Here is a 139,342-nt window from a genome sequence, read left to right as displayed (position 1 = left end):
GCAAGTTTCTTCCAGACATCGACTTACAACTCATCACCATTACAGTGCAGTCTTTTGTTTAGTGACTTGCCTTTTTTTTCCTCACATACACATACAGTACTTCAAGAACAATTCGGTGTTCGGTGTCTTGCTCAAGGACACGATAACATCTGGACAGAAAGGATTTAAACTTCCACCCTTACAGCAACTGCTAAGGCCACCCTACCAGGCGTTTGCATATACAGTATATATAAAATATCACATGCCTTGGCACATAAATAAAAGTGATTTGTCCTTCATGGCAAATGCATGTTCTACAACAGGAAAGGCAACAAGGGACGCAATTGATTAGTAAGGCTCTTAATTGTTGCCTTAGGGATTCCTGGATCGACGCCAGAAAGCACTGCACACAAAGGCAAAACTACACTGCAGTGGGTTTGTAACCTGTTGTGTCTCTTGTTTTGAGACTATTCAGCAACAAAAAATGTTTTATAAATTCACCATAATGCGTGCATGGGTTTACTGAAGAGCTCTGCCACAGTAAAGAGGCTGTTGGAGAATGTGGCAAGATTTGAAGTCTTCTCCAGCAATGGCGGCCACATAGTAGTTTCATTCATCAAACAGCAGAGAATAAATTACAAATGTAAAACAGAGTAGTGGAAGTGGTAAAACACAATGGAAGACCACAGTGCGTGTCGTGTGTGTGTGTGTGTGTGTGTCTGTGTGTGTGGCTGGGCTCACCTCTAATCCATTTCTGCCGGTGGGGCATAGGGAATTGCCTATGGCTTTTTTGTTCCATGCAGTACTAGTTCTAATGAGGAAAATATCACCCCCACTTTTTATTTGACCCAATTTTATCCGCACCTCTCTGTTTCACAGCCTCTCTTTTTGTTCACTTATCATACATCTTCCTTCCAACAAAAGGACGTTGACCAATGTACTTTATTTAATTTACCTCCCCGGCACTAAGTGAGTACAATTTTCCCTCTCAGAGTTAATTTTGTATGTACAAAAAACATTAGAAAATTTCAAGGTCCATTTACTAGCTTTTTACTGGGATTTGAGCTGCATCTATGGTCCTCATTAGCTGATGCAGTTTGCTCAGTTGTCATCTCGTTACCTTAGTATGGAACTCGGGTCATGTGATGAGCCGGTGGTCATGTGTGGGTTGGGGGGATTGTGGCCACTGTCTCGGTTTAAGAATGGTCTTTGGTGTCAGATATGAATGGCCTCCTTTATCTTTCTCTGGCATCCACTGAGTTCTGGAAAATAGAGAATGTCATTCTTTGTCAGGCCAACATGTGCACCAAGAATAGTGATTTTAAATCAACATATTTTAAAGGACTAGTGTTTAAGATTTAGTGGCATCTACTGTAGTGGTAGATGCCACTTTTGGGCCCAATAGCGTCATGTGATGTTGTAATTACATGGTTTGGCCACCATGACAAATTGGCTTCACAGCCCGGCGCTGTTCCTGGGGGCTTGACACACTCCCTATGTGGATATAAAGGACTCATTCTAAGGCAACAAAAACACAATTATTCTTATTTTAAGGTGATTATACACTAATTAAAACACACTCATGAATATTATATTCCATTTCTGCCAATAGATCTCCCCAAATCTTACACACTGGTCCTTTGAAATAAATGTTTAATATGACCTGGAGACTTTAGCCTTGATGCGTGTCAAGTCCATTTCTGATCCTATTATTGTTTGCACTAATGACTGTTCTCACATTGCAGCACTTTACTTAGATTTTGTTTAATAGCCTATTTATATCTTAGATATTTTATACTGTCTGTGGGTGAATCAGCATAAATCACTGTAAGGGGGATTAAAAAAAATAACTCAGCAGAGCCAGGGATATATAGATCGGGGCATCCTCCTGGGCAAATCACATCCTTGTTCAGCAAGTTTCTTTGTCTACTAGATATCTACTATTAAAGCCGTATATTGACACTGTAAAAGTATGTCCTATAGTTTGAGTTTTCTTTCCTCCTAATCTAAAGATAAAATAAACAATCAATTATGTATCATGACAAATAGACAATCAGGCAAAACTGCAGTAAAGAATGCCCTAGAGGGATATTATAGCACTTCTGTAGATAAGAGAATAGTTGCAGGTATTAGTTGTTCAATACCCTCAATAAAGTAGTTGTATTTTTCCTTTTATCTACTCATGTTTATTACATAATGTAAACCTACCTGCATGTATTTACAGATTATTTGTATCATGTTATCCATAATATTATTTGCATATTGTTTCTGTTGTTTGATTTGTATGAATCAGAATCAGAACCAGGTTTATTGCCACGTAGGTTTGCACATACAATAAATTTGTCTTGGTGTTATGGTGCATAACAGGCAAAAATATACATAAAATTAAGTAATCCTAAATAATATAAAAAAGAAAGATTTACAATAAAAAGTATGTAAAATATATTAAGTGAGTAGAGCTGCTACAGGTTTAAATTTTAAATGGAAGAGAATGAGATGAAATGTACAAAATATTGACCAGGAGTAAACAGTATATGCAGTGTGCAATTAATAATAACAATAATAATAATAATCATCATCATCATCATAATGATCCATGGTTTTGTGTTTTTTATTGTGCTCCATATCTGCCATTACTACTATGGCTAAAAAAAAAGATGATATAGATGACAAAAAACGGAAAAGTTATGTTTTGTGCCTGATTTTTCTCCTCTTTTTTTAAGCAGCACAAAACAAAACAGCCAGCCACTACACGGCAGTATACTGACACAACTTGTGTATTTAATAGAACTACAAAAACGTGAACACGTAACCCTTGACCCCCGCCGTCATTTAGCGTCATTTTGCCGGGAATGTCGGACCACGTGTGTCCTGCCGGCGTGCTTGCGATTCATTGCTTTTCATCCTGAAACGAGTCGGTCCAGGGGAGTATACTTGCAAGATGGCGGTGCGGTGGGGAGCAGCAGGCGAGGAGACTTTAACTGCCTGCAATATGGATTTCTTCCCCATGGATACACTAGACGAGGTAACGAATATGTCCTACATTTTATTTCCTAGCATGTAATCTCTGCTGTTAGTAGTTTTGTGTCATGTTTGAGGAGCAGCGCAGAGCTCCGTATACACTGCGCATGGAAAAGTGACACGTGGATGTAACCGTACAACCACTAAAACTTATTTTAAAAAGCAGTGTTTTGTTTTGGGGTGTTTACAGCAAGATAGACATCTGCTCGTGTGTATATTAAACAACACGGGACGCTTCACTATGAATGTGTGCGTCTCATATCTTAGCTGTACATCAATGCTAGCTGGTGAGTCAGTGTAGCTCGGCCGGCTAGTCAGCCTCACAGATTTCAACCTTTTAATTTAAAAACACGTTTAAATAAGTGAAGTGACAGCTGTGTTTTCTTATTGCTAGTTGACCTGGCATGTTCATCAGTTGTATAATTAACAATCTGAGTGTATCTATAAGCGCCATCGGTGGAGTTTATGTTCAAAAGTCATCTTGGTGTGTAACTCACTACCTGATTCATTCACACGTGGTGACAAACATCTAGATTTGTCATCATTTCAGTGTAGATGTAAACTACTTCCTTGCAAATCGTTTTGTAGCATGATGATGATTGAAGGTGCAATGGTATTTTTATTGCCATGGTGTAGTTTATAGGCTCCACGCCAGCACACTGCAGTAATGTGTCATCGTTTCAGCGATGATGCACACAAGGATGAAGCCATAAATGTAGAAAGTATGACGCTGTTTTTTGCATATAACCCCATGATTGCAATCAGTGTAGTTAACTACACCTGCGAGTACGATTATCATCTGTGACACTGCTGCAGCAAAACAGTTTTTCATTCATAATGTGTGTGAGTGTGTGTGTGTGTGTGTGTGTCTCCACATGTGGTTTGGTCGTGGTCAATCACATGTTGGATTCCTTCACACATGCGCAGCAGACACACACGCTTCCATTTAATTTATGAATAAACTGTCTGTAGTTTTCTAAGATTTCATGCAAGAATACAAATATTAAAATGTTGCCAGTTAGTTTGCAGTATTTTAAATATATCACACAGAGGAGTGATGAAGTAGGCCCGTATTCGTCGTTGTTGTTGTAGTGCAACACGTGGGCTGCGTATCCTCCCTTTGGACGGGATGGGGCGAGGATCAAATATGTCTGCGCGCTGTGTGTGTGCATGTGTGGACAGAGACACGTGGGTCATTGTAAAAATCTACTGCGTTCACAGTTGAAAGTGCATAATGTTATCAGTTTGTTTGCTCTGTATGTTGAAGTGAGTGTATATGTTTCGAGTCTGAGGTGGTGATGTATACGAAGTGAGCCTACCTCACATGTTATGTTGCACATTTCAATCCTTCGTCCAATTTTATATTTATTTGTCAAAGTTGCATTTCTAATTTAAGTATTTCAGAGTTGCTACTGTTGTTCAGAGCTTTGTCAGTGTTTTCTTTTTAAATATTTTGAGTTGTAGCATGTACTGAATTTATATGTAAACTTATTTTGATTATTTAAGTATTGGTCCTGCATGCCTTATGGGTACTTGCTCCAATGTTCATGTTAGGGCTTTGCAATATATCAATATTATATCTATCATGATATGAGACAAGATATAGTCTCAGTTTTTGGATATAGTAATATTGTGATATGGCATAAGTGTTGTCTTTTCCTGGTCTTTAAGTCTCTGCATTACAGTGAAGTGATTTTTTTTTAACTCAGTAGACTGTTCTGTTTTTATTTGCCTTCAGCCACTTAGTCATTATATCAACATTGCTGCTTTACAGCATTACTACATTACAATATTGTTGCAATATTGAGGTATTTGGTCAAAAATATCATGATATTTGATTTTATCTATATCGCCCAGCCCTAGTTCTTGTATATTTCTTGTTGTAATGCCTCAGCCATCTTGTTTTTCTCTTCTTCAAGCTGAAACTACAAGCACGTGCCCTCCTCTTCCCTCTGGGGTTTCCTCTTCTGTCTCTCCTTTTCAAATGCTAGACTTTAGCTTAGACTCATTGTCAGCTCCAACCAGTAAACAAAGTTAGGTTGACCTATTTTATTATCCAACTTTACACAGACTAGACTTAGTTTTCTGTTAAGTCCTTGATTGGTTTGAAACAGGAAGTTGACTCTGCTCCTTAATTCATTTACAATGTACAATACTGGTTTTGTTTACATATATTTGTTGACTTAGGGCACCTTAAAGCAACAAATGTGTCCAAGAGGACACACAGGCTCTTAGAAGTACTTAACCAAAGGCAGCAGAAACAAAACAAAGGCAAGTCCAGTTATAATAGAAATGAAGCCCACTGGTCCATATATGATATGACAATGTTTATTCCCTGGAACAGATCTTTGACTGAATTCAGGAGTAAATCTAAGTCCCAGACCCAAAATGACCCACATGTCTATAAACTTGTACAAGAAAAAACACAGTAAGCATTTTTAAATAAAGTGAAATAAAGATTTAAAAAAAAAAAGTTTGCTGCACCGAATGAGCAGTTTAAAATGTTCAAAATACTGACTTGAAGGGGGTTTTAGTTATTTTCTTAGATTTAGTGTACTTGTGTTATAAATTTGTCTCTCCACTTGTTTCTTTCAATGTGTTTTACTAAAAGTCAGTAACCATAGTTATATCTTGCCTTAATCATGTTATCATTTCTATCAGTCCTGTTTTTGCCAAGAAAATAATTTTTTTCTCTCTCTCTGTAGGCTGATGGGTTGAGCTCTGGGGAAACCCTGGAGGCCCTTCAAAGCTGCTTAGACCCCTCCATCCTTTCTATATTTGAGGACACCCCAACAACAGAGGCAAGACTAATATCACATCATTTAAACATTAGTCTTACAGTAGCCTGAGAGAGATCTACAACATGTGAGCGTTGTACAGTTGTTTGTTTATACTTGTTGTTGTGCATGCCTTGACCTACTGTCCATGTGTTTATTTAGACTAAAGGAATAGATGATGAGAGTGAAGCCACGCTGCTAACCGCCCTGACTGAAATTCTTGACAATGTGGATGATGAAAACCTGTCCCCGTTTGACACACTGCCTGACTCAGACCTACTGTCAGGTCAGAAGGGCAGGGAACACTCTCCGGTAAGTGCCCAGCTGTCGTACATAACTCGGAGTGTCTCACAGATTCCTGCTCTGTTCATCCCCCGTCTGGCCCTTGAGCTTTGGTCAGGTTGGTTTTAAAAGGGGGATGGAAGGATAATCTGCTGACCTATGTGATTTCTAAACATACTTTTTAAGTGTTTTAAATGTTTATAAAAGTAAAACGTACCCATGAAGTGGATAAGCATTAGCGTCCTTATGCAATTGTTTGTTTTTGTCCTTCTAGCTCAGGAGATTGCTGTGTCTGTCCCGTTCCCCCCCAGAGAAAGATACACTATGTAGTGCAAGACCTTTATCAACTGGAAAGGTAGCTTTCTCTGCATGTAAGCAGTATATATCAACTTTTACAGCAGACATTTTTCAGAATTTGACTGTATATTTGTCTCCCTGTCTGTACCCAGAGCCTCCCCAGGATACAGTCAGACTCTCTGCAGAGAAGTGATGGGGAAGAGGAGGAAGATGGCTCTCTCACTCTGAGCCCAGTGAGCCACGATTCGTCTCCTGACAACGACCTGCTTGGCTGGGAAGGTCTGACCCTCCCGCTTCCCGTCACCTTTGAGCAGGAGTGTGAGGATGGTGTTTCAGTGAGCCTGGGGGACTTGGTCAGGCATATGCACCCGTACTGTATGGCCATTTGTGTGGAGAACGACGAGGGGGAACAGATGCTGCCCGAAGGAGGCATCTTACTCGAGGTTGTAGACCAGGGGGAAAATGGAGAGCCCATCCTGGCCATCCCAGACATGGACCTCCCTGTCACTCTGCCACTTAAAGAGCAGTCTTCAGAAAATGAGCAGAAAGTTTCAGAGGATGCAGAAGAAGTGGCCTCAGACAGTTCTGAGCATATAGTCGTCGATGATGATGAGGACGACGACAAAGATGAAACGGTCAGCGAGGTTCCAGTGAAAATTGCATCCCCAGCAACATCAGAATCATCTTCAGATGTGAAAGATGAGATGATCGTAAAGAAAGAGAAGGAAGAGATTAAAGCGAAAAGCCCCTCCCGGAGAAAAAAGAAAAAGAAATGCAAGAAAGAGTGCCAACCCGAACCTGTGGAAGGAAGGGTCCTTAGGAGTGGCTCAATAAGAAAGACAGCAGAAGAATTGTCCAAAAAGCCTGAAAAAAGGTTAAACAAAAAAGAGAAGAAAGTCCCAAAGGTTCCCATTGCCTCAGCTCCAGCTTCTTCCTCTTCAAAACCTAAGAAATTAAATTCATGCCAAACTGAAACACAACCTGAGGTCACCACAACAATGTTGTCACCTGAAATGAGTGTGAAAGTTGCCACATCTGTGTCACCTAGACAGGACACAATTCTGTTAAGTGCTAGCCCTGAGAGGAGCCAACCTAGCTGTCCACCCACAGCAGCGATTTCCCCGCAGCCCGATGAAATGGCTGAACAGACGGCAACAGCTACTGACAAGCCGGAAGATTCATCAGCAGCTCCCTCTGCTGTCCTGCCTGCCACCCAGGCAGCGCCAGTGTCTCCAGACTGCCCTGCAGCTGCTCCAAGCACAGTAACATCCCAAGTGACACCAGCTGTTAGCGAGGCCCTCCCTCCTATGGCTCCTGCAGTCCCAGAGCCAAAGCCCAAGTCCCTCAGCCTAGCGGAGTACCGGCGGCTCAGACAGCAGAAAAAACCTGCTCCAGTGGAAAAACAGGACGACAACAGCACCAAGTGGCCCAGCCTTCCAGAGCTCCCCAAAGAGCTCCCCCCTATTCCCTGCCTGCCTGACCCCAGCCCTAAAGATCCTCGACGCCCCAACCCCCAGGCAGCGAAGGTGGAATTGGAGGAGATCAGACCTGCCTGGCAGCCAAGGGGACCGTGTGCACCACCCACCCCCGAGGCGCTGTTGGTGCCACCATCCTACATGGTGGCCTCGTCCAGCAAGGTTCCCGCTGCTACTGCTGCTGTTCGCAAACCTCAGCAATCACCAGAACCCCAAACAGTTTTGACCCCTAAACCTACTCTATCCCAGAATCCCCCAGGAGGAGTGCCTAGTTCAGTGAAAAATGTAACCGCACATCAACCCACTGCAGCTCAGCCTGCAGTACCATGTGTGCCTCAGAGTTCTGGATCTCAATCTTCTTTAAAACCATCCACTCAGCTCATGCCATCAGCAGGCGGGAGGTGTCCTCCTACGCTTTCAGGAGATAAGAGTGAAGTCATCGAAAGGCATCAATCTCAGCCTGTATCTCCTAAGTCTGTAGAGCTCAGTAAAACCTGTTCTAAAACCACTACAGAGGCAATCACTGCTACTGTGCCTGCTCCCACTTCCCCCCAGACCACTGTTTCTCAGAAAGCGGCAGAGGTCACTGCTCGTACCGCATTAAATAGGCCCAGCACATCCTCCAAACCCATAACCACCGATACCCAGCCCTGTTCTACTCTGGCTACACATCCCATGTACTTCCAGAGCGAAAAAGCGGAATCTATTGTGCTTGAAGCAAAAAAGAAACCCACTACAGCAGCGGTACCTCCAAAGGCAAAGAGCCCCACACAGGAACTGATCGAGTCCTTCACCAGTGAAATAGGTGAGCTTAAAGTTGATTCTATAACATTATTAAAAAGGCAGACAGTTAATGTCTATCTCATTTCTATTTGAACCCTTTTTTTTTTTTTTTTAAATTAAAGACAAGTTTTTTTTTTGTAAACAAATACACATTAAACAGTTAAGAGACATACTAACAAACTGGTATTTATCTACAAAGCCCTTGCTGGAAAATTGCCTTTTCACTCCTCCTCTGGAACTCCAGTTCAAACCTAATCTGATCCAGTGATTGGCTGATGTGCAGGCATCCCATATCAGGAATGATTTAGGAAAAGCTGCGTCAGCTGTTAGTGCAGTAAAATAATATGCAGTGTCACTGTAAAAATCGAAACCCTTGCGCCCCATCTCCTACACCTATCTGTCGACACTTTAATTGAGCCCGCGTCCTGTTTTTATTGTCTGTTCTGTTTTGTTCATTGCCCTGTTCTTCTGCTTCACTGTAACTGTAAACAACATTGTTGTAAAAGAGCTTGCATCCACAGCCAACCTCTGTGTAAATGATGGTTGAATAAGTACAATATTGTCCTGTTTTTCGAATACAACTGATGATATTTATGATATTTTTATAGGTATTGAAGCTGCTGATCTGACCAGCCTGCTGGAGCAGTTTGAGGAAACCCAAGGTAAGCAATATGAGAGATGAAAATCACTTGCTGATTTTTTTTTTTTTTTACTGTATCACTGTGTATTTTTGCTCATTCTTGTTTGCCAGTCTGTGGGGGAATGCTGTCCATTTCATGTTTGACAAGCTTACACAAGCCCTGGTTTGTTTGTTTTCATCGAACCATGATGCCCATAATTAATTTCTTGCATTAGGGTGCCTGTATTGGCCAGTAGCTTAGTGGGCCACATAGTTTACTACCAGGCTAAATGTAGTCAGCAGTATCAGTTTTCCAAGTGTCGTAATGGCGGGAAGTAGGGTATAGTATTGCAACACTATTTTTGGTTAGTAGTAGTAGTAGTGAGTGGAGGAATCTTGACTGAAAGGCTTCAAACAATAGCAAATGCCCACTCAAAGAGCTCAATTGATTATAACATCTGCACTTATTTTGTGCAAATGCTTAGCAGTAGGTCATCCGTGAAGACACAGGACCATTCCCTTATATTTTTGATCAACAGAGACATGTACGAGCGCCATCTCAGAGTTCATAGTCCACAAAAGAGACCTACAGAGGAAAGATCTTATCTGGCTGTTCAAATGAACTTGAAACTTATCTGATCCTTCTAGAGAAGTGTTTTTAAGAATTGTGGGATACTTCTGACTGTTCAAAAAGGCAGGATCTTTTTTTTTTTCTACTGAAACATTCCCTTTTTAAGAGATGGGTGCTGCGGAGGGCAGAGAAGCTGCTTTGTGCTCTTGTCTGCTCAGCTGCTGGAATTCTGCCCTGTCCGCAAATCCATTTAACTCTCACCCTGCTGTCTTTGTTTGGGCGGATGTACAAGCCCCCAACCCTAACAAGTGGCTAGTCTGTGCATGTACCGTTACTCATGTTAGCAGGCTTGTTATTGAACCAGTATAGTGTGTACTGTGGTCAGAGCTGCTGACCAAATGACCAAACTATGGAGAAAAAAAACACTGTGCATTTATATTACCTGACATTAACGCATTATTCATTGCATTTACATTTTTATCCACACATCTCTTAAATTTCTCGGTTTTTTGATGTTGTTACTATTCTGTCGCTCCTTGTGCTAATGCACTTATTCCTTCTCTCTTCAGCCAAAGAGGAACAATGTGTGCCGGAGGTCTCTGGTAGAGCAGCAGCTGTAGGAAACTCTAGGTGAGTTACCCTACAGCCCTCACGCTGCTCTGTGTGAGTGATGGAGTGACGGTTTCTCTGCAAATTCCTGGGAAAATGAAACCTGTGTGCTGTGTGTGTGACTCCACCTTTTGCCAAGACCTACCGCAAATCGTGATGTTGTCCAGCCTCAGTAAATGGCCTTCTGAGTCTGAATCAACACAACCTTGCTTAATGTGCTTTTTGTCTAGACTTTGCTGCATTCTCATCCAAAGACAAACAGAAGTGGGAGCTGCACTGTTTACTTGTGATATACTAACAGCCTCTTGTCTCCCTTCTGCAGTGTTGAGTCGGCTCCAGAGAAAACGGTAGTGGACCGTGTGAGAGCTAATGATCTCTCAAGTACTGCAGGTAATTCAGCATCTTGATTTTTGGTTTCATTGTGTGCTCATTAAATTGAATAATTAAAATAACAAAACACATGTGGGAAAAGTTTTTTTTTTTTTTCCAATCTCTATAAAGCAACAAATCAGAATTTTCATTCTGCTCTTGTATCCCACATGCTTCCAACAGCACAGTCATTAGATATTATCTGAAATAGTACGTCATGATCAGATACGCTACATTGCAACACAGATGGCCCACTGGTCTTCATAGTTGGGTATAATTCTGGTGCTCTTTTTTTCCCCCTCTGCTTCAGCTCTGACTCCTCCAGCCACTCCTCCCCACCAGATGTGGAAACCTCTGGCCCCTGTGGCCCTGCTGGGAAAGAGCAAGGCTGCCGAGGCCTCAAAGCCGAGCCCCTCCAAGGTTATTCAGATAGAAGCCCGACCCCTGCCCTCAGTCAGGTCCCGCAGCAAACCCACTCCTGCTGTCGCCACTGTAGCCCCCGAGCTAGCGTGCATGGACCACGACTACTGCCTCCCCAACAAAGGTGCTTCCAGCGGAGAGCCAGGCAAGCGCTGGAATGTCAAACAGCAATCTTTCATCACTATTAAACCAATTAAGCAACCCACTGCAACCACTACAAAGACATCCCCAGCTGCCCCAGAATCCTCTTTCCAGTCTACCATAAACCGTGCGCTCACAACCAAAGCACAAGAATTTCCACTGACAGAGCCCCTGGATCACAGGACTGATAGGATGGAGAGCAGCTCTGTTCTGGAGACACCTGACGCTTCTCCTGCTCGGCAAGAGAACGATACCACTGTTAAAGAAGGCGACCTGAGGCACGGGCCTTTCGGCAGGTCCTACCGTCGGCACGCCGCTTCTCGCACACCCAGCCCCAATGAGAGGACTGGAGGCCGGTCTAGAAAAAGAAGATCCCGTCGTTCTCCCAGCCCTGTGTCCAGCGGTTCAGAATCGGACTCCCATTCCTCTAGATCTCGGTCTAGTTCCCGCTCTCCATCTAAGAAAAGGTTAGGGCCTCTGTCAAAACATCTAAAGTTTGTGCAATATCTTAATTCCCATTTTATAGTGTTTATGATTTCCCTTGATCCTCACTTGCAATCCTTCCCTTTTTCCCTTTTTTAGGTATCGTCCCCGTCACTCCGAGAGTTCCAGCTCCTCTTCCCGTTCTTCTTCTCGGTCCTCTCCCTCGGTGTCCCGCTCCCCTCCCAGGAGGAGAAGGTACTCATATTCCTCTTCTCGTTCTGGCTCATGGAGTCGCTCCAGATCGCGGTCTCAATCCCCTCACAGTCGAGCTCAGTGGAGTAGAAGCAGAGGATTGTACAGGTACATTTACTGTGTATTAACTATGCATCATGCTCATCTGATTGGTAGTCATTGCATGGATTGTATAACTTTTTCACTTGTGCAAACTAACTGCTAAATGCTTCATCTCATCTTTCACAGTCCGTCATACCGGCCCAGCTATGGTCAAAGGCCACAAAATGCTGAAGAGGTGAAGAGACGCAAGGAGAAAGCCATTGTGAGTTATTTTTAGTGTGTGAACTATTTTGCCAAGACGCCTGTGTGCAAAAAATTAGTGTTTTCACTCTGGATCATATGATTAACAACTTTCCTTTCTCAGGAGGAACGGCGGGTTGTTTACATTGGTCGAATTCGGGGCACAATGACCCAAAGGGAACTCAAAGACCGCTTCTCTTTATTTGGCGAGATTGAGGACTGCACTCTGCACTTTAGAGATCATGGGTAAGTACATATACAGCTAGTATTACACATGCAAAGATTTCCAGTGTTATTTACTGTTGTAATAAGGGCTTACTGTACTGATTGAATTTAATAAGGCTAATATGAACATATTGCACTGTCTTTGAACCTTCTTGGTCTTGTCTGTGACCTCTTAGGCCAAGCTACAGTGCTAAAGTAAAACCAGGCTTGTTCATAACTGGGGCCTCCTGGCAACACTCCCAGGTTGCTCTTTTAAAAGCAAGTCACAGCTAAACACAACAAAAGGCCTGTTTTGACCTTAATTAGACCTCTAGCAAACTGAAAATGAATATAGGCTGATGCTTTGATTATCTGTCACAGGGACAACTATGGGTTTGTGACTTATTACAACACCAAGGATGCTTTCACGGCCATTGAGAATGGAAGCAAGCTACGCAAACCTGACGAGCTGCCATTTGATCTCTGTTTCGGTGGAAGGAGACAGTTCTGCCAGACCAGCTATGCTGACCTGGGTAGGCATGGTTTTATTTCAACGGGCATGATAGATGGTCCTTTAGCTCTTACACACAGTGTTTTTACACAAGTTTGGAGGTTTTGGCTGCAGTTCAGTCTGATACAATGTGCTCACCACAAACTAAATGCCACTGAGCACCATTGTACTGTACTCTACATTGAACCATAGCCAATAACTCCAAAACTTGGCAAATCACACGGTAACCTGGGATGATCACAGTGCAGTGCCTTTAAAGTGCCTTTGCATTTGTTTTTAAAAGAAAACAAATGCACATTTTGTCAAAATATTAAGATTTAAAAAGACAAACTTAATTCCACTCTGGTTTAAACTTTCTTTCGTAGCTTTTTAATTTTTAGAGACCAGGGCCATAATTATAATGTATACAACCCCCCCCTCCCAATAGTCAAATATGCTCAAAATGTCCCCGCAATATATTGATATAAAAATATAAATAAACAAATTGCTATGCTACGACGGGTAACCATGCACCACCGTCTGAAATAATCATAAGCAAATATAATCAATCAACTAACACAGGCCTATTCAACTAACATTAATATCTTTATTACATTATATATTTCAGAAAGCCCATGTGAGGTCTGAGTAAAGTGTCAATCAATTTCAGTTTTTTGGGCAGCCTCAGAAAAGATGGAAAGTAAGCTGAGAGCAGTGGAAAAAATGAATACGAGTCAGATGATAGAGGTACACAGCAGTACAAGAGATGAGTCAACATTTCTTGATATAATAATCATCGCCATTCAGATCAGCAATGGTTAATGATCCATTCCTGAACATGACGGCAAGAAACACCACTTGTTTATTGATAATATTTCTTTCGTGTTCACTCTGGTGCATTCAGAGTGGGGCAGTGCATAAAGAGAGAGAGAGAGAGGGAGAGAGAGCATGAGGATGCTGACACGGCAGGGAGAGCAGGTGACATGGAGGTGAATGAGAAAAAGAGAAGATATTGATGGTTAAGACCGAATAATGACATCACAACAGTCTAATCCTAATGTACAGACTCCTGTTGGCCTCCATATGTGTATCAACATTCTCTCTAGTCATTAGTTTACTGATAACATTTCTTTCGCCTTCACTCTGGTGCATTGAGAGTAAAGAGAGGGAGGGAGAGAGAGAGAGAGAGAGAGAGAGCATGCGGATGCTGACAGGGCAGGGAGAGCAGGTGACACGGAGGTGAGTGAGAAAAAGATCAAATATTAATGGTGAAGACCGAGTTACATCACAACAGTCTAATCCTAATGTTAATTTAGCATGAGGTATCCCTCTAAGTATAGCTTCTCATGTCTATTTCAAATAATACAATCAATCAGGGAGAGAGTTTGAGACAATGACAGAGCAGACAGACAGACAGACAGACAGGCCAAGATGAAGGTGCGGGAGAGGTAGAGGAGGAGCTTGGACCTCATCCAGATCTGCCAACTGTGAATGTCATACCTAGTCAAACCCTATCAAATAGGACACTCTGCTTTCAGGAGAAATGGTTTAAAGATTATACTTGGTTCTATTACAGCCCCTCCTTAAAGGGGTCCCCTGTTTCTGTTGTGCTTAATAGTTTGCAACACAAAAGGCTAATATGAACATATTGCACTGTCTTTGAACCTTCTTGGTCTTGTCCGTGACCTCTTAGGCCAAGCTACAGTGCTAAAGTAAAACCAGGCTTGTTCATAACTGGGGCCTCCTGGCAACACTCCCAGGTTGCTCTTTTAAAAGCAAGTCACAGCTAAACACAACAAAAGGCCTGTTTTGACCTTAGCTAGACCTCTAGCAAACTGAAAATGAATACAGGCTGATGCTTTGATTATCTATCACAGGGACAACTATGGGTTTAAGCTTGCGTCAAAAGTAGGGGTGTAATGGTATATGTATTTTTTTCCAAACCGTTTAGTATGTGACTTTCCTCGGTTCAGTATGCTCTCGGACCCAAACAATTATTTTCAAACTAGTTTAATAATACACTTACTGCGACATGCGGAATAATAATTCTAGAGCTCAAGTTCCACCCGGAACGTTTTGGCAGCGCACCCGTTAGCTGTAGCGTGCTCATGGATGTATGCCATGGCCAGTTTAGCCAAGGTAGCCTGTTTACCCTGTAGTGACAAACGAGAGACCCATAACACTAACAGAGTGCAGCACTATTATTAAAATATGACTCTGTAGCGAATGATACCACGTCTCCCCGTCCCCCTCCCCTCTCTGGTCACTCTGCCTATGAGTGACGCCCTTTCGGGGGGTGTGACCTGGAGAGGAGAAAATAAGGAGAGCAGAGCAAACGCTGCTGCCTAGCCAAGTTAACTTATAAATATGTCAATAAAAACAACAATTTGCTAAACCTTGGCCTCAATATTTTGACTTGTCTTCATTTAACAACACATAGATGTCTGTTTATATGGGTATGGTTGCACTTTATTAATCCCTGATCTCTGCGATTACATACAATGAAACAAGAAAAAACAGCAATGTAATTTTTAAATATTTTAGAATGTCAGGAAATGAGTTTTCATATTTTGAATTTTTTCTTAAGGGGGACCCCCAGGCCCCCCCCGGCAGATTTGGTCCCCGCCAATATTGACTCCATGGCTACGGCCCTTCTAGAGACACAAATATTGAAGTGGTTCAAACCAAATGCAGTGTGTTCAAATGTGCTCTCCGATTATTTTAATATGATGTTAACTTTGTCCTTTTCCTCATTTCAGATTGCAGTAGAGAGTACGAACCGATGCCTGCAAAAGCCAAGTTTAATGCACTAGACTTCGACACTTTACTGAAGCAGGCCCAGCAGAATCTGAAGAGGTAACAGGAGGCCTGCCGCAGGAAGCAGCTGACACTTACCTCAGAGCCGAAGGCTGGCTCCTCGACCTGCAACACTTGTCTTTACATTTAGTTATTGAATTAGTTTTTTTTTTTTTTTTTATTTTGTTTCTGCAAGCTAACACCTTCTATTGAAGTGAAGATTTGTAATGAAAGTAGTAAAAGAAGTTTAAAAAAATGGAATAAGTGAAATAAGATAATTTTTTAAAGGTTTATTTAAATGTAAAATCAAATTTGAATTGTATGGAGAGAGAGAGAGAATCATTTTTAAAAGGGGGGAAAAATAAGTGGAACTCCCTAAATATTGGGAGAGGATGTAATACATATGAATGTACTACAAACATAAATAAAAAGGAGAACCTGAAATGTCTTGTCTGTTTTTGATTGCAACTCACCTGTCTGCAATGGGTTTTCTTACTCTTTAGTTCCATCTTCTTCAACATATAGGGAAATTATGTCAATAGTTCTTTCTTACAGAGAAGACATTTTGACATGTCGCAATAGGAAAGGCATATGTGTAAATAATGTAAATAATGATACTCAGTTCCTCTTTGCAAATTTGGTTTCAGGGCATTGGTATTGTGTATGCTGGTTGACAGGGGACACTACAATAGAAAAGAGCCATTGTTAATGTTATTGGTAACACCTGTGCTTTACTATGACAAGTCAAAATATCATAAAATAGAAAGGGACTCTTGTCAACACAGCATGCACTGGTTTTTCATTAATGTATACTCTATTAATGTTTAATTAGTTACTTTTAGTTCCTCCAAGTAATTACACCAACGTGTTAGTGGATGTGTGCTGCTGACTCCAAACAAAGCATGTGTGTTTTGCTGACAGTGTACACACGATGAGCAGCACCTCCCCCTGTTTGAATGTGGTGCTGGAGCTCGACGGCATTCCTAATATGGACTGGAATCTCAAGATATTCGAAAGCACTAGAGATGTTCAACTGTGGTGCGAGCGAGTTAATGATATCAGAATTTCTGTCATTAGTTTAACAATTGTGCGAACAATTAACGATTATTCTCTTTGATAACTGTGAGATTATCTCTGTGCTTGTTTTGCACGGAAAAATATGGGCTAGGTGCTTGGCCTTCAATGTTTTAAACGTTTTCAAAGCAATTAATACGTTTTGCATAAAAGCAGATGACTTTGCTTATGTTCATACACCCATTGAGTGTTAGCGGTATTATGTGTGGTTACCGAGCAATTAATTTTATCCTGTGTTATGGCTATTATGTGTTCTTGAGCTACAAATGTCATCTATCTTTTTGCCATTGTGACATCTTTGCGGTGTTTTGTCACGCAGATCTGGTTTTGACTGGTTTAATCTAGTCTCGTGAGCATGCGCACTTGGTGTAAACAGGAAGAACAGACGACAACCAGAGCAAATCTACCATAAAGAGAAGAAAATGATCGGACAAAAACCAACAAACGTCTTGTTCTTTATATTTTAACAAACACAAACGATGTCCTACATCATCTGATAGTGATTTCGATTACGTCTCGTAAGAGCTGTCGCAAAATTTTCGACAATTTTGAAAGACTCGTTAATACCGTAATACCGTTACCGATAGCTAACGTTAGACAGTCAGTGACGCGATTTATTTCCTCCGGGGTTTGCTCGACCAATTTGCCTGCTGACCTACATTAGAAAAAACACTCGGAGCTCCTCTGGATTCGTCTGAATTTGGTGGCTTCACACCGAGTGAAATCTCTGACAATGGTACAGAAAGAAAAGACACTGGAGACGCCTCAAGTGGACAGTGAACCGAGCCCCAGCCCAGTCTCCGGAGAGGCTTGTGCGGAGGCCGCCGGCCCGGTGGAGGAGTCCGGCATTGGAGTCGAACCGACGGGCCTCAGAAAATTCATCAGCGGAGTCGTGGAAGGTAATATTTCCTGTAAAGCTAAAACAGTCTCATTTGAAATTTACGATTTGCTATTAAGTAGGGCATCAACGTCCTGCAGCAATCGTGCTTCCTGGGGGAAATGGTCAGTGTCACTGTAAGACTACAGACAACAATTGACGATCAATAATTAGAAATCGAACTTGAATCATATGAAAAAGAGCAGGAGGCTGTTAAAATGATAAGTCAAGGATTACAAGCTGATCGTATTAATCGTGTCTGCAGGCTATAAATTAACATTATCACATGCATGTTTCTGTGCAGATAGTTGACGTTGGAATAAAAGGAGATAGTAATCTATCTTGAAATTATGAATTAATTGAGTAAATGTAGGCAGTCAGATGAAAAATCCAATGTCAATGAACGATTAATTGTGATTTGTCAAAAATTGGCCTAGAAAATTATTATTATTATTCTTGAACCTGTGGACATATGTCATAATTGCTAACAATTCATAGACGAAATGATTGGTTGGTTAGTGCCTAAAAATAGATAATTCAACAGACAGAAAATGATAAAAATGTGCAAGTCTTGTTATACTTACTAGCCCAGCCCACCCCTAGGGGCACATTGCCAGTTATAGCAGTCATCCAGCTCTTTGTGCACAGGAGATGTACTTGATCATCAGCACTGCAGACTGCATTGAAACTGAACTGACTACATTGTTTGCTCATGCAGGCTTTTACGGCAGACCATGGACAATGGAACAGAGGAAAGAGTTGTTCAGGAGGTATGAATTATGTGTATTATTTCAGCAAGAATGTTAATCAGGTAACATTAATTGGTGTTATATCGAGAGGGTTCAAGTTGTTTTACTGATTGTTAATCGCATTGTATTTCACAGGCAGCAGAAATGGGGGCTGAATACGTACCTTTATGCACCCAAAGACGACTACAAACACAGAATGTTCTGGAGAGAGTTGTACTCGGTGGAAGAAGCAGGTGACTATATTCAGAGCAGATCTTGGGATCAGCTGTCTCGGGGCAAAGAGAACGAATAATGCCTGGTTATCCAAGTTAAAAGGGCAGTCGGCAAATCCAGTTTTAAGCATGGGTGAAATATAAAAAAGCTTTCAGATAAGTTGTTACAAGAGCACAATAATGCATTTAGCAAGTGATTTTTTTTCTCCTTAAATATCTCCTAGAGCAACTCATGACTCTAATTGGTGCTGCTAAAGAGCATGGGATAGAGTTCATCTATGCCATCTCCCCTGGACTGGACATCACCTTCTCCAATCAGAAAGAGGTTTCTGCACTCAAGAGGAAACTTGATCAGGTATCGTAACATTTTGTGCACAGTAGAACGAACAATGTGTAGAAGCTCCTCACACATATCTGAAAGAGTTGTTTGCCTTTTTTTTTGTAACCATTTTGCTCAGTTTAATTTCCAACCTCTTTCTGTCCCCTCTTTAGGTGTCTCACTTTGGTTGCAAGTCATTTGCCTTACTTTTTGACGATATTGACCACAACATGTGCCCTGCTGACAAAGAGGTGTTCAGCTCTTTTGCACACGCTCAGGTTTCCATCACCAATGAAATCTACCAGTACCTGGGAGAGCCTGAAACCTTCCTCTTCTGTCCCACAGGTAACCCAGCTCTCCATCTGAATCCCTCACACACTTTGTGCAATTGTTTTATCTACTTATTTATTCACTATATGTTTGTTTTGTGCCCTGAAATGCAGAGTACTGTGGAACATTCTGCTACCCAAGTGTCTCTCAGTCCCCCTACCTCCACACAGTAGGAGAGAAGCTACTGCCTGGCATTGACATACTATGGACAGGTGAGTCTGACACTACTTCTGTTTTAATGCGTACAATAGTGAAGTAGCTTTAACAAGTAACCACTCAAAGTCAAGAGAAAGATTCACAGGGATGTGTTTTTTCTTCCTGCAGGTCCCAAGGTGGTGTCCAAAGACATCACAGTAGAATCTATTGAGGAGGTATCTAAAATCCTAAGAAGAGCCCCGGTGATCTGGGACAACATTCATGCCAATGATTATGACCAGAAGAGGCTTTTCTTGGGTCCGTACAAGGGCCGCTCTACCGAGCTCATCCCCAGGCTAAAGGGAGTCCTCACCAACCCTAACTGCGAGTTTGAGTCCAACTTTGTAGCAATCCACACTCTGGCCACATGGTACAAGTCTAACATGAATGGGGTGCGAAAGGATGTGGTCATGAGTAAGTATGGTCAAAATGTTAACTAATTTGTAAACTGTTCTTTAAAAAAATGTGTCTCTTCATCTACTTTACTCTTCTCTTTTCACCCTTTACCAGCGGACGGTGAGGACAGCACAGTGTCCATCCAGATCAAGTTAGAGAATGAGGGCAGTGACGAAGAGCTGGAGACAGACATGCTTTACAGCCCACAGCTTGCCCTAAAGCTGGCTCTCACAGAATGGCTAGGGGAGTTTGGTGTGCCTCATCAGTACAACAGTAAGAGCAGTCCCATTATTATATCATACCGATCTTTATGTGCTCTTTTACAGCTCTATGCTAATGGTAATTCTCCGCAGTATAACCTGGAATAGGCTCATAGTGTTGGCACGGACAGCCTAAAATGACGTTTTTATGCCATACTAAAGAGGCTCTACTCTATCTTTCAGGCCGACAGGTGCCTCAGAGCGGTGCCAAAAGCACAGTCATCGACGTGTCATCCATGGCTGCTCCGTCTCTCTGCTCCTCCACCACAGTCACAACCGTGTTCCAGCAGCCCATCATGTCTCCAGCCATGCCGCCTCTCTGTTTAGATTCGCTCTCACACCCCATGGCAAAAAGACCTCAGGAGGAAGAAGAGGTGAGGTTTGCTACTACTTCACAGACAGAACTGGAGCAGCTGAAAGAAATTAAACTCTCTATTAATCTGAATTTACCTGTAATTCATACGGTAAATGACTGAACAACTGTCTAATGATAACACCTTGACACGTCTTTTTGGTCGAGTTCTTCCCCTCGAGAAGTTCATTTCAGAGGAGAGTATCTGTATAAGGTTGTAGGTTGTCTATTTTAATATTGTACCTGTCGGTGCAGGTGGAGGTGGAGAAGAAGGATTCAGACGAGGAGCCCATGGAGATGGTGGTTGAGAAGCTGGATGAGCCAGAGCCAGATGCAGAAGCTGACCCAGAGGAGAAGCATGTCGGTCCTATCTTAGCGGACAAGATGGCTGAGGACCTGAAACCCATGGATACAGACAAGGAGAGTCTGGCTGAGTCAAAGTCTCCCGAAGAGTCTATCCAGGAGGACTCTGGGAGTGACATCGCACCTATGCAGACTGACGATCAGCTCAAGCAGGTGCCACCGACATTCGTGCGTTCCCCCTTTTCTCTTATAAACACAATTGAAAGCAATAAACAAACGAGAAATTCCTACAAAGTCACATTAACGCTGATTTCTTTCCTCAGGATGTGTTTGTCCCGAGGCCCGACGAGAAGCCACTGTTCACAGCGGAGCCCCTCTCACTTGAAGACCTGAGCCTGCTAGCAGAGCTCTTCTACCTGCCTTATGAACACGGACCCAAGGCCATGCAGATGTTGAAGGAGTTCAACTGGCTCAGAGCCAACAGCAGCGTCGTCAGTGTCAACTGCAAGAGAAAGGAAACTGAAAAGGTGGGTTACTCATTGAAACAAACATGTTAAAGGTCGAGAGAGAAATGCCTACCCGAGAAAGCTAGTACATTATTTACTGAACATGCATGTGAACATTGGTGCATGGTGCTGAAAAACAAAATGGTGGATGTGTACTACCTTTACCGCCCATTGGGTGGTGTTGTTATACCACCCAATGGTGGTGGGGAGATGAAGTGTACTCGCTCTACAAGGCATTGTGCTTTGGGTATTTGTGTAAACTGCAGCTTCCCTTATTTAATCACTTGAAAATGGTTTAATCCAAACTGTTTTTAATGATATTTGTTCTTATTTCCAATCAACGTTTACATGCAGGTCACAGAATGGCAGACTAGGGCGGAGAAGTTCGAGGAGATGTGCTGCTCAGTCATCCAGATGTTCACACGTCTGTCCAATTCAGCCAACCGTACCATCCTGTACGACCTCTACCCTTACATCTGGGACATCAAGAGCATCATTTCTATGGTCAAGTCGTTTGTCCAGTGGCTAGGTATGTATGAGGGGAACCACAAGGCTTTTACTCTTAGTGTGCAGTAGCGTAGAGACAGTCTGATCAAGTCTGGTCCTTCTGACCTTTTGATATAGTCAGACATACTTTTACACACAAATCATTTGATCAAAGCAGTTTAATGATTTATCATTTAGCTGCATAGATTCTATCTTGTAGTCCAGTGCTATGATATTTTCAAAGTCTGCTTACCAGATGTTAATATTATCTAATCAGAAAAGAAATATGGCTTCTTGAGATTTTGGCCAACATCTGTATAGAGGATGAAAAAACCTTCACTTTTAATTGATGGCAGTTTATTATAGATCAGCTTAGCACAGATCAGGTTAGAGGCATCACCTCTTACTAGTTTTTAATTGCTCTTGTTTCACACATGTTGATTGTTTTTTTTTTTGTTTCTTTCTTTTTTTTTTTGTCTGACTGAATGCCGCTTGCACCGCTAGCATCCTCCTTATTTATTCCATAACAAGCTGCTCCATCTTGGTGATATCGAAACCGGGTCTCTGTGGCAAACGTCCCAGCAGGGTTACTGCTGCTTGCTGTGTATCCAGTAACATCACTGCTGCATTCCCACACAGACACACTTGCTTCCATCTCTCTGTCTGTGGGGATGGGCGCCAGGGGGAAGTCCCCATCCCCCCCCCCCCCCTCCCCTCCTCCTCCATGCCGTAGCGCGCACGCGAGCTTGGAGAGCAAGTTGACTGACTGACTGTGGAAGGCCATTCTGGTGCATAAACTGGGACTAGAAATATCTGAACTAGTCGTTATTATACGACATTCGTTGTCATAGCCTTACTAAGAAGACTATGAAATGACGCTGTTGTTAGATTTTAACCTTCTGAATCATTTGCTCAATCTGTATCAGGGTGGGATCCATTACCTTGTATAAGAGAGGATGTTCTCTCTCTCTCTCTCTCTTTCTTTCTCTCTCTTCTACCTCTCTTTTCACCTCACACTTTATTTCACTCTTTCTGACGGTGCACCGTGATGCAGTTCGAGTGACATTCAGTCTCATGAAAACATCTCCTTTTGTCGGAGTGTCTCTTGAAATAGTCTGAAGCACCAGCATGGCCTGTAGGTTACTCCCTGTAACCCAGTTTCATTCGCAGGTTTCTGTCCAGTCCGGCTATATGGTAAAGCTGAGGACTCTAGCCTACACAGCAGGCAGCATACCCACACTGGCAAAACCACATCAAAACTGACACTACTGGCCTAATGCATTAGAAAATGACTATAACCACTCTAGTAATATAAAGTTTTTTGATTAGTGTGGCCATAAATATCTTCAGATATCGCAGTGTCATGAAGAGCTTAACTGTTGACTGCTGCTTCTGCTAAAAGCAGATTTTTACATTAGTCCCCATCCTCTGCCCTCATTAGAAGCTGTGCAGCCGGCACTTAGTCATAACCTCCCTGGTTATTGTACTGAGAACACTTACTAATATTTATTTTCTACTGTTTTCTCCCTTCACTATGTACAGATGGAAGAATCCACAGTACAAGTTTCTACTGCTATTGGATCGACAGTGGCCGATGTATGCACAGTGCAGGCGTTGTCTCTTCCCCTTTTAGTTCATGTTTGAAATGGATTCATGTGAAAATAAAATTCTTCAATTAGGCTGATAAATGTAAGAAATGTATTTGGAGGAAAGGAAGCAGCCGTCCGGATGAAGTCACATTTTGCGCAGCGATGTTTAGCTATCAATCTTAAGTGTTAACTCCCAAATCTCTTCTCTTTGGCAGCCTCTCTCTAACTTGTTTTTTTGTTTCTGTCAGTAGGCTTATAGAAATGGCTCAGACCAGCCTGATGCACCTACTCAAGGGAATATACACTTTGCTTTGAAATTTACACCACCACACCCTGATCTTCACTCTACTGAGACTGTGTGGTTATGATCAGTGTGCTTGCGTACATGTTGGTTGGACCATGCAAGAATATGAGTTGCATGTTTTCTGCGTTTGTATTAAGACAGCGCAGCCTTAATAGATCATACGGGTGGAAGCAGTCCACTCTTTTTTTTTTTTCTTCTTTTTGTCCATTTGTGAAAGTGAAGCAAGTTCAGAGTTCCTTCCTGTGGGTGCATCTGCTCGCTGTGTTGTGTCAGCTCTTCAGAGGAATTGTGTTAGGTGTCAGGGTGAGGTTGATCTGTAAAGCAGTTTTAGATGTCCTGCAAGCGCGCTGCATTTGTCTGGTCACATGACAGGGCTTCTCATCAACCAGGAGTAGACTTTGTTAGCGACAATGCTGCTGTATACAGACTCTGACAGCACCCGTGCTTTCAGTATACTAACATTTATATGCTTTTGCTTCTGTACAATTAATCTTTTGTCTGTCTGATTTTGGCTTTGAACTGTAAGCAGAGAGGCCCTTTTTGCACTGGGAGTGTTTATGCTACCTCTCGTTTTGTCCTCCTGGTTTGATGAGCCATGCTTCCCAGTCATGTGACAAGGCAGATAAGATGAGAATGTGACTTCACACGGGGTGCTAAGATCAGTGGGGTGACGGCAGCTGAAGCTTACATCTGGTGGGCGTAGACAGTACGGGTTTCTGTTGTGATAGTCAATCTAAAATTTATGAAGTGCGTCAGCTCTTAAAAATGAAAATGACCCTTCCTGAAGCACCAAAGGGGCTAAACTGCACTTAATTATGTCCTCTTCAGATTTCGGAGAGCGTGCATTCCACTGCAAGAAAGAACTAGGTTCTTAAGACCCGCATATAATTTCAATGTGGAGCATTTTGACATTGTTGCGGAGAAGCTGAGGTGCAGAGCTCATTTTTTTAATAATTTCGATCTTGGACTTGTTTCCTCATGTAAACACGTGAGCTTTAGTTGCTTGAGCCCCATTTCATCATAAAACATTTCCTCTGAATATAATGAACTATTCCAAATTAGGTCCTTTTTATGTTTTAATGATTAAAACAAAATTACTTATTTGGATTATGCTATTAGATACATATGACCCCCTTCCTCCCCATCTCCCCACTCCCTTCATCTGTGTCAGAGAGCCCCATCCTGTGGTAACACTGTCCGCTTGGCTCTGCTCCTAACAGGGTGTCGTAGTCAGTCCTCAGCACAATTCCTTAGAGGAGACCAAGAGCCCTGGGCCTTTAGGGGAGGTCTAGCAGGAGAGTTCCAGGTATCTAATGCACTGAATTTACAGCAATCAAATGGAAAAAAAAGAGTGTTATGAGCAAAGAAGACGATGGTAAATGTGCGCAGGTATGAAGGGGTTTGGTCTGTCAAAGGTGAGCTGATTGTAATGTTTGGGGCTTCATAAGATACGGTTCCATCCCCTTCACGTGTTCTCTAAGAAGTTCATGTCCTGAGCGTTATTTTGCTATTACTTTGGGATATGTCAATCTGTGTGAGGGGAATGGGTAACCTGAAAGCCATTTTGGCAGAGGTTACAGCCACTGTTTGGCATGGCATTTTCTGATTGATTAATTTGAATTTCTTTCAGCAACTGCCCAAGGAGATGCTGCTTTTCCCTAGCGCACGCTGGCGCAAGCGAGCATGGCTAGGTTTTATTTTCATGACATCTCATTTCTTTGCAGGAAAAGCACAGCGCACAAATTACCACGCCAACCCTTTGCAAGCGCAAGCGCACGCACTGCCTCACAGTGCCAGCGAGATCGCAAGCATGTCTGCAATGGGAAAACTCCATGATAAAACATACCTGTCCAGCCTAAAGCAACATCTCCAACCTCGGAGAATAGCAAGATTTACAATGGCAACCGATACACTATTGACTGACTCAGTTAGCTCATATTTAATTTGCCTCTTTGGTTTTTTTCCTGGAGTTCTCTCTGTCTTCGCGCAAGCATCATTATTTTTCTCAACAGGAGGGTTGCGCAGCGAAATATTGCGATGCCTTACAAAAGGGAAAGGAGCATCTCCTTCAGCCAGTAAAACCTTAGTCAGACCAAAATACCACCCTTGTTTTATTGTATTTGAAAAGCAAATATGAATGTGCCTGTGCTATGCTCCTTTAGCAAAAAAGAGAAAGATGTGATGTTTGCTTGTTGTCCACTGTCAGATCAACAAGGAAGAGGAGTCAGTTTATATATTTATATGATCTTTTTTTTTTACAGTATGTTTCTAAGCACTTTGCTTACTTGCTTACTCCATTTCCTTTTTGGTTTAATAGTGGCTCAATTGTAGCAAATTCACAGTGAGGCAGTCAGCCAAAGCAGCACACCACCTAGTCTCAGAGAAACTGAACCTGTTTCTTTTGATATCCACAGAGATTGTTGCCAATAGATGGGGCAAACGATCTTTTCTACCAACCTCCACCTTCACTGCCAACCTCCAAAATCTATTCCATAAGGCCATACTTTGCCAAAGATGAGGTGAGACGTTTTGTGTGTTTAGTCATGCCCTTGTGCACCTTCTTTTTTTTTTTGTTTTTTTTTTAACCAACACTTGAGTATGTCACCCTTAGCGTTAATAATGTTGTAAACAGGACGTTAAATGTATGGGTGCAGAAATGATGTTGGCCAGTTGGTAGTATTCCCAGCAGAACTGGCCTAGTTTAAGGTGTGAATGTGCTTAATATGACACGCTCAACTGCGCTGTATGTCAGAGAATATATGTACTGAAGAGAAAGCCAGCTTTAGACTGAATATTTTCAAACACATGCGGTGTTAAGGGCTGTAATGGGTCAAGTTTTTTCTGTATGTCAAATCATCTGCTACAATAACACCTGTTGTTGTTGTTGTCTTTCTTTTTGCAGCCTGCAATTTATAAAATCTGTAAAGAAATGTACTGTGAAGGAATGGAGGATGTACCTTTCTCTGACCAGGAATCTGACCTCATTGGAGACAGGTAAGACATGGAGATGCATTTGTTTGAGAGGCTACTCCCTGTAGTGCAAACATGCATGAATTGATAAAAATCTTTTCTGTTTGTTAACAGGTTAGTTGGAGGTCTCCTGTCTTTAAGTCCAGACTATGGGTTTGTACTAGAGGATGAAGAAGGGATCTGCGGTTATGCTCTCGGCACCGTGGATGTCAAGCCCTTCGTCAAGAAATGCAAGTTGAACTGGATTCCCTTCATGCAAGAGAAATACAACAAACCTGACTGCGAGAAGGACCTCACAGAGGCTGAGGTAAGATCTTAATCCATCAATTTCATTATCGTAATCTCTCATCAGGTCAGTCTATCAGGTGGCTTTTTATGGTGCCCATTCATAATGAATACTTTCACCTAACCATCTCTCATCTGTCGTCCCTGTAGAAGATGATGTTGAGTTTCCATGAAGAAGAGGAGGGTCTTCCAGAGTCCTTTCTGTCCAATTTTCCCTCCCTCATCAAGGTTGACATTCACGCCAAGGTCACTGACCCCAGCGTGGCCAAAAGCATGATGGGATGTCTGTTATCTTCCCTTAAGGCCAACGGTAGGTAGCAGCCATCACTGTTACTACAAAAAGAAAATGTTGGATTAGTGTTATTTGTCATGTTGGTAAGATGGATGTTAGAATATTCACTTGAATCTAAAATTTAGTAAGTTAAGTATGAATCAAGGGTCACAAATATAGTAAGTTCCAAATCAAACTACAAAAAATGGACATGTTGACCAGTAGTCTGAGGCATAAACATACTGGGGAAAAGGGGCTTTCAGCTTTAAGGAACAGAAACCATCAAAGCACCGACTGAAGTTATCTTCTCTTCCTGTGACAAAGATCGGGAACCAGTTTATTCCTGCTCAGAGACACAGAAGAAGATTATTTTCAGTTTAACACCATATTTGGCCACACTGTCAGGAAGATCATTTTGGGAATTTTTTGTAAACTGATTTATTATTATGATTATCTCTTTATGATTATCTGTTTTTGTCGTTAACTTCCAGGGTCCCACGGTGCATTCTGTAAGGTTCGTCAGACTGATAAGAGAATGTTGGACTTCTATAGTAAGCTGGGATGCTTTGAGGTGGCCAAAATGGAGGGCTTCCCCAAAGACGTCATCATTATGGGGCGAAGCCTATGAAGAAACGTCCTGCTACGATAACAGACAGAGAGAGAAAAAAAGCGAGAGAGAGCAAGCAAGCAGTCAACACGGCGTTTAAAAAAAAAAAAAACGTTTGCTACCTTCATGAGACAAACTTCCATGATGATTTTATACTGCATTACCATCTGGGCTAACCTGGGGAAACCTGTTTTTAAGATTTGTGTACAGAAGCACAGCACACACAGATTCCCCGCGCTGCCCGTAGATGTTACGGCTCTGTTGGATTCAGCAGATCCGAAGCTAAAAGGCCAAGAAGTGATCTGTAGTCAGCTGATCAGAGCCAACAAGAGTGGCACTCCAGCATTCATTTCTGGGGTCCCACTACTTATATACCTCCAGGAGGCAGGAAGTGACAACTCCATAAGCCTTTTTTTTTTCTTTTTTTTTCTGATTTTAATCCAGCAGCCATTACATGGATATTGCCCACATGCCCTAACGCTAAGTGTCTGTATCTGAAATGGAGGCAGAGCCGTGAAACGAGGGCAGCCTGTATCTCAGGTAGTGTCTCACTACCCTCGTGTCCTGTTTTTCTCAGCTCTGACATAGAGAAATAACACGACTGTCCACGTAAGCTGGACACCATTAATACAGGATGTGAAGTGCTGCGTGAGAATTTGCCTTTCATCGTCACATCATGGGTTTTCTAGTTGCTCCACAATAGACTTGGAGAAAGAGGCCTTTTTTATTAAAGGACGCATCACAAAGAAAAAGTGATGTTAAATGCTGAGTCTTTACGCATGAAAGGTGGAAAATTGTAGCTTAGAGGATCCTCACAGTCCAGCAAAGGAAAAAGTATTTGTTGAGACTATTAAAGACTCAACCAGGAGGTCCTCTGAATTTCCGTTCAAGCGGTAGACATTTGGAAACCAACAGAAAAGCCTCCACGAGTTTACAAACATGGTTCTTAGCCTGTTTCTGTTTAGCGTTTTACTTTTGGCCATTTTTTTTTTTTTTTTACTAACACCACATTTTTTTGCTTATTTCCCCTTTGAGCTATTGCCTTTTGGGTCATTGCCTTTGGATTTTAGGTTTATATCGCAGACCCCAGTGTCTTCTGTGTCAAGGCTTTCCAACACATGTGATTTTGGACATTGGCCTTGTTGCTCAAATTCCAGAGAAGTAGCCTGCTTTTTTCCCCCCTGACTTTGGCAGTCACATGTCAAATCCAGCACATAAATCCTTCAGTAAGCTATCAGAGAAAAGACAGGCCATCTTTTTAAGTTACGTCAGATGATACATTTACTAAATGTTATGGAAATGTTACGTGTTTTTGTTTATCCAATTGTTTAAGTAGGTAAAATGATAAATTTACTGGTAGTTACTCTTTCAAATAATCAAAACTCAAATCAGTGGGACCAAAAATCTGATAGTGTGATCAGCTATTTTGTGTAAAAAAATTAACATTTTGAAAGCAATTCACATTGGAATTTCATGAGTTCAAATGGATACAAGTCCTAAGTTTTGAAAGCATTTAACCCACCGTTTTCATAAAGCTGCTGAGTTCTTTCTTAACCACTTTTTCAGTACCTGACTTGTAAATCAACAGTTAACCTGTGCTGCAGTTTCAGATATGCTGCGCTATAAAGCCATTGGTAGTAATATGAGTCATAATAATCAGCAGATAATCAGTTCACATCTTTCATTTTGCATCCTTCCCTGCGGTTTCTACGTTGCATACTCATAAATGAATGTCTTTTCAGCTGAGCCTTGGCAAGCGCTCTTATGATCGCTACGGTTGTTAAATCTTGTCACTAAATGTCACCAAAGTGGCACTGACCCCCCCACACTGATGCTGCTCTGCAGCTGTGAAGGTTTGGAGCAGAAATTCATAGGCCTTTTTTCCTATCTGTCCTTTTGAATGTTTTATATTCTGACGCATTTCCCATTTGTTTATTGTAAATCTATATAGTTAACAAAAAAAAGCACTTTGACTATAGTTAGGAGTGTTCTGTTGGTTACACGAGGATCATCAGTTGCTCTTCAGTAGCTGCCTGCCAATGTGATGTTTTGATACTGTGTACATTCATGATGTGCATGAGGTGTATTGGATTTGCTGTGGCCGTCATTAGAATAACCTCATCCTATGCTGCACAGAGGAAGAAGCATGCCACTCCCCTCTGTGAGCATAATACTGTAGTTCATAGACAGTCTGTAAACACTGTCAATCATAAACTGTTATTATTTTTTGTATATCTTTACTGAAATTGTGGCTAGCATTCTGTTTCGCTTTAAAAGACAGGAAAATGACGGACAGCACTATGTCATGCACAGCTGTCGTACCTGGCTGTGTCTCAGTGAGTTTGTGAAACTCACCAACAGATCTGCTGTTAGTCTTCTGAGATGACGGCAGAGTTTTCACTTATGTTAATTAAATGGTTCATTTTGCAGTTTGTTGATGCTCGTGCTTTCTCCTCTGCCAACTTGGGTTTGATAGAAATGGGCTGTGACTGAGAGAAAGGGCTCCAATTGTACATTTTGATTATCTGAGTTCAGGGTTGGGGAGGCGGGCGGGGTCATAAAAGTCACAGTTTACCTATGTAAAATTTGTATGTAAGATACATAAGATTAAAAACTAATAAACTACAATAAGTGACTTTTCTCTGTGTTGCTTGTGTTCGTGTTTTCACAGGTCTTTCTCTGACCGTGTCTGGATTGAAGGGATGAAAAGATCTGTCTTGTTCACAGGTTTTATTTATATCACCCAACTCATATCACCCCAACCCTAAAAGAAGCTTCTCTCTATTTTTGAAAAGCAAAAAGTGCCTGGAACATGGAAAACATGGAAATAGCCAATAAGTGCGATGTGTATGTATCCTGTCGCATCCAACTTTCCATTGACTAGAGTATAAAGGACACGACATATGGTGGTATCATTATTATTACCCAGTGAACCGGAAACCAGCCAGCACTCCTAAGTCTGTGTGTCTGAGGCAGCTTGATTCAACAGAACTCTTAAGATTATGAACCTTGTATAAACTAAAATAACAGGTCTTTATACTAGATGTGGACACAGTTCACCTCTACAAGACAGAGCCACAAGCTTAGATAATAATGCAGGAGTTGACATTGTACTTCAGTGGTGCAAAAAACATGTGCAGTTAATCAAATTATGGGCAACCTATTGATGCTCAGTGAATCTGGCCTGTTTTGGGCCCCTGTGGGTCTCAGGCCCTGGACCAGCAGCCGGTAATCCACCATTGCATCACACCAGTACGAATGTAACCAGGTCTGCAGACTGGATTTGGCCTCTGAACATATAATGATTCTCAATCTGAGTCCCCATTCTTTTTTTTTTTTTTTTACAAAAGTGGTCTACAACTTTTACTGCCTCATGATAAGTGTTGTACATTTTCCGTGGCAGTTGAATCACATTTAAACATAATTTCAGCCAGTTATGTTTACAATCAATATTGCCTAAAAGAAGTGAAATATAAAATTTAAAGTAAGCATTTAATCAAAAATTATCTAAATCTTTATTTGTACTTTTTTGCACTGAATTTTTTGTCTTACTTGTTGAATAGCCTGTTTTATAAATCTTATTTTTTTATTTGAACGCAAATAAGTTACTCTAACATGACTTAAACACTATATTAAGAGTATTATAATTGTCATTATTCTACTCTCTATATTAACTTATATTACAATACTATATACTATTGCTATATGTTACGTTTATTATACCATTATTAATTGTATTATAATAATCTTTATTAGCTGTACTTATGGATGTTTTTCTTCATAGAGAGAAAAAACAGTATTGTATTGCCTTGTATGAGCCACAGGCGCACCGTGATGACGCGTCATCAGCGTCATAGTTTGCGACGCGCTTGTTGTTTTTCGAAGAGGGATCGTTTTGCTGAAAGTGTTTAACAGCAAACTCAAATCCAGCGCTTCGTCAAAATGTCTCTGCACGACGACGAGTCCTCGGATATGGGACTAGCGGGTCAATCCAAGCTGGAGAGCTTCCTGTTCAGTAAGAAACACAGTTTATTGGCTCTGCCGGCGCACACGTGGGTTTCTCTGTGATGTCCCGGCAGTGAAACATGTGCTTCAGTGTTTCTAAAATGCTCTGTGATATCAGGCTGTGGACTAACGTGATGAAACCATAAATGTTTGCGTGTTTTCCAGGCTGCGAGCTGTCCTCTAAAGTTCCTTTCTACACTTTCCAAGGAGATGAAGAGGAGGACCTGGAGCACTTCCTTGAACTCAGAACGGTATGTACGATGGCTGCAGGGATGTCTGTCCTCACATTACAGTACAGAGTGCAAAAGTCTTCACCACAACTTATTCAAGTCTGTCTTCAAACAACAGTCAGGTGTCCAAATGAACACTGAAATAGTTTTTTCTTGCCATAATCATTCCTCCTGTCATGTGACTGTTGTTTTAAGACAGACTTTGAAAAACTGTGAATCTATCCTGTGAATCTAAATGCAAGGCATATGTAGAAGTGTGTGTATCATAAGTATCCAAGGCCTTTGTGTCCACATTTTTATATAGTGACAACACAACCGAATCACAGTGTGGGAAAATGTTAAGTGAATGAACTGCCATTCCTGCAGGTCTGTTTGGGAGAAGGTGCTAAGGAGGAGAGTAACGTGGTGGAGGTAACAGCTATGAATCACCAAGGAAAGACTATTTCAGTGCCAATTGCCAACCTTCACATCAGCTGCCTGCCTATGGTAAATATGATATATAGTTGTTAATTCTATCAGCACATTAATGAACCACGCAGTAGAGGCTGAAGTCTGATATCTCTAACTTTCTTTCCTCAGGTGAGTTTGGGAGAGTTTGAGTTGAAAGCCCCAGTGACCATCCGGCTCAAGGCTGGCACAGGACCAGTTACTGTCAGCGGGTTACACCTCATAGGTAACAGCTTTTTATTCAAATGTCACTCAGCAACACCCTGTTAAAAGTAAACAAATTAGCCAAAATCCAAATTAATGTGATTACTTACCAATGAATGTGGCTACATTTAGTAGAGTGTTTCGTAGATTACGTTATCATCAGCTGACATCAAAACAGCTGGAATCTAGTGCTGCAACTAACGATTATTTTCATTATTCATTATTCTGTTGATCATTTGCTCGATTGATCGATTAGTTGTTTGGTCCAGAAAATGGTGAAAAATGTCAGTAACTGTTTCCTACAGTCCTGTGACGTCCTCAAATGTCTAGTTTTGTGCCAACTGACAGTCCACAACCCAAAAATATTTAGTTTATCATAGAGGACTAAAGAAACCAGGAAAATATTCACATTTGAGAAGCTGAAATTTTCCTCTTAAAAATGACTCACTAATGGTCAGAATAGTTGGCAACTAATCGTTTAATCTTTGCAGCTCTACTGGAATAACTCTGGTAGAATAGGTGCACTATGATCAGAGAAAATACGTGTTCTCAAGGTTACTAAATACTTGGTTTGGTCATTTAGTTTCTCTTTACATTGAGCCAACTGCACGAAAAATGTGAGATATTCCTTCAATCAATAAAATGTTAAATTTGTACCTTGTCATGAATTTCTTTTGAGTTGAAATCCGAGACCTTTGATGCTTTCTGTCTATATTTCAATTTAAAAGTTTTAACAGTAGATTGAACTTCTGGCATTAAACTTCTCTCAGAAATGGTATTTCACAGCTCTAAGTACTCATGGTAATGCATGTGTGCAGCTGCATATTGCAAACTGTGCACGAGCTGACCGCTGCCGCAAGGATAGATGAAATAAAATGACCCTGCTGGCATTATAGCTAAATATTCTTACAGGATTCAATCTAAGACAGCAATTTAACATTTGGCCTCCGTCTTTGTGCAGCCTCGCAGGTCGAAGACTCCGACATGTCTGATGAAGACGACGATGACGACGATGAGGAGGAGGAGGAAGAGATCACCCCCATTAAACCAGCAAAGAAGAAGCAGAAGATGTAGGCTGAGAGGTCGTCGATGGGGTTTTTCTTTATTTTTTTTGGAGTGTTTTAAGAAATAACAGTCGTTTTGTACCAGACGGGACACATTTTACAAAGTTAATACTTATTCCACACAGCCACATGAAAGCTTAGTGTGGTGGCAGCTGAACACGCTGTTGGAGGAAGGAACATCGTGACAGGAGCTCTGATTGTTCTCACCTCTTTTACTCCTCAGTTTCTCACCGCAAGCTCTCGGTATCTGCAGTGAATTCAACTGTGGATGCAACATTCACTTCTAGAAGAACTGTTTTTGCTATTAAACGCTACCTTGCGTTTTATACTGTACATGTTACAACCACCACAGACATGGATTTATCTCACCAGTGGTGGGAAAACATCGTCTTATACTCTCACCATTGGATTCTGGTATTTATAAAAGTAAAACATAGTGTGTGTACTTGTGTCAGAGAGAGAAAGTGTTTCCAGATCAGCGTGATTTCCAATTAAATTGTGCAATCAAATTAATTAAATGTTCTTGGTTCACAAGAGTATCTCCATTTCCAGCTGTTTGTAGTTCCAAAATACTGTTTTTCTATGTACTATGTCAATCATAAATGTGAAAATTTTGTACTTGTAATGAATGCACCAAGAAAGCATTTTGTGTTTGTGTATTCATTTAATTCTCTTTGTTAATTTAACACCGTTTTTCAGCCCATTACATACAATACATGTCGTTTATGTATTGTTATGGCCACATAAGTTTAGTGCCTCCTTTGAAATGCTTACAGAATGCAGCCGTAACCCCGTTTTGTGCTCAAGTTAATTGGAATGAATCAATAACCACCTTTCTTGAGGTTGCAAAGATGCATTTAATCAGACTCTACTGGATTAAAAAACAGCCAAATAGAATATTGATAGAAAACCAAGAGAAAGTTCTTCTTGAGCCGAGAGTTAGGGGAATAAATACAGGTCTTCTACGGGAATACATCACTACCTAAAGTTAAAGATCCTCTGTGGGGTTTTCTTGTGAACAAACAAAAGTTATGTTTACATTTAGTTACTCACCTAAACTCATTGTGTGTATCCTTGTGATCTACAAATGTGTTGAATCAATTTCTTTCCTCATAAAACATTTGCAAAACACATTTTTTTTATATTTTAAACTGCATGGTTTACAACTATGTTTACTGGCTTGTAGTCTTCTTCTCTGTCTTTATCACCACATTTCTTGTCACATTACAGCCACCTGTAGATTGGTGGAATAGTGTAAAACGATTGGTAAGACTGTCTATCACCCACGTGCAGGTGTGCACGTATGTGAGTCCTTGTTCATGACATAAAAAAACATGGAACCACTCATAAAAGGCTGCTCGCGAGCGTTACTAGAGGTCAAACAGCCCACAGGGAACCTTTAACTGAAGCTGACGGTAAACCAATAAGTCATCGAGTCGGCTGTGCAGTGACAGTAAACAGTGTGATATCAGTTAAAGCTTTATAAAGGCTGATGTGGTCTTTGTCTGAATCATCTGCATGCACATTATGATCCCATCTGTGCAAACATCCTTACATGGATCTTTGTAAGGCATCTGCAAACACTACAGCCACCAAAGTCTGTGTCATTAACATTATTCACTGTGTTATTATTCACTTTGTCACCATGATAAGACTCAATGGAACTCCTCAGCTCTGGATCCAGCAGCTTGGACACAGCCATAGAGCTAGAAAAGCATGTCAAAGACAGATCTTCCTCATCACATCTGATGAAGTTTCTCAGTTTTTCTGAAACAGATTTTTTTCAATCGATCATTTTTGAAAGAAGAGTGAGCAGGCTGCAGAAATCATGAAAATAAGACTGGAGGAGATACAGAACAATACTCCCACTATCATCACTTGCAGAGGAGCATGGAAGAATGATCCGATGAAACAGAAAAAGTGAAAAACTCACTTAAACGTACACAATTCTTTGCAAACACAGCTCACCTGCATGAATTTGTCTCCAGTCATTGTATAATGATGCTCACAGAGGGACAGAATTGGGGTAAAAAGCAACAACGTGAGTGCCAGATGTCCATAAAAGGGTAATACAACTACAACTTTTTTCCTAACAATTTACTCATGCCAGGTGCTGCCATGGTAACAGCAGAAATGACCACCTGCATGATGCCCTTGATGGCAGCTCTCTGTTAATGAGAGCAGGAGATAGCACTGAGGGGGGAGGCTGAAGGGGAGACACAGATACAAGGAGGTGGAGGGATGCTTTAATCATGCTTAAATAAATAATGTTGCATTATTTAGCGCATTATACCCAAGCCCAAGCCCAGCTGGTTGCCTTTTTTCATCTGTGACAATGCCGTCTCTCCGTCTCTGGGAGGGTTATAGGGCGATGATAGGAAGGTAGGAGTGACATCACGTTACCTGAGGTTTTTTTTTACAAATCTTTAAAGTATCTTAGTCTTTTTTTTTTTGGAAAGTGGTTGATTTGTTAGAGTGTTACACACCACCAGAGTGAGAAAAAACACCCTGAAGGGTCATGTAACAGATAGCAAATCAATGTGCAACAACATTTCAAGTGGTTAATGTCACCTTGACTGGGAGCAGGTGCTGCTGCTTCTTATTTTCTGACTCATAAAACCACATTAAAACTGATGTATGCTGGGCAGGAAGTTTTGTGAACCTTCACACCACTTTTATTGGGTAGATGAGCTTTATGGTCCGATGGCTGTGCTGCGTTTAAATTCTCAACGTTGCATAGAGGTTGAGATGTGATCGGTGCAGAGCTTGTGGCTGAAAGTGAGACAAATTTCTACCATTATCTGCTTGCCTTCATGTCAGTCAAATCTCCATAGGGCTTTTCACAGACTTGTCATAGTAAAATACAGATTGTTAATAACATTATCAATGGCTCTGTTATATTCAAGTGTCCCAGTGAGCTATTACAGTGTGACAGAGAGCCAGCAGGACACTGATGTAGTTAAATGGAATCCAACCATCCCTCCTCACATCCTCCTACTGTGACATGTCAAAATGTTTAGAGATAAAAAAAGGCCTACTGACATTTGCAAGACACTCGAAAGTTCTGCATCAGCTTCCTTTTAGCTCCAAATGAGCATGACATGTCCATTAAATGTCTCTACACAGCTCATGCATGAGTTTACCTCATTATATTTATAAAGGAAACAGTAGGGAACTTCTGATCTGAGGAAATATCAGAGATGAGCATCCAGTAGACACAATGTAAATACTATGTAGACGACTGAATTTTCCTTTTCCCTATTACTACAGGCAACTGGTATGTTGGGAAGTACCATGGCATACACTGTGAGTAATGAACCACAAAAGCTTTTCCAAAAGTTGCCCAAGTATTTATATATGTAGTTCAAGCTGAGTTGATTGTTTCCAGCTCGCTGTCCTTCAGAGCAGCACAATAAAGACGACATCCACAACTGCCGCACGACTCGCAGTTCTTGACCTCGCTGAACTCCGACTTTTGACCTCACGAGTGGAGCGATAGCATAAACAGTCTGGTGATGACCATACAACCTGTCACCTGAAATAAGGTTCATATGTTCACCAGTGTCCGGGCGGAGGGCAGAGTCATATTGTTTCTTGGCATAGGACAGCTGCTCACAGACACCCATACTTATAAACAAAACATCGCAGTTCAAATACCTCCTGTTCATACCAACTGAATGAATCCATCCAGACATGCATCATGTGTAAGGGGAGTGTTGCCTGTCTACTTACAGCTGTCCAACAGTTCTTTTGGCCTGGTCCAGGGTGGCATTAGGCAGCAGGACAGTTCTGCAGTCTGTGATGTTGGAAGCGTTTTTGTGGCAGCTAATAAATGTACTCTGAAGTATCAATGTCAAAGGCCTACTGTTTTAACCACTATAGAAAGAAGAAGGTGAAAAAACAGAACAGATCTGGGGCACTTTTCTCACTTCTGCCTTATTGGGATGTTGTCTATTTAGCCTAGATTCTAAAGAAGGACCTGCGGCTTCATGTTAGTCCATTTGGCTGGGTTACTGACATGTCTGACTGTCCAAATCCTGTTCTGCCTTTCCACCATACCACATAAAATATACTGGGTTAAGGCTAATCATTGAAAAGTAATTTCTAACCGGTGAGGGCATTACCAATTTCTTTAATCACATTTAAAAATATACTATACTGTATAATCTAATGCATAAAGCGTTTTAACAGACATATGGTGCCTGGTTTCATTCAAAAGTGTTGGAAATCTCTCGAGTCATTATAAGTGTTCCAGCTTTGAAGATGATTTTGGAAAGTACAGGCTTTTTAAACATAAAACAGAAAGGGAAACATTGTGTCAGTGCACTGAGTTGGGGGATTTTCTGATGACTGTGCAACACCCCAGAAGAGACAAATGACTGGGGATTTTGACAATTGCTGTCTGTGTGGTTACCTTGTACACATTCAAACTTTATCTGAGCCAAAGTGGTCCAAGAGCTGGTCTATGTTGCTGACGACATTAGCAGTAGTACTATTACTAATAATCATGTAGCTATTTTTGTACTTTTTTCCATGGAGAAAAAAAATGTAACTGTCAATTTGAAATTTTTCCAAAATCTGCATGAAACACGAAAACAATACAGAAGTTTGTTTGGTGAATACCTGGATAAAACAACTTCCTGTAATTTGTGTTTCTCTCTTACTACACACACGCACACAAAATAGATCCTTCAATTTGCTATAAAAATTTAAAGTTCATGAATTTACTAACTAAATAAACTTTTAATGATAACTCTACTTTTATCATTTAAAAGTAAAAGTATAAAGCTGCAAAAATGGAAATAATAAGCACTTATAAGTGCAGCACTTGAAAGAAAGTACTTTCCACCTCTGACACAATTACAGGTGTCACTCCAGTGTCAAAACCCCTGAGTTACTATGGCAACAGCTCAAGCATGCCACTTTGTATTCCCACTCAAAAAAAAAATGATACAGCTGTTCTCAACAGAGACTCTGAAATGCCCTTTTAATTTTGATCTAAAATGTCAGCCGCATTCATACGCACACACACACATCTCTGTTGGCACAGCTCACCTGCACACACCCTTCCTGTCTTTGCTTATTTCACTATTTTTATGTACATTGTTTGAATGTTGTTGCCCGTTTCCCTTCAGCTGAAACACGACAGAAGACTGGTTTATGTTACACCGCTTTCCACCAGCAAAAAATAGACCTGGAGATCAATAAACATTGGATCTTTGTCTTTGATGTTTGTGCTCTCTCTCTTTGTGTGTGTGTGTGTGTGTGTGTGTGTGTGTGTGTGTGTGTGTGCTGCTATCCTGGATTGGAGATTTGGCACAGATTTCAAAGGCCTAATCAGATAAAGGTTCTGCTTGTATGATGAATAGCCGCTCTCTATGCATTATGCTTTATATTTCCATGAGCGTTAGTACAAGGGCTGCCAAGACTGTATACGTGTGTTTGTGTGTTCAGACTGATAGCACTAATAGATACTCATTTATTCCACATATTATAGCACTTATCGCTGCCATGTCAGCCACTTCTCTCCTCCACCGCTGACCTGACAGGATGGTTATGCAAGCTGCAAGCTGTGCAAATGTATTGGGACTATGTCAATAATATTCATCAAAGGCCTGAGTTACAGAGGAAGACTCCACCCCTAAAATACTCTTTAGCTACCATATATCACCAGTCTATTAAGCGGGATGAAAGTGTTGTCATACATCCAATTTTTCTTAGTCAGTTTGTGATTTTCTTTCTTTTAGGGTGGATTTTTCCTTTCATTTTCTATACAACATCTTCAAAATGTAAATATACTCAGATGAATAGAAAAGAAAGAAAGACAGAGTGCCCACTTTAACTCCCAACAGTACCTCCAGCCACAAACAACAGCTGCAACAGCTGACTGCATGTATTGAATACACACACACACACACACACACACACACACACTACAGGCCCACGTCCTGCTGCAGGCAGGGGTGTGTTGTACTCATACATATACAGCTCCCAACACACCTGCCACAACAAGAGCACAGCTGTCAAGTGCATCACCCTTTACCCTATATGTAACCTCACAGAGCACACACACACACACACTTATACTGAGCCTACTTCTGCACACATATGAGGAAACACACACTAACTGGGTTGATTGCATGCTGACACCTGAGCACACATTCGCTCCCGCAACAACAGGATTCGACTCGCACCGATCCTGCACACAACGCAGCCCAAATCAAACACACACACACACACACACACACACACACACAATGAAGGCAACACACTTTTCTTCCAGCTTCATGTTTGTAAGATTGATAAAACTGCTGTGATGTGAAATGAAGGTGATTTAAAATATTTCTTAAGAAATTATGAAAAAATTTGATTTCTTTCACTCTTTCCAACAAAATTCAGCTTTCTTTAAAAGTGCAAATCCCTTATTTTTATGATGTTTTTCTGCTTAAAAAATGACAAGTCGGATATAAACATGCAGCTATATATGAAATTATTTATACGGATTAAATTAATGGTATGGCCTCCTTCAGTCTACTGTATGTTTTATTAATAACACACACAGATGAAGCGGTGCACAAGGGGAATGCTCATAGGCTGCCGCACACACATACACACAATAAATGTCAGATTGATGCCACACTGTAACTAAACCTCAGCTCCTCCCACTCCTCTGCCTCCTATAATCAGTGCTAAAGGGGGGCCGGGCTCTTTGAAAAGCTATCAGAAACTTTTTTATATTCACACTCTCTTGAATTTGAATGACAACAACAACAAAAAAAAAGAGACTGGACTAGAGTAGAAGGAGAGCAAAACAGGGAGGGGGGGCAGAACATTTTACAACCCATAAATAAGTGATGTGCTATATCCCCCTCCCCTTTCTTCCCTCTCACTCCCTCTATCTCACCGTCTCGCTCTGGGGAGGGGGGGGGGACGATGAAAGGAGTATGAGTGACAGATAAGTAGATGACTTTACTGTCCCAGTCCTCATTAAAACTCTGCGCTTATATCATCCGCCGCTCTACCCCTCCTCCTCCTGCGCATCGAGCCCCGGCAAATGATACCCCGGGAGAGGAAGAGAGAGAGAGAGAGAGAGGAGGGGAGCGGAGGGGAGGGAGGTGCTGCTCATCAGTTATTCCTGTTCTCTGACCTAACTTGACAACCAGCTCCAATAATGAGACAAAGAGGGATGAGACAGAGATTTTGCCAGAGACCAGGATGTTGACAAGGAAGTGGACTGTCCTAAATTGGCAGATAATGGGCCTGCTGTGGTCCGGTCTATAACAAATCATTGTCCAAAGCTCCTCCGCTGTGTTTTGAGATTCCTCTGAATACAGCAGGTCTCAAACATGCGGTCATTCAGTATCCTTTTTTTTTTTTTTTTTTTTTTTTTTTTTCCATTTTACAAGCCTTAACCTATGAATAGATTGTGGGTGAGTTGCAGGGTGGGATGTGCTACAATAATGGCTTTCCTTTCTTACAGGCAGCATTGACATTTCAAATGTAGCCCAGTGAGTCAAACTGTAAAACCTCCTAACCCAAATAAATCACATAATGTGCTCCTCAGTACAAACAGACCTCAAACTATAATCAAACATAATGTTTAAAATAACAAATATGTCACTCGTTACCATGGGGGGAAAAAAAGCCCACAAGATTACACTCAAAACTGTAAACCAGGTCTTAAAATATGACAAAAATGCCATTTAATATGCTTGTTTATTCATAATTTTCTCTGATTTTGGTTTATTCATAATCTCGTATAAAATGTATGAAAAACCTGACAAGCATTCGTAGTCCAGTGTTTTTCTAAAGCCACGTGGACTTTGGAGTGCACGGAGAGGCTCCCTGCATGCTTTCAGCCACAAACAGGAAATAATCAAGAGCTAGGAACTTGCAAGTACAATAAGAGCATGTTAACAGTCTTTTTAGGCACTGAAGTCTCTGGAGTCCCATGTCAGGGCTCCTGATGAACAATGTCTTTTTTCTTTAAGATCTAGTTCAACTGCTTTAATGGATTTAAGACTATATTGTTCACATTAGTACTTCCAGTTGAATTTAAACAGAAAATACTACTGACAACGTGATTCAGAAAGTAAACAAGGGGTTAAAATAACATCATGGAGGCGTATTGGAGACACAAACGGACAACAAATCTCTGGAACAAAAAGCAAAAAAGTTGATATTCCGATGCCAATTATGATTCAATAAAACGGAAAAGTGGATGCTGATTCTGATTTGTTACTTGGTCCCATAATGCTTGGTTGAAGGCTGGCTGTACAGCCCGTAGATGTCTGGGTGCCTGGCTGTCTGTGCGGCTTCCATGAGGCCCCTCATGGGAAAATGCTGCAGCGGCTGGCTTGCAGGTAGAGGGGCATGTGGGTTAAACTCCTGAGAAGTCATGGGGGGGAAGGAGTCTGGTGCCGGGTACGGTGGCCGGGCACGGGCAGCAGGGGCCCGGGAGCAGCAGCAGTTATTCAGAGTGCACATCAGTACTTTCCTCCCTTCGTACATGGCTTGTTGCGAGGCACCTCCACTGGGGAAGTGAGAGGGGGTGAATATGGTCCCTGAGGGGTGGCTAGAGCTGGACCCTAGACCCACCATGTGATGGGCTGAACTGTCAAGGAGCCGACTGTGGCCGGGGCCGGTGTGAGGATTGTGGGTGAGACCTTCAGAGGAATACATGGATGAAGCATGATGGCTCTGGTCAGCCAGGAAGGGTTTTTTGCTGCTGTAGAGCAACGGAGGAGGATCCTGGGATGCAGAGGTTTCAGTGTTACTCTCCAGGAAAGACATGCCGTATTTCCTCTTCTGTGGTCCTGAACTAGTCCCCATGTAGGAGCCAGCAGGGCTGCTCTGCGACTGGACAATGTCAAGAATGGGTGCCTCATTGAACGGTTCTGAGAATGGAAGTGGGGCAGAAAGAGATTATATGTAGTTATTTCTGACAATACAATATAGAAATTGTTGTTAAATAGCTTAAAATCCACATTCCCCCCTTTACTCTTTAGTTACTTATTGCAATTCTGTTCTACCTTCCAGCATTTTGCGCAGGTTCTTCTCTCTTGTTGAGAGTTCGGAGAACAAATGATGAGAGTTGAGCTGACCCACTCTAAGTGGAGGAATGGCACTACTCAGGTGTGAATTTGACCTGAAAAAAGACACACAGTCGCACATAAAACAGTATTTTATTACCAGTGAGGTAATAAAGACACGCATCAGACTTGTCAACTGATGTAAACCTGACATTCAAGTGAAACAGAAATGCTTACCTGTCCAGGAGCAGCTGGTAAGGTTTTGTGTTCTGAAAAAGAAAATAAGACACATTAAGTCATTCAATGGATGCAAATGCTGTAAAAACATTTTCAGTTGGTGAGCATGATGCATGTTTTTGATTGGCTGGACATGTGGGACAGGTGGAGAATGGAAGGTAGTGCAGATTTTATACCTTCATGAAGTTAAAGCTTTCTGCTCTTTGGAAGAACGTTTGTACTGAGCTCAGAAGTTTTTCTGCTTCCTGCCGCCTCTCGTTGAGCTGCAGAACCTGCTGGGAGATTTTCCGTGCGTACATAGTGTAAGTGCTCTCCAGCATCTGCATGGTTTCAGACTGGTTCGCTTCTAGCAGCGCGTGCATCCGCTGATACTGGTCTCTTACACGCTCCTTCAGGTCAGACACTGCGTCCTGTTAGAGAGAAGACGGGTTGACAGGACAACGTTAACTTAGTAGCAATGAGCGGTACTACTCAGGCTGTGAAAAGTTGTATGTCTTCTGTGGCTTTGGAGGAGCTTTTGTCAAGTCTAAGAAAAGTTATTGAAGTGACATCACTTGAGTAATCTCAGTTAGAGTTTAGGGAGTGCAATTTTTTTTTAACAGAAAGCATTAATTACAAACAGAGGGTCTAATGACAGATGCTACTGAGTTATTATACAGTCATTTATTATTTCACAACAATTTATTAATATTTAACTCAACTGATCTTTAATTCAACTGATGTGTTCAGCTACTGAATATTAAAATATAGTTATTCTTATACTTCATTTTGTGGAATCCAAGCTTTTTTGTTAGGAACTAGCGTAGGAAAATGCTTTTTCTATCCTAATACATTAGCCATTTAAAGCTTGAGCTAAAGCTTCTTAATTTTTTTCCTTCTCATTATAGCACAGAGTAGACAAAACTGTAGCACAAACCCACATGGTGACATAAAACTCATTGACCTGTACTGATGATGTCTTACTGTACCTTCATCAGGGTCTTGTCTGACTCCAGCTTAGTAAGCTGCTCGTCGATGTTCTGAACTCGATCATCCAGTCTGCCTTGCTGCCTCATTAGCATGGCCTGTGGATAGATGACATACAAGAGATGCATAAGACAACGGGGAAATGAGGGGGAAAAAAAAAAAACGTGACTAAAACTTGCTGCGACCTCAGCAAACTTGGCTGGTATTCATGAGTCACTACGGCAACCTCCTCCACAATCCTGATTAGATGGAGGAAGCAATGGCTGCCAGCGACAACCGCATGCATTTATCCATTAAGAGAGCACCAACAAAGGCAAACACAATTGCACAAATCCATCTCTTATTCCTTCAGTCTATTGTCCATTGTTGGGACTAGCCAACTTCCTCTGTGGGCAGAATTGGAGTGCAGAGAGAGCCAACGGCCAGTCACAGACCTGGTAAACATAATCCTTCTCCATTTACTGCAGGAGATGGAAATCAATCTACAGTCACAGGCTGACAGATAGCTAGGAACAGGAGAGGCCAGGTACGCTTTTTAATGAACTGTTTCTACATTGCAAAATCACCATGCCCAAATATGAGAAAACCCGCTGTCATGGCAACAAAGCCTTGTGTATGTATTTATATGTGGAAGCTAATGTGTATGTGAGGGAGCAAAAGCGGGGGAGTCTCACACACTCACCCCTCTCTGCTGCTTTCTCATTTTGCCACATGCATTGCTCCCATTGTTTGCATTGGCCTCTGTGTCAGTGACACATTGTCATGTCTGTGTGTATAACGCCGGGGTCTGCACTCTCCCTCCGCATGAGTGTGCAAGGGAGAAAGGGGAAAACGGGAGGGATGGTAAAGTGCTGTGGGGCTCTGCTTACACATGCCAAGAACGGACCGAATGAAAGTGAGAAAGACATACAAAAAAAAAAAAAAAAAAAAAGAGAGAGTGAAACCAACAGAGAGAAAGTTTGAAGCGAGAAAAAGAGAGAGATAGGGAGAATGAGGGCATTCCTGCGGTCTATAGTGAGCGAGTTTCAGTGTAGCTACATTGTGGTATCACAGCAACAGGCCTCTTCAGCTGCTCACAACACTCATGGACAACAACTGGCTGGCTACTACACAATACAGTGAACACTTCCAACACTGCATCTAGTTTCAACAACCAAACGAAACATCAGACTCTAGATCATTTAAAATACTAACAAATACATAAAACTACATCAATTTTTGCTTGTTTGTATATTATTTATAGTCAAGATGAAATGAAAAATGCTTTTTTAACCCTTTTAGATCACATCCACTATCATATTGTGCACCTATTTAAAAATATATACCAAAAAATCAATTTCTTTGTATTCTTATATCAAAATCCAATCATGTTTTCTGACTGTAAAATATGACATGTACTTACATAGGCTTGAACCAACCACTTTCAACCAATAATATCATGATATCTACCCATCAATCAACTTTTAGTGGCACAGAGCTAAAATTCATCATAACACACCCACTTTTCAACATTCAAATCAAATCCCTCCCAGCGTTATGTCCCGCCTGTCTGTCCTGTTTCACTTGCAAATACATCACGATACGGAAGTTAGATACTGTCAAAATGCTGTTTCATCTGGACTTTAATTCATTCAAACCGCAAAAAGTTTATGTCTCTGTTTATGTTCACGTTTAAAATAAACTGCTCTATGACAAGGACCAAAAGGACTATAATAAATTAATATGTGGCTGTCTGCTGTTTGACGCTAAGCCGGTAGCATACAGCGAGTTTTTCTCTGACAATAAATAACTACACTGATGAGAGTAACGAAATGGATAAGGTGGAAATGAATGGATTACTTAAAAGGTGCAATGCATAGGATTTAGTTTTACTTTGGCTCGCCCCATGCATAGCCTTCACTGTTCTTCATCTTTTGGATAATATAAACTTGAGCTAAGTTCACACACATAATTTTATAGTTTATGTTAATGATGAGAAATCTGTGTTTTGTGTGTTGAACACTGATCATAACAGGACTGTTTTCTCACTGTTTTACTGATGTAAACAAGACTTAAACAGCATAAAAAAAAATACGAATAGCTCCATTTTCTGATTTGTTGTTTTCTGGTGCTAGTTTTTGTATTAAATGACCTGTCAATCATTTGGGGGAGTAATAGCAGATTCCAATCCTATGTTTTAAACTGCGGTGATGGGTGTTTAAGCCTTTACATGTACCCTGAAGAGTTCCCTGTATTGTTCATATCACATGTTCTACCAGCACGCACATGAGAGGTGTGGATGTATTAATAGAGCTGTGCTGGGTGAACAACTTATGTTTGATGAATGGGTGGGCGTTTCATCATGGCATATCCAGTTCTACTTAAAACGTCAATGACGAGGACACACATGCACACCATGAGCACAGTTAATGGTGCAATTCACCAACAAAAGAGGAGGAGGAGAAGACTGCGAACTGATAAACAAATGAAGCATTAAGGCTTTGCCAATGTTGTCCTAAGGTAGGACATGTATTCATCATCAGGTACACACAAGAAGACACCCTTTAGTTTTGCTACATAGCTACCATTAGCAGCTGATATATATGCATGTTATTAGGTTAGAAACACTTACAGAACTTACCGTTTACTTAGGTGGCTGATTCTGAATGCAGGGGTGCAATGGAAATTTGTCACGTTTTCACTCACATGAGGCTGGCGGCATTCATGTTGAAAATCAGCAATGTGGCCCTTAATCCTGTGTCACACACCAATAATAACACATCCAACACGTGTGCTACATCCCCAAACTACATTGTGCTTATACAAGAGGCAGTTTCAGCTAAACAGTCCTCTTCAAACAATCTGATAATTCCCATAACGACTGACTGCAAACACACATGGTGCTTACAGGTTATTTGGCAGTGTTTGGCGAAACTGTACATTTGTATTTATAACCATTGTGTAATACACTGACATAAAAGTTAAGTGGTGCCACGTACCTTCTGTGTCACTGCTGTATTACCAAAGAACAGTGAAAAACTCTTTGTTAGGTTATTGCTATCGTAAGCATTGCATGAACTGCTTTATGAGCTGGCTTCACATGACGGTAACAGCTTTTCTGTGCCTAAATGCTTCTGTTCAACAACCGTGTCTTCCTCATTTTGCCATGTTTCCTCCAATTCCCTTTTTGTCTTATTATGTGCTTGAAATAGCATAAGGGGACAGGAGGGAACTGTCTGGTTGCTGATCTCTCTGTAGCAGCGTGAAAGCCTACCTTTATCAAGATTAAACCCACCAATGATCACTTTCCCCACTGTCCTATTTAGGCATCCAGACACCCACGGGTTGCCAGGAAGCTCATGTTTAAATGAGGAGCCTCAGGCTCAATGAACAGAGAGCTTCTTTCACAATCAACTGACAACTATTCCCCACGTCTGATGTCAATGGGCTGCCCTCAGCATTCTAGGGAACTGATTCACTCCAGCCCAGATACAAGAAACTGCAAATGGCAGAGCTTCCATGAGCGATGGTTTCCTGCTGAGGTGCCTGAGAAAACCAAGGTGAGGTTGTGTGGGAGGGCTCCTCCTCCGCCTGTCCCAGGGACGACATTACTATTATATTACTCTTTCTTTCTCCCATTGAAATTATGAGCACGCCCGCAAAAGGTTACTGTAAAAGTCTCCTTTGAGAGCCATAGAGCCAAAGATAACCAAAGATATGAACATAGCTGCATTGGTTTTTCCCTCTTTGTTTATCCCAAAAGCAACAAGAGAGCTGCCAGGGGAATCTAAAATCCTTTCACTAAAATAGACCACAGCTTTGTCAAAGAGGACCTTGCAGTAAGAAATTATGAGAAGCCATTCTGGCTTCAGATTACTTTAACAAACAACCCAGTGAGCAAAAAGCCTAACTTTTAAGCTACTACCACATGTATCAATATTAGAGTGCACTCTGGCTCTTCTCAGTGCTAATCTGAGAAGAACCAGGAACTCTGACTCCTGGATAACTCCATACAGTTGTGAAAGAACAGAAAGTTGGGTGGGTGTGTGCATGTGTGTGTGTGGAGAGCAGCTGTGGAAAGGGCTGAACAGACATCTTTTGTCCCAATAATAGCTCCGAAGCAAAGCAACAGTTTGCACCGAAAACTTCAACCGATATAGAACTTTGTGATCTATACACGTCTGTAACTTTCCCAACTGGAATAACACAATCGGCGAACCGTATCCACAACGCGACCACAGCACAACAGATGCTAAAACTAATGTGATTCTCACTCCCGCGCCTTTCACAGATAGTGGAGGAACAGGGAAGAAATGTGTATAAGGCAGTGTGGGTGGTTGTATTTTACACCTTGCCACTTACATTAGACTTGTGAAAAGAGAACAAACTGAAATAAAATATAGAAGTGAGGAGAATACAGAAGCGGCCATGACACGCTGGCCTTCTGTGAGACGCATTCCTCCATGCATCCTGAGGTCAACCCTGCCAAGACAGATCATTATTCACATGCCGCCAGTTAGATTAACACGCATACGGCAGGTTTTTTTTTTACTCTTTTTCTGCCTTCTTTTCTACCTTTACCTCCTCTAAAATTTCAATAGAATTACCCTCCACTTCAGAAAGAGTGGTTGAATGGCATACTTTTCCACAAATCACCACATTTCCTTCTCAGCAACAGTGCATCGATTCATTCACCAGCCTCTAAAGCCTTCCCAGTGTGCATTTCCTCATTAAAAAAAAAATCCTGAAACAGTTACTGCAACTGATCAGAGCAGCAAACATAAACAAAATGCATGCGGATCCGCCCCCCGCTGGCCATCATTTCCGGTGGATGCAGATTGCATCACAGCCCTTAGCCGAGGGCACAGGGTGGCTAATGTGTAGGCGTGGCGGCGTGGAGTCGGTGGTGTGATCAAGGTTAAAAGCAATGCCTGACGTACGCCTGCATGTGTGTGCATGTGTTATGTGTGTGTGTGTGTGTGTGTGTGTGTGTATATCATCAGCCCTGAGGGGTGGCTTTCACCTGTCCGGTCCTTTCACATCAGAGAAGATAAAAGGAAGAGGCAGAGAGTGGAAGCCTTTACAGACTAGTGAGCAGCGAGAAAGAAGAATCCATGGAAGAAAGTGCATTTAATTGATAGTCTGAGGTGAGCTGGGAGAGTAAGAGGGTACGTGTGATTTATCTACCTGCATTTGTATGCGTTGTGTATCCACATCACAGACCGTGTGTCTTTGGTTAGTGCAGTGAGAGATGCAGCAGAACGGACACAGAGCCACCTGCTCTTCCTCACAGTGGAGCAGCCTGTACTCCTCATGACTGGGACAGGTCCAAGCGCTCAGCTCCTCGGCGTCAACTAACAGGTGTCCCGGGGCTGCACATGGCTGCTGTAGGTGCGTCTGGATATGTGTTTGGCAGCAGGGCTCCTTACAACGCAGACAGACCTTCCGCACAGGCAGCGGAGGGCCCCGTCTGCAGAGGACACAGTGCAGCACAGGGGGGGCTTTGTCGGTGTTCAGTGCGTTAAATCGCTTCACTATGTTGGCAAGCTTAAAGTTCTTCTCCAGTGTGGGTTTCTGGTCGTAGTCATGGTTGCACTCAGGACAGCGGACCGCAGCGCTGTCTTTGGCCCAGGCCTCAGAGATGCAACCCTTGCAGAAGTTGTGCTTGCATGGCAGCTGGATGGGTTCATCGAAAACATTCAGGCAGATGGGACACAGAAGCTCCTCTTCGAAGCAGTTTTTCCAACTTGCATCCATGACTTCAGCTGGAAAATGATGTTGTGTAACTAAAAGGAGCAAATAAGAGAATTAGTTTATTAGAGTGCTTTCTGCAGTAAAAAAAAAAAAAAAAAAAAAAAACCTAATGAAAATCACGCCTATCCCAGTCTCTACCTTTTTTTTTTTTTTTTACATCTAGTCCAAAATGAAACAGAAAGATGTGGGCCAAGCAAAGACAGGTGGAGAAATTCTGATTGCAGTAACAGGCTTATTAAGAGTTTATTACAATAAGACAACAATTAGCAAATGTAGCATTTAACAGGCGACGACTGACTGGTAAGAAACCGGTAAAAAATGTAACTATTCGTGTATCCAAAGAGACAACAAAGTGTCAAACATTTTGCAAACACAGTGAAACTTCGAAAACAGACACGTGATAATACAATTATCATTACGTACAATGACCATATTGTCGTTTGGAAATTCTCAGCTGTGGCGTTTGAAAGCAAGTGACAACTTGCTGCTGTGGAAACGGGACTCTGTCATATAAAATGTCACACTGCTGCACTGACATTATATTTTTACGAGAAGCCACTGTTGCTGTCAATAAAGCACCATAGCATCCCTTTCACGCACATTAGATTTATTCTACTGGATAAAAAAAGCAACCTTACCAACTATTTATTTCCCATGTCGTCCGTCGGCAGACTCCGGTGCACCTATAACGCCGTAGAGCTTCGCGTCCAGCCCGCGATGAGATCCAGTTGCTCTGGTTAGATCCCAGCAGGCTGTCCGTCCGCCCGCTCAGCGCCGGTTTTTGTTCGCCTGGTTTCGCCTTTCCGTCAACTCTTTGACTAATATTTAACGGTAAGTGCAAGCAGATTAAAACTCGTCAGGAGGGAGCTCAGTGCTTCCACACCGACTGCCCCCCTCCGGTAACGTGACCCGTCACAGATGATACAGGCACGGGGAGGAGCCGAGAGGAGGATTCTGCTGCATTCACGTGCTCCTCGGATGATCCCATTTCCCGAGCGATGAGGTCGTTCTTCCGACTACGGGTGTGTTCATGAGCTTTTAAAGGTGCAGTGTGTAGAATTTAGTGGCATCTAGCGGAACAGGCTTGGCAGAAACGGAAATAATATATTCATGGGAATGTTTTAATTAGTGTATAATCACCTGAAAATAAGAATCGTTAGAATGAGCCCTTTATATTTACATAGGGAGTGGATGTATAAAGAGAACTGGATACAGAGTCAGAGGTGGGGCCCCGTTCATTCCAATGAAAGTTGCTCAGTGGCGCATGAAGCCAAAAAAGCCACTTCCTGAAAACATACTGTGCACGCTCTATGAGCACAATGCACCAATGGAGCATGCTCACTAAAGACTTTCAGTGGCCAAGACAGCTAACTTCCAGTTTAGCCATCCGGCTAACTTAATAGGGATAAAATTATTCAATCATGTGGCTCTTCTAGACTTCAGAAATGTGATTGGAGTGGATAGGAGTGGGTCCTCCCCCAGGGAGCTAGCCATGTTGCACCACCATGTTACTGCAGTAGCCCAGAACTGACAAACCAAACACTGGCTCTAGAGAGGGCGTTTCACGTTTTTTTTTTTTTTTGCAAGTATTGCAGCCACCCTAGGTTTTCCTACATGCTTGGAAGGGGAGGGGGAGGGATTTTTTTCCACCTGCATTCTGTGAAGACCGCTCCTACTCTGCCTCTGATAAGCTCTGATATTTACCCGAACCCCAACCATCACACCAAACCAACCCCAACCAACAAAGGCAATGAATACTAGCCAATCAGAGGCAGAGTTGGATGGGTCTTCATGAAATGCAAGTGGGGAAAAAATAAGGCTGAGGGGAGGGGTCTTCAGTTGTTTGCAATCTGCAACCTCACCGCTAGATGCCACTAAATCATACATACTGGTCCTTTAAGTCATAATGTAGCGACAACATGGACGCTACAAAGAAGATATGTTGTATTTTGTCCCAGACTTGTTGCTGCACCAGTACATTCCCTAAAACCACTATAATATTGCTTTACCTGACTTGTTATCAGGGTTAATTCTAATAAATAACTTTTCTAACTAATCTAGGTCACTCTACACGGACATCAACTAATGGTTACAACCTAATACCATATTACAAATTACATGTGAGCAATAAATTGATATGCGATACGTGAATTAGTAAAACAAAGTTTCTTGCCATCAACCAAACATTTACCAAAATGTTCGCCGAATTTCCGAGTTGCTGTAGCGACTTGAGGTGGCGTTCACGTGAATTTTCCCAGTCAAGAACTCATTTTTCCGATTATTCCGACACCACATGAATGTCACAGAGGGCAAGGGAGCGGGCACAGCAAACTCTACCGGAGAGACTGGAAATGACCAGGAGACACTTCATACTTTGGCAACAGCACTACTTAATGATGCAGGACCTGCTTGAGTTGATAGAGGCTACTTTAATGCTGCCAATTCTGTTACAAAACTGCAGTAATCAAATCACCAATTAAAGCAACTAACATGCAGTGTGGAGGCCCTTGAGGTTTGGTAATCCTACCGCTCCAATGGACAGCAGACTGCTTAGTTTGCAGAGCACCAGCACCAACATCCATTTAGTAACTTATTAAGATTTACAACTGCAGACTATATGATTTATTAGAAAGGGAGAAAATGGATCTAGTAGACTTTATAACTCTACAAATAATGTTTAGAGCAAAAGACAGAACACTTCCTGACTGTATCCAAGGGTTGTTTTCAGTGACGGAAAACAGGCATCCAGTCAGGGGAAATTATATGTTTGAAAAAAAGACAAAATGTAAAAGGACAAATGTAAAAAATAGGTGTGTGACAGTTAAAGGGGTCAAATTATGGAATAATTGTAACAATGAATTAAAAGAATGTCATAATATGTGTAAATTTCAGAAAATGTCCAAAAACATTATACAATATTTGAGAGATACAAAATATGTGACCAACACTGAGAAACTATTATGATCTGTTTGTTTTGTTTATCTGTCTCCATTTTATGATGTTGCATTTCATTATTAAATGTTATTTATGTTTGTGTTATTTCACCGTTATTTTGGGTAGAATAAGATAGGAATGCTTTGTTAAGTATTAAGGGGCACAATAAGCTCAGGCTTCAGCTTACAATGATTTAGTATTATTTTACCACTTTCATAACTGTATGTTCAATTTGTTGGTATTGTGTATAATTCACCAGAAAAAATAAAACACCATAATTATCATATTATATGCCTTAACAGGTACATATAAAATATTATAGTCAACTTTTAATCTATAGCAGTGTGCCTAAACATACTATACACACAGTATCTTCATCAGGAAGAAGTTCCTCAGGTATTTTTCATTAGTGTTCCAGCTTTATTTGTGTAAATACCTACACTCTTTAATGCACTTGCGATTACAATCAGCCAGTTCAGTCAAATAAGATAGCAATTACAAAACACCATATCAATGTCATCTAAACTTTGTCACTCTGAATAGAAAAAGACAAACAAAAATAAGATATGCCATCACATGTTGTATAAGAGTACATTTGTTGTAGTAAAAGTAGTCTTTTCCTCTGTTTTGGTGCTACCATGGAATGCAATGACGGTATCAGGAACAGACAGTGAACGCAGCAGCCTTGATTCAAAATGATGTCTTAACAATCCAGGCAGCATTAACAGCTAACAGAGAATATGTGGTCCTTCTTAAACACAAGGCACTGAGGAATTTTTCTCTTTTCAAGCAGGTCCTATTGATGAAATATTTAATATTTATGTGGCTGCTGGAGACAACATTTGAGACAGGATACTGAACATAAATTCCCAGTCTTCAAATACAACAGCCTTGATGTATGTCATTTTGTAACTGACACACATCAAGTGTGAGAAAATTGAAAGAAGACACATTGAAAAGTATTACTCAATACTGGAGTCATGTTCTTGGCACAGTGGAGAAGACGTGGTTGCACCTGCAGCATTTTCCAGATACATATGGAAACAGTTCAAATGCTTGTTTGGTTAACCTAGACAAACAGGCAGTGAATAATAGTTCAGTCTGTCATGTTGTTATTAAAGAATTATGACACATTTGAGACAAAAACAGTGCTGGCATGGGACTGCCAACAGATATTACTTTGGTATGACCACAACACATAAGAGAAAATGTCCAGCATTTGTAAATACTATACATATTAGCTCAATTGAAAAGAACACTGATAAAAAAAAAGGTTCAATAGGTGACTTTTCTGCCCTTACTATGGCCACTGGAATAAATATTAGTGTTTTTGAGAACTGCAACCCAGTTATTGCTTGGGACATCATGTCTGGTTATCACAGGATGCACGCTCAACCGCATTAGTGACGTATATTTTGGACCTTGGCAGGCCTCGCTGGAGGAATGACAACATCCTGTTTTGCCCTACAGCTAGCGTGTCACCTATAATGATTGTTCTAACAGGTCAACCATGTGGAAAGGCTGGTTTGAGGCTGGTTTGACATTTTCAAAAGCATTCGAGCCTCAGAGAAATGCTGTAAACAGTGGGGCTAGTGTGAGAAATGCAGTAACAGTCAAAAGTCTTAAGATCATCCGTCGGATCATCTTCGGGAGTGAAACATCTGTGCGCCCTGACAGCTCAGGGTCGCTGCATGTCTGCATGGGAGATTTCCTGTTTGTGATGGTCCACTCTGGAAATGTGTGGCTGCAGGTGTTTTTGTTGGTATTGTCTAGTGATTAAGCATCTCTGTCTCATTGCAGTGGGTTATCAAACACAGAGTCTGGTAAGACAGAGATCTTCAGCTTCTTTTCTGGCCAACTGTACTCCTTTGGTAACTTTGTCTATAAAACAGAAATGAAACAAGGTTAAAAAAAAAAAAAGGCAGTTGAAACTAAACTGGAAATTAACGTTACAATCCAGTAGGTTTTACTTACCTCCTCACGAGTGTTAAGTTCCTGTAAATCCCCGAGCATCTGCTCCACAAACTCTTCAGTCAACAATATCTTTACGAGGAGAGCAGAAGGTCAAATAGATACATTAAATATGAATGCACCACACGGAAAGAGAGTGTGTGTGTGTGTGTGTGTGTGTGTGTGTTTGTGTATGAGTCAGTCTGTGTGCGTACCTGAAGCCAGGGGCCATGGGCTGCATATGGATGCTCTTCAGTAGCAAAAGCTCCCTCAACTCCAGTAGACACAAATGTAATGGCTGTGTCTCCATTGATACTCTTGAAAGTAAAGTGTCTCCCATGGAGCAACCGGCCCCTGTGAACGATTAAATACAAAAAAAATATGAAGTACAGTGTTAAATAAATAAGTATATGTTTTAATAATAAGCATATAGCACTTTCATGATACTCAGACATTTTACAAAAGGAAACACAATCATTTTAATTGTTTGTTTTCATTTTAGCCATAATAGAATTCTTCTATGTGACAATTACTAACAATCTTTTTTAGAAACACAGTTAATATTCTAGTTTCAGTGCATTTTTTGAGATGACTGAAGACAGCAAGTTTCCCTTTTTGATATTAACAAGAAAAAAAGTTATCAGGTCAGAACAGTCTGACAGTCAGAAACTCACATAAAAATATTTTGGTATTCACTTGCTGTAGAAAAAAGTAAACGAAAGGACAGAAATGTTTCTCGTTGACTCATTGCAGACATTTGGAAACAGTGTAATGTTATCAGTCAACGCAGGTTTTATACATTTGTCTGCACCAGTTATGCTAATTAAAACTGGTAGAACTGGTAGAAAGCAGACATATTTTTACAACCTTTTCAGAAATGAAAAGTCACATAGTTTATAGACAACATTTGACATAATCAACCCCTGAGCCGGCATCTCATAATTGAGCCCTGTGTTCTCACTCTTTAACTGCACGACTCTCTCACATAAAAGGTCTCTCTGTAAACTAACCCTGGTCTTGATCTTTCCTCAGACAGACATTACATGAAGCAGGTTCAACCTCCTCTCCTGGCTGTACAGAGAAGCACAACCACAGGAGCGTTTCTAACATCCTCACAGTTCATAATGGATGGTACAGATGGACGGAAAACCCCCCAAAACATAATGCCTCCGGCCACAGCTGTCGCCTGCGCAGAGTCATAAAAATGTTTCAAATAAAAAAGGTAAAAAACTAAGACTATATAACAGCCACAGATGTTTAGGTTCCAAAAGATGCAGAGCTCATCAGGGAGATCCAAAACACAAAAATGATCTTATGTCGTAGTCTTTTTTTGTTTTTCCTGTTATTTTTGTTTTCATACAGTGAGGTTATAACGAGGAAACTTTACTATAGAAGTTATGATCACTAAAAATCTGTTTGAAATTAACAATCATGACCCTTGTCCTTCTAAAGTAACTTCCTGTAATTTGACAAACTTCTTGTGGAGTAGGGGAACAGTCGTAGTTGTAGCGGTATTGTTCTTAATCTACGTTGTCTCCATTGGCTCAAATATGGTGTCAATGTAATAACCTTTGTTGACTTCCCCGGTTAGTAAATAGTCAGGATAAAAAAGGTAAAAACATAAAACCTATTTACACAAGACATGTTATTTTCTCGACACTGCGATGTGGCATCAAAATGAAACTAAAACGAGGAAAATCAGAACTTTGACCTGACAGGCAAAAAAATCCCCTTTAAATTTTTAAGAGCCTGACGTCATCTGTGGTTTTATCAAGACAATTTGCCACACCCACTTAACACAAACCTTTGAGCAATTGTTTTATCTGTTTGTCTTAGGGACACTCCAAAAACAGTAAATATCTTGTGTGGGAGTAGGAGAGAATAGGGTGCGGTACCGCAGGCAGAGGGGCAGCAGTGTGCCTGACTCCTGGTTGAATTTCAGATGGACGCTTTCCAACTGTCGTGTTCGGACCAACTCATGAGGAACAATGGCTGCCGAGCTCTCACTCTCCAAACTGTCCTTTCGACTCCTGAGAAACAGACAAAGAAGAGAGAAGAAAGAGTGGAAGTCATCCCAGGGGGAATGGAAGTGAGGAAGTCTGAAATGGTACAATCAGCAATGAGGGAATTGCTTTTCTGTGAAAAAAAAGCTACTGCAAAGGAAATGGTAGCGCCTTAGTCTTTGTCTGCTACTGACAATGTACAGACAGATTTCACAATTCCTTCCATAGAACTGCTACCTGCCTCCGACGAAGACAAAATGATTTCCACAGAAAAATAACAAAGGAATATAGACAAACCACTATATTATGCTGGTAGCTATGAAACAATGGTGATAACAGTTTAGATGCCGGCTGGGCTGTGAGTCACTGCACACACTGGAGGGAGTTATCCTGGTGTAACCCTTGTGCTGAGATGAACCGGTGCTGGCGTGTGCGCTAGTGTGTGTGTTGGTGCGTGGGAGGAACACTCACTGAGGTCTCTCGTGGCCCTGTCTCTGGCTGTTGATGGGTGGTAGTGCTGCCTTGCTGTTAAACTCCAGTCCTTTCCTCAGTGTCTCCCTGATCTGCTCTGTGTCTGTCAACACACACACAAAAGATCATGTGGAATCATCCCATCATGCACCACTGACCACATGGTTCTTGGATCCTCTCAAGACTTAATTAAAGGATCTACTCCTTTGGCTTCCTCAGGACTTGGCATACCTTTGTCCGAGAGCCTCCGTGGCTGTGATCCTATGCAGATGGATCGGCTGTCCTCCTCATCCTCTGGCGGTCGACTCAGATCGTCCCACACACACTTGGCGCTGACCCCGCTCAGGTTGGAGCCCTCTGTCTCAATACCCTGGTCCACTCTCTCCTGCTTAGATGAGCAAGAAATATACGCAATCATTAACACTAGCTCACTTAAAGCTCGAATGAGGTAAATATTTACAGATATGAGAAGACACTGCATCAAACAGGACTCCCACACATGTTCTCAAGACAAAATTTCAAATCTTTTCCATAACTTTTCAAAGACCCATAATATAATTTCCATGCCCATAACCTTTAAAGCTGTAGTGCGGGACTTTTCTCTCCCACTTCTGGCAGTGAGAGTAATTACAAAAACACTGAAGACATGTGCTTACATCACAGGCTCTGCGGTAGCCTACTCCATCGCTACTGTTGTGGCTGTAAAAACAGTGGATAAAAGTGTTTAGAGTGTCACACAACCCCCGCGAAATGACTCATTTTGCTATTAGAATTTGGCCTATTTGGCCCATTAACATTTGGAAAGTCTAGAAGAGTTGCATGATTAAATTATTTTATCCCCCTTCAAGTTCGCAGAGCGCTAACTGGCAGTTAGCTGGTTCGGCATGCGGACGTCTGCATTTATAAGTTCATAAGTTCCGCACTGCAGGTTCAAGTACATGTAGTACTCTAGTTAAATAGTGTATGAAAATGAAACAGCAACCTTTTTCATTCTCTAATTGTCGGTTATTTTCATATTCACATCAAATACTCTAAACTACAGGAACAGTCATTACATTGCCCTTTATTACAGAAATAGCTTTACAGGCACTTAAGATAACAAAGTCTGGCACTGGCTTTCTAGCATGAAGGAAAACTGAACTGACTTGCTCATACACAATTAAAATTGTTAATCAACTCAAAAAGGGCTTCAACAAAAAATACCTCTTGGCCTACAAGATGTGATATAACTGCTCAAACATGCTGTATTGGGTTTCCTTTGAAGTTATTATGAACTATTTGGCACAACAAGGCTGTGCAAACTGCATGCACACATTTACAGAAGAGAGAGTGTAGATCTCCACAATGTATTCTTAAATAATTACAGACATGCCCTTCACATAACAGCCATAAGAAAACAAAGCGGTATGATGCTACATTCAAGAAAATAACTAACATTCAACCATCATGGTTTGCATTTTAAGTTTGTACTCAATAACCTTGTCTACTCCATTTTTAAAAAACTTCTCTTCGATGTCATTGTCTAAATCTGACAGGCTTTTTCTCTTGTCTTTTCCTGTGTGCTGCAGGCTATTTGACTTAATGATAAATGTCATATTTTGTGTCGCTTCTAACTATTCATTTCAGCTGGGGAGCATTAATGGAGGGAGAGACAGATGGAAGGAGGGTTAATACTGGATAGCAGGGTGAAATTGAAGGAGCATAACATAGTCACGCATCAACACACATCACGTTATCCCAAAAGCTACAGAAATTCGGACTTGCACATCAAAACGTTATCTGGAAGATTATCCATGGAACATTACTGTAACATAGCCTAATTAATTTCATTACAGACAACAAAATTAAATTCTATGACTTTTCAAAAACTTTTGATGATTTTACTTAAAGTGGCAATCTTGAAGATCTCCGTTTCCTTCTGTTTGGTGGCACCATATGGTGTTAAGCAGTAATTGCAGATGTGTTTATGGACCTCACTCCCAGAGATCAAAACAGTGTCACTGTGTGATGTCACACTAGCACAAACGAATTGAAGAGTGAGTCTGTTGCGTTAGGTCCGCCTACCCTCTCTGGTGGATCGACTACTGGGTGATGGAACATGTGTCACTAACTGCTCTGCTTCTGATGTGAAATGTATGACGGGAAAGCCGCCACTGACACCCTGATCATAATAATCAAAATACTGCAAAAGCAAGAGCTTTCATCAGTGGGCCATATGCTCAATCACCATTTTGTTATCTCATTCGGAGATGGATAGTCACTTAACATTCATTTATTTAAATGAAAATCTTTAGATTTTAAAATTCCATGACTTTTCCAGGTTTTCCATGACCGTGAGAACCCTGATCAAGATTAATGCACCAACATGGGGCGCTAAATACTACTGGAGAGTATAGTAACGTGCAAGCTGTCATAATATAACCTATATTATCTATGCAGGGTTCCTTTTATAATGCTTTGAAGATGTGAGGGTCACTTTGCTTCTGATATCTGATAAGTTATTAATGTCTTCCTTTTATCTATTTTTTATCATTATATATGGATAATCACTTGCCCTGGTTCCCTTTAAACTGAACTCTTTACAATTTAGCTCCAGTTTTTCACCCAGTTCCCATAACTGACCGTCCATCCATGAGTTCTCTTATGCCAGCTTTACCTTATCCCAGCAAACATTGGACACAAGGGTGGAGGTCTAATACAGGGTTCAAAATAAAGCCTTTGCATAATATAATAGTAGATTGTGATGCTGTTACACAATAAGTTCATTGGAAATATAGCAGTATTTCTATAAAATACATTTGGAGCACCAGCAAAAAGAAAACAAATGAACAATAAACTTATTTAAAATCTATGACACACACACAAAGCGAACAGCTGTGGAACAGGAGATTGCCCCTTATCTCACACTGTACAAATATAATAGACATATAAATACGCTTGGCTGAGTCTGCAGAACTTAATAAAGCCTTACTTGTAGGTGTGGGTCAATGTCGAAAATGGTCTCCCCTCTCCTCATGTCTGTGATTAGCCAGGGGCCACCAGCTCTGTACACATGACAATCATCAACATTTAGTTCCAGACAGCATCAATTCAAGTTAAACAAGTTAATAAATGAGTAAGTAACAACGCTCTTTGCTTGCTGCTGTGTGCAATGTGTATTTCAAACTAGACTCCATACATTTTACACAAGACATGATTTTACACTGATGCAACAGCCGACATGATAATGTAGCCAACACATGCTGAAACTCACACTCGGACTCCACGCATAAGCTCCAAAATGCCTTGGCCGTTCCACTGCTGGGCCGCCTGTAGCTCCTCTGTACATACACCCACAATCTAGAGGACACAGTGCGGAGCATGAGAGGGTGTGGTCTACAATTTTGTTACTTTCTGAGAGCCTTTAACTACTGTTGCATGCATTTATTTTGGTAAATGATGACAAAAACGATAAAGATTTTGTCTGTTGGATCAGAACCATCATGTTTGTTATGGATACATTGTCACAAATTAGTCAAAAAAAATGACAAAAATGACCTGAAAGAATTGCTACATAAATTTAATCAGCATTTAAAGTATTTCAGTATATATCCGTTTTTTTAAGGCTATGCTCATCCATATATTGTTCACATCCTTAATGTGAAGTATGTTACAATAGTCTGTGAAAGTGCCTGATGTGTAGTTACTTGTGCTATGTAAATATCACATATTATGACTGACCTGGAGAAAGCTCACGGCGCCAAATGGAGTTTGAATTGGTTGCATCTGTGGGTCCTCTGTAAGCAACATATGCTGGATGCGAGACTCACTGTTGTCTAGGGGACTGTGCCACGATACATGGTCGCCACTACAAAATGTGTTTTCTGTTGAAGAGAGCAAAAAAAGGAGACATTTTACTTTGCATGTATGACAAAATATACAGTATCAAGTTACACACTCTCTCATGAGTGTTAGTTAACAGAGGAGATTTGAGCCTGTACCTTCAGCCACCAGTGAGAAGCAGTCCTACTTTCCTACTTTTCATCATCTGACAGTGAAGAATTACAGGAAAAGAGGGGACATAGATCAACGAGAGTGAGTAACAGAGAGAAATTGAAACCCCAGTGTACCAAAAAAGCATAAAAAACTACATTTCCATCTGAGAAATCTGTCTGCTTGGGAGGTAACATGCACCCTTTCCAGATTCACTGCAGGAGAAAAGCGAGGGGGAAGATAGCCAGGAATCAGCATTCATTTAGCTCAGGGGCCCAGCCCACCCACGCGCAAATTGACCCCAGCTGGAGAGCAGAGAGGGGTTGGGGGGTGAGGACTGGGGAGCCTGGAGAGAATAGCCTTCCTCTCTTTTTGCATGGCTTTTAAATGCCCCCTTCCTTCTCAACCACACTTTCTTGTGTACATTAGATACACAACTTGAGGATTTGAGAAACTTTGCAACACAATATATGCACATTTCTCTCACACCCAGAGCATACATTAGAAAATGTCTCATTCAGCAATGGTATAATCAATCCTATTTAAATGGTTATAGGAAAGAAAGGAGAAATTAAGACTTCCTGTAAATACCCAGAGCTCCAACAAACACAAGCTCTATGTAATAAGCCTGTAGCAGACTCCTCTCTTCATGTATGTATCCCTGGAAATACAGGTCACCTTTACAAAGAACACATTCTTCACATTTAGCAAATGCTAACACGGTGGCATGGCAACAGTAGCCAAAAGGGAGTTGTTGTATCAAGACCAGCGCAGATAAATGATTTACTAGACTATAAACAAACTGTGATTTGTGAAAAACACAAATCATTACTCTTTTCAGATGTAGGACCAATAGCTAAAAAACCCAGAAAAACAGTAAAGTACTGATTTATCAATATATAAAATAAAGCAAAGCATGCAACTTTTTATAAAGTCAACTATCATATTAATACCAAATATTTAATGTTTCTTAAAAAATAACTATATTTAAATAGCTCCCTTTACCAGGGAAACACCCATAAGAGTACAATCATTATTGCTATATTGTCTGCAATAAAGTTTTTCAATCAAGTTTTCAATTATTTTACAGTGGACTATGAGATTAAATGATATGCTGAGATAGAGCCACTTATTTTTTGTCTTAACCAGTCCCAAAAACATATTATTTGTAGCTGTTAACGGTGTGCAGCTAACTCCAAGCAAAGATGTGACAGATAAGTACTGCTTTGTTTTTGTTTTTTTCCAAATGCAGCAGTGCACATAAAGCCGTACTCTTACCTGACTGGAACACATAGCGAGCCAAGCCTTGCATGAGTTCAGCGGGCCAGGTTGGTGGCGCCGTCTCTCCCACCTCTCGTTTGAGTCTAAAGGTGAGCTCAAAGCCAAACCCACTGGGTTTGTCTACCCCTGCGAATCTGACACACAGACACACAGTGTGAGTAAACACGTTTCTCTCTTATATGCATGAGTGTTGTTAGAACCACAATGCTTATCAACATTAACAGCATGGTGTAGAATAATAGAGGATCATTAGGTGGCATGCTAATTAGTAAGTGGTCTACTGTTAGAGGTGTCCTGAAATAAGCTGGCATACTTAAGAAAAGGCTTGATGTACATTGAGACATTAAAATTACATCAAAAACTTTTGCTCTATCCCATAAAACAAACAACTGAGATTATCCCAATTTCTTTAACCTTCTTTTCCTTGTCCAACTGCAAGTCAAAGTTACAACCAAAAGTACTTACTCGTGAACTCTGTTGTCCCCATACAGGTCACTCAGTCCAAAGCTCACATAGTGCCAATGCTCCTGGATGTCCTGGGCTGGACAGCCCACATTCCTGTACATACTGATGTAGTCCAGAGGGTCGGGACCCCCTAACCTGTGAGAAGCACATAATGAATACATTCAGCCATGTCACACATTGTTTTAGTTGTCAGAGGGCTGTGTTTACTCTTCACTACACACAGACAGGAGGGCATGTGTTTTCTAACATACACAACTGTTAGGGTTCAATCAAAATATAGTATCGATCATGATTAAAACTCCCTCAAACAAAATAGCAGTTGCCTAACCGACAATATGGTTCTTGGGTGTAACGTTAGCTGAAATGTTAGCTTGGAAGCTAACTGTTAGCTAAACATCTAGCCATCACTAAACAAACTCAACTCTTACACGTGTGCCAAGCCAGCAACAAAAGAACAGGATACCTACCAATATTTTACAATGGCTGTAACTTGAAGCGGGTTGGCCTGCTCGGGGTAAAGTCGCCGACATTCCCCGTAGATAGCCTGCAGTCCCGGGGGAAACAGCGACACTAGCCCATGGGCTTGAGCACCACTGGTAGGCCGTACTTCATCCATGCCACGGCCTCGAACTAACGTGGTTATTCTATTAAGAAAACAACGTGAATGCAGTTATCTTCTGCTTCCTACCCCCAGTTGAATAAAATAGAGACAAAACTAAACCATAAAAGCTTCACACTAGCAACACTATCTAACGGAAAAATAGGTTTAACCCTGGTCGTTGTGCTCCACTCAGCCTGTTGCTCATCCACAAAAACTACTGACGTCACTGACCGACGTCTACTACTAGCCAATGGTGAAGGAGCTCTAGGATTATGATTGGCTGATAAATTGTCAATCAGACAATGTGAAGACGTGATAACAGGATCGTGTCTTCGAAGTTTTTTAAGGGCCAAATTATGGAAACAAATGTGATTTTTGTAAAAATAAAATAAAATAAAATAAAATAAAATAAAATAAAATAAAATAAAATAAAATAAAATAAAATAAAAATTTATATATATTAAGAAGAAACAACTAAACATCTATTTCATGAATGTCAGTATACATCAGGATTCTGGAAAAAAGAGGATTATTTTGACACTCAAACCAACCATTCAATTAAGCTGGAGGCCAAAGATGTAATACTATAGTATGAAAACAAAAACCAGAAAGTTCAACGGACTGTCAATTTATTAATTTTACTGGGAAAATTTCACATCCATAAATTCAAGTTCTCGAGGTCTTGCCCATAGTTTGAACTTTTCATGATTAAATTTAGAAAGTATTCTGAGTCTATCCAAATTATCAATAAGAAATGTGCATATACACTTAGTATGCTCCAATAATTTTTTTTTAAAGAAATCTGATTTTATTACCTTCCTTTTCTGTTAAGTTATTTTTAAATTATTTTTTTTCTTTTCATCATTATTACTTTTACCCTATGTCCTGTTACCATGTTGAATGTATCAACCAGTTGAAAGGTGTCTGTTATATTATCTTTATTTCATTATGATGCTTACGTGTTTGACGGTTTTAATGAATAAATAGATGGGAGAAAAAAGGGCCAAATTATGGATGTTAAATGCACCATGAAAGAAGTCCAGCTAAGGCTTTAAGAAAGCCATAGCCTACGACATATCCTGCACTATCTAAAGTTTGTTTCCTGGATGTTTTGATACCACTTTCTCAAGCTGTAGTTAATGGCTTTATTATATATTATTCATATTATTATTATAATAATAAATAAGAATTATAATACATTTAGTTTGTACTGTACTTTTTATTTCCGGTAAATCTTTAAGTGCTACAGTGTTAAAAACATAGAACACACAACATAAAGAAAATAACAAGAGTTAATATGAAAAAGCCTGTCAAGGCTTTTAGCCTGTTTTAAAAGATATTAGCGTCTGTGCTGCCCTTAGATGGTTAGGAAGGTTTTCCAAAAGGTCACAGGTCCACTAGAGGAGAGATTTTTCCTGCCTTAATGTTAACTAGACAGGAAAAGGGTATGTTATGGTAGCCACTAGTTACATAGTGGTACTTACTGTATGTCAGATATAAGCAATATAGTGCATGCTTTGAATAAAATCTATGATAAATCAACCTATGATAAATCAATTTAAAGAGAATTTAGAAAACAGAGGATCTTGCATGATGCCATGCTTATGCAGTACCTGCAGGATATATTCATCAAACATTATCAGGATTTACATTTATCTGACTTGTTTTTCTGCTGTCTGGTTGCTGTCATATTTGAGCCACTTGGCAAAAGTATCCCAAATTAGTGATAACAATTTTATCACTAAATTTACTTCAGAAAATAAAAATACATATTAGCTGACATCAACATATGCTCATCAAAAAAACACCATGTTTATTGGTGAGGAACTTGACTTTTTAAAAATCATTACTTCCCTGTTCAAAGATATGGCACTGTCATGTTTTTCATAATAGTGAATTATAGTGAAGAGCAACGATAATTAAGCATCATGTTTTATCAGCCAACACCTTCCTGCCTGTTCAGACAAAGATCATCTAAACCTGCCTGTCAGGCATCAGGGTGATCTCCCAGTCTTCACGAATATCTTCTTTAAACCTTAATTTTCTCATACATAATTCCTTGTTACATGCCACACTAGAGTAATGTTTCTATTATAGCTGCTACCTTTTTCAATTTATATTTCCACCAGACATTATACGTAGCTATACCTGGTGGGCAGGAACATTAGGACTCTCCACATACAAGACTGTGAATGATAAAACCACTCCACATGTAATGTTGTTCAATCACAGCAGGAGATACATGCATATGTATGCAAATTCGGCAACCACGGCATCTTCTTTTCCTGGGACTTAGTTTCCATCCAGTCCACTATGGATACAGTCCCAGATTAGGTTTTACCTTCAGGGCTTCTCCCTCTATAACTGAAGGCTTTCTATGGGTAGATTACCACGGAGCTACCAGCGTTTATCAGGAAGGTCCAAAGGATAGTGGCACCTATCACAGGATGAGTTTGACTGATACCTTAGTTAAAACTATTGTCACAGTGATGTTGAATAGCATCAATTTCATTTTTCAATTACTTTTTTACAGAAATGACATAAATTTATCAGTGCCTTTACATTATATTTTTTTCTACTTTGGATTAATCTTTGTTCCATAATTGCTACAACCTCAGAAGACACTGATTTAAACCAGTACTGGTTTACTTAATCTATAATCTATAATTGAGTTATTTTCTTGAAAGTCCATAATATTCTGTTTTGTATTTTATACTTCAAAAGTATAGCAGTTGGAATTTTAGTATGATTACCCTGATGTTGTAATCGAAAAGGATGTTGGCTGTCACATCTAATCATAATGTTTATAGCTAATATAACTAACTGCCATCTCCATGGCTGCAAGTTTTATGGAACTAGAGATAAGATCTGGAAAAATGGGAGGTCCACATGCGTGGGTTAAGTATGTCAGTAGCCCATGCATATCTGAAAATCATTGTCCGTGAATGCTCTAACTCATTTGTGTCTATCTTGAATGTTGCAATATTGTCAACCTCAAACAAAATGAGAGTTAAGAAATTACAGAGGAAAATAATTCACTTTGATTTACTTTATTAACAATACAGAAAGTGCTTCACACACACAACATTTTACATCAGCTTACTCTGATAAGTAATTTAGAAATATTATTCACAGTAATATGCCATTTTAAATGATCTCCTTATTCATTTGAAGACGGGTGATACTATCTGGTTGTGTACACAGCACAAGCTGGAATTAATCTAAAACGGTCATGACTTCCATTCTCTTGCGCCGTGTAGTAAGGCTGACAAACAGGTGCCATGCCGAAAGAACTGAGCCCATAGATGACACCTGAAGACGCCGCCATCTATGGAATTCAGTTCTCATAGTAGAGCACTTCTTAAAATCTGATCCTCAGCAGCCTCTTGATCCTTTGTGAATGGCTTATTAACCATCAGAATTGATAGACAACCATTTGACACAACTCATGCCTCTTTATGAATCAACTGCCTTAATGTAACCAATAAAAAAATACAAAATAACCAATGAAATTACATGAAAAGTACATTAATTAACAACAAAAGTGAGTTTAGGATATGACATGTAACATACGGGGCAGCACAATGAGGCTAAGCGTGCCATGACCCTCCCTACTTCTTAAGAAAATCATCATGATGACTTGATAACGTCAGCCTTTCTACTTTCATTGGAAGATTGAGCAAGAGACCATTACAGTGGCAAGTAAAGTTCACTTAAACAGTGATCAGTCGGTTATACTTCTCATTCTCATACAGTAGTGCAATATGTAAATCAAAACATGTACCTTTTCATAAATTTGCAACAGATCGAGAGGCATTTTCTGTTAATGAAATAAAATGAAAGTGGAAATAAAACTTCTAAAATTCAATTATGATTAAACGGATCCAGTCCTCCGATTAAAGCCTATGGAGAGATTCAGGGTCATCTGAGGAATCTTCCAATCATCCTCTCAACTTAAGTATTCCTGGAAAAGCTTCACATCCACTGAAATGAAAGTCTGGCTGTTGGGCTGATGCAAGCACTGAATCAGATCATGGTGATAGTGCTCTGGTCAAGGCATGAAATGACTCATCAGTTATGGCCGTACACTCCCAGGAAAAGAACTTTAGGACAGTGTGATTACTGACATTCAGTTGGCCGATGTATCTTTGAACCCTCCAAAGTAAGTTTGATATTAACCAACCACGTTGTATCCCAAGATCTCTTCCTTTATCTAAAAAACACCTAATTCAAGGACTGGAGTCAATATTGACAGTGACCGTACAGTGAGATAATTCCTTAATCCTATCTCAGCTACTGTAGTTTATTCAGTGTGAGCCCATATTCTTTTAGGTTACATGCAATACAGCACAATGAATTTTCTGAGGAAGGCCACACCTGAACATGTTCAGGAAACTCCTATCTTCCCGGCAGTTGGACTGGGAAACAACCGGTTCTACGGCCTATTACGAGACAAGAAATCCAGGGCATTAACCCAGTCTTAAGGCATTCACTAAGTTAAACAGCTCTCATACAAAAGATTAGATCACAGTGTGACCAAACACTCCTCATCTGCTGGTTCTCGAGAATGTGGAAGTTGGTATTTCTTAGTAAGTACTCTATTTTAATAAATTTCACAACTTAAAACATGTTCAAAATTTGTAGCTTATAGTCTTTTTTTATAGGCAGAAAATTTCAGAAAAAATGCATCCGGTCTCCTAGGAGAATTTTACCAGTTTCAAATAATACTTACCCCAGTTATTCACTGATGAGCCTACTTTCCGGGATGAATCTGAAATACATCTCCTCATAAAGGCCTTCCAAGACTGCGTTCTTGTAGAGTCAAACTTAAACACACTTCAGCAGGCCCATCTCAACAAACAGATGTTTGAGTGTTGAATCAGCAGCAGGGCTTTCCAGACTGAATGAACACGCAGCACAGTATGCCATCCCTTACCAGTTCACCTGCATGCTCTCCCATGCCCTCCAAGTCCTAAGGAAGGATAGAGCACACTGTCTGACATTCAGCGCAAAGAACCTTAAATACCACCACCTTTCACATCACCCACCGGCCTCCCTTCCTCCCTCCTCTCTATCTGTTTTTCATGCACTCCCTCTGTACGGTAAGCCTGACAGTCACTTCCCAGTAAGAAGGAAACAGTGGGAGTGAACAACACGCCCCCTCACAGTGAATCAACACATAATAGTTTCTGAGGAAAACCATCTGACTGGCCCTGCCCCCTGTTCCCATAAAGTAAGCAGGGGAAAGGCTGTGTCTACTCGAGGAACCAGGAATTCCCCCACAGGCCATGAACAGCTGTCGAGATGAGAGATGATGACGAAGCGGGCACACCGGAGGTTTGACGGCCGGGCATATGCAAACAGAAACCGTGTTTGGTATTTTGTATATGCGTAAGAGTGAAATAGTATTCTAACACTACAGTATATTTACATAATAGGTAATTGGAAATTCTGTCCACACACTGTGGGTGTTGAAATGCACAGTCATGTTTGAGCTGGTGACACTATGTTTCCAGGTAAAGTATTTTATCTTCTCTAAATATTATTTATCAGCAGAGCAGTGTATGCTGCTTGCGTCATGGGCATATTTAGGATGAGGTTGATTCATGTGAAGCTGAAGTCATTCAATCAGGTGAGGTTTGATGGAGGTGTATTCAATAGTACAATCTCCCTAAAAATAACTGTGTTTGCTCTTTGGTCATATTCAAACAAGACAGGGACATGGCACTGATGGTGTTAAATCAGATAGATATGACAGCTTCGGGTCAGCAAGGTAAAAAAACAACAAAAAAAACAGCTTTTAAAACAAGCTGTCAGTTGTAATGACTTGAGACAGTTTCGTTGTTTAGTGACCGTGTAGAAACCCTTTGATTTCCCCATTCTTTGCTTACCACCTCATATACGAGAAACTAGTCTGAACCTGATGCATACTTCCTCAGAAAAAGCCCTGTCAGATTAATTCAATGGATTTCCTTGATCTGGACTAAAAGGGGATTCCACTTTGTGTTGGAAAAGTTACGGCCCAGTTCCCTTCTTGTTCTCGGACGCTTATTTGACATATTTCCAGGATGTATATAGTCATTACCGTGCGTCACATCTTTTAGTTTTGCAACAAACCACACCCAGAGGACAGTATGAAATTTCACTTTACAAAAACAGAAGGTGAAAACCAGCATAGTCAAGAGAAGCCATTACCAGAATCAGAGGTACAGAGACCCCATAGAGTCCCACCATTGATGTGCAGTGACTCTAGAATCCACTTTCAAACTACATCCTTGGGCTGGTGGGATAAGTTGCAATTGACATTTTGCGCCGGACTTCAGAAACAAGCCTGGCTTTCATGCTGCTGTTTGAACACTGGGGAAATCACTTGCAAAGGTCACTGAGCCCATTTCCTTTCTTTCCTTCCCCCCCATTTATCTAAAGACCTGTAACAGCCCCTTTCAACTGCACTTTAGTTACTGGCAGACATATTCAAATTTCTATATAGGAAGTGAAAGAAGGTGTAGGTGACCAAAGACCAAACAGGAGACGAGACAGCATATTTTATTACAGCTTTTTCTTGTTTTATCACTGTTACACTCATGTACAGACTCCATGTAGAGGACTAAAAGACAATCCTTACATTCTTTATATCAATTCAACTGTGTAGTAATCCTAATTCCCATTTAACAGAACACAGAGTCTCTGAATAAAGCTGCATATTCAACCCACAACTTAAGTGTCCTTTTTAAAACGTAGGACTACTACATGTCTCTGAAGTCCTTCTTCACTATCCCACAGGTGATCCATGGAGAAAATACCCCTCTCCTCCACAAACGTCTCAAACAGGTGCAGCCCACCACCTACACCAAAGTAGTGGGATTTGGTGGCGAGGTAGACCAGTCCGTCTGCTGCCAGCAGTTTGCGAAGGGCCTCATGTAGAGCAGGGTAGTATGCGGTGTTGTAGATAGTCTCTGAGGTGAAGATGATGTCGTATTTTGGTGGCGGGTCTTTCTTTAGAACCAGAGTAAGAAATGTGCTCCAGTCACCAGAGAAGAAATGGCACCTGGCTAGTAGTGGATGCAGGGAAGGGTCAACAGCTCTTTTCTTAGGAGGTGGGTTGCCTTCTTTTAGTTCTTCTTTCGCCTTTGTTTTACAAGAATCCACCTCCTGGATTTTTCCCTTTCCCCTCCCTTCTATGTCATCTTCGCTGTCAACATCATCCTCTTGGCAGTTTAGTATTACATTTGGCACTGTGAGCTGTTCAATAACTGTACTGTTATAGTCTTGGAAGTGGACCTGCCTGGCTCCTCTCTTCAGAGCCAATATCCCCAGCAGCCCCGCACCGCAGCCCAAATCCAAAACCGCCTTCCCCCCAAAGGTCTCTCCGTCTTTCTCAATCAGCTCCAGAAGGTCGTAAGTGCACTCCCACACCTTCAGCCCTCCCTCGTACAAGCCAGAGATGAGATCAGACCTCTGCTCCGTAGTGCGGGAAAGAATTTTCTCCTCATCCTCTCTCTCTGACACAGTCTTCTCAAAAATTGTCTCATTGAGGAAGTGGAGAGGAGGGAGAATTCCAATGGTGACTGTTTCACAGACGACATCCGCAAGGATGAGATGTGGGTCAGGTGGTGGATGGTGCTCTTTGGCCTCTTTTACTGGCTCTGCTGGTTTGGTATTGTCTTCCGTCTGAAAAATACAAAGCAGTGTGTACGGTTAGGGAACATATTTTCTAAGTTATAGCCTATGTCTGAAACAATAGAGCTATGTAGACAACATGTGTTTCAAATTGACAATATTACAGCTTACAGATACCAATCAGCAATTCAGTGAGGCTGTACAGCTAGAGGCAACTAAATATAGCATGGAAATTTTCTGATCTCAATGACTTCATATGAATTTCTTGCGAATTGCGAATATCATGTCATGTCATGTCATGTCACGTTGTGTGCCAAGTGTTTTCGGTAAGGAACGAAATAAACAGTGTTCGTGATTTATTAATACATACATGAGATTAAACATTTACATTAAATTAAATGTTAAACGTGTCACTTAACACACAACAATATGTAATCCTTACTAACCAAGAGAACTAGTGGTGATGTTGACATGTATTAAAAATGGGTTCACAACTCCAAGCTTCAGTTAACATGGCTCATGTGACATCTGCTTATGAAATGGATTTTGTAAGGTCAAATGAAGAAGACGCTCTGTTATTAGATCTGGGATCCTCCTGAGTGTGAAAGCACAAAGTAAATGCACATTTAAGCGTTTTCATTTATGAAGTTCTGTGTTTGACTGTTAATTTGTTTGTCTGACTTTGGTCTGATTCTGTATGTATTTACTACTCAATTTATGCTCCTTTTTCTATAAAATGTGCCCTACAAACAAAGGCTGTCACAAAAACTAGCTGACTGGTGACTGACTATGATGATTAGACATGAAACTATTACAAATCAGCCGTGTGATTCAATGTGTGTGATATAAACGTTGTTTGCAAATGTCATGTGTGTACTGATACAGCTGTTGTCAGCTGTGGTCACACCCTCCAGAGCTCACTAGTTTAGATAAAAAAAAACCAACAAACCCTAACGAATTGTTGCAATGCATCAGAGCTTTGGTGTCAGACATAACAATAACAACTCTATTAATATGAACTTGTATGATTTCCGTTATGACTTTTTATTGACACATGACACTGTCTTGTGACGTCATGGCTCATTGGCAGGGAGGCTGTCGACATACGCTCTCTGGTGGATGCATAATTACGCCATTAATACACTGTAATGGAAACGTTTCTGTTGTTGATTAGCTGTGCAGTTGCTCATATGGTGGAAGATTTGAAAGTTGTTATTGAAGATATGTTAAATAATCAGCATATATGCATAGTATGTGTATTAGTGAGGCATTGTGCCCTTTTCTTTTCTAATGAGATTAAAGAGTACCCCCATTCAAGAGGCAAATCAATACTTCTTTTGAGTGTTATTGTAACAGAAGACAGGTCTGTCTTCATTGTTGGTTAAATATTAAAATTAAAAGGCCCTTTTTCACAGCAGACATTTTGACTTGTCATGGTAGGAGAAGCACAGGTATTACTAATAACATTAACGATGGCTCTGTTCTGTTCAAGTACACCAGTAAACCACAACGGTGTGACAGTGAGCCAGCACGCACAGTACCAAGACCCTGAAACTGATGCAGCTAAATAGAACTCAGCCATCACTAAATTTATTATTTACACCTGTGCTTTACTGACTGACTTGTAAAAGTGTCTTCTGTGAAGAAAGCCTATAATATTCCAGCTTGATATATTCCAAACTGTAGTTTATATGCACAGTCTTTCAAAAGAAATCTGTAACAGTAAATATTATCATATCATAATCATATTCATTCATAGAAATGAAAGAAGAAGAAATCCCCTTAAATTTCATTCAGGAGTTATTAATGAGGTTAAGATGTTTTTTTCTTCTTTGGTGTTATTACACACCAGTTAGTCCAGAAACTGTATCAGGGCATGTCTCAGTTTCTCTTATTTTAACCAAAGAGGTGTTTTTTGTCAACTCAGTTTAATGTTTTTTAACAAAAAACTCAAATGATCATTTCTCAATGTAATCTGATGCATTGTTAACCCTTTGAATGTAATTTTATTTAATTATAGTTTTATTATAATTTTGCTCCATTTGTTTTGATGTTGTCTTAGCCTTGCTTGTTCTCATTGGATAATTTGCACTGTTATAGACAGAAATACAATGTCGTTTGTCCTCCAAGACTTTGTGATTTACTGTATGTAGATTTTATATCATGGGCCCTGCTCGACCCCCCTCACTTCCCCCAGCTCTCTCAAACTTATATAGCCACTGCAAGTGCAGATTACACGATAAATCTTTTCCATCCTTTATTAGATTAATACCCAACAATAACAGTGGAGGCTATCCTATGGTGCCAGTAAATCGAGTGAGACAACGTTACTCACAGATTTATCAGTATGGTCGTTTTTTCCCTTTCGCAATTCATTTCCATCCAAGTCGCCTGGGTTTGTTGTTTCTGCGTGCACGTCGAAGTTAAAACAAAATGACATGATGGACGTCAACACCACACAAAGTTAGCTCGGGGTTGGAAAGTTGGTATCTGTTAAGCTTAAAACAGGCTCCACATGGCGAGCAAACTCGTGTGAGGCAAACTGCAAATCCCAGAGTTCATTGAAGCGAAGCAACCGATTCCCAGCTTATTACCTATCTTTTAATAAATAAACTAACTGCCAATTAACAGTCTATTCAAATAATTGTGGGTTTAGAGATACATGTTTTCAAGATTTAGGCTCATACATGTAGATATTTGTAGGAAACCATCCGTGCCGAGAATATTGCGTTCAATTCCTGACTCGGATTACCATGATGCCTTTCGCCGCAGTTCAGGAGCATGCGCACTAAGTCCGGATCAGGATTCAGATGTGATAACTGTCACAGAAGGTGTCTGGTACTGCTCTTCTTCGCTAATATGTACTGTTTTTGCCTTTTCTTCTGAAAATGTCGACCGGACGGTTGGTTTCGGCAGTTTTCTTGCATTCATAGAGAAGTAAGTATTCCCTAATGGAAAACCGAAATGTTATTAAATACGAGAGTAAGTTATGAGGTGCAACACACAGCGTCGGATATTTGGGTACAGGAAAACACTGAATGACATCCAAACAATAGGGATTTGGGAGTGTGAGGATTCAATGAGACTGTTCCACAATAATGTTTACCATGAACAAGTTTATTATTTAGCAGTTTCATGGGGCGAAAACAAAGCTAACCGCCTTACAGTGGTGTATGGTAGTGAATAGTAGGTATATCAAATGGAATTTGGGAGCCAGTCAACCTGAATTTGGGAGTTAAGTTTATATAATCCGCCACTCCACCAGTGGCTGAGCCAAATGACACTTGAACTTCATCTTGTACAGCTAAAATGCAGCGTTAAATAGACCAACAAGCCTGCCGATTGTCGAATAAATATAGAGGTAACTAACTGAACATGTCCGTAGAAATGCACTTGCTGTGCTGCATTCCAGACAGGGTGGAGTCTGGGATTATTGCTGAAACGGTTTGACTATTACCCGTTAAATTGACTGACTAAACATAAATCTGCAACTATTTTCATTATCAATTAATTGTGTTTGTTCTTTGTTAAGCATTTTGTTTTTCCAGCTTCTCGTTTGATAGGATGTGCTGCTTTTTCTTGTCTTTAGTGATAGTAAATGAATAACTGAAGAAGTAGTTTGAAGACATCCACATGGGCTCTAGGAGATTGTGATGAACGTTTTCAACTATTTTCCTGTATTTTATAGACAGAACATTAGTTGATTGGTTGAGAAAATAATCAAGAGATTAATCAATAATGAAAATAATAGTTAACTGCAGCCCTACACTGGATAATTGTCAGTCAAGATTACTTTTATGTCCTTTTTGCTGAAGGTGGATGTATTAGCTGAACGTGCGATTAGTGTAACAATTAAAATAAAACTACATTTTGTTAAAGGACAGGTTCACAATTTTTCAAGTCTGTCTTAAAACAACAGTCAGGTGCCCATATGAACACTGAAAGAGGTTTCCCTCGCTGTAATCATTCCTCCTGTTCATACTGACTATTAAAAGATCCCTTTCAAATGTGCTTTCAATGTAAATGATGGGAGCCAAAACCTTTTTTGTGCAAAAATACATTTAAAAGTTTATCCGAAGCTTATATGAGGCTTCAGCAGCCTGTTGTATCAAGTGAAAAATTGTGATTCCGTCCTTTAAGACTCGTGTGTATGTCAACTTGGCATTAGGCTGTGAGAATCCATTGTTGATCATTTCTTTGTTTGTTTTGTAGGTGGGTGCATTTTACAGATGCAGGATGCGGTGGTGTCCCAGCTCTATTCTCCACCTGCTGCGCTGTGTGCGGTTGCGGTTGTGTACCAGGAGAGGAAAGAACAGGCTGCCTTTGTGGATAAGGGAACTATCGGCCTACATGAAACTACTGGTGCAGTCACTGTACTTTAACTCCCTCACAGACTCGGATGTGATTTTTGATTCAGTCTTTGAACCAGTGTTTTGGACTGTGGATTATGTCACCCGCTGGTTTGGCCTGGTAAGTGTGTGTGTTTTTGTGTTGTGTGCTCATTTAATTAGTCTCAGAGAGTTTTTAACTTTTTCTCTGAACCTTTCTGTGTCTGACCCCTGTCTTTGTCTGTAAGGTGTTTGTTTGCCTGGTGGTGATACTGACCAGCTCCATCGTGGTGATAGCCTATGTCGTCCTCCTGCCTCTGGTACTCAACACTTACTCCCCTCCATGGATCGCTTGGCATGTTTGTTATGGACATTGGAACCTCATCATGATTGCTTTTCATTACTACAAGGCCGCCAAGACCTCCCCTGGGGCCCCCCCTACAGTAAGATATAAACTCCACTTTCCTTTACTAATCTAGGCATGAATTAAACTCACATTTAGTGATGTCACTTAAAATGTCTTCTTTTTTCTTTTAGGAGAAAAATGACATTCCGTTTGTAGCTGTCTGCAAAAAATGCATCATGCCCAAACCAGCAAGAACACACCACTGTGGTATCTGTAACACGTGAGTCAGTGTTGCTTTTCTTCTGTTCGGCCGGGTTAGCAGGAAGTTTTTTTTGGTGTCTGGTTTGGTGCCACCATAGCCTCATGCTTTGTCTGATTGAATCTTTTGTATTTCCTTCACAGGTGCATTCTGAAAATGGACCATCATTGTCGTATCCTTTGTGCTAAAATCATTTCAAATAATATTTTTATGCAGTATTGGGAATCACATAATGTGACTATAAAACATGAAGGTGGTTTTCCTTAATTTCAGCAACTCAGCTTGGTTGAATAACTGCGTGGGACATTTTAACCACCGTTACTTCTTCTCCTTTTGTCTCTTCATGACCTTGGGCTGTGTCTACTGTAGCATCAGTGGCAGAAACTTGTTCCTAGACGCATACAATGCTCTTGAGGTGAGATATTCAGACTTCACAGCACACTGTTGGAATGCTGTAGCCTGTGGGGCTGCTTGGGGGTTTTGTCCTTGTAAGGCTTCTTTGGTATTAACTGTAACTTTTCTTTTATGTCTGGTGTCTTTCTCTATGGGGCTTAACCGTTTGCTAACTGACACTGTTTCTTTCTTTAACACTCGGGTTTGTGTACACGGGCTGCTTCATTAGCGCTTTAAGCATTTGGATGTGGAAAAACCAGGGGTACCAGTAACAGGGATGGGACTTCTTATAGGGCTTCTCCCTCCTGGCCAGGTACAGTCTCAAAAGTACACACACAATGACAAGAGTAAGCTTATCCGTTGTTATTATCATCTGTTTTCTAATATTTTTTTCTTTGTCAAGACTCACTATCAGACAGCTGCACCTCCATACACCTTTAAGGATAAGATGATTCACAAGAGCATCATCTACATGTGGGTGCTTACCAGGTAAGATGTGTATTTCACGTTGCCTATTGCCATACATAGCACCATACCATCTGGTGTCAGATATATCCCAAGTCCATACCATAGTTTGATAGTTCATTCACACTGGAAAAGTGACAAAATCAAGCGTACTCAAAGATATCGATATGTATACTGATTCTGATTTTGATGGACACAAATTAATGCACAAAGGAAATGGAGAAGCTACTCGCTGCTGCAAAAAATTAAAACAAATTATAGATGGTATTGGCACAGCCCTAGGAAGATCTCAGAAAACATTTTTTGTTAAGTTTAAATGGCAGATCCATTCCAGGTTTGCACTTTGATTGACACGCCTTGTATTGGCACATTGATTTCCTTCATACCAGCTCTAACCACAGTGTACTATCAATTACAAACTGTAAACTGTCATTAAATATGACAGAGCCTGGAATTGGGACATGGTTGTTGTTTTGTATTGCCTCGGCAGCAGATCAAATAAATTATGTTTTGTTCTTTCAGCACAGTGGGAGTGGCACTAGGAGCTTTGACCGTTTGGCATGCAGTTCTCATATCCAGAGGAGAGACCAGCATAGAAAGACACATTAACAGCAAAGAAACACAGCGACTGGCCAAACGGGGAAGGGTGAGCTTGTTGAATGATTAAAAAGTTAAAATAATTCTGGTTGAAAGTTAAGGGAGATTCTTTGTTATGATTGACTGTAAATCCTCAATTAATGGAAATTTGTTTCTTTAGTTTAAATGGCTCAAACCTTTTAATATGTTATTAATTGCTCCCTTTTTGTTACTCTAACTGCCCTGACAGGTATACAAAAACCCGTTCAATTATGGCAGGTTGAATAACTGGAAAATCTTCTTCGGTGTGGAAAAGACAAGGTGTGTTTCTCTGACGTTTGTCGAGATTTAATGTTAAGATACTCATATATCTTCTTATCACCAATGTCTTGTACTTCTTGTAACTTTTGCGTTGCTTTATCTTTTGTCTTTAGTCACTGGGTGACACGTGTCCTTCTTCCCTCCGGTCATGCCCCACATGGTGATGGATTGACGTGGGACATCTTCTCAGTTAAAAAGGACTTGATACCCGTATGACAGACTCTTCCTAGACATACACAGAGTCTACAGACTTTGCTCTGTCCAGCCTACTCTGGTCATTTGATCCGATTGGCGTAAAGATTCTCTTTATGGTGGAGAAATGGGGTCATGCCAACCTCCAATACCTCAAAAAATGCTGTGGCATAGCTCATGGTTTGACGGTCTACATTTTTCGGCAGTGATAAGGCAGTTTCTCTCGTAGAGTTTGTTCTCTACTTGAGTTACAAACTGGTCTTAGTTGACTCTGAGCTAATGACGGGTTTGATATTTTTACGTACTGACTGACATATCATTGGACTGAAGTAACTTGCAAAGAAATGATTTTTTTAAAGCAAACAATCTCCGCTCTTCCTGCCCAAGATAATATTCATTCAAAAAAACTTCAAAAAAAAAAAAAGAATAAAACACTAAGGTTTGGGACATAGTCATTTCTCCCAACACCTACACCCCTCTATCCCATTTGCACCCTCCAGTCCAACATATCATTTGATTCAAACATTCAAGGAAAACAGCAACACCATGATAATGTATTATTTATCTGTATTTTGTACTTGTTAAGTTAATAAATCTTTATAAATTGCTTTATTTAAATAGTTTGCACAAGGAGTTCTGGGTTATTACTAAACATGCAAATTCACTGCACACACACACACACACAGATTGAATTTTTGTACATCAAACCCTGTTTTGAAAGGACATATTTTCATTCTGGTAATTGTAAGGTGTGTATGACCACAGAACTGTTTGGTATGCAGAGCTTTTTTTGCCTCAGGATCATCTCACAGTACTGTGCAAACTCCAGCTCCGGTGTTACGTCACAGAGTTGCTTGTGCAGATAGACCCAGAGACATCCTCTCTGTCAGTGGTGGAGGATTAATTGAGAGGCATGCCAGATTTGATCTGCAGATTCGTATTACATCAGAAATAAGCAGACACAGTAGTGCAGATGCAATAAGAAGAAGACAAATGAGCTCCCACATGTGATATCCGCCATTTGAGCCTAATCATGGCAGCATGAAACTACTGGTTGATAGAGGACGTAACAATTAGGAACTGTTCCACCCGGGATGAATATTTTGCAATCAGGGCCTTTTGATGAGCAGACAGGTAGAAAACGGATGCTGATGTTGTCAGTTAAAAGGGTAATGCAGTAGAGAGACAATGTCAGATAAAGAGAGAGAAGAGATTAAGGGATGAGAACAGATTTCACCCTCTTTCACCCTACTACTGCTCATCACACCCTCCCACTCTGTCAGAAACAGACCATACACACTGACCTGTCAATACTCAATCTTCCAGCAGATGTCAGTGTTCATCAAGTGAAGTTTGGTGAGAAGCTGTCAGTGGGAGGACTGAGTCAAACTTCAATTTTAAATTTTGAAAGATGTGGATGCTACGTGATGACTCTCTGTGGGAAATTGACATTGTTCCAAATGCAAAAGTGTAACCACCTTAGGTTATTAATATTGTTAGGTGTTCCTGTTTTTACCCTCACCTGTGCACACTATAAATATATATGTACACCTAACAATGAAAATGGATTAACTTGTTCCCAGAGTAAGATACAACATAATCCAATATAAACTAAAACTACTTTTATTTAGGATGTATACAACAATCTCTTGATTGAATCTTCTTGGACTGACAGTTTTCAGACAGTATCAGGCTCTTTGCACAGAGCTTTATTCCAATGCAACTGTAAATAGTTAAGTTATAACCTTATAGAAGTCAAAATTGGTAATTTGATGGTCAAACTACCAGTAACATCAGTTTAAATCATGCAAATGAAAGTCAGAGTGAGTGTTTTTTTTGCAAATGCCAGATTTGAAGAAAATGATCTTTGGCTGTACAGGAAGGTTTAATAACAACAATAAACTTCCGCTCTTCATGTCACATTAAAACCCCTGTTAGGTTGACCCAAACATATAAGCTACTGCATTAGGAGAGAAGGCCTTCAATCACTGGATAGTTACTAGTATATTAAGTATATTTTAGTCACTGTTTTTAAAAACTATTCTGATATCCTAAAACTTGGTAAACAGGATGTGTTTGTTTGTTTGTTTGTTTTTTACAATCTGCACTTCTATTCTGAAGGATAGTCTCTCAGTGTCTATTCTCACTTATTGAACTTGACGCACATTGGACGAATGGGTCAAAACTGCGCATGCGTGCAGATTGATACGGCTTTAATTCTAGATCAGTGCAAACGGATTGGGCTGGAGAGCACTATTCGTTATGATTCGGGGGGAATATTGATTGCAGATTTTTTTCTGGGAGAAGCTGTTGAAATTTCCTGGAGGCTCTGCAGGGCCAGACTGGTTACTAGCCCGCCAGCCCTGCACGGACACACGGTTCCCAGTTTGACTCTGTCAACCTGCTGACTCGCATCTTCTGCAGATCGTCGCGCCAGGATCCAGTGATAACTTCACTTGGAAGCAAGTTCGGATGTGGCAAGCAAACTGCAGACGAATGCATAATCTAGCAGACTGGATTTCTGGTAGGCAAATATGAATCTAATCTTTTTTTTAAGTGCTGATACAGCAGACAGTTTGTGATCAACGAGGCTGCAAATTAATCCAATCCCGTCGGAATAAAATGTTTTAAATTACTAATAAATTGTGAAATTCATAAAGCCAATTTCTAATAAATAAATGGAAAATCAGAGCAAGTGTGGCATGAGCTTTAGACGCGTGTCCCAGTCAGCTGGCAGTACACGTGACGTAAACATCGCAGCTTGTCTGACCTCACAGGAACAAGGAGTGCTGAGCTGTCATTATTTCCTCATGATGCTTTTCATCTAAGGCAGTTTATTTTACATCATCGTCAGTCTTTTTATTTGACATTGTCATTTTAATAGACTTTTAAGTATTTACAATTGAACAATATGGACACATATGTAGATGGATTGATGACTGATGATTTGTCTCCTTGGTGTGGCATGTAGGCACAGTGATGGGAGGCTGTGTGGGGAGGAGTAGGACAGATGGACAAGGGAGTGCCCGAAGCTCAACAAGGAGCAAAAAACGTGGAGGTAAGAAGCTGGAACATATTGGACGTCAGCTCTTGAAATAAGCACATATTTTGTGAGATAATGAGAACATTTCTGACTGTAAGACACGCAGAAACTGGGGGATAAAACGGTCTCTGTAATATAGATTTATATCTTTGCAGGGAGTGCTGTTACAAGTGAGATAAAAGGTGGTGATAATAGGGGTCTGGAGCCTGAGAAAGCCTATAAATCTTTGTGTAGGCTCAGCATTGTTTTATTATTTAGGTAGCATCAGATTTGGTCATTTCATCATATTGTCAAGGGGAGCAGAGTATGCATCCTCTGACACATCAGACACATTATAATTATATCAGGACACATTGGGACAATATAGAACCAGCACAGCACACCGTGCACAGGGGAGTGCAAATGGGTTCATTGCACCAGCCGGATGGACTATAAGAATGAAAGATTTATGCATTTATGAGAAAATGCAAAGTGAAGGCAGAATTTCTCGCTTCACTCTTGCTGCACGGGTCATTATCTGAAATCTCCCAAGGCTGTCTCAGGTGTTAAGTGTTTCAGGCCTCACATGTCTAATCTGTGCTGACGATCTGCTAATAGGACAGCGTTTGATTTCAACACTGTTCAGTCCATTCCTTGTGAAAAAGAGGCTGCGTGCTGCGATGTATTGTCATGCATTATGCATTGAGCAGCAGCAGGGGCCTGCACAGAGACTTTTCATGTCAGAGTTTGACCTATTTAGTGCATGATTTGCCTGATGTCAACCTGCTGTAAAATATATTTTCATGCAGAGAGAGGTAATGTACCTGCAAGACGGATGTGACTTTGGTTCTTGTTCATAACCCCGAAACCTGCTACTTCTGAGAGATGCAAGCACAGAACGCCTCTCTATTTGTGCGACTGCAACATCCGAGACGGATTTGCATCTCCTCATTTAAATAGCAAGAAAAACAAATCACCTGTTGTGAGTTGCAGTTCACAGAAGTACAGTAGCTTCTCCTTCACACAGACTGTAATAGTCTGACAAGGGTTTATTGTCTTTTAATAGGTTTAGCATGTTGCCTTTGGGTATTTTTATCCTGTCTCTAAATAGAGCTGATAGGATTAAGCCTCTTGTGTAAAGAAGCCACCTTCTGGCTAGGACACTCAACTTATTCTCACTATATATTGAACCTCTTTCCATGAACTGATCCTGTAGTATTTTTGGGTTGCCAAGTGTTTGTTATTAGAAAGGATATAAGTGGAAAGAGTGAGTTCATTTTTAAGCAACTGGGGAATTGTCACGATGATTTAACTGAGCTCTGAACCTGAGGCTGCACACGATAGCAACCTAGATCAGGTGGGTGTCTTGTCAATCGTGCGGAGTGTTTACAGCAAGCTGGTTGGACACAGAACAGGCTGACGGTCTCTGTAGCTCATTAATGAGGACTTTGGATGTAGTTTGACTCACAACAAACGTCAGACAAAGAACAACTATGGGAGTACCTAATTCCAGGGAATACAACTACTATCATGCTCCAAATACACCCTTTAAGATTCTGCTGAAAAGTAAGTATAGGTTTTTGTGTGGGGTTAAAGAAATGCTTTTCATGTTTTCTGTTTTCATGTTTGCATTGCTCATTGTGTTTTATCATAATTTGTCTCAGAAGGTTTAGTGTTGAGTTCAAGATTTACTGTGTTGTTGCTGCTGTTTTTATTGTATTATGGTTTTCATGCGCTTTTGTGTAACAAAGAATGTATTTTAATTATTCATTTGCCGTTATAGCTTGGCTGTAGATGAAATAGAACAAATGAAAATTAGGAAAACTGTCCAAAAATGCCAGAAAAACAAACAGAATGAGGTCGTAACATTAAAAATAACATCTTCCACAATGCTGCTTCTTCCTGAAATAACACCAAAATAACACATTCCTTCACATGAAAATAACTTCATATCAGTGTTTCCTTCCACCAGGAACATTTAAGCTCAAGGAAGAGAACCTGATCCACTGACTTCATTCAAAATACCTAAGCTTCTATTCCAGGTAGCAAGGCTTACATCTAAAGACACACTGCTAAAGCTGATCTCTCTGTACATTCACAGTTCACCGTACACAAACAAGCAGGTTCACAGACATACTACAGAGATGAGGTGAATGAAGCATCTGTCATATAATGCAGGTTTCCATCCGCCTCATTCTAGTCACCACCAGTAATGTTATGTTTAAGTATGCAAAATCAGGACAAGCTCTAATCAGGCATGCTTTGTTTAGCGTGTAATGTGCTGCAAGCCATGTTTTTTCTTTCAAACCTCATGACTTAAAAATTTCCCATAAATCCTCTGAACTAAAACCTTCGAGTGGGGTTTTTCTTCATATTGTCTCAGGGTACTCAGGCTTGATATTGTTTTTCTTGAATTAATTTGTCATCACAACAAATCGGTTCAACTTGCACTTTGTGCAGCTTGCATGTACGTCCCCGTCTCTGCCAGCCAGGATGCTCGTTAGGATTCCAGAGAACCAAATATTTGCATGTGTTAGGCTGGCATGTTAATGCAGGCAAATATATTTGCAACTTTGCAATCATTAATCCACAACAACAGGAAGAGATAAGCAAGAGAAATACAAAGAATAGACTTATTAACAAAATAATGTAACACACCTCAAGAAGAGTATAGAGTAGTATTTTTTTTATAGCTGCACACTTCTGAGACATTGTAATTGTGGCTTTGGAAAGATAAAAGAGTTCATTTGATGTTAATTCTGGGACTTTTTATCATTAAACATAGAATGTAAATTACTGTATAAGGGTGTAAAGTGTGGTTATTTATTTGTGAATGAATATGCAGGCACACATACAAAAAAGAGACCTTAGATACAAACAAACTGGCAACCTGAAACACATCATCTTATGTATAAAGGCCATTGTGTCACATTTATCATTAGATAGTGACCTGCATTGTTAATAGCATAGAAGATCATTTAAATCTGTGCATGCTGTATGATGGGAATGGCCAACAATGCCCACCTTAGTAAAAAGATTTAGACATTTGTTCTTACAATGAAACATTTCACTGCAAATAAGAGTATATTTGACAGAGTAGAGGCCAGGGTTTTGCATTATCAGGAACCTGATAATGCACTAATTGATTTGTTGTGAACTGTGATTATATTTCTGTGTGCCTGCTGTGTAAAACTTGTATTAGTCTCTGGATGTTTTTGTTGCCTTTCATTGGCCAAAGTGTGCTCGTCTTTCCAACCAATGCCTTATAGGATAGGGGCAGATAAATCCTGTTATGTGGAACCTGATTACTGCCTATAATCCACTGGTGTGTGCTTGTTTGTGTGAGTGAATGTGAGCACACATGTATGTACGTACGTATGCGTTACTGGTCACCGCTGTAATCCACAGTGCTATAAATAACTACTTTGATTTTCCTCCCTCTCTGAATCAAACTGACTTTCTTGGTACTCTGGTGAAGTGGATGTACCGTACCATATATACCAGTGGAAAAACCTGCAGTAGTAATAATTGGTTTTACCTAATAATTAATTAATAATTGGTGTTACTTAACATATGTAGTAAATGACATAGTGTTAAATATAACAAATGCAAGTGGCTGTATACATACATAGTGTGTTTTTCTTCATGCAGAAAGACCTTCAGTAAGGGATTGCCAGTCTTAAGATGAGCCTTTCAATCCTTGTCTGACCTCAGTGGTGTTTACATGACCACGTGCACAAATGACCCATCAGCTGTAATACATTTGAGTTTTTAGGCCCTCTAATGTATCTTCTATAAATTCTAACTGCACTGAAAGATGGCATATTATATTCTAAAGTGTTTGTTTTGGTTATAATAGTCTTGCATTTTCAATGACAAATAGGTAAACCATTTAAAGCCGTTTCGTTTCAGTCATTTATTTCCCCAGGAATCATGACTTGACTCAGCTCTGCTTAGAGCTATTAGTGTCTGAATCAACTTCTGAATCACCCAGAAACGTTTCTTGACACTTGATCGTGCCTGAGGTCAAGTTAAAGAGCTCAGCCTTCTTTACAGCAGTTGTGACCTGAGCCAAACTGGCAAACACCTACATAATAATCAGGGTTCTTAGAGCTTCACAAGGAGATGCTTAGTTTTGTTGCTCTATAATCCCCTTTAGCTGTTAACATGGTGACATTATGTCATTATGAGAAATCAACTGTAAAAGGTTACTTCAAATGTCATCCCTGGTGCTTTTTAAAAACAAAATGTTTGAATGAATGTAGAGCAGCACATGTTAAAGGTTTTTATCTCTGTTTGTATCATCTAACAGCCCTGAGATCAGATTTAAAACCGCCTTCTTTTGTGTTTCTCAGGACGCAATGAGCCTCTCAAGAAGGAGCGCCCAAAATGGAAGAGCGAGTATCCGATGACGGAGGGCCAGCTGAGGAGTAAGAGGGACGAGTTTTGGGACACTGCTCCGGCCTTTGATGGACGCAAGGAGATCTGGGACGCACTCAGAGCAGCAGCGCTGGCTGCAGAGTGCAATGACCTGGAGCTAGCACAGGCCATAGTGGACGGAGCCTGCATTACTCTGCCACATGGTATGAAATACACCCACAGGCACAGAGCCACATGAACACACTGACCAGTGATGCGCCCTTACATATGGAAATGTGCTTGACCCAGCTATGAATTGTAAGCTGTAAATGTCCTGGAACTTTCAGCACAAATGCATAACTCATTACAAAACATTACACATGCATCAGCTGTTCAGAGATTACTGCTGTTAGTTACATAATAGTCGCAGTGCTGCGTGACCACTGTGAATGGATTGGTGCACAGAAAGCCATGGCAGAGTTAGGTGGAAAAAACACTTGCACGGTTAGCGTGTATTTATCTACACACATGCAAGAGTGCTTTTGCTTTTAACAATTTCACCAGTTGGAGGACACTGGTGTTCGGTGTCATTGATGTAGGAAAGTACATGTGATGGCCTCATACTTCAACTGGTTTATTGACAGTATGGTACAGTAGGGAGTAGAAAAAAGGGTTTCTGTATCAGAGTGAAAATTAGTTGCTGTTACTGATTTTTTTGGGAAACTGGTTGTTTAAATAGGTCATTTCTCCCTCTGCAGGCTCTCTCACAGAGAGTTATGATGAACTGGGCAACCGCTACCAGCTCCCAGCGTACACTTTAGCCCCGCCTGTCAACCTCATCTCTGAAACATCCAGTGAGAACAAAGTCTCTGAATCCACACAAAAACAAGCTCAACATCTTCCGTGCAGACAAGAGTTCCAGTTGCGGGTGCGATTGTCAACAGGTAAAAAAAAAACAAAACAAAACATGACATTTCTCTGATTTTACCTTTTGACTTTTGTTTTAAATCTAAAGTCTTCATGCTGTGCAGTTCTCCTCATTCATATGACATTTCATCTCATCTCATCTAGACTGGAGGCTGATTAAGAATTCATTGCTTTACAGTGTCTCGCAGCTTGCTCAGAAATCAGTGTCAAATCTATTTGTGTCCTCTTGCTTTCTTAGGAGAGGATGTGCGTCTGACAGCCAGCATGGCGGACTCCATCGCTGAGCTGAAAAAGCAGTTGGAGGAACAAGAAGAAATTGACGTGTCCCGCCAGAGGTGGTTCTTTTCAGGGAAACTCCTGACTGACAAGACTCGTCTGCAAGACACCAAAATCCAGAAAGACTTTGTCGTCCAAGTGATTGTCAATATGAACCCTCCTAACTGAGCAGTGAGGAAGAGGAGAGGGGTATGAAGTGATGAGGAGATGAAGGACGTGCCGGAGAGAGGTGCAGAAATGCGAGTAGGGCTTGAAATAATTTTCCAGTTGGTACTGCAGTGGAATTTTGTGTACATTTTTATATAAAAAGAATATTGCTTTTATATTGCTCCTTTTTGTATTTTTTTCCTTTTTCCAAATGAACTCAGAATATTGAAAAGCACTGAAACACTTTAGATTAGAAGTAGGATCCTAAAATGCACCACCCAGTGTCTGTCTGTCTGTCTGTCTATTTGTGTGGACATCACTCTTCAGTAAATCACATCAACTCACAGCTCTATTGTTTACACGGGCACTCCTCCTTGTCATGTGTGTTTGTACTTGTGCTTTTTAAACTGAATATGGTCCGTTTGGGGATCCAAATAAGGAAAAGCCATTCTCTCTTTTTTCTTAAAAAAAAAGAAAAAAAAGAAAAAAGATTTCTGTCATGTGATTTGAGATTTAGGATGAGGGTGACAGAAAACTGTAGAGAAAAAAAAATGTAAATATCAGCCTCTATATGTGTTGTTTGGTCATGTAACTGTGTGCACACTACAATTTAAAGTCCACAACTGTACTCATAATAAAGACATGGAATGTAACGAAGGTACCGTTTTGAACGGTAATATGGGAGGATTTGATGTTTTAAAAATTTCACCACTCCAAACAAGATATTGTAATTTTATGTACAATATGATGCTCATTGTACTTGAATAACTTATGAATAAATATTGTAAATTTAAATGCTTCGCCAGTGTCCTGATTCATAAGCACTATACACATACTACTGATCTAGTCTAGAAATGTTTGGTTATTAAAGTTAGAACTTATCCTAGAGCCATAACTTGTAATTAAGGATTTCAAATAGAAAAAATAATAAATAAATTGATCTATTTTAAGGTGTCACAAGGAAAGAGCTAGACAGTGGTGGAATGTAACTAAGTTCAGTTACTCAAGCACTGTACTTATATACAGTTTTTAGGTGCTTGTACTTGAGTATTTTCATTTTTTGATACTTAATACCTCTACTCCACTACATTTTGGATACAAATATTGTACTTTTCACACCACTACACAGTTTTAGTTAATGCAGATTCAGATTATTAAGTATTATGATGTATTATTCAGCAGTATATAACGTAGACATAATTAGTCCCAATTTAGTAGCTGCAACATTAGTGATGCTTAATACATATTCATAAATATATATATATATATATATATATATATATATATATATATATATATATATATATATATATATATATGTGTGTGTGTGTGTGTGTGTGTGTATGTATGTATGTGTGTATATATATATATATATATATATATATATATATATATATATATATATATATATATATATATATATATACACACACACACACACACACACACACACATATATATACATATATATATATATATATTCTGAAATGGGTCATTCTGCATAATAAGTACTTTTACCTTTGGTACTTTAAATATATTTTGATGCTAATAGTTATGTACTTTTACATAAGTAAAATTTACTAACATGTTAAATAGGCTTATTTAAATGAAAATATTGAAATATTTCTTCTAACACTGGAATATATTATTACTGACTGACTATATTATTACTGAATTACTCTGGTAAATTCAATAAATTAAAAATTTCTTGCATTTGAACTGTTCTATTTATATACATGTTTTAAAAAAATCTTTTTATGCATTCTGTGTTTGTTGTTGACAGTAAACTCATTGAATCCTGAATAGAGCTGAACAGTAATAAAAGAATATACGCATATTTACAAAATCAAGGTCCACACACTTGCTTTTTTCGGATCTTTCAACTGTATCACATGACATGGTCTTCATCAGTTTTCTCAGTTGTCACAAAAATGGGATCTATTGACTTGTGTGCTCAGTACCTCATTTTCGTTCAGCAGCTTTACTTTGAGTTTACTAGTTTTGTGTCGGACAGCGTCCTCTGCTGCCACAACCAAACGTAGACGCATCCAAAACAACGTGACCTGTGACGTCACCCGCTGAGCGACGGCGTCATCTGGATCTGCAACACGGGCTGTCGGGGTAGCGTGATTATTTTGAAACCCCGAAAATGGTGAAGTCGGGGAAACTTAGATCTGGGACGGGGTCGAAACTCAAACGGTGGAAGAAGGGACACAGCAGCGACTCCAACCCGCAGACGAGTCGCTTTCGGCAGGCAGCTAAAAGCCGCTTCTTCAGCCGACCCACCGGTAAGCTTCCCTTTACACGTGGGTCTGTGGCTAGTGCTAACATTAGCCATCTCACTTGAAGCACAGCACAAACTAACGACATACAGTCCGTCATTAAATGTTCAAACAATTCCAATAGAGTTGTCAGCGGATAGGCTGACTTTCTATCTTGTTGTCTTCTTGTTGGTCAGTTGAAATAATTTGCTAGTCAGTTAAATTTGAGATGATAACAACTAGTTAGGTTTTCTCAATGAGTGTTTGTGACTCTTCATTATTGCTGTTGTCCCATAATGCAACATACTGAAATAGACAGTCTTGGGAATAATTGTGCAAAGTGTTTGTACACACTTTCAGCTGTGTTGGCTCCATATAACAGTACATTACATTTTAAATGTATTCTTGATTTTTGATTATTGCAGCTGAATTTCTGATACTCTCAGCTGTAATTTGAGGGTATTAACATCCACACATTGGGTGAAGACTGTAGGAATATTTGCACTATTCATACATGGTTCCCCTGATTCAGGGGACCAAAAGAAATTGGACAAATGTCATCATATTTAATATTTTGTGCAGTCACTGACTGGTGGAAGTATAAAACTAATAGACATCAGATACATTGGTGCCTGTGCTCCAGACAGCTTCACTTCATCCTTGTTTTGGTGACACATTAGCAAGTGAAACACATGTTAAGTTTGATCAAGGTGGTGTGTAGAACTAAAAACGTCTTGTTCACCATGTCTCTGTGTTCATGATCATTGTTCAGCTGCACTGTCGTAAATCTTTGGGGCCAATTATTGAAAAAGATGTTTGATTCCTCCACTGTTTGAGCAGTGCAGATGTTGAAAGCTGCAAGTCAGCACTCAGCCTAATAGTCATTTATTCCAAATTCAGTGAGTGGAAATACAGAGTCAAAACAACAAAGAAAGCGTCTCTGTGGCACTTGGCCAGTGCCATGTCATGCACAATCAAAAATCTAAATTTAACAATGTCAAAAATATGTTAAGTCCTAAAATGGATTTTAAAAGTCCTTGACTGTGATGTCTGATGTAGGTCACATGACACCTACAGGGAAGTTGTAATGTCTCATCTTTTTTTTTTCCACAGAAAAGAGTGATCTAACAGTTGATGCTCTGAAGCTGCACAATGAGCTGCAGACAGGTCCACTGGAGCTCGGTGCAGGCGGCCGTAAAGATGCCTCTATGGAAGATGAGCCAGACCAGGCGTTCTCAGACAGGACCTCCGGTACCTTCCTCAGCGGTCTGTCAGACTGCTCCAACCTGACATTCAGAAAGGTGCAGCGCTTCTGGGAGTCCAATTCAGCTGCTCACAAAGAGGTGGGTTTTACACTGAATAGAAAGAAAGAGTTTCTATGAGTTGATGGCAGTGCTACCAACTCAAAAAAACACAACTATAATCGGAAATCCGTGATGTTGCATTTCATGTATTGTTAGAGTAACCTTGTTTCCTATTGTTCCTCACAGATCTGTGCAGTGCTGGCAGCTGTTACTGAGGTGATCCGTGGTCAGGGAGGGAAGGAAACAGAAACTGAGTACTTTGCAGCTTTGGTAAGTGCTGACTTTTTAATGTATTTGTTGAGACATTTAGATATAACTTGTGGTGCATTGATAAGGGATGTGTCCTGTCTTAAAATGAAGCATGTCTGCTTTTTGTAGATGACCACGCTGGAGGTTGTGGATTCAGCGGAGTCACAGGCTGCAGTGGCCTACCTCCTTAACCTCGTCATGAAAAGGTTGGGCTTTTACACCTCTGTTCTCCGAATCCTGAAAATGCCAGGGCACGTCAAGGCTAATAAGAAATCACAGTGAATACTTGTCATCTGATTGACGTGTCTGTTTTGTGTGTTCATCAGGGTCCCTGCTCCGGTGCTCATGTCTAAGTTCTCGGACACCACCAAGGCTCTGATGGACGTCATGTCTAAACAGGCCACATCTGAGACCGCCTCGGCTCTTAGATGGGTGAATAGATTTGTCTCTGTGATGTTTTTTTATCTCTTTATTGTGCATTGTTGAAAACCATGTCAAAGATTGATTTTTTTGGTGTTTTTGGCATTTATAGATCCTGTCATGCCTGGCTACTCTGTTGAGGAAGCAGGATGCATCTGTCTGGACTTACCCATCAACTCTTCAGGCTTATCACGGCTTGCTCAGCTTCACAGTGCACAACAAACCAAAGGTCTCCCCCATTTTTTGTTATTTATCTCAGACTTATGATGTGTAAAAATGTATAAAAAAAAATTAATAAAATCATGCAGTTTTATCCTGTTTAATTTTATATCCAATTTTCCTTCTCAGGTGCGTAAAGCAGCACAACAGGGGGTGTGTTCTATTCTCAGAGGTAGTGACTTCCTGTTCACAGATAAGGCTCCAACACACCATCCCGCTGCAGTGACCACAGCCAAGTTCTGTGTCAAAGAAATGGAGCAGGCAGGAGGTAAGACAGCATGGTGACTGACATACTTTACAGCTGCATACAGCACCGATATGGACCTATTTGTGCTTACTGTGAAGTAAGTAAATAGTTAATGTGACTCTGTGGTTATGCAGCAAGTTGTAATTCATGTCTGTCCCCCCCCCCCCCCCCTCAGGCAGCAAAGAGGACACCACCACACTTCATGTGCTGGGTCTTCTGAAGGAGTTGATGGGGACATTTCCTCTGGGAGCTGTCAAGTCCTGTTGTGAGACACTGCTGCGAGTGATGACACTCAGCCATGTGGTGAGAACACAAAAACACTCAAAAGGTGCTACCAGATGCCCTTTGTTCATCTACATGTAGTTTTTAATACTGTATTTCCTGTCTCCAGCTGGTGACGGCGAGCGCCATGCAGGCCTTTCACAGGCTGTTCAGCGGGAAGCCGAATCCTTCAACTCTGACACCAGAACTCAACGCACAGATCATCACGGTGAGAGAGGACGAGCATAACAAAGTTGTCAGTCATACTGTGGTGTTTGTCATCAAATATAACCGGCTATCACTTTATCCCCAGGCTCTGTATGACTACCTGCCCAGTGAGAACGACCTGCAGCCTCTGCTGGCCTGGCTCGCCGTCATGGAGAAAGCACATGTTCACTTGGCAAGGTAATACATGTTTTCTAACAGCAGCATAACAAATTCTGTTGTAATCATGTTTTTTTTTTAAAAAAATTCAGATTAGACAGCAGTCTGTCTTTGTCTAGTTTGCAGAGTTCTCTGAGTTTGGGTCACCTGCCCCGCCTCTTCTCTGCTGCCATGTCTTGCCTGTTGTCACCTCACACACAGGTGGTTTCTGCAGCCACCAACACACTTAAGGTAAAGATTATGTCTGGATTTTTGTGGAATCATGAAAGATACATTCTAGACATGGAAGTTGTTGAATTTTTACCCTTATAAGTCAAAGGAATTGGTTTACAGCAATATACCAAAACACATTTGTTTATTGCACGAGAGTTATTGCATTCAGTGTTTTAATTATTGATTTATTTATGTTTGTGTTTCAGGCGCTGTTGACTGAGTGTGTGGCCCCTCACATGGAGGAAATGGGCATGATCACTGCCACAGCCTCTGCAGGGAACCCTTCTTCTGTCTGCAAAATGTTTCGGTAAGTTCCCCCAGCTGCTTGCAAAGCCAGTCTCAGTCTTCTCTTTCTGTTTTTTAAAGCTCGTGATAGTTATGCTTGTATCTGTGTGTTACAGTATCGTAGAGGAGGGATTGTCCTATCGCTTCCATGCCTCCTGGCCATTTGTTCTGCAAGCACTTGGCTGCTTCTACCGCGTTGCAGGGAAACAAGCTCACCCCATCATGACCAAGGTACAGTGACAAACTTCTGTAGACCAACGTGTGACCAACCAAAGATAAAACGTTGCCTGTAGTGGGATGATTACATAGTCAAAGGGTAAATCAGAGTCTGTGTTGTTTCATGGACAGTCCCTGCAGTCTCTGGCAGACCTGCGCTCTACTCCACAATTCCCCTTCAGTGGTGAGTTGGATCTGGCTGTAGGAGGAGCTGTAGAGAGCATGGGGCCCGAAGTTGTGTTGGGCGCTGTGCCTCTCAACATCACCGGCTACGAGTAAGCGCACATACTCGGACACAAAGGCACTTTTGGGGCTGACTTTGACTGACATTATTGTGGTTTAACTGGCTGGTTTTGTTTTGTTTTGTTGTTTTTTTTTTAATCAGCGATGACCTGGAGTTTCCACGCAGCTGGTTGGTCCCGGTCATTCGAGATCACGTGAAGAACACTAACCTGGGTTTCTTCAACTCGTATTTCCTCCCTCTGGCCTCTACACTCAAGCAGAGAGGTAAATCAAATGTGTATTGCTTCACTTTAGGGTGGGGTGACTGGGTTATTGATTCTTAGGTGTGTTGACTGATGACTCTGTTCTTGTGTTGTAGCTGAAGAGTTGGAGCAACAGGGACAGAAACTGGAGGCCAAAGTCTATCAGACCTTACAGCTTCAGGTAACTTCATGTGGACTTTGTGACTTATCCTGAGTGAAGAATTGAAGTGATTGAGTTGCCAAGAAGTTAATATCTGTGCTCTTCTTTTAGATTTGGACAATGCTCCCTGGTTTCTGTACATGTCCCGTGGACCTGGTGGCATCTTTCAAAGGCGTCGCCCGCACACTGGGCATGGCTGTTAATGAACGGCCAGACCTGAGACTCACAGTCTGCCAGGCTTTGCGCACTGTCATCAACAAAAGCTGCAGCACAGGTAGGTAAACACACATACAGACAGAATCTGCATTAAAACTACTGCAGCTTCTTTCTATTGAATCAGCCCGTTTGGTAACATGGTTTGTGATTTCTCTGTGTCTGCAGAAGAAGAAAAGGCTGAAGTGGGCCGCTTCGCTAAGAACTTCCTGCCCATCTTGTTCAATGTTTACAGCCAGCAGCCCGCAGCCGGAGAGTCTGGCACCTACAGGATGGCTGTACTAGACACCATCAAGGTCTATTTAACTGTCACCGAAATGCAGGTGAGTTGTGTTTGCATGACATTGAAGCATTGATACCCTTTGATAGGCCATATCACCTGTGCTGGTTAATTGCTAATCAAAACAATCATCCTCAGATGATCAATACATTCCTGCAAAAAGCCACAGAGAGATTGAGCTGCACAGAGAGCACCGAGTTCACACGGTAGGACCTGAATATGGATACATTCATATACAATTCTGGTTGCCTGCATATTACTGACTTATTAATATACTTGCTCTGCCATACTCTGGCTTTCTCTACCTCTCAGGCTGTCAATGATGGACCTCGTGGTTGCCATGGCTCCCTTTTTAGATGAAGTCACCATGACTCAGACCTTTGAGCTGATCAGGCCATATTTGCAGGTAAGCATACACACAGAGTTTTTAATGAAACCTATCATGGCCCAAAAGTATCTCTCGTTGTTGACTCTCTGTTCTTTCGTTCAGACTAAAGAACCAGGCATGCAGAAGAAGGCGTACCGTGTGCTGGAGGAGATGTGCGGAGGAGAGCGAGACGAGTGTAGATCGTTTGTTGTGGCTAATCTAGAAACTCTAAAAGTCGTCCTGCTTGAGACGCTGAAAAACGCCTCTTCACCAGCAAAGAGGGTGAGACTGCTGTGTAGAGTAGAAATATAATAAACCTCATGTTTAGATGGATATTATACATCTGGCTTTACAGTGCTGTCTGATTTTTATCTTTTTATGTATTTCTTTTTCTCAGCCAAGACTGAAGTGTCTGATCAACATCGTGAAAAGACTCAGTGAAGAACACAAGGACTTTATCACTGCGCTGCTGCCAGAGGTACCCTCACAAACACATGCACGCACACACACAGACGCAGAGAGTATGCATAGTTATCATTTTCATGAGGATGTTCTCTCTTCCAGGTGATTATATGTACCAAAGAGGTATCTGTCGGAGCTCGTAAGAACGCCTACAATCTGCTGGTGGAGATAGGAAATGCATTTGTCCGCTTCTGTGGGAACAAAAAAGGTAACATGAACTTGTCTTTGTGTTTGTTTTTAAATGTGCGGGGACACGTTTGAAGATTTGAAATGCTTAAACGATAGCTGTCTGTTCTCCAGATGCCATGGAGCAGTATTTGGTGTTGGTGTACGCAGGACTCACAGGCTCGGTCACCATGATCACCTGCACGATTTTGGCCCTAACTCGACTGGTGTTTGAGTATAAAGGTATGACCGCCAGCTTCATCCATTCTCTTATTTGTATTTTTTTTTTTTTTAAATACGAGACTGAATTTAACTGCATCTTTTCATTCACAGACTCAATAGATGTGACCACCATGGAACAGCTGCTGCACAATGTTTGCCTCCTGCTGGGAGCTCGTACCAGGGAGATAGTGAAAGCTGCCCTGGGCTTCATCAAGGTCATCCTCTTCATCATGGATTCCAAGGCTCTGGCTTCACACGTCACCGTCATGGTACGCATTGATGTTATGGATACAATACTTTGAGTCCGCGATAAGAGAAAATTGTGCCCTCATTTAACTCTCGCTTTCTTTCTTGTCAGATGGAAGGCATTGGGAGCATCAAGGATGACGTGAGGAGGCACTTCAGAACCAAACTGAAGAATATCTTCACAAAGTTTATCAGAAAGTTTGGGTAAGGAAATTTTTTTTTTTTGCACCAACCAGCTACTTGTATTCCTGAATGTCACTCTGGGGAGACATTGTGGTGTGTAATAACGAGCATCACAAATGTTAAATTTAACTCTTCTTTTATTCTTATTTATTTAACTTTTATTCTTATTTATTTAACTCTTCTGGTATTTCCACAGAAGTCAGTAAATCACTTATATGAACGTTTTAATGAAAAACAGTGACGTTATTAGCCATTGCGTAAACTGTTTAATGACAGTAACTGTTGAATTTGTACACAGTCATGCTTCATAATTGCTTTGGATGTGGACATGTGATGTGCAGTCTGGATAGCAGATGTCTTCCAGGCAGTGCATTGTATATTTTAAGAGCTGAGTGTATTTATTTCTGTGCTGTCACAGAATTAATATTTTATCATCACATCTGATTGTCTTTTGGTTTAGTTAACATCTGTTTGTTTGCTACCTTTTAACCGAAAAACAAACTCGTTGTAAATTCAACCAATTAAACCACATCTGGTGAATTAACAAGAAGCACATGTTAGCACTAATAACGTTATCATATGTAAATCACATGCTACCGCTAACAAAGAGTTGCTTTGTTGGGATCAACATCTGACTTTCCTTAAACTCTGATTGTTTTGGAAGAGACAAAGATGAGATGGTTCCATGTTCACTTGATGTTCTGATTGTACCAGATGTGTTTATAACAGAATTACAGTATGTCTATACGTTACAGTGCATTTCATTTATGTTTATGATTCTCTGCTGTATTCCCAGTTTTGAGCTGGTGAAGAGCATGCTGCCTGCAGAACACCACAAGGTGCTGGCAAACATCCGCAAGGCCGAGGCGCGCACCAAGAGGCGGAAACAAGCCGCAGAGCAGGAGGACGACTCGGAAAGCGAAGAAGAGGCACCTAAAACCAAGAATGAAAGGTATGGAACACACAGAGCAACACCCTTTCTTACAAATTTGCTCAAATTTCCTCCTTACAAACCTCCTGCCCTCTCTTCTCTAGTATTGAGGACATCCTTGCAGAGTCAGACAGTGACATGTCAGAGGATGAAGGAAAGGCCGGTAATGCTCAGAAGAAAGCAGGCAAACAGCAGAAGGGACGCGCCTGGCTCAAAGAAGGAGAAGAAGATGACCCGCTCAACTTCCTGGACCCCAAGGTTTCCCAGAGAGTACTAGGTAATAAAGCCTCCTAACTGTCCTTTGTTTCTTTCAGCTTGCATGTTGATTTTTGGAGTCAGATTTTTATTAACATGGATTTTTATTGTTTTTCAGCTACAAACCCAGAGCTGAAAAAGAGCGCCAAGGTTGAGCACGGCTTCAAGGTGACCTCAGACGGACGGTTGATCATCAGAGAAGAGGAAGAAGAGGATGTAAAAGACAAAGGTAAGAGGAATCTTGTGGTTCATCTGGCTTCTCTGTGCTCTCCTATAAATCTAAACAGTCTTTAACTAATTAATCATCACTCTTCTCACAGATAAGGGAGAGATGAACGATATCCTAGAAGAAGCTGGGGTCAAGAGCGTAAGTATTTATACATGTAATCGTAACCTTTGACATTTTATCACGTTTTTTTGTCATTTACCCATGTCTATTACCATCAGAAAAAGACACAGAAGAGAAAGTTTCAAGACGGCAACTTTGATGACGACATGGACATTGAGCCTGAGTTACAATATAAAGGTATGATTTGTACCAAACATCCTGTGTAAAAGTAACAAGCCTGTGCATGAAGTTCTAGACTAAGATTTGGCATCAGGTTAATATCTTGGCAGTTGCAGTTTTGCCAGAAAACAACATATCATGCTGATGACACGTTGGTGCATGAGGGATTGTGATTAAGACAAAGCAACATGTGTTTTCTTCTCACTCAGCCGGGGGCTCGGGTATCCACAGGCCCCTGGGAGGCAGCAGAGACAACGGAGCAGACTACAAGTCGAAGGTGAGTCCGACAGTGTGTGTAGAAACATTTGCTGCAGGAAGTCGCTGGATAGAGACGTTGTGTTCACTGGAAACTGCAGTTCTCAGTTTTTGTTCTGCATTCCTCAGAAAGGAAAAGGAGATGTGAAGAAAAAAGGAAAACTCGACCCTTACGCTTACATCCCTCTCAAAAAGGCCCAGCTCAATCGCAGGTATGTGCAAAGTTTAACCAACAGTTGTCATGACAGGAATCCTTCAACTTCTTTGACAAGCAACTGATTGAGTTTAAAAATGAATCTAACATTTTTTTTTATTCTGTCTGCGTTTACAGGAAGCGAGCCAAACTGCAGGGCCAGTTCAAGGGCATGGTGAAAGGAGCCCAGAAGGGGGCGCTGTCAGGAAAGAAAATGCAGATGAAAAAGAGGAAAGCCTGAAGAGCACACTTTATATCGCTCAATGGACTCCAAATAGGTTGTGTGTGTGTGTGATGGTGTGTTCAACATACTGAAATAGGCAGATACAGCGTGGGAAGTGTGTGTGTTTCTGACAGACTGTCTAGAAAGGTGATATCAGTTTGTTTTTAAACTGTGCCTCTTACAGAGCTCTAGAAATGCTCTGACATCCTACAGCTTTCTCAAGTCAGTTGTGTGTGTGTGTGTGTGTATGAGTGAGTGTGAGTGAGTGACGACAAACATGTTGACTGTCCCTGCCTTGGTGAATATTGACTGACTAAATGTAAATTCATTTGGCTGTCAAATAAATCACAAAAGTGTTATCTTTTGTGTATGCATCCGATAAAACTCTCCCTTCTGACAAACATTAAAAGATATTTATGTGTCTAGATATGTTCGGGAAGAGTGATGTGTGCCGTTGTTGTTGCATTATGTGGTCACTTGAGGGCGCTGTAGACTTCTGGATTATTAACACTGCATAAGAGCATTTATGAGTGCATTTAAGATGATTAAAATACATCATTAAAACTGTTTTTGGACTGAAAAGTAAAAAACATAAATTTCCACTTTTCCTTATCAGCAATCCACTAGTATTTACAGTCTGTAGTTAGATTTTCTTGTGACAGTGTGGCTCTACCGCAGCCCCTTAAAGACACTGAGGAGGCTGTAGGTTGTTGCGCTGAGTGAGGTAACATACCATTAGCATTGTGTGATTCATTTCCCAGATGGATTGCAGCAAAATGAGTCTCAGTGACAGACTGACCTCCTAAACGCAGTCTTTTGTGTCTGGACACAGTGTGACAGTCAGTGTTCCTCAGGAGGGGAGGAGACATCCTGGACTGATTCAGGACATTCCCAGACCAGGCATCATCAGCTTTGCGGTTAAACATATACTTACTGTACTGTGGTGTCAGAAAGTATTCAAACCCCTTTTCACTCCCCTTTTTATGCTCTAGATTTAATTTGAAATGAATTACATGTATGTTTTGGCCATCAGTTTACATGGAATAGCCTAAGGTGACAAAAAGAAGATGTTTTGCTGGTCTGAATACTTTAAGATCCCTACTACTGATTACTGCACTGGTTGTTTTAATGAAAAACAAATGACAAAAAGAATTATATGAGAGCAAAAATATGACTTTGAATACATCCAAAAGTAATAAAATGTTGAATTTAGGATTCATTTTGTAGGCTACCTATATAAATGTCGCAGATAGATTATTAGTGTCCTGACAGCAGCGGAAATGTAATTAGTTTAATTAAAGAACATTGCCTGAAGGGGAACACATTACATCACCAAATGTTGCATCCTGTAATATCCAATTAACCAATAAATATGTCATTAGGTTGCTTTTGCACTGACTGCAGTGTGTTTGCAAGCTGCTTCATAATATAATTGTATAAGAAAAATATGAAGCTGCCGTATAATGTTGAATTATTATGTCAATTTTAATATCTATGAAAGAAATCGCTGCCAAGCAGCACATAAAAAACATTTAGTTTATTGGAGACAGACACAAAAAAAAGTTGTTAATACAGAAATAATGCAAGTGATCATTTCAGTCAATAAATGCAGTATACAGGAGGATCCTGACGATATGAATTTACAATGCAATCGTTCACTTGAAGGTGTTAAAGACCACAAATACATTAGATGTCATGCCAGAGTGTTTCCTTATAATTTTTTCCTATGAATGATTTCAAAACCCAGAAATCCACGTGATGCTGAATAAAACGGATGCAGACAAAGCCTGTAATAAAATAAATAAAATATGTAGAAACTGCCCTGCAGTTGCAATAAGATCACTGAACTAAATTTTAACTAGGATGTAGAAAAGTTTCTTTGATTGAAAAGGTAAAATGATGCATAAGTCATAAGATAGTGTACATTTAAAAACCAGCGCGCCAACATCACCAACATTCAAATCATCTTTCACCACATCCTCACTCAACATTATCATGCCATGCAAAATAAAACACCAAATGAACAAGCTAATTTACCATCACTGTTATACATACACAACCTCTTACAGTCTAACTTTCTAAAAGCAACACATTTCTATGCATGAATTGTTTTAGTTGAATTTCTAGAAAGGACAGCACTTACTCTTCCCCCTTTAATCAATATATGTGCAGGCTTAATCAAGTTACTACATGCTTTTTTATATAATCTATTTGTTTTTTCTTACAAAAATGTTATCTTTGATGAAACTCAGTAGCTGATTTTGATATCAAGATAAATATTTTATTTGCTGTCCAGCAACAAAGCGCAGAGCTTCATGTCAAAGCTCCTGGCTTACAAGATTTCACACCTCTGCTGTCACTGAGTCTTCAGGGTGAAAGGAGGACATGTTTTTTTTTTGTTTTGTTTTGTTTTTAGATGAATAGATGTATCATTTGATTACTGGATGTCCTCTCTTCATCATCAGAGCTGGGGTGGGGGTCGAGACGGCGGGGGTCCTGGTGGCCCTGGGGGTGCACGAGCAGGGGGTGGACCTGGAGGGGGTGCGCGGGCGGAAGGTGGTGCGCGGGCGGGGGGTGTGGTGCGGGGCCCTCTGGATGGAGGCTTTGTACGGGGGACAGAGTTGGAGACCAGAGGTTGCTGTTCGGCAGGCGGAGGAGGAGGAGAAGGGGGAGAAGGAGGCAAGGGAGAGTGTTGTGTGCGAGAAGGAGCCTGGTTGTTGGTGGTGGACTCTCCAGCTTTGACACGTTGGAACTGTATACAGCGACCCTGCAAGACAGACGGAGTGTTAAACCACAACTGCACATCGTCATTTCAGTGCAGAATACAGATTATAATGCAGTGCGTCTTTGTGTGCATTTTTTTGTGCAAAATCAATGAGTCTCTAAGATCCACCAGCCAAAGTAGTTTGTGTGAGTCTTTTCCCAGCTTCTGCTGACAGAGGCGTGTGTGTTTGAGGCCCCAGAGGGAGCACAGAGCTTCTTCTGTCCGCACCTGCACCACAATAGCTGTGATGCTAGCAAAGACGGGCACTGACAGAGTTATCACACAGACACACACACACACACACACACACACACACACACACACACACATGCTTTTGCAGTTTGCAGCTTTCCCCATTTCCCCTCCGCCTCTCTTGATGCAGAACAGAAAGTGGTTTATGTCTCTTATGTGCTTGACTTGTTGGAATGTAAAGGGGGGATTTCAATATCTCCACAATAGTTAACAGAGGCCCCTTAGCGTTTAACATAATTTACAAGTCTGGGAGAATGGAACGCTTCTCTTATTGTTCTCATTGATGGTTTTCCTCTATGTTCGCTGCATAGCCTCCTGGTGCAGACACACACACACATACACACTTAAAAACACAAATTCTTGTCTTGCTCAGTCAATGTGTGAAGGATGGGAAGTAGGTCTCTGTGTCACAGACCCTTGGTGGTCTGATTATAACACCTTATTAAACAGAGAGGCCCTAAAGTCACACAGGGGCCATTAAGAGGACCCAAGCAGCAGTAGCTTTGTGACTGAGGGAGCCATTGTGTGTATGTGTGTGTGTATGAGGGGTACGTAATTGATTTGGGGGCAGCCCGGTTGGGGTAGTGGGAGGAGGTGACTGCTTCGGTCTTGTCACCGGGCTGCGGTGAAAGGGCCAGTTTGTGAGCAGCAGAGCAGCAGCACAACACCAGAGAGAGCATATGGACACAATGAGAACACAAGCTCATGAATATGAGTGTGTTTGCATGTGTGTGTGTGTGACTGTAAGCATGCCTCCACCAGAACATATGGCCTGAATGAAATCTCAGCCTCATGAATAACAGAAACAGAGGGAGAGAAAGGTTAGAGGGGAAGCTGCAAGAGAGCACTACAGAACATACAGTTGGTTTGGAATAGAGCGGCGATGAAAAAGTGGAGAAAAGAAGAGTTTTTTTTTGCAGATATGTACATAGATGAGTTGTATGAGAGGTCAGCAATGTGTCACTTGTGATGGTAAGACTCCCCTGCGTGTCCCTTTGGCTGTAACGTCTGTCACAGCTTTGCTTCCCCTCTTGGCGATTGTTTACTTCAAACCCTCAACTCCTTTTTTGGAGAAAAATAAAACCCTAAAACACCTCCAGCATTCCTCTTCACACCATTCCTCTGTCTAGCCCTTGTTCCTCTTTCCATGCCTACAAGACTATGCCCTTCCCTAACACACATACACACACACACACAGCTGATAGGTTCGTTTACAGGGAAATGATGCTTGCGCACACATACATTTGTCACCATTATAGTAAGGAAAATGGGAGAAAGACAGGGAGAAAGAGGGGAGACACACATCTAACCTGACAGCTCTTGCCTGTCACCTCATATGACATTATAGCAATCCACTTGCATAAGGAATATGCTCCACGTGCTCTCACAGAAGAGTTATCACACTTATCAGGATAAAAAGCCTGAATTGTATAGATCAAGCATTAAATGGTCAGTCCAACCAAATTACATTTCACTCTAGTGGTATCAAACTGTGCAAGATAGTTTTGGGTTTATCTGATATGGGTTTGAAATATTTGTCTCTTGAGATTTCTGCCTTCACACAGGTGACGGTGAACAGATTTTCGTTTGTGGTGCTAACTAATTCAACAGTAATATGTTACAGACCTTGCTTATTTCCATTAACCTTCATTATATTGGGGTGGCGGCTGAAATCTCACAGATCTCAAAACTTGGGCAAATAAAACCAAAACTATGTGCATTACTAAATGCTACATGAGGTAAGTGAGAAAATATTTTTTTTTTAATTTAGGGTGAACCAAGCCTTTAAGTGCTGTGATGGGGGGGGGGGGGGGGGAGTCTGTGTGTGAGGACGGAGGGATGGTGGCCGCCCTCTGGTCTGTGCTGTGCTGTGTGATGGGGCCATCAGTGCCATCAGCTCTGGGGACAAAAGAAGGGAATCTCTTCTGTCACAATATGGCTCGTGGCCTTTCAACTCCCCATCTGTTTGTGTGACGCTCGCTCAGGAGAGTTGACACACAACTTACAGTGACACCACATGCATGTACACACACACACACACACACACACACACAGTGCAGACACATGTAATGCAAACAGAGAGTGTGGCAGAAACTGGCAGCCCGCTGATGGCCGTTTGCAGAGGCAGTGAAGTAGGAGTAATGTGGGGAGAAAGCAGGACGAGCTCCTCCTGAGCTGCTGGTTAACAAGCCGCATTGAGGAGTCTGATCCATGCTAGTTATCGCTGTGCTTTTTGCCACCTTGTTGTAATCCGGCTGCACTGTTGGTCATTAGGGCTGTGCATCAAACTTCCTCCGATTTTAGGTAACAGCAGAAATGTGTCCGCAGTAGTGAGTATCAAAAATAGTCAAGTACGCCAAAGGTTGGCATTGAATGTTGTTCAGATTCATATAATCCTTTTTATGTATTCTTTGATCGGCTAGTTTCTGATTTACATCTATGACTATTTCAAGATTTACATACAATTTTGGCAGTTTTATACTATATTGTATGTATTATTTCTTGTACAGAACCTTGTGTTTAGATATTTTGCATTTAAGACTTTTGGCTTCTTTTGCAAAATAAAAAACATTGATATTTCTCTTAAAAGTATAATTTAGATATTGGTACTGAACTTCAGATATTGTATTTGCATTAGTATCGAATTTCAAATGATAAGTTAACCGAACCTATTTGACGTACAGATGCAGTTATTTGCTTTTGCAGAGATTTGAGGAATTGTGAAGAATTCACTTTGAGTGACTTTTTCAGGCCATCGTTGTCGTTCTTTCATGTCCGATATGGTTATTAGCACATTTCTGAGCAAGAATCTTGCTTGTAACAAAAGTGGATTTTTTTCCCCCTCATTTCTTTCCATGTGAGAAGTAGCATTTTATTTTCCTCAGTTAATGGCGCGTGAAGGGAGTGGCGGGGGTCATTGTTGAGCGTCTCTGTGAACCGCAGACCCACAGAAAGTGTCTGACAAAGACTCTAGAAACTTCTGTCTTGACAGAGATTAATTGTGCTGTTTAGAGAATAAAAAGATTCCAAGATGGAAAAAAGGGATAAAACCATTGATGACCACTTTTACAGACTCCAAATACAGTAGACACACACACACACACTGTTACACAGTAAAGATGAATCATCCTATACAAAGAAAGAATCAATAAATTCTGCAGTGATATGACTGAGGTATGAGAAGCGACAATGAAACCATTTACAACGGAGCAGATGTTTCACCATGACAACCAGTATGATGATGAAAACATGTCTGTGGGGTTATGGGATGCAATACACAAGGCCATGGTTAGATAAAAAGAGCCGCCCTGCTCTGCCTGCTCTTTTTAGTTCTGGCTCGCAGTGATGTCATGATTTAGGACTTTGCAGCAGCGTTTCAACAAAACGTTACATGAAACTTAGTAAATAAAACCTGATTTGACAGAGTAGTTGTACTTTTAAATTATAATCATCACGTGAAAGTAGAGAGTGTGTAACATGCTATTTGGAGACTCGAAAGAAACCCGGTCATTTTCTAGGAGTCACAGGGAATTCTCAATGAAGAGTACAGAAGAGTACAGTACTCCTTGTGCTTGAACAATGGCAGCTTTGATGAGGAGAGTGGTATCAGTGGCTCATTCACTCACTCTGTGTGTGTATGAGTGTGTGTGTAGAGAATCAGTACTGAGCTGCTGCCGTGTACATGTTGCTCACTGACAAGTGTTGTCTTTATGCAATGTGATAGAAGGAAAGAAAGAAAGAAAGAGAGAGAGAAAGAATGCAGATGCTCAATTGTTCCCCCACAGAGACAGAAAACACTTTCTGTACCCTTTAATGTGCTCTTAAAAAGCTTTTAAGTGGTAGTTATCCACAGCAGAATCCCCAAAATTACACATAATTACAGTTTTGTATCAGTTATTATGCCTGTTTTTGGTTGACTGGATCTTTTAGTCGTGTTTTCGATGCAGATAAAATGAAATGTGACTGCAGTTGAGAGGCAGGCTCACCTGGTCTCCAGGCTGTGGTCTCATCAGGGATACCTGATCGTAACCTCTCCTAAACAGAGCCCACAGAGCGTCTAGCTTCCCCTGGACACAGAGAGAAACAATGAACGAAAACAAATATTTCAAAGAGGGGATAAAAAGTAAATACACTTTAATACACACGCAACATTTAAAGAGCAATCAGAAAAAAGTCGAACCTTTATGGGTGTGTACCACCTCCTCTGCTGTGGGGGGCGGCGGGGAGGTTTTCGAGGCTTGGGCTCATAAGGTTCAAACTCTTGCTCAGGCATCTTTACAACAGCATTTTTAGGTTTGTCCAGCTTAGCTCCTTCCTCAGTGGACCCCTTCTCCCCCCATCGCACCTGGGAAAGATTAAGTGAGAAAAGCATTGTTAAACTGTACTATAATGTGTTGAAAAATGTAGAAAGTTGTATGTGTGTGTGTGTACCTCCATGCGTTTGATGCCACCCACTCCTCGTCCTCCATAGTAGGAAGCATCTACTGTGGGCCATCTCTTCTTGGGCATCCCGTCCTCATCATCTGATTCCTTTGAGTAAAACCAAAATAACATGACACAGATCATAGTCTCCAAAACATACTAATACTTAATACTACCATTACAACAAGAACAGTAATGTAATGCTTGTATTCTTGTATAGATCTGTCATTACAATGAATAGTAACAATTAAAGGGGACATATTATGCACATTTACAGGTCTATATTCTTAATCTGGAGTTCTACTGGAATATCTTTCTATGATTTACAGTTCAAAAAGTCCTTATTTAACTCATACTGACCCTTTATGCAGCCCCTTAGTTCAGCCTCTGTCTGAAACAGGCTGTTTTAGTTCCTTTCTCTTTAAGACCCCCCTCCTGATGAGCCCACACTGTTCTGATTGGTTAGCTTCCAAAAGCTAAGTCACCTCCAACTTCTGGCAATCGGGAAGCTACGTCAACAAACCTTTTACCATATTTAACATGGATATCTGATATCATAACAGTATTAATTTAAAATAACATAAAATAACAGAAAACCACAAAAAGCATGATATGTCCCCTTTAAAGAAAAGCAAAGTCAAGTCAGCTTCATTTAGCAGGTGTCTTACAGGCTCTGGAGGAGGAGGGGGTGGAGGTTCTTTGATCACCTGAAGATTGAAGAAAAAAAAACCATTCATGTCACGAGGAAAACTAATGACCGCAAGCTAAAATGTTGATGTCTGAGGTACAAACTTACCACAGTGCAGCAGAGAGGCCAGAACCACCACATCAGCAACAGACCCAACAACAGGAACACCACCAGCAGCGAAATCAGCACGATGGTACCATCAAACTACATGAAAACACAAAATGACTGGATTAAAGACTAAACTCAACTGAAAGACAATAGAGAAGAAAAAGTGAAAATGAAAAGGCAAAGTACTCACAGCCTCCTCTGATGACAGACACAACAGAGGAGACCTCAGAGTGGAGAGAGGAAGAAGACTGGAGAAAATAAGAAGTTTGAAGGAAGTTTAATCAAAGTGGGCAGCAAGCCAGAGGGTAATATCATTGTGTGTTGTTGTGATAGTGCAGACTGTTCACAGTTTGTACTCACACATTCGGTAGTAGTGATGTGAACCGAGCTGGTGATGTAGGAGATGCCCTCGTTCATGCTCACCTGCAGGTAGATCACCCTGCAAAACAAACTTGTGTCACAGATATGCATACATCTGCTTGCGTGCACACTCCAACGGCCTTGTTTCAGCTACTGCAGAAGCTCGCCCGAGGTGTCAAATACATTCCTTCATCTTCTCTGTCCATACTTGCTGCCTTATAAGCACACAAACATGCTGACATAGACACAAAGCCTTTAAAGAGGTCAGGGAGTTCTCCACCCACAGAAGGAATCTCTTCTGTTTGGATCAGACCCAGACCTCTAATGTGGAAACCACAGACAACTAAATGACTTCTTACTCCATGGTATTCAGCACTGTTATCTGCAGCTATAACTGCACAGTGATAGGCAGGACAGAGACAAGAAAAAGTTATATTTTTTGGATGTGAAGATGACAGGATAGCAGTAGCGAAAAAGACAGATGCAAATTTAGTTGACAAGTTATTCATAAAGCTCGTAAGAAAGAGATAAAAACAAGACGTGTTAGCCAAAAAGGCTTGAGAGGGTGGAAACAGCAGACAGCTGGATTGTAGTTATAGGTTTGGAAAAGAATGGAGAAAGGTTTCTTGTGCTGTGCTTATGGTTTGGGGGGACAGAGACAAGGGGGGTATTGAGCTCTAGGTTTAGATTTGAGGAGGGGGCGACAGGGGGGAGGTCACTGCAAGGTGGGGGGGCCAGTGGAGAGGAAACAGAGAGTGGGGGATGGTAGGAGGAGGGCCTTTCCTGTTCTACATCCATTCAAAGCTGTCTCTCCCTTGTGAGACACCCCCCCACCCTCCACTTCCTCAATCACTGACACTCTGTTTTTACCTCCTCGCCCCCTCCTGTATCCCGACCATACCACTGTAACTTGTCTTATAACTCATGCTGTCACTGACAGAGTAGGAAATTGGCGGTGCAGGTGCCACTCATCTTTTTTTCTTCTTCTTCTCTCCCCCTTTTCTATTTTTCTGCCCCCTCCCCTCCCCATCATATGGTCAGCCCTCCTTTCAGGCAGGCAGGGGGACACGGTGCTATCAGCTCCTCTCTGACAGAGAGATCTCAGCCCCTATCAATCATCAATCTGCCCACTATATCTGTCTTTGCCCTGTGTGTGTGTGTGTATGCATGAGTGCAGGAGGGGGAGCCGCATCCGGAAGGTTCCCAGTCAACACAGATTTGCGTGAAGGCGCCATCAATGACTTCATTATAGGCGACAAGGCTCGGATGGAACAGGAGGTGAGTGAGGGTCTTTGGTGTTTGGGTGAAGAGGTGATGCTGGGAGCTGGAGTCCCTAAGATCATATGTACAGACCTTAAAACCCCAAAACAGGAAACAGTTCCCCTATAATGTGATCTCACATGTAAGAGTGATTTTCAGGACTGCGTCATTATTTTCATTATTGATTAATTGATTGATTATTTTGAAAAATAAAATAATCATCATACTATTCATATTATCTGTAATTATATATAAGTGAATGTGAAAAGCTTATAATTATTTTACTACTATAGTGATTTTTTCCTCCCTGTATTATTTAATATGTAAGTGGTCTTTGTATGAGTGAGTCATGAATATTTTTTGTTTGATTGACTGGTGCTGCAATAATGAACGTCAACAGCTGAGCTTGAAGCTTCACTCTTGAGCTTGAAAACAACAGCTTCACTGTCAACACAAGGTCCACTTTCTTGGTGTTTCATTATGAGCAACTCCATCCACCAAGGAGGCCACAAGGTCTAGTTGAAAGCTTCAGATAAAACCAAGTAAGTGGGATGGTGGGATGGTGCTGTCATCTTGGTTGTTATGTTGTTGGGTTCTTCTGATTATGAATCTTGAATTTTTTGTGCTTTTGTTTCTATATTCTTTTTTTCTCTTCAAAAGAGAACTTATCAATAGAACTTTAATAATAAAAGAAAATAGGAAAAATATCCATCACAATTAACATAATAACCCATAAAAATGCCTTCAAGTCACTTGTTTTGTCTGACCAACTGTCCAAAATCCAAAGGTTTTCTATTTACAATGACATGAAGCAGCCAAACTTCACATTTGGGAAACTGGAACTAATGAAAGTTTAGCATCTTGCTTGGTTTTAACTTAATTTATCTAAATCTAATCTTGGATGAAGAGAAGTAGGACTTTGTTGAGAGGACTACAAAATAGTCTTATTTCTGATCATTTTGTACCACAAACACCTGACTAGCCTGCACAGCGGCACTCTTGTCTAACTACATATTTCCATATCTCTTTGTACGTTATTGCTCCACAGCCCAGAACTCATCAGCCAGCTGTTGGCCTCCTCTTTGGGCCCTTTAGCTATTCACAGCTGACTTCCTCTTTAGTAGCACGCAGGGTGTCAGCCAACACTGACTTTGTTCTAATGGGCTTCTGTTACATGGAAGGACGCCTCCTTCAGGCACCGTTGCAGTGCGTAATGATGCACCCTGTTCTGATCTGCTCTCAGGAGAAGCAGCCCAACCTGCGTAAAGCCATGTGGCCAACAACTGGACACAAAGGTAGAAACGGAGCCAGATGTCTTCTTGGTGGTGTAAGACGTGAATTGTTTTAATTATCCTTTTTCTGTCTTTTTGTCAATCCCCTAAGGCTTGTCAATGAGTTTCAATTCAAATTCCATGTGCCACATCTGCTATAACACGTGTGAGTGAAATGTAGCATGTCACAGAATCTTAAATCTTCCTGCAGCCACAGTGAGAAAACAAAATTCCTACTTCCCCATCTCTGAGGAGTAGTTCCCCATTAAAGCAGTACTTTTCACTGGCGGACAAGACAAGCTCAAATCACACTAGAAATCTGAGTGACATCAATAAGACAGATGATGACTGGGAGGTGTCTGAGGCCGTAGGCTGAAGTGTATAATTATGCACAGGACTGCAGGCAGCAGGGATGGGAAGGCTGCTGGGCCTCGGTCCTCTCCTCTCCGAGCTCAGCCTCGCAGCATCGCTCTGTCTGCCTCACAAGAAACTTCTACTCTGAATCACCCAGAGCAAAGTTGGAAGCCCTCGGAGGAAACTTTACACTGCCCCACCGACTCCACTCACACTTCCTCTCTCCCAAAGTGTCAGACAGAGATTGGGATACATCACACACACCCAAATTTACATACACACACACACACGTACACACACATAGGCAGTTGCGAAGGTCCTCTCCAGGAGGCTCTCATTAAGTCGTGTTCCTGGGCTCTACTCCTGTTGTCCCCTTGTGATTGGTGTCTGGCTTCGTTAGCTGTGACAAACACTGATTGATTACAGACACTCAATGACTTTGGCTCTAATTTCTTCAAGGACAGCAGTCTTCTGTGTCCACACCAAACTTGGCTGCAGCTGGCAAAGATCTGGGCTCTGAGTATTGTAGCTGTACATGGATAGTTTGGGGAATGGAGCAATAGTTGAGAAAACAGTGTGAGGGTAAGAGCCAAAGGAGACGTGCAGCTTACCTCCCGACTTCCTCTACGACAGGAGCAGGACAGAGAAGGAAGGTATCCTCTATTTCAGCTGGTCTCTCATCTGGAGAGGGAAAAAGAAAACCACGTTTTGTGGAGAAGAAATTTAAACATCTGCAGCCTAAACACAGTTCCCTCATTGCTATCCATTGCACAAACAAAACCAGATGCATCCAAATGAGAACTGAAACCATGAATCTAGTACAACAGTTTGCTGTAATAAGAAGCAATTAAAAGAAATTAATCCATTAGAATCCAGTGCTTCTTTCTGATGTTGAGTCCTTATGGTAAATTATTCTTAGCAGATTGAATACAAGTAAAGTGGTACAGCATATTAATTTCTAGGTTCATTATATATTGCAGTATAAAGCTTGCAGATTATTCTCAGCACGTACTGATATCAGGGGTATTTGAATGTCCTATGTAACTTGATTAATCAATCAGAACCTTTTGCATTTAATATTTAACACTAATTATTCCTTTTATCCTGAAAAAGTGCAAAAAAGTGACCTGCTCTTTGTGCGTGTGTGTATGCTGTTGCAGAACTTACCCATGGAGTATGTATCATTCAGTTTAAAGCTGCAGCGGACCTGGTCAGTGTTTCTGGCATGGAGAAACCCATTGCCTCTCACCACTACCTGGAAACGCTCTGAGACACAAACAAAAACAGTGCAGACACTGTCAGTAATTATTAGCAACTCTCTTGAGATGATGTAAAATGAGAGATGTAAAATATCTAAATTGGTCTCCTATTTGGCTTTAAAGTAAAGGGAAATTTCAGGTGTAGCGTTACGGTGAGTTCTGACAGCCATTCCCTTTCTTTCATGTGCTCAACATAAGCAGAAGAAATGCATGCAAGGCTCATTACTGCTTGTTTATATCTGTGTGCTTGTGCGTGTATATGTGGAAAGGCCATAATATGCTCCAATGGTGCTAATGCTGAAAGTGCTTCTATTCACAAATATCTCAGTATGTGCAGTAGCTAGAAGGAGTGTGAGTATATGTGTGTGTGTGTGTGTGTGTGTGTGTCTTTGACCTTTAGTTTCCCTGAGGCACGGTTAAAGCGCACTGACAGAGGCTTTCCAGCATATGCTGGAGTGTCTATGTGGCTGCTACCCAGCATATGTTAGAGAGCGGGAAAAAAACACTTGCTTAAAAACATGCCTGTAGGGCTGACAACAACACAGTGCTGTCAAAGTAGGTCTGACCTTACCTATGGCACCATGGCATGGCATTAGCACATGTGTGTGTTTGCAGATGTCTGCGTGAGGATGTAACTTGTACATACTGTGTGTGTGTGTGTGTGTGCTGTCTTTGTGTTTTTCTGTGGAATGTGTAAGCGTCTGCATGTCTACAGTGTGTGCATGCATGTGTTTGAACATGCATGAGTGTGTGTGTGTGTGTTTGTGGCTGTTTCCTCTAGCATTATGCTGACCAGCAGAAGCAAACATTCGCCACACCTTTAACTTTTAAAGCTCGAGCGTGAAGATCACTGGATAAAAACACAGGGAATGGGTGTATATGTGACAGTGCTTTCTAAAAGGTCAGACGAGTTGCTATGAAAAGTCATAAAATACTGATACACAAACAGAGGAAGAGCTGAGTGGAGAAAACACTGCTCACATGTTCACCATTACTGCACATCCCTACATGTTTGCAGATGCTGTAGAAATGAAAAGTGTGTATTTGCCAGTGGATGTTATCCAAGAGGAAACGTGGTGATGCACAAGACAGATGTAAACTGAAATTGAGCCCTCACAAAACAGGATGAAGTTGTATTACAAATACGATATACCTATTAGTTTATACATATCACTAAACACCTTGTAACTTAGTTTGTATTAACAAGTATGCAGCTGCAACATAAAAAGCTCTCTAACTCTCTTCAATAAACTGCTGTGCATGCTTATTTACATGTATCCAGTGATTTGCAACTTGCCATTTCCACAGCCAGCCTCATATTTCACATGGGTTTATACACACAAACACGCACACACAAACTTCTCATTACAGACAGCCTAATCATTTCCTGTTCACTCTGCCACTCCACCCTCTTGCCGCTTGAAAACATGACCACAACAATCAGAACCAACTATATAATATCAGTTAACTAGGACTGTATTCATTTTCACATAAACGGATGGTTTATGTAGTTTGCAGCCACAACAGCATGCAACTTAATTGGAAGCCTTAACACTAATTATTCCTAATGCTCAGTGCCTTTGCTGCTTTAACAGTTGTCCCCCTTTCACACAATGTTACTATCAAACAGCACAAGCTGAACTGTGACAGGGTGCATGTGCATATACACAAAAACGGACAACTTGGAAATAGTACATGGAAGATATTACTCTAATTTTTAGACTGACTCATTCAAATACTGATTCATGAGTCAAAAATTGTCTAATACCCTGTAATATCACATAGGGATCAGATTAGTTTCCATATCTTTTATATATCTAATCTTGATATATTAGTAATAGCTGTAAGCTCAGAAAACTCAATCTGAGAATCATCTACACACACCATGACACAAACACAAACACTGAGGCTTGATGGGCTAAAAGGTCAGTGCTGTCAGACACATGGTGGGCAGAGACTGGTGGTGCCCCGCTGACTTGTAAAACACATATGCTGCTGCCCTCTCCTCTCTGCTTTCTGCCTGCCTCTGTGGCCACATGTCCATTTACATCTACACCTGAACGTTTGACAAGGATTACATTTGTATGAACGTGTGTTTGTGTGTGGCTGTACACATGAACATGCACGTGCAGGCACTTGCGTGTGTGTTTGTGTGTGTGTGTGTGTGGAGTAAAGTGGGGTATGCCTTGTCCGACCGGCAGCTCTTCAATCACGTTAGTGCGACGGGACAGTGAAGGGCAGGGAGGGGCAAAGGAGGAAGGGACGACGGGGAGGAAAGGGTCAGACGTTAATGAAAGCAGCAATCTCTGCTGTCATGTTAGATATAAGGCCCAACTCTCACTGTGCTCACAGTATGTGTGTGTGTGTGTGTGTGTGTGTGTGTGTGTATGTGTGTGTGTGGAATCAGTGCTGTCATATCTGATAGTGTGGCCCAACGTTCACTGTCCAGTCTGATGGCCTGTTTGCAGGCAGCTCGGTTTGGTCACTTCACATCAATGTGAGGGACATGTGCGTACATGTGCTGAACATGTGTGTGTATGTGTGTGCACTAACTAAATGACATCTAAATGTGTGTGTGAGTGTGCGTGTGTGTGTGTGTGTGTGTGTAAAGCCTGTACGATAAGTGACCACATGGCAAGTGGAGAGAAAGACAAATAGAGAGACTGTCACAGTACCTATGTAATATGTCAGTATGTGTGGATGCAAGTAGATAGTTATATTTAAACTTTTGAAGAATCTTGTCCACAGTCTTGTTGCTCAAAATAACAACAAACTCTTGCAACATGCTGACCCGTGCTTGACATTCACAGTAGATACCATTATACTGCAAGAAATGTGTAAAGATCACAAGTTGTGGGTATTTTTACACAGTAAAATTTAAAGTCATTCATAAGCATAAGATGTGTAAGATAAGAAGTAAGCATTAAGGTCATATATTATTCATACACATAATTTGAAAACAAAGGCAAACGCAGCACAACATAATCATGTGTTCATTAATTAGGCCAGAATCAAGTCTTGATTAAAGTGGGTCTTTGGTTTCTTAGTTCACTGACCATTAGGCTGCTCATCAATCGAATAATAAATGAGGCTGTTGGAGGATATCTGAGCACATGTCTGGTGACATGCTGAGGTTCTGGCAACAGACCAGAGACTATAATTATCACGTGAGAACTGTGATTCCTTATCCTACCATCCTCATTTTTGTCCTTTTAGGGCAACTTTTGTTTTCATTGCTCGAAAAACCCTCCTCCTCTCCTCTCCTCTCCTATGCTCTGCTCTCCTCTCTTATAACCACACACTTTCCTGTCCTTCATATCCCATAATGGATGCTAATCTCCATTGGTTGCCCTGGTAGCACAACTGCAAATGCACTCTCTTAAGTGAGTCCTAATAAGGTCATGTCAAAGCTCATCCATCCTGCTGGCTACCAATAAAGGCTCCTTCACTGTCTCTGTCTAAGCTCAGCTCTTATCCTGTCTCTTACTTCCTTAAACAAGTTAAGGAGAGGAAAGGGTTGAAAAAGCTAGAATGTCTATTTAGCATATACGATGTGGCAAACTAGGCCAGAGAAGCAGCCATGCTTAAAGATTCCCGGCTAATTCCTCTGACCAACACCCGTTCCCCCTCCCTATTCTTTTTTTTTTTTGCACACATGCTGGGCTGAAGCAGCTATGCTAATTTCCCCCGGCCGTGAATGACAATACGCTCTCTGTCACTCCGCGGTCATAAGCGTCCATGCGATTACTCAACCTCATGTTCCACTCCAGAGGCTTTAGATGACTGTCATCTGACACAATCACACATCGTTGACTGCCCAGTGTCTTAACAAGGAGGGGAAACCTTGCTCCCCACACCTCTTACCTCCTGCACACACACTGGACGGCTCCGCTGCTAGAATCTCAATGCAGGACTTCTTGATGATCTGAGAGGCAAAAGGAGGAAAAAAACAATAGTATAATGACATAATATGATTTTGTGTGTTTCTCTGTGTGTGATGAGTGTATATGTGTGGTGTGTATTTGTCATACCGAGTCAATGATTCCCCTGAGGGCTTGGAAGCCTCCCCACACAGGAAACACATGTTCCACAGTGTCTGCAATAGTCGCAAGCTAGAAAACCATACAGACACAGAGAATCATTTGTATTTGCTTTGTTATGTAATTATATATCATCTGTATTCCTCTGAGGCTCCTACCTGGGTCTGGTTAAATTCTTTGACCCCTACACAGTAAACAATGGCGCCCATAGACCTGGCTCTCTGAGCCTGCAAGAAAAGAACAAATAAACCAAAAAGCAGTGAGCTTAAAGAGACTCTGGTAGGTAGGTATGGAGACATTTAAACATCCTAAAAACACACCAGGCTTTCAGTCTACACAGTAAGAAGTTTAGACAGGAAATAGACAAAATTATATACAGGCCTCATAGAAAAGCTCTGAAGTAGCATAATTACATACACTGCCACAAATGTGTCGTATTGGTTGAATATTGTTTAGTTTTAGTTTTACGTGAGCTCACTACAGAAAACTCAAATCGACCACATTGAAATGGCAACAAAGTACTGAATCTTTAAATTCATGTGAAACAATTAATGGAGCACCAAAGTCTTAGTGTATCAAAATTGCAGGCGCCTCAATCAAAAAAAAAAACAGTGAAATGATTTAATATGTCAAATGGAACAGTCTAAAAATATTAAAATCACAGAGAGCATCAACAGAACAGCAGAACAGAACAAGCAAGATATAATGGATATAAGAGTACAATAAACAAAAAGTTGCCAAGTGTTCACAATATTTTGCCCACCTACTCACTTGATATCACATCTTACCTCTCGCTGCGCTGTGTCAAACTGCCACTCATTCAGTTCTCCATCAGTCAGGGCGATGATAACACTGGCTGTCCCTGTAGAACACACAGATATCAAGTTCTCCAAACAAAACAATATACTGACTTAAAAGTAACGAGCAGCTCATACTGGACAGAGCTTACCTTGCTTCTCTTGATATATCTGCATATTGGCCTGCAATTACAAAGACAGAGTTACATCATTTAAGACTCTGCATCATGTTCAGATACTTAAGAACAAAATGAGTATGTTTTGAGACAAAATCCTGCTCTTGGAAGGAATCACAAATTAAAACGTGTCAAATTTCCCTTGTTATGTGTGTGTGTGTAGTCTGGCAAGGCAGCTCATTGGGACAGGTGTCATTTCAAGTAGAAAAAAGATAATTGATACGCTTTTGTTGCTGAGACATCGACATAAACTCTGTGTTTATCTGATTTCATCAATGCACTTAATGCACTTTATGTTGGCATAGAATTGGACTTTGCTTAAGGTTTTTGAACTTTGAAAAAAATGTTTTCTGTTCTGGAGATGGGCGGTGAAATTCTATGAGGTGAGAAATTGGCCACATGAAAAAGTGGAATCATGCTTCATTTTACATCTACAATGCCTGACTTGTTCACAGAGTTCAGGAGTTTCTAAAAACAGCAAGTAATTCATGATCAAAGCCACTCATCACAGTAATCTAATTGTCCCTGTTTCCAGCTGCCGAAAATAGAACTTATAAGATTTAGGCTCGGTCAGTGTTTTGGATCCTTAAATGCAGCCTTACCATCTCCAAGCCTAAGTTCATAAATGTGTCTCCTCCAGGGATTACTCTCCTCAGAGCCCTCAGGCCACTAGTGATGGCTTCCCTGTTGGGTAAACAGATACACAGCTTGATAAACTCCACCGGAAGAGAGCTCAAGAACTGGCTGCTCTTAAGAAAACAGATCGAGAAATATTCCCAATAGAACAAACACAGTAGGACTTGGGTGAAATTTGTATGCACTTGTATTTTGAGTTGCAAGAAAATCTGTACAGAAAATCTCCTAAGATTGTGAAAACGACAGACAAAGATAAACACGACAGCAGAAGACATGCCTGCATGTTATAGGGACACAGAGACCCACACAGCAGTTACAGATGTTGGTGAGGTGTCGGTCTTACCTGTTCTCAGTCAGTTTCATGACGATATTTCCTCGTGTGGAGAAGACTATGAAGGACATTCTCAGCATAGGGCTGCGAACATACAGTTGTTTCACATTAACACAGAAAAAAAGCACAAAACATACAGAAATGAGAATGACCAATGCTGAATGTACCTTATGAACTTCTCTGCCAACTGTTCAACAAAGGAGTAGATTTCTATCCAGTGATTCTTCACACTTCCAGACCTGAAAAATATCACAAACACAACATTCTAAGGAAACAATTATTGTTGCCCCAGACAGTTACAGTGAATACAATAACATGACATACAGGATAACTAAGAAACACAGTCAGATTTTACTGGAAGTTTGAGCGGACTCATTCTAAATAAATATTTTTTGTCTGTTAAACAGACCAGTACCAGTACAGTATTTTTTTTATCCATGCTAGCGACATGGCTTTAACAATGGCAAGGCCAGTGTGTTGGTTAGTCCACTTTGCTCCACACTATAATATCTCAACAGCTATCGGATTAATTGCAACGCCATTTTGTTGACAGACATTCATGGTGCCCAGAGGATAGATCCTACTGACTTTGTTGATCCTTTGACTTTTCCACTAGTGTCACCAGCAGGTTAACTTTTGTGGTTTTGAGTGAAATGGATGGACATTGGATGGACAATTTGTATACCCAAAGTAATCCAAAAAACCTGACAGGCTCCCTCTGGAGCCAGTGTTTGGTTTGTCTGTTCTGGGCTACTGTAGAAACATGGCAGTGCAACATGGCAGTGCAATTTATTTTCAGGTGATTATACACTAATCAAAACATACTTATGAATATTATATTCCATTTCTGCCAAGTCAGTTCCACTAGATGCCACTAAATACTACACACTGCACCTTTACTTAAGTATATTATTTGTAATCCTATTATAAAGTATTACCAACTTTTTCCCTAGCGCCTTCATCTCGTCAAAATTTGGATTTGTTCAGTCAAAACTAATGACATTCACCTCCAACTAAAGTGTATTTTAAGTGCTAATTAGCAAATGATAGCTTAACTCAGATAGCGAACATAAAAATACCTGCTAAACATCAGCATGTTAGCATGGTCATCATGAGCTTATTAGCATACTGATGTTAGCATTTAGTGTGACGCCTCAAACTTGGCTCCAGAAAACTGCAGCAAAATGTAAAAGTATTTGATGAATAATTCATAGTAATATTATGAATAATAGTGCTTTCATTTTTAAAGGATATGACACAACGGAGGTGGTGATAGGTACAAACTGGAATTAAAAGCCATGAGAAGATGTTTTATCTCCTACAGCCTTTTAGCAGGGACGGCTGGTGGCACAGGCCATATAGCTGGTCACCTGGGGCTCCAAATAAGGGAGGGGGCACCAAATGAGTGGGATGTGTTTTTCTTTTGGGTTTTTTTTCTTACAGACAGGTGTGCTTGCTTCTATACAGCTTTCAGAAATACGCACTTGTTCTTCCCTCTTGACATTTTCCTCTGTTTTTCCCTGTTGACTTTTGTCTGGTTTGATTTTCAAAGCCTTACCGGTTGGTCAGTTTTTGCCTGACAGCCACCAAACTTCATGTACTACCTCAGGTCATGCCACCAAATACTTGATTGAATCACACCTCGACCCTCTTGCCTTTTTGTCTGGAGGACTGGGAGGACTTTGTCTGGGCTGGAGGTACCATTTTTGCACTTTTTGGGGGCTCCAATCTAAAATCTCACCTAGTCAGGGCCAGCCCTGCCTTTGAAGACAGTTCACTGGCCGCTTAGTCACATTCCATCACGCCGGACTTTAACCTGTCAGTGGTGAGAGCTGCTGGTTAGCGTGCTACATGCTGCTGTGTACATGACAGTCTCCTTAATGAAGGACAGTCCCAGGGGGCCGCTAATGGGGGCTAATTGCTGCTGGGCCAGAGGGTTGAGGTTAGACAGGGACAGATGTAGTAGTCTGCCTCTAGCAGGGACGATGTAGCAGGCAGCTGGCCTGTGTGTCTCTGTGCGTGTGTGTGTGTGTGTGGTATCGGTGTTTATGTGAGCGTGCGTGTGACTGTGAGGGGGAACAGATGGTCCCAGAGAGCACAGCCAGTCTAACAACAGGTTGGGGGTCCGCAGAGTGAAAAGGCTGTGACATGAACAACAGAGGGACGCAGAAGTAGCACTCAGCAGGGGGTAAATGTGAGTGTGAGTGGATGCAATGACATCAAACAGCGGAGTTACACCAAGCTCAACAGAGGGAGGGTCTGTGTGTGTGTGTGTATGTAACAGGGTCATAAACAGAGAGAAAGTCTGAGCTGGTTAGAATCATGAAGGCTCTTTTGTACCTCCCTTTTAACCAGTCGCTTCCTGCTCCACTTATCCTTTTCCCTGAAAGTGAGGGCATGATAAAAGCCCCGAGTCTCCTGGGGAGGCTCAGGGCTTCACAATTTGACAAAACATCTTAATCTTATTTTAGTTTGAAGTAAGATTAACAGCGTTTATAGCAACAAACGCTCAGTTTCAAACCAGTGTACAGCACAGAAAGCAGTTTTTTCAATGCAGACTATGTGTATGAATAACTGAGGAGGCATTAACATTATTTGCCATATTATTAATCGCACATGTGGCAATTTTCTTAGTCAATTCATTGTTTAGGTCACTTATCAAGCAAATACCAAACATCTGCTGACATTCCTATTCTCAATACAAGCACAAATTCACAGTCAGTTCATGTTCAGTAAATACACTGTATCTTCACTCAAGGCTCCAGTTGTACATCATCCAACCAGTTCAGCAATTAGCCCTCACACTTACATTCATACTTTTGCATTATACAAGGGCAGAATCTGTTTTTGCTGGCAATTTGCCCTCCAGAGAACTTACATCAGTGAAAACAAATCTCTGTTTTGATCCCAGCCATTGAATACGACACCTATTATTCTATTTGTGGGTTACCAGACAGAGAGGAAGAATGCAGCCTGGTATTTGCTTCGGGTCAGACGTTGAGCGTAGGAATGTGGGGAACTGAAGGTGCTTTATTTTTTCTAATGTTCATATTGTGTCTACTGAGATGCTTCCAATAGAGCGCACGCACATTCTCCACTCAGCATGCCTCCTATCCCTCTGGACAGTAAAGCCACAGCCAAACATGTGGGTTGGACGCTGAAGAGGTGAAGAAAAACCCCCCACTAAAGCATTAGATTAGGTCATCGTGTGGCATTTAAGATCTGGAAAAAAAAAAAAGTAAGTCGTTGCCATCTCAGGAGAAAGAGCAGCAGCTTCCTGAAGGCCTGCTGAAGCATGCAGGTCCAGACGGTTAAAAAACAGGGGCCTACCAGGGGCTCGGCCATGCGTGACGTGCCGCACACCCCAGGGAGCTCCTAAACTTTTTGAAGCAAAGGGTAAAGACTGAAGAGCGGCTGACAGATGTTGCCGCGGACATCCGAAAGATCATCAAATGTACTGAAAACAAAGTGAAATGTCACTCAACGTGTACACCTCAAAGCTCATAGACGGTGAGGGAAGGGCAACTGAGGACATGCAAAAATCTTTTTTAAACAGTTACCTCACCTTAATCCTAAATGATATACACAGATACCACAGTGTTTAACTGCTTCCCCACAAATCTCTCAGTTATTCTTTTGAAAATATGATCTGTTCTTAACCCATTGTTCTTCTACACAAATAGGGGGCAAGAAAATCAACCATACCTTGTTTTTGTTTGTCATTCTCTCTCTTTCTTTCCCTCTTCCTCTCTCTCTTTGCTTAGCATGTTTTGACATGTCTGATCGTTCTGTGTCCATACACATAATCTCACCTTGCAACTCGAGCCAAGATATGACAAAAATGTCAATTATAATGTCTGAACAGCTACGGAGTCTGCAGCTGCAGAGATCACACACGGATAACTACTGGTACAAACTTACACAGCCTCAAAAAGCTGGCAAGAACATCTAGCTGACCATGTAGCCTGAAAAATCCTTCGATTATCAGATTCAGTCACTGAGGAATGTTTGTTGGGGCAGTGGCGGCCTAATGTGCATTCCTCCAAGCTAACAATTTGTGCCGTCTAATAAAATCTATTGAGTTTCAGGTGATGTGAGTGTATAAAGTAGCATATACATTCAAAGACTGGGTCAGGATTAATCTTAGAGTTGGTATTAATGTTAGAAATAGGGTCATGTGCATTATGGCGGCCTATAGAGGTCTAAAAGGCGTTCCAAGTAATCTCTGATTGAAATCAGTCTGGGGACCTTTGTTTGTCATCATCGCTCTCTCACACCCCATTTCCTCTACTGACGCCTATTAAACAAAGACAAACATACCCAAAAATAAGAAATGGGGTCATTTTAGGGTTAGTCTAAGATCAAAGTTAGAGTTACATTTCTAAAGATGTAGTAGCACCACTTTTATGATGTAGCCTATAAAGTATACTTCAAAAGAGGTTATTAAGTAATATGTTTAGAATAAAGGGAACTGTTCAAAATGTCTATTAGAGGTGTGATTCTGATGAATTAAGGAAATTAATTAATTAATTAATTAATTAATTAATTAATTAATTAAGGATCTATTTATAAGACAAAGCAAGTTATGAGGGACATGCACTATCCAAAAGAGATTTTTCACAACCTGACAACCCATTGATGTTGAAATAGCTGATTGATGAAGCATTAATAAACAGGCATTAACCATTAATAAAGTAATTTGTTACAACTCATAAGCTCCTATAAAAAATCCTGCAGGAAAACAATAGAGCAGGGACACCACTTTCAGACATCAATGGCCGGTTCAGGATACAGTCAGCTCACAGTAGATCACCATGCATGCAGGCCATATAGAAGCGCTGTGGGGCAGCTGCTGCAGCTGTGTCCGCAGGCGTCATCAGCCTGAAACTCAATCCATCCTGCTCGCCCAGCCCACATCCCGTGGCTCTGTTTGACTCACTACTTTGAACCGGACGAAGCGAATACCATGTCCCAGTGTCCGATAAATGCTTAGTAAAAACCCAGTATAAACGTGCTCATACAGACACTTTAATGTGAATGTTAAAATGGGGGGGTGGAGGGGGGGACAAAACAAATAACGTTAATCTGCCTAAAACACGTTATCTTGTTTGGGGTTGATTTTGTAATACAAAAAGTAATTTTAAACTGCAAAAATTAATTTAGAGGTTACCTTCCTATTTTACAAACTCAAACTTATGGGTGACTTTTCTCTTGTACCGTTACAACAACAGAGACGTGGAGGCTGAATGCGACTGATGCGCTCCGCGTTTCCAAACAACTGGGCGGTTGCATGGCAATGCGCAGCGATGAGAAAGTAACAAAGCCATAAATAATATCGGACACTCACTTGTCCAGGACAAAATAGAGGTCGAAGGCGCCCTGACAGGACCTCTCCTCCTCCTCCTCCTGTTGCTCTCCCTGCAGCTCTCCTTTCACCGACACATCGAGAATGAAAATTCCCAGCAAAGCCAAAGCGAGGAACATGCGAGTCTGCGTCCTCGCCATCTTTCCCGGTTATGTTGACTACTCCAACACTGTGACAACTAAAGATCTTCACATTTTCTCTCTATCATCTGCTTCTTGAATCGACTGTGCGTCTTTATCGCGTTGTTTCTCGGTGTTCTGCTCTGTTAGATCGAGGGCATTCACCCCTGCAGGAGTCTTGTTTCAGTTTAAGCCGGGCTCTGTCTCCAAGTCTTCGCTTTCAGATCAGAAAAAAAAAAAAATGCATTGAGGCAGGGCAGGATGGAGGAGAGGAGCGACACCCGAGGAGAGATACAAAACTCCACTTTCCCACAGAAAAAAATGCCCCACAAAGTATGCAGAGTCCCTGCTGTCTGAGGTGGGATTATCCAAAGTACAGACTACTTTAAGAAGGAAAAAAACACAATCAAGAGTGTCTTTAAATAAGCCTGATCGTTTCTTGTTTGTTCATTTTTAAACTATTCAGAGAAAGATGTCATAATGTACTGCACATAATTAATTAAGATTCAGTTCAATTGTTTAATTGCGATTTTTATCTCACTACGAATAATTTAAGGATTATTTAGAATGTGTCCAAAGCAGGATGGTCTCATGGGGTCGAGAGTTAGTTGTCGTATTTAATTAATTTATCGTTTTGTGCATTGATTTGAATAATCGATAATTTAGTAATTTGTTGTACCAAGGATTTTGTGTGTTTTTTTTAAGTGCCATTCATTTGCTGTCTCTGGCATTTGCCCCCATTTGAAAATAAGTGGAACTGCAAACATACGCGCAATTCAATTAAATGTGGCCTAAATGTGAATCGACCCATCAGGGATCTGATGCTGAAAGCTTTCTCAAGTTTTCATGATTGCCATCAAATTTCCCGACACAATGTTGGGTAATTTTGAAAGTGAAATAAAATACTTTTTATCCTTTCATTTCACTGATTCGTTTTACTCGAACCAGACTGTTGGAGTGCGCTTGAGGAGTCCCCGGAGGCTTTCATGTCTTCCCGCTCTCTCATTACAGAAAGTTGGCTCAGTAACCACCAGGACATTTACCCAAAACCAAAGCTTTGATGCAGAATAATTCACTAAATACTCACGAGACAGAAACATTTACTTTATGAATAATGCATTTGCCCGGTGGCAAACCCAGACCACCCTGCATCATGTCATATAATAATGGCCAATTTTACAATTTCCCATAACCCACATTAGCCAGGACAATTTCCATCACTCGGTCCGTGGAACTGGACTCATTGTTTCCAGAAACGTGACCAAAAACCGTCGTTGGATCCCACATAGCGTGTGCAAACTGAATTCAAGTTGGATACACTGTGTGTTGCGAAAAGTGGAATTATTGAAGTGACGTTCATTTCAAATCATTATGCTGACAGACAATAAGATGTCAGGGTGGCCACAAGCACGCATTAAAATGATTTTCATTTGACTAGCTGCAGGCTGGCAAAGGCTTACGTGAGATTTATGCCGCGGGTTGTGTTCCTGTAACACCATGGTTGAAATGACAAAATAAAGAGACTAGATATATTATATTTAAAACGTTTCACGCTAAAAGGTGAAAGTTCTGTCTTGTCTTTATGTGATTCCCAGCGTGTCCACATCAATCCACACAAAAGCATGACATACTTCAGACCCGAAGATCATCATCATATCAGCGCTTTCTATCTCTACTCGGCCCCATATCTCTTCTTCATAGCAAAGAATGCAAAATCAGACAAGAGAGAATTTTGCCAAGGGACCAAATTCAGTGCTTGTGTGCGCGCTTGTGTGTGCCTGAGCGCGCACGTGTTTATATCAATGCGCAACGCTTCAGTGCGCTCTCTGAAGGGGATAAGTGGGAGTGGGAGAGGAGAGGGGCGCCAGTACGGAGGAAGACACAGTCGGATAACTTGCTCGTCTTGTGGTCACCTAAAATAACGAAAGCACACCGTTACAGAGGTCCACTGCACCTGCTGCAACGCGCTGCCACGAGCCACAAACATCCTCCTCCATGTCCAGCGGGTGAGTCCACATGATGCATTCCTAATCTGCTTTCTTCACAGGGACACACGACTTCATCTTTAAAACCCTTTATTTTTAATTGGGAAATTGGCATGTTGGAGATATCAGCATCATTCAGTTATGATGCTGCGCAGTCAGCTGTCAACAAATAAAAACTCCATGTACCTCGCGATACTTTATATCGGCCAGAGCTAGAAAAATCACTAGTCACATAATTTGCGTTTGTCAATATTGTTCATAAATGTGGAAAAAACGAATTGAACTTATCTTGCGTACAGAGGAGGCAGTTAGGATCCACGGCAGATGGGGAGACAAAAGGAGAAACCGACTGAAAAACTGAGACAAAGGACGTTAGAAACCATTTTGCCTGGGCACCGGCTGTGCCTGCTTCACAGTTGGCACGCCACATTTTAGAAGAAAGAAAAATATTGTTGTAGAAATTGCTATTTTTTAAAAAATCACACATGCAAGGCAATTCAGCGTCATTTTAGAGCATCTGAATCCAAATCAGCCATCAGCAGATATCAGACCAGCAAAACCCATATTTCATCTCATGTATTTGTTTCTGTTCAATATATTTTGTTTTGACTAAAACAAACAAAAGATTAAAACGTGTATTCGTTGTTTTAGTTCTTGTGATTTAAGTCTAATTGGATTATTGATGAAGTTATAGGCCTCATGATGTTACCTTTCAGTTAAAATAACAATTCTACAAACCCATATTGTTTACCTGCTCTTTAACTAATAACAACCGTTGTATTTTATTACAGTTTAACGATGGATCACACTTTCCTGCCTCGGTCCATCTGGACCGGTGACAGTAAATTCCTCCAGCATCCAGCGGACCTCTACACCAGTGTGGTCGTTACGCGCAGCATCCCTGCAGGCACGTGCTTTGGTCCATGTGTGCTCCAACACACTTTCTACGACACCATCGCCTTCATAGCGCAGAAATCCTGCGACAAGAGAGCGAAATCCTACGTGTTCAGGGTGAGTTGTGCAACTTTGTGATCAGCTGGTCAGATAACATGGACACTAAACTTCAAAGAGATGGTTTCATGTGGCATCTCTTAACAGCTCTTGGTGGGCCAAAAGCCTTTAGGAACACTTGATTTGCTCGCTCTTTTTGAAATTCTTACAGAAATTACTTTATTTGATTGCATTTTTATGTGCGCCTGCAATTTTTGTTTGTAATGATGCTGTAATCAGATTAACAACTATGCCCATGTTTATAATCAATAATTTCAAGGCTGTAGAAAAGACAGAAATTAAAATGTGGGTGGTTCCTGTCAACAGGTGGACCCTGAGGCTATGCGTAATTCTGCGTTGGTGCTTTCCTGGCTGCGCCTGGTGCAGGCTGCACGCAATGAAGAGGAGCAGAACACTGAGGCTTTTCTGAAAGCGGGTCAACTGTATGTGCGGACCACCCGAGACATCCGGCAGGAGGAAGAGCTGCTGGTGTGGTACGACCAGGAGCTGTCTCACCTACTGGGATTCACAGACATGATCAGAGGATCAAGTGAAGGTGAGGCAGAGCTCTGTAACGCCATGTTTTATTGATAGAAGCTTGTAAAAGGATGTATATTAACATTTCATTTGCACTATTATTTAAAATACATGCCTATTTGATTTATCTGTAGATATACTTAACATGTTCTTATGACCTGTGTCTCTTGCAGAGTTCAAATGTGGAAAATGTAACCAGGTCTTCAAGAATGAGTATCCATATCTGGCTCACTGCCGATTCCTGTGCACCCAAGTAAAGAGTGACACTTGGAGCCGCGAGGTTTACGAGCACAAGCATGTGGAAATTAAGAGGCAACATCGAGTGACAGATTTTCACAACATCGCCAGAGATTTGGAACACAAAAAGTCTGGCAGCAACGAGGACACAGAGATTCCACCCAAGAAAAGGAAATACGAGGAAACTCCATATCTCAAAGGGCGTAAACCAGTTCTGTTAGAAAAAACAAATATTTCAAATGATGGTAACATTACGCAGCTAAGCAGGGGCCAAGATCAGGCAGCAGGAAATGCATCTGGCTCTACGGGGAAGTTGAAAGCTGATAGGATCAAACCGGATGATTTGGGATGTAAGAATGATGCTTTTGGTGAGGTGGGAGAACCCAAAGGGACTTTTACGCACGACAGAGAGATGGACACAGAGTCGGAGACAGGAGAGAGCTCTGGTGTGCGCTCAAGCAGCAGAAGCGCGTTTTCTCCGGTCCTGTCCAACAGTCAAAGCGAGCAGAAAAGTGCTTTTTGTAAACCGAGCACAAGAACTTCTCCAAGTGAGCCACCGGCACATCTCAGCAGCGCAACAACAGCCCCCTCTAGCCGCTTAGAGGAGATGAGTGATGCTTTCACCTCCAGGACTGTTATGGGATACAACAATCTGTTGGCATCCAACATCCTGAGCGGTGATTTACAGACTGTGCCCTCCCCGGTGACATTAAACAGCGCTTTCCATTACGCACCGGAGCACTGGTCCAGGAACATTGGCGCTCAGCTCCAGACCACCTCTTCTCTCACCATCCTTCCGCCGACTTTCACCTCTTTCGGCGTGTCGGTGCAGAACTGGTGCGCCAAATGCAACCTGTCCTTCCGCATGACCTCCGACCTCGTTTTCCACATGCGCTCTCATCATAAGAAGGAGTTCGCAGCGGAGTCCCAGGTGAGGAGGAGGCGGGAGGAGAAACTCACCTGCCCCATCTGCCACGAATACTTCCGAGAGCGCCACCACCTGTCCAGACACATGACCTCTCATAACTGAGACAACAAAGGACAGAAAAAAAACTATATTTATTTCCCAAATGATGCGTAGAGCGTCGTCTATATTTAACAGATTTAGATTCACGGCAAGACTTCGTAACAGTGAATGTAGGTAGCTGTAAAGAAAATAGCAAGTGGCCATCACAGCCTGTCCACTAGATGACGATAGAGGTACGTGGAAGCTGATCTCACTGCAGTTTGTTGTCTGTCCTTCAGTCCTGTATGTTAGGTTGATGCTTATTTTGTGCCTTATGGAACTCAGGATGGAATAAAATGACGGAGAGATCTCGAGGACAGCTCATGATTGTCATAAATATCTCGACGCAATCCTCTTATTTATCAGCTTATCTCTGCTTTGTACATGCGATATGGATTGAGTGTGTTTGCACATTCATTTTCAAATTTAAAACTATCAAAAATGAAACAGACGTGTCGAGTTTTTTCTTTTCTTCCACCATCATGTTGGTTCAGGTCAGTTGATCAGAAATTGTGTTAATTTTTGTTTGTTCCAAAAGAGCCGTGAAACTTTCTCTTGTGATAAAGAATAATCTAGATAATCCAGACTGTCTTGATACACCTGAACCGTGCAGATCATGGTCAAGAAAAATAATAATTTTATAGAAACCAATGGGAAGACTGCACCAAATGATTGGAAATAAACATCTTTTTGTTGCCACCCTGCTCTCATGCACTGACTAACAATACGAGACATACATTTTGTTATAGACGCATCAAAAACAATCTGTATTTTCCTTTGTGATCACGTATCACTCAACATTTAAGCATGCTATTTGAGAAAATGGGCTGGAATATGATGAGTAAAAAAAGTAAAAAAATGAAGCCAAGATCTAGTTTAAAAAGCTTAACAGTTATCATTCATCTGCATACCTGGATGGGGTCCACACAAGCCTGCTGCTGTGTATTTGTGATTTTTTAGTTCTTCTCCACTAACAGTGAGTTTGCAGCCCATTCAGGTCAGGCTGCGGACAGATGGACATAAATAGCCGTCTCTGTTGCAGGTAAATGAGGCGGGAAGAAGGCATGAAGTTCATGGGAAAGTCAAGCCTCGACCCTGTTCAGTCTCTCACTGTAATGTAAGCAGGGATGTAAACCCACCCACACTGCTGTTATCTGCCTTTACTTGAGAGTTTATGCTCCCAGTTTCTTCGTCTACCACAAACCGATTAATCTATCAACAGGTGCCTTCAGGGAGTTCATTAATACTTTTCTGGAAATATATCAGATTTCTTTGGAAAACATCACACAAAACACTTAAATATGTGAGCAAATACAATGAAGCATGATGTTTCTATGAGTTTTAAAACTTTAGCCTGTAATTCCTTTAAGATTGTTTGGACAAAAGTTAAATTCTTTGGATTGGCAGTTGCATGTTTTTTCACTCTCTAAAGGAAAAATAAGATTTTTTACATAAGACACCCAGTGGTCTACATGATTAAATGGGTGATTAAGAGGCACAGTGTCACTCTATTATTGTTATTTCCTAATGAACAGAGCTATTAGTTCTCTGAGCTCAGTAACCATGTGAGGAAAGAGCCATTTCAGCCCAGACACAGAAAATCCTCTGTTTTCTAATAATGGCTGTATTGCTCTCCTTTAATTGAACGGTCATCATGTGGAAAAACAAATATTGTTCTTGGTTTCCCCGCTTGCCTCGTTTCATTTTGGCTTGTAGGCATACTGGGCTCTGAACGCGAGCCGAGACTACTGTGGTTTTCTCGACTGGACTTGACCATTGTAAGTACTCTCCTGTGACTGTGATTGCGGTTGACATTGGGTTCACTTTGTAATAGCAGACTGTGGGTCCCGACTGAAAAAAGGGATCAGCCGGGAAATGAGGGGAAAAAATGAACCTGGATGTGTCATTACAATTGGGCCAGCCTACTTTGAAGCTGAAACATCTATTAATGTAAACATGATTTATAATAACCCTAATTACAGTCATCATCTTAGTTTAAATGGGGGTTAGACCCCAGAAATGGTGCATTTGTAAAAAAAAAAAAAAAAGTTTTTAGTCGAACATTTCCACTTGTTCAAAATTGGGGAAAACTGATTCCTGCATTTGGTGTTTCAGACATCTTTTACCGCATCCTCAACCACGGATTTAAGATAATCTTTTCAGTGTTTTGATACTGCTCATCATCTCATCATCACATATTAGAGTAAAACAGCAGCACACGTTGGTCTAGTGACTACTGTATATAATATTGCAGGGCATGCTGTCTCTTATACACCTTTCCTTTCACAAAACACCCATTTAATTAAACTCTTGTAATACTAAAATGGTAAAGAAGAATTTATCATATTTTTTTATTGCCATGCTAAAATGATACCACGATGATTTGTTTGGACAATACTTACTGGGTTAATACAGTACAGCTTCATGTTTTCTTGTTTAACAGCATTGACTCAAAGGGGATTTTATGTGGCTTTTTATGCCTATTAGCAGGAAAAGACACTTTAATGTCAAAGTGAAAACAGATTTCTAACAAGTGATCTAAATTAATTACAGATATAAAATACAAAATACATGTTTGTGTAAGTATTCCACCTCCTTTAATAATTAAAAAAACATGTAAATCATTGCTGGTGCAGCCAGTTGGTTTTAGAAGTCAACTAATTAGGTAAATGCAAATCACCAAGGGCTTTCAATTAGCTGTAGTATAAACACAACTGTATCTGGAAAGCTCTTGATGAGTTAGTATGGTATTTGGGTCCTTTTCTGTTTATCTGTATCCAAAAAAAGATCGCCTATGATTCAATGTTGATGTTCTATATGTAACTGAAGAAAGCAATGCAGACAGTAGGGGAAACAATTTGTTTTTTGAGATTATAGCAGGTTGCTGATAGAACACTGCTCTGTTTTTTTTTTTAGCTTTCCATAGACTTAAATTATAATTCTTAACTGCAATAAACAGCGTAAGACCTCAATCTTCTGTCCCCCAAGTGATTACTAAATGTCTCCGTCTTTGAGACAAAATTACTGTCCAGTCTTGGTAAACTTCAAAGCATTCAGCTGTTGTAAACAGATGTGGTGATCAGTGCCGACTTTTGCAGGCTCAAGACGAAACAATTGCAGAGTAATGGGTTAATAATCAAAAGGCACCCTCTGTCATTTCACTGTCAGTGTGACACACTGTTTACGCAGCACACGGGTCGCCTCCTTCTTCCTGAGACTAAAAGTGACAAGAATCTGTATTTTCTTTCTTCAAACATCTGTTGGAAAAATAGTCCTTTGAGGAGAACATCCTGCACTTAGAAATAAATGGGTTGGCGGGGGCAGATGGGTAAAAAAGGGGGAAGCGCAGCATGTTTTGAAGTTCAAGTGGCTGACGTCCTAATTGGTGCGTGCCTGCCTTCTCCATCAACCATTAATCCACGGCGGCCACATTATTTGCTGGACAACAGACGTCCGAGCCTTTGGTGTGGGGGTAATAACGGGTCAAGGGGCTTTAGGGGAATGTTGGTTATCTTTGAGTGGAACCTTCCTGCCTTTGTACTGAAGTTATTTTGGAACAGTGGTGCCCTTTTAGGTTTGTTTTGACAAAAATGCCCCCCACCCCACACCAAGAATCTAGTGTTATATGCAGTAATGACCAAGAATAACAGAGACAGTATGAACCAATAATATTCTAGTATTGGATTAAATTACTTTTTTATTCTAACTTATAGACAGCTACTTTTTCATAATTTAAACAATACACATGTACAAAATACCATCTCATCTAAAATATAGTAATACATAGCCTAGTAACCATGACAAATTAATTTCAACTAAGTTTCACATTCAAAATAAAAAAATATTTCTGGTTTCATTATAACATTCTTGAAGTGTTATGAGGGGGGTCGTGGGTGTAAATGAAATCCAGATGCTCCCTACAACTCATTGGATACTTCCTTTTTTAAAGATATACAGAGCAAGAATGTACAATAAGGTTTCTGTCTTGCAAACAAATCAACATTGCATGTATGTACACTGTGGCGTTTGGTTAGCTTCAAAGCAAGAACAGCTGTACACAGCATGTAAAAAAAATGTGGAAATATGTTTTATAATCTCTGTCATCTGTATTTTACTATGTGAGCTGCCCCATGACACACTGATAAAGTCTTTCATTTGTTGCCTTTGGTGTCCACAGAAAATGTGAACACAAATCCACTGTGAGCGAAAACAAGTACACTCTGAGATAAAAGGAAAACATCCCTTAAATGTGCCTGTCCACTGAATCCCTCAAACACTGAATCAAAACAACTGGGCCTCTGAGACATGTGGAGCTGACTTTACATGTGTGACTCTGTTCCTCTTGCTAAGGCAGATGCCAGACAATGTCTCTTCAAGTCTGCTGCCGCAGGACAGAAGAGATGGAAGTGATTTCTCTACAGCCCATGTTCCTTCAGGAATAGCAACGGCCAAAGTGACTCTGTTTCTCAGTATCAAGAAACCACGTAACAAACAGAGGTATACTTCTGTCTCTGTTAGTCCTGTTTTTATGTTTCTCTCCACATCCATCCTTGTCCTCTGCCTCTGCTGCCCTCCCCTTCTTATCTGCAGGAGCAGGACTGGACGGACATATTAGGGTAAATCTTGAGCACTGGGTTCCTGGATTCATCCTGGTAGAGCACTGCCAGAGGACTCATCCTCTCTGGAACACAACAGGGCTCAGGAACCCCGGGGATGATCCCAACGGCTCGGACTATGCTCTGGATGGTGGCATGGTTAGAGGGCCTCGACACCTAGGAGAAAGTATCAGTAGAGGTAGAGGCAGATGGGAAAATAGAAAGTTAACATTGTTCTAAGAAATATGCCATTTTGGAGACAAATGAGATAATGTAGAGTGACTTAGATGCTTGTGCTATTACCTTAGGCATGGGAAATCCACATGTGCCAGCGCAGTAGTAGGCATCAAAGGCCTTGGGTGCTATGACCCACTCGCTCCAGCCAATGTCTGCAAAATCCACTCTGAGGTTCCTCCTGGAGCAGCCTCTCTGCTGGGTGTCTCCCCACTGCCTCCTTCGGGCCTTACGCATTGTTTGTTCATCAAAGCTCAGAACAGGCGACTGAGGAGTAGCGCTGCCCTTATGCTTTTTACCATCCCTCCCCTCATGTCTCCGCTCATGCCTTCTTCCGTCCACTGCCAGTGTGCGACTGTCTTTCAATCTTTTCACAGTTGAGTCGTCAGATTTGAGCCCCTCTGATGTTCTTTCTGCTTCTTTGAGAACCTCAGGTTCTTCTCTATCATTTGCTCCTCTACCTTGCTCCACTCCCTCTTCCTCCTGGTTTTTTCTCTTCTTCTCCTTCTTTCCTGATTTAAGTTTTGGTTTGAGTGCCAGGTACCAAGTGCTCTCCCAGAGGTCATCCTTCCTGTATCCATCAGGCCTGTAGTCCACCTCGGGCAGCTCGTTGTTCTGAATGGGGTCAGAAGGGAGAGCTGAATCCCTTCTCACGCGTCCTTTCAACTCTGGTGAGGAATTAGGTCTGTGCAGGAGTAGAGAGGACTGTGAGGAATGTGAGGGCTCTCCTCCCTCGGGGAACGGGTCATACCTCTGAAGGCTTGTAGCCACGCTGTTGGGCTCTGCCAAGGCACGGTCATTAGCATAGAGTAACAGGTAGGGGAGGCTGCCTGCAGACAGCACCTCCTCTGGTTTCCTCGGGTACTGCTGCCCTAAGTCCAACTCCACTGACACGAGGAGATGACCCTTGTCCCGCGCCTCCTTTATGACCTGGGTCACATCTTTCATCTGCCACACCCCTCTCCTGTGGGGGTGGAAGGTCACATTGCCCAGGAATGACCCCATTGACCCAGAGCTGACCCCTGACCCCGAGGAGACAGAGCGAAGAAGCAGGCTGATGGACGGAGAAGGGTGGATGGGTGAGGAACGACAGAACGGGCTCTTGAAGCGTTTACAGAACCAGGGTTTTTGATGAGGGCGCCGATCTAGCAGGAAGTGGAATGTGGCAGAGAGGATGACCTCTGAGTCCTGCAGAGTTGTAAGGTTTAGTTGGTACACCAGCCTGTGGTCGGAGGAGTCTGCAATGACAATCAATCAATCAATCAAGTCAGTCAGTCAGGTGAACAACACAACAATGACACCCATTCTTCATCCAAAAAGTGATGTTTTCAAAAACAAAATTTCTTCTATAAGATTTGCCAAAACTCTTTGACATAAAAAATGTGTTGAATGGAAACAGTTGTGCTGTTTCGTAGTTCACAGGTGTTTCTATGTTCTTTTTTAAATGGACAAATTAGCCAATATTTGTTTTATATGCTCCACAGTTCTTTGGTTGTTTTTTGACAGGTCCATACTGACGGGCAAAAATGTTTGGCATCATTAGATGATGAAAGCATTTTCCAATGTAAGCACTGCTGACTGGTGAAACCTCAATTGAACTCAGACTTTTGAACTTTTACTCTATTTGTCATTAATTTGGGTTAAAAAACTGTTTTCATGAAAAGGAATGAAAAAAAATCATAATAAAGTGCCATATGAAAAGAAAAAGGATTTGGAAATAGGTGCCAAATTACACCAAAAGCACTTTTCTTGTGGTTAAAATCCAAATTGGTACAATGAAACACCTTTCCTTGTTAGAGGCTGTGTTACATGACTGAGCCGTGTGGCTGGTACATGGCTGCATGCCTTGGTAGGATTTCAGAAGGTGCCCTTAAGAGGAAGCAGACTCTGGGGATCTGGCTGGCAGGGGTGGAGGGGGCGAGCAGAGAGCTACATATTCATGATGAACATTAACTTCAACAGCAGAGTTATTGTTCATTGTATAAGAGTTCAGCGGAAGTATGGACTGACTCAAGAGATATACATTACCTCGGATTCAGCCTGCATATGGAAATGCTTACCTCAGTTTCTCTTAAAGCTTCCCCTTAAGCCTAATACAGCCAGCACTGTCTGCCCAGACACCAAGACATAATCAACTGTTTTAACAGATCTTACATTGTTGTGAAAACTCGCTTACATCTCTCCTTGAATTACACTCAGACTCTGCAGTAAAAATACACACGTGTTATGATATGCCATCTGAGAACTATGTGGGATATAAATGTCTATGAGTTGTGTTTATAAAAACAGCCTCAGACGGAGAGGAACGACTGTGCTTTAAGCCCCTTGACTCCAGGATGTGGAGTCACACATGTCTTGTAGCCACAACAGGAACACAGAAGCCACGACAATGACCATTTGCAGCGCGTAACTGCGGCTGCGGTTTTAAATATATTGAAGTTGGGCTTTGCTCGGCTCGCAGGGAATCGCAGGCATTCTTGCGCTTATTGCGCGTCTGGCTGCGGTAATTGATCAGACACCGCGCAGAAGGGGCACAGCTGCTGCCACAAACACAATGTGCCCACAGCGTCCCAAAATCATTTAAATGCATTCTCAGACTGTTCCAAAACAATCCTACCTATTTAGAGAGTCTGGCAGAGCCATGCAGCCCAACTGAGCTCTTGCACTTTTAATAACTATCCATGGAGAGGATCAGGTGAGCTTTCTGACTTCTACTGACTTTTTGTTCTTTGCGTGTCCTGATCCATGTCCTGCTGCACTAATGGCACATAATGCTAGATTTTTTTTGTCGTTTTAGTTCCAAAAACTAAATCTAAATTAATGCACCTGAGCTTCTTTGCAGGAGGCGATTTCTAGCAATATTGCAGACAGGTTGATCAATGTGTTCACACACCTTGGCTGGCTCTATAACTCCGGACAGTGTTTCCCTCTCTAAGGCGATTTTCCTGGTTGTATTTCTCGTACAGTTTGGACATGTGCTGGGAGACCATGTCCTGGTCCAGGTCATCTGAGAAGGGGTCCGACGACGACTGGAAGAAGCTACTGTCCTGTGCGCTCCCAGAGCCCCTTTTCATGCTCCTGACCGATGCAACACCCAGGATACAGTTTAACAGCAACAGGAGCAGGTGCGAGGAAAACATTGTCGGAGATGCAGTTTAGGTGCTGAAATAATTACAAAAGCAAAATCCAAGAGGAAAGTGGTTCAGAAAAACGTCTAAAACTATCCAATGTGGACTTTAAAGACGCACCAAAAAAAAAAAAAAAGAAAAAAAAATCCGGACTAAAAAAGGCTGTGCGTAAATGTTCCACCTCTCCTCTCACTTCCAGCTTCTTGCTCGGTGAACAGTCTCACTCCTCCGTGTGTCAGACTGTGTGGGACGTGGATGCTGAATGGGTTAGTCCGGGCAACAGTTGGAGCTGCTACTTTTACACTTGCGTCTGTGTGACCACCAGAGGCTTGGGGGGGGGGTTATAGTGGAGTGGGTGAGAGGTGCTGACGTATACTGCTGTCAGCCAACGAGGTCTCTTTAAAGCGCACAGCCAGAGGTGGAGGTCATGATGCTGACACCCCCCCTCACCTCCCTCTCTCTGATGATGATGATGATACTAATGATGATGATGTGTTCCTTATCTTGTTTTGCAACAATGAAGTAATAAAATTGATCCAGTGGCTTTGGCACAGCGTTTTAGATCATAGGTTGTACTCATTTGTTTAGCAGTGGTCAGACAAAGCCACTGTTGAAACTCAACACTGTACTTTTTTTTTTTTTTTATTGCAAGCAAAGTAATTCCACCTCACAATTTCCAGCTCCCCACATTATTTCCAGTAACTGCTTTTGACATGCTCTCAGTCACACATAATTAGCATAGAAACACCTACAATAATAGTCTGACGAACCACCCAAGGGCTATTGTTAGTGACAGTGATCCACATTTTGTACAGTGTGTTGCGTGTGTGTTCCTGTGTGTGTGTGAGAGAAAGTTTTGTAGTGAAAAGCTGTGGTGGAGATGTTAGATAACACTTTTGCAAGGGACTTTCTGTAAATTTATTCATAGCAAACACTGCATTAACACAGCTGGGGTTGCCAATTTCAATCTCACCATTGGCCACAATTTTGTCTATTTTTATATGTGAGTGTGTGTGTATGCGTGTGCGTGCATATGAGTTGTTTCCAGTGTGTGTCTCTGGTGTCTGGAGCTCTGTACCAACAATGCTTGTTTTGTGGAAGTGGTAGTCTCCAGCAGAGAGGCTGTAACTAGCTGGGCCTCTCGGGTCACTCTTTGCCACTTCACACTCACTCACACACACACACACACACATGCATGCGCAAGCACACATACAGGGCTACTAAGTACCTTTCTGGCCCCCAAGGGCCCCACAGGATACTCCTTTTCACTATGTTCCACACCAGCGACAGGTCTTAAATCTGGACTATTCTGGAGATGTGTTTGAAAATGTGTGTGTGATAGCAGAGAAGCATTATGCAGTTAGCTGAAGCAGCATGCTCTGCGGTTTTGTCATGGCACGCAATCACATGAAGATTACGTCTTTCCCTCTATCATGTCAAGTTATATTCTGTTGACAAAAACAAAACATGATTAATTGTTGTGGTTATTTATGTGAATATATGCAATACTGTCTCTAACTTGGTTAAACGTCATCTTTGAAAAACACTGTGAAAGATCTGGTGAGAATTCAGAGTGGCATTTGAGAACCACCACTCTGTAAATTAAAAGCTTTTCAAAACAGATGTTGACAGATTTATAGTTGTTTTTTGGGAAGTAATACATTTCAAAACCAAATGATAATTGCCCAGTAGTATACTGTTGTTCTCTGTTATTAACATGCCATTAAAAAGCCCTTGTCATAATTTGGAGGACTCGGTGGATTATGACAACATGGGAGCATACCCCCTTGTTCTCTACAGTAAGTAGCATATGGGAACAAGAGGCATCTTACACAGTAGCTTGAATCATCTTTTCAACAAAATGCTGTGGGTTTACACTGAAATACTTGAAAAATTTTAATACACCTCACATCTGTGTAAGCACAGAGAGGGAGAGAGAGACAGAGAGAGGGAGAGTCTAAGTGATATCTGAAACCAGGGCATTAAGGTCATAATAAATAGTCCTGGGGAGGAGACAGCCTGATACAAGTTCAAGCATGAGGACGACAACATGAAATGGCTTTGACCTCTAACCCTGAATATGTAGGGCAGCGTGAGATTAATGTTGGGCATTATCTACAATAATGCTCTCTCCGTTGTGACTGTGAGGACTGCAGTATCACTGCGACTAGAATTAATAAGATAAACACAGCAGGACAGTGAAACCAGTGGTAAATGTTTCTCAAGAGATCTCCAGCAGGCATGTAGGCGCTAATAAAAGGCTAGGGTTGCACGTGTCATTTCAGTATGACTTTCATTTTATCTGAAATGTGGGTATATCAAGTGACAGGTCAGAACACGTGAAAAATAGGATTGTACTCGTGTTGCTATTGGATCTTCAAAGCCACATGTGGAAGTAGTCAGGCTCGCGGTGGCATCACAATCCCACACATTTTAATTTAAATAAATGCAGCCACATTAGATGCATCACAACCATCTTCAGACCGAGTGTGGACACGCAGCAATGTGATCCGATCTTCAAAATCAGAAAAGATATTAAACGGACAGCTGAAAGTGCAGCTATCATGATGCACAGCCTGCATCGGTTGACTGTAGAGCTGAAAGAGACATGAAACAGAAATCACCAGATGGATGCAGTATGGATTGTTGCATCACTGATGTATGAACACATTAACTGACACGAGGCTCGCAGGATACAATGTAATTTGTCATTTCAGTGGTTTAATGATTGTTGGATGAATATAGAATTTTGTAAGATGTGACTTGCTACTGCACATAGATCTCTGCAGCAGCATTGAAGAGTGAAGCCTGTTATATCTGACTATGCAGGCTGCGTTACAGGGCCGCGGTGTGTTCTAGTTTGCTCAACATGGAGGTCTCCTCATAGGGCCATCCAAACCAAACAGTGGATGTGTTCTGCTCTCGGTGGGGGTATGGAGGAGTGTGAGGAATTAATATGCCCACGTGTGTGGTGAAGGGACTGATGGTTGGTTCTGGAAATGCTCCTAGTTTAACACCTTTGCATGGCATCGGGTGAGACATTCTGGTTCCAGGGCTCAGCAGTGGGGTCTAATAGATGTTAGTGTGTGGGCTCAGGGGATTTATTATGGACCAACTATTGGCCGGTCATCTTCTAGTGACTGAGGTTGTCATGCTTTGTCCAAAAAGAACAGTGCTGTGCACGTATGGGGCCGGACCAACTGGCAATGTCATGTGTCATAAAAATAAAGAGGGAGTAGTTTGAGCTAAATGTCCGCATGTTGTGTATCCTCCAGGATATTTACAGCTGATGTAAGTGACTTTCCAGTTTACCTCAGGCTGGACAAAACACCAGGTCACACTTTAACTGCAAGAGGTCACTTGAAAGTGTCAATGTCAGTTTAAAGGCTGTTTTAAGACTTTTAGGATCCTGTTATTCAGACAAAAACATCAAGGTGAAAACTGCAGCCACATGTAAATCACTTTGCTGTTTTCTGTTCTGATTTTTCTGTTTGGGTTCCTTTTTTTGGCTGCATTTCATTAAAAGAATAGTTTGACATTTTAGGAAATTAGCTGATTTGGTTTCTTGCTGAGAGTTAGAAAAAAGATGTCTGCCGGTTAAGTGTGATGTTAGAGCCAGGAGACGGTTAGCTCAGCTTAGCATAAAGACTGAAAGAAGGGGGTAAACAGCTGGTTCTCTGCAAAGTCTAAGCCCACTAGCACTTCTAAATCTCACTAATTAACACATTATACATAGTAGCATTTGTTTAATCCATTAAAAAACAAAGCATGCAAGTTGTGGTTTCATGGGGTTACGTGCTGTTTATTTCTTGATGAATTTCTGCTGTTTGCTTTGCATTCCCACAGTGATGACGAGACAAATCGTACCCAAAATGTATTATTTTAAATGTTCATTTCACTCAATTTAGCTTTGGTGGTATCTATAGGAATGCAGATCACTTTGGTTTTATTTTTCCAGGTTTTGAGATGTCCGTTTCTGCCCCAATAGAATGGAAGTGAAGGGAACGGAGCAGAAAGAGTGTCCCTGTTAATTCACAAAATATGCTGTCAACACTGACAGGAAAGTAGTTCCAATAAAAACTGTTGACAGTGACGTCTGTTGATTATTCAGATAAACTAGTACATTGTCTCTAGAAAGACACATTGCTACTGAGTTTTTTGTAATTGTAATTTTAAATGTAAACACCACAAACTAAATCCCATTGTATTGGGGTGGCAACTAAAAGCTCAGAGGCGGCAAATAAAACCAAAACTATCTGCATGGCTTCATACCAGCGGTAAGTGGGGAATTTTTTTTTTTTGGTGATTGGGTGAACTAATCCTTTAATGCATATTTGTGGCGCAGAATGCCCTGCTTCAGCAGTAAGACTGATACCAGGATACAAAGATCTAAATTACGGACTGCCTGTAACTGGGGATTCATGGTTTTTGGCCAGTCTCACACAGTCTGACCTAACAAGGAGATGCAGGTCTGAGGGCAATGAAAGACCAGCAATCCCACCATGTGAATGTCATCCACT

At 41.2% G+C, this 139,342-nt stretch overlaps 12 protein-coding genes and 2 non-coding genes across 22 annotated transcripts; 9 read left to right on the top strand and 5 right to left on the bottom strand.

Moving 5' to 3' along the window:
* The first annotated feature begins 2,812 nt into the window (after nt 1–2,812).
* pprc1 (PPARG related coactivator 1) lies at nt 2,813–16,234 on the top strand. Its single transcript, XM_044373584.1, has 14 exons — nt 2,813–3,004; nt 5,706–5,801; nt 5,940–6,089; nt 6,334–6,414; nt 6,509–8,636; nt 9,223–9,276; nt 10,374–10,434; nt 10,736–10,803; nt 11,093–11,810; nt 11,926–12,126; nt 12,247–12,322; nt 12,425–12,546; nt 12,886–13,037; nt 15,754–16,234. Exons 1-14 carry the CDS (start codon nt 2,921–2,923, stop codon nt 15,852–15,854), a joined length of 4,092 nt encoding a protein of 1,363 aa, XP_044229519.1. The 5' UTR covers nt 2,813–2,920; the 3' UTR covers nt 15,855–16,234.
* On the top strand, nt 12,657–12,796 carry LOC122997625. The gene has a single exon (XR_006407247.1). It is a non-coding gene; the product is annotated as a small nucleolar RNA SNORA50 (small nucleolar RNA).
* LOC122997626 lies at nt 14,643–14,782 on the top strand. Its single transcript, XR_006407248.1, has one exon. It is a non-coding gene; the product is annotated as a small nucleolar RNA SNORA50 (small nucleolar RNA).
* A 983-nt stretch (nt 16,235–17,217) lies between the features above and the next one.
* Nucleotides 17,218–30,511, top strand: oga (O-GlcNAcase). Of its 4 annotated transcripts, none has more exons than XM_044373586.1 (19): nt 17,218–17,763; nt 18,460–18,511; nt 18,626–18,723; nt 18,927–19,057; nt 19,195–19,366; nt 19,465–19,563; nt 19,676–19,960; nt 20,057–20,215; nt 20,386–20,576; nt 20,810–21,070; nt 21,181–21,384; nt 21,718–21,892; nt 23,392–23,445; nt 24,963–25,048; nt 26,157–26,261; nt 26,645–26,736; nt 26,827–27,019; nt 27,148–27,307; nt 27,760–30,511. In XM_044373586.1, exons 1-19 carry the CDS (start codon nt 17,598–17,600, stop codon nt 27,894–27,896), a joined length of 2,820 nt encoding a protein of 939 aa, XP_044229521.1. In that variant the 5' UTR covers nt 17,218–17,597; the 3' UTR covers nt 27,897–30,511. The 4 variants fall into 4 exon arrangements, with proteins under 4 accessions (XP_044229521.1, XP_044229520.1, XP_044229523.1 ...); XM_044373585.1 differs by having other exon boundaries at nt 20,810–21,085; XM_044373588.1 differs by lacking the exon at nt 23,392–23,445.
* A 1,197-nt stretch (nt 30,512–31,708) lies between these two features.
* Nucleotides 31,709–34,469, top strand: npm3 (nucleophosmin/nucleoplasmin, 3). Its single transcript, XM_044373827.1, has 5 exons — nt 31,709–31,890; nt 32,046–32,131; nt 32,477–32,596; nt 32,690–32,783; nt 33,723–34,469. The coding sequence occupies exons 1-5, from the start codon at nt 31,818–31,820 to the stop codon at nt 33,833–33,835; spliced, it is 486 nt and encodes a 161-aa protein (XP_044229762.1). The 5' UTR covers nt 31,709–31,817; the 3' UTR covers nt 33,836–34,469.
* A 7,053-nt stretch (nt 34,470–41,522) lies between these two features.
* trim8a (tripartite motif containing 8a) lies at nt 41,523–50,944 on the bottom strand. The gene is made up of 7 exons (XM_044373599.1): nt 50,432–50,944; nt 49,227–49,825; nt 44,063–44,158; nt 43,271–43,504; nt 43,095–43,126; nt 42,858–42,973; nt 41,523–42,722 (listed from the first exon to the last, which is right to left on the bottom strand). The coding sequence occupies exons 2-7, from the start codon at nt 49,794–49,796 to the stop codon at nt 42,064–42,066; spliced, it is 1,707 nt and encodes a 568-aa protein (XP_044229534.1). The 5' UTR covers nt 49,797–49,825; nt 50,432–50,944; the 3' UTR covers nt 41,523–42,063.
* A 2,180-nt stretch (nt 50,945–53,124) lies between these two features.
* Nucleotides 53,125–63,700, bottom strand: sufu (suppressor of fused homolog (Drosophila)). 2 transcript variants are annotated; one of them, XM_044372873.1, is made up of 13 exons: nt 63,641–63,700; nt 63,337–63,513; nt 62,870–63,004; nt 62,402–62,538; nt 60,872–61,014; nt 60,405–60,490; nt 60,123–60,195; nt 57,383–57,539; nt 57,152–57,254; nt 56,573–56,707; nt 54,893–55,031; nt 54,702–54,770; nt 53,125–54,608 (listed from the first exon to the last, which is right to left on the bottom strand). In XM_044372873.1, exons 1-13 carry the CDS (start codon nt 63,673–63,675, stop codon nt 54,519–54,521), a joined length of 1,479 nt encoding a protein of 492 aa, XP_044228808.1. In that variant the 5' UTR covers nt 63,676–63,700; the 3' UTR covers nt 53,125–54,518. The 2 variants fall into 2 exon arrangements, with proteins under 2 accessions (XP_044228808.1, XP_044228809.1); XM_044372874.1 differs by having other exon boundaries at nt 57,383–57,536.
* Nucleotides 63,701–70,000: 6,300 nt separating this feature from the next.
* mettl18 (methyltransferase like 18) lies at nt 70,001–73,837 on the bottom strand. Its single transcript, XM_044373522.1, has 2 exons — nt 73,426–73,837; nt 70,001–71,141 (listed from the first exon to the last, which is right to left on the bottom strand). The coding sequence occupies exons 1-2, from the start codon at nt 73,528–73,530 to the stop codon at nt 70,188–70,190; spliced, it is 1,059 nt and encodes a 352-aa protein (XP_044229457.1). The 5' UTR covers nt 73,531–73,837; the 3' UTR covers nt 70,001–70,187.
* A 24-nt stretch (nt 73,838–73,861) lies between these two features.
* On the top strand, nt 73,862–78,590 carry zdhhc16a (zinc finger DHHC-type palmitoyltransferase 16a). 3 transcript variants are annotated; one of them, XM_044373520.1, is made up of 11 exons: nt 73,863–74,027; nt 75,303–75,560; nt 75,667–75,861; nt 75,956–76,044; nt 76,167–76,195; nt 76,305–76,438; nt 76,646–76,729; nt 76,820–76,905; nt 77,404–77,527; nt 77,708–77,778; nt 77,892–78,590. In XM_044373520.1, exons 2-11 carry the CDS (start codon nt 75,327–75,329, stop codon nt 77,992–77,994), a joined length of 1,149 nt encoding a protein of 382 aa, XP_044229455.1. In that variant the 5' UTR covers nt 73,863–74,027; nt 75,303–75,326; the 3' UTR covers nt 77,995–78,590. The 3 variants fall into 3 exon arrangements, with proteins under 3 accessions (XP_044229453.1, XP_044229455.1, XP_044229456.1); XM_044373518.1 differs by having other exon boundaries at nt 73,862–74,027; nt 76,646–76,905; XM_044373521.1 differs by lacking the exon at nt 76,646–76,729.
* A 1,524-nt stretch (nt 78,591–80,114) lies between these two features.
* Nucleotides 80,115–87,496, top strand: ubtd1a (ubiquitin domain containing 1a). 3 transcript variants are annotated; one of them, XM_044373891.1, is made up of 5 exons: nt 80,123–80,494; nt 80,942–81,028; nt 85,348–85,575; nt 86,110–86,295; nt 86,517–87,496. In XM_044373891.1, the coding sequence occupies exons 1-5, from the start codon at nt 80,443–80,445 to the stop codon at nt 86,720–86,722; spliced, it is 759 nt and encodes a 252-aa protein (XP_044229826.1). In that variant the 5' UTR covers nt 80,123–80,442; the 3' UTR covers nt 86,723–87,496. The 3 variants fall into 3 exon arrangements, with proteins under 3 accessions (XP_044229828.1, XP_044229826.1, XP_044229827.1); XM_044373893.1 differs by lacking the exon at nt 80,942–81,028 and having other exon boundaries at nt 80,115–80,494; XM_044373892.1 differs by lacking the exons at nt 80,123–80,494; nt 80,942–81,028 and adding an exon at nt 82,093–82,558.
* A 1,264-nt stretch (nt 87,497–88,760) lies between these two features.
* Nucleotides 88,761–98,475, top strand: rrp12 (ribosomal RNA processing 12 homolog). Its single transcript, XM_044372486.1, has 34 exons — nt 88,761–88,989; nt 90,076–90,305; nt 90,453–90,536; nt 90,645–90,721; nt 90,842–90,947; nt 91,048–91,164; nt 91,284–91,422; nt 91,577–91,704; nt 91,793–91,891; nt 91,976–92,067; nt 92,166–92,277; nt 92,466–92,566; nt 92,661–92,775; nt 92,893–93,035; nt 93,146–93,267; nt 93,362–93,426; nt 93,517–93,679; nt 93,787–93,941; nt 94,037–94,104; nt 94,211–94,304; nt 94,389–94,547; nt 94,663–94,743; nt 94,830–94,935; nt 95,028–95,135; nt 95,226–95,383; nt 95,473–95,564; nt 96,340–96,495; nt 96,579–96,751; nt 96,848–96,958; nt 97,050–97,096; nt 97,177–97,255; nt 97,447–97,514; nt 97,622–97,704; nt 97,824–98,475. The coding sequence occupies exons 1-34, from the start codon at nt 88,851–88,853 to the stop codon at nt 97,924–97,926; spliced, it is 3,873 nt and encodes a 1,290-aa protein (XP_044228421.1). The 5' UTR covers nt 88,761–88,850; the 3' UTR covers nt 97,927–98,475.
* Nucleotides 98,476–99,430: 955 nt separating this feature from the next.
* antxr1d (ANTXR cell adhesion molecule 1d) lies at nt 99,431–122,447 on the bottom strand. The gene is made up of 18 exons (XM_044372487.1): nt 121,974–122,447; nt 116,794–116,865; nt 116,639–116,710; nt 116,262–116,343; nt 115,636–115,666; nt 115,475–115,548; nt 114,845–114,913; nt 114,678–114,758; nt 114,511–114,571; nt 110,555–110,653; nt 109,999–110,068; nt 106,503–106,581; nt 106,143–106,238; nt 106,015–106,053; nt 105,356–105,454; nt 105,105–105,269; nt 104,911–104,991; nt 99,431–100,675 (listed from the first exon to the last, which is right to left on the bottom strand). Exons 1-18 carry the CDS (start codon nt 122,129–122,131, stop codon nt 100,370–100,372), a joined length of 1,734 nt encoding a protein of 577 aa, XP_044228422.1. The 5' UTR covers nt 122,132–122,447; the 3' UTR covers nt 99,431–100,369.
* A 550-nt stretch (nt 122,448–122,997) lies between these two features.
* Nucleotides 122,998–127,513, top strand: prdm8 (PR domain containing 8). Its single transcript, XM_044372489.1, has 4 exons — nt 122,998–124,116; nt 124,887–125,106; nt 125,413–125,641; nt 125,796–127,513. The coding sequence occupies exons 1-4, from the start codon at nt 124,106–124,108 to the stop codon at nt 126,887–126,889; spliced, it is 1,554 nt and encodes a 517-aa protein (XP_044228424.1). The 5' UTR covers nt 122,998–124,105; the 3' UTR covers nt 126,890–127,513.
* A 3,089-nt stretch (nt 127,514–130,602) lies between these two features.
* gdf10a (growth differentiation factor 10a) lies at nt 130,603–136,516 on the bottom strand. The gene is made up of 3 exons (XM_044373841.1): nt 134,588–136,516; nt 131,764–132,932; nt 130,603–131,637 (listed from the first exon to the last, which is right to left on the bottom strand). The coding sequence occupies exons 1-3, from the start codon at nt 134,832–134,834 to the stop codon at nt 131,446–131,448; spliced, it is 1,608 nt and encodes a 535-aa protein (XP_044229776.1). The 5' UTR covers nt 134,835–136,516; the 3' UTR covers nt 130,603–131,445.
* Between the last annotated feature and the right edge of the window lie 2,826 nt (nt 136,517–139,342).

This window comes from Thunnus albacares, chromosome 14, assembly GCF_914725855.1.
Source record: "Thunnus albacares chromosome 14, fThuAlb1.1, whole genome shotgun sequence".
Lineage (NCBI taxonomy): Eukaryota > Metazoa > Chordata > Actinopteri > Scombriformes > Scombridae > Thunnus > Thunnus albacares.
The sequence above is the reverse complement of the archived record's forward strand: the minus strand, read 5'-3'. Positions and strand labels throughout refer to the sequence as shown.

Bases quoted from the DNA above. Each gene is read 5' to 3' on its own strand.
- prdm8 (XM_044372489.1), top strand. The intron at 125,107-125,412 runs GTGAGTTGTGCA...TCCTGTCAACAG, and splicing joins CGAAATCCTACGTGTTCAGG to GTGGACCCTGAGGCTATGCG. The intron at 125,642-125,795 runs GTGAGGCAGAGC...TGTCTCTTGCAG, and splicing joins GATCAGAGGATCAAGTGAAG to AGTTCAAATGTGGAAAATGT.
- sufu (XM_044372873.1), bottom strand. From the start codon at position 63,675: ATGAGCAACAGGCTGAGTGGAGCACAACGACCAGG. The intron at 60,196-60,404 runs GTGAGTTTCAGC...TCATGTGTACAG, and splicing joins CTTATGCGTGGAGTCCGAGT to AGCTGGTGGCCCCTGGCTAA. The intron at 56,708-57,151 runs GTGAGTGTTCCT...TCTGTTTCTCAG, and splicing joins CAGGGCCACGAGAGACCTCA to GAGTCGAAAGGACAGTTTGG.
- rrp12 (XM_044372486.1), top strand. From the start codon at position 88,851: ATGGTGAAGTCGGGGAAACTTAGATCTGGGACGGGGTCGAAACTCAAA. The intron at 90,948-91,047 runs GTGAATAGATTT...TGGCATTTATAG, and splicing joins CCGCCTCGGCTCTTAGATGG to ATCCTGTCATGCCTGGCTAC. The intron at 97,705-97,823 runs GTATGTGCAAAG...CTGCGTTTACAG, and splicing joins AAGGCCCAGCTCAATCGCAG to GAAGCGAGCCAAACTGCAGG.
- pprc1 (XM_044373584.1), top strand. From the start codon at position 2,921: ATGGCGGTGCGGTGGGGAGCAGCAGGCGAGGAGACTTTAACTGCCTGC. The intron at 3,005-5,705 runs GTAACGAATATG...CTCTCTCTGTAG, and splicing joins CCATGGATACACTAGACGAG to GCTGATGGGTTGAGCTCTGG. The intron at 10,435-10,735 runs GTGAGTTACCCT...TCCCTTCTGCAG, and splicing joins GCAGCTGTAGGAAACTCTAG to TGTTGAGTCGGCTCCAGAGA.
- npm3 (XM_044373827.1), top strand. From the start codon at position 31,818: ATGTCTCTGCACGACGACGAGTCCTCGGATATGGGACTAGCGGGTCAA. The intron at 32,132-32,476 runs GTATGTACGATG...CCATTCCTGCAG, and splicing joins ACTTCCTTGAACTCAGAACG to GTCTGTTTGGGAGAAGGTGC. The intron at 32,784-33,722 runs GTAACAGCTTTT...GTCTTTGTGCAG, and splicing joins CAGCGGGTTACACCTCATAG to CCTCGCAGGTCGAAGACTCC.
- gdf10a (XM_044373841.1), bottom strand. From the start codon at position 134,834: ATGTTTTCCTCGCACCTGCTCCTGTTGCTGTTAAACTGTATCCTGGGT. The intron at 132,933-134,587 runs GTGTGTGAACAC...TTGTCATTGCAG, and splicing joins GAGTTATAGAGCCAGCCAAG to ACTCCTCCGACCACAGGCTG. The intron at 131,638-131,763 runs GTAATAGCACAA...ACTTTCTCCTAG, and splicing joins GTGGATTTCCCATGCCTAAG to GTGTCGAGGCCCTCTAACCA.
- zdhhc16a (XM_044373518.1), top strand. From the start codon at position 75,327: ATGCGGTGGTGTCCCAGCTCTATTCTCCACCTGCTGCGCTGTGTGCGG. The intron at 75,561-75,666 runs GTAAGTGTGTGT...TTTGTCTGTAAG, and splicing joins TCACCCGCTGGTTTGGCCTG to GTGTTTGTTTGCCTGGTGGT. The intron at 75,862-75,955 runs GTAAGATATAAA...TTTTTCTTTTAG, and splicing joins CCCCTGGGGCCCCCCCTACA to GAGAAAAATGACATTCCGTT.
- oga (XM_044373585.1), top strand. From the start codon at position 17,598: ATGGTACAGAAAGAAAAGACACTGGAGACGCCTCAAGTGGACAGTGAA. The intron at 17,764-18,459 runs GTAATATTTCCT...TTGCTCATGCAG, and splicing joins CATCAGCGGAGTCGTGGAAG to GCTTTTACGGCAGACCATGG. The intron at 27,020-27,147 runs GTAAGATCTTAA...TCGTCCCTGTAG, and splicing joins AGGACCTCACAGAGGCTGAG to AAGATGATGTTGAGTTTCCA.
- antxr1d (XM_044372487.1), bottom strand. From the start codon at position 122,131: ATGGCGAGGACGCAGACTCGCATGTTCCTCGCTTTGGCTTTGCTGGGA. The intron at 116,344-116,638 runs GTAAGACCGACA...TTTACCCAACAG, and splicing joins ATGAAACTGACTGAGAACAG to GGAAGCCATCACTAGTGGCC. The intron at 104,992-105,104 runs GTTCGACTTTTT...CTCTGTGTCCAG, and splicing joins GGTGGTACACACCCATAAAG to GGGAAGCTAGACGCTCTGTG.
- ubtd1a (XM_044373891.1), top strand. From the start codon at position 80,443: ATGTGGCAAGCAAACTGCAGACGAATGCATAATCTAGCAGACTGGATT. The intron at 80,495-80,941 runs GTAGGCAAATAT...TGTGGCATGTAG, and splicing joins TCTAGCAGACTGGATTTCTG to GCACAGTGATGGGAGGCTGT. The intron at 86,296-86,516 runs GTAAAAAAAAAA...TTGCTTTCTTAG, and splicing joins GCGGGTGCGATTGTCAACAG to GAGAGGATGTGCGTCTGACA.
- mettl18 (XM_044373522.1), bottom strand. From the start codon at position 73,530: ATGTCATTTTGTTTTAACTTCGACGTGCACGCAGAAACAACAAACCCA. The intron at 71,142-73,425 runs GTGAGTAACGTT...TGTATTTTTCAG, and splicing joins ACGACCATACTGATAAATCT to ACGGAAGACAATACCAAACC.
- trim8a (XM_044373599.1), bottom strand. From the start codon at position 49,796: ATGGATGCAAGTTGGAAAAACTGCTTCGAAGAGGAGCTTCTGTGTCCC. The intron at 44,159-49,226 runs GTAGATAAATCA...ATCTATCCACAG, and splicing joins CACAACGCATACAAATGCAG to GCCATGCTAATGAGGCAGCA. The intron at 43,127-43,270 runs GTATAAAATCTG...TTTCTTTTTCAG, and splicing joins AAAGCTTTAACTTCATGAAG to AACACAAAACCTTACCAGCT.